General features: G+C 36.4%; 3 protein-coding genes across 3 annotated transcripts; all 3 read left to right on the top strand.

Annotated features, from left to right (window-relative positions):
- The first annotated feature begins 29,993 nt into the window (after window positions 1-29,993).
- Window positions 29,994-40,156, top strand: LOC129258026 (glutamine--tRNA ligase-like). The gene is made up of 3 exons (XM_054896481.2): window positions 29,994-30,188; window positions 39,351-39,501; window positions 40,020-40,156. Exons 1-3 carry the CDS (start codon window positions 30,075-30,077, stop codon window positions 40,154-40,156), a joined length of 402 nt encoding a protein of 133 aa, XP_054752456.1. The 5' UTR covers window positions 29,994-30,074.
- Window positions 40,157-53,207: 13,051 nt separating this feature from the next.
- On the top strand, window positions 53,208-95,040 carry LOC129256658 (glutamine--tRNA ligase-like). Its single transcript, XM_054894819.2, has 17 exons — window positions 53,208-55,823; window positions 56,063-56,181; window positions 56,719-56,890; window positions 58,976-59,061; window positions 61,656-61,742; window positions 62,615-62,793; window positions 65,209-65,317; window positions 65,855-65,985; window positions 73,262-73,354; window positions 74,114-74,251; window positions 77,126-77,213; window positions 78,251-78,394; window positions 80,419-80,523; window positions 81,958-82,178; window positions 82,856-82,922; window positions 89,002-89,127; window positions 89,632-95,040. Exons 1-17 carry the CDS (start codon window positions 55,715-55,717, stop codon window positions 89,680-89,682), a joined length of 2,025 nt encoding a protein of 674 aa, XP_054750794.2. The 5' UTR covers window positions 53,208-55,714; the 3' UTR covers window positions 89,683-95,040.
- Window positions 95,041-107,400: 12,360 nt separating this feature from the next.
- Window positions 107,401-115,210, top strand: LOC129256660 (dual specificity tyrosine-phosphorylation-regulated kinase 2-like). The gene has a single exon (XM_054894820.2). The coding sequence runs from the start codon at window positions 108,259-108,261 to the stop codon at window positions 109,942-109,944; it is 1,686 nt and encodes a 561-aa protein (XP_054750795.1). The 5' UTR covers window positions 107,401-108,258; the 3' UTR covers window positions 109,945-115,210.
- Window positions 115,211-144,179: the final 28,969 nt, after the last annotated feature.

The raw sequence follows: 144,179 nt of genomic DNA, 5'->3' as shown, positions 1-144,179 counted from the left end.
CTCTGCTATGCAGGCGAGACAAAAATCAGTAACAGGCCAAGCGGAAGGGTACAATTAATTCGGTGATAACGCTCGATTTGTTTTGAATTTTCAACCGCCATCCCCGCACGTGGAGAAAGAGCTTATTTTTTCATTTAAAATTCGCTTGCTTATATTTTTGCTGTGCTGTATGTTTTAACAAGTGGAATGCCTCTGGCCGTCTCACCTGCATCACGCGATTCAATATAGCAGCAGTGCTGATTTTGAAAACTACTATAACTCGCACAAGATGTTCAGTGATACTTGGTTACTCTTATTTCCACGTTTTATGAACTAGACCAATACACTTATAGAGATATGATGGCAATTCAACAAATACCCCCAACGTGGCCAAAGTTCTTTGACCTTACATGACCTTTGACCTTGATCATGTGACCTGAAACTCGCACAGGATGTTCAGTGATACTTGATTACTATTATGTCCAAGTTTTATGAACTAGACCAACACACTTTCAAATTTATGGCTGTAATTCAACAAATACCCCAATTTGGGCAAAGTTCATTGACCCTAAATGACCTTTGACCTTGATCATGTGACCTGAAACTTGCACAGGATGTTCAGTAATACTTGATTACTATTATGTCCAAGTTTCATGAATCAGATCCATAAACTTTCAAAGTTATGATGGTAATTCAACAGATACCCCCAATTCGGCCAAAGTTCATTGACCCTAAATGACCTTTGACCTTGGTCATGTGACGTGAAACTCATGCAGGATGTTCAGTGATACTTGATTAACCTTATGTATAAGTTTCATGAACTAGGTCCATATATTTTCTAAGTTATGATGACATTTCAAAAACTTAACCTTAGGTTAAGATTTTGATGTTGATTCCCCCAACATGGTCTAAGTTCATTGACCCTAAATGACCTTTGACCTTGGTCATGTGACATGAAACTCAGGCAGGATGTTTAGTAATACTTGATTAACCTTATGGCCAAGTTTCATGAACTAGGTCCATATACTTTCTAAGTTATGCTGTCATTTCAAAAACTTAACCTAAGGTTAAGATTTGGTGTTGACGCCGCCGCCGCCGTCGCCGCCGCCGTCGCCGTCGGAAAAGCGGCGCCTATAGTCTCACTCTGCTATGCAGGTGAGACAAAAATGAAATTCCCTACAATTTTCAGGACTTATCCAAAATGATATCATTCTATCCTGAAAAAATTATATCAAACAATTTAATAGTTTTAATTTCTCGCTAACTTTCATTTTCGTCGTCTTCAAAACATGCCCGTGAGCTTTTTTCAGACATATCTCCATCCCGCATTGAATATTCATGAGATTCGCTGTAGGGGAGATCGGGGTTAATTGGAACGCGGGGTAAGTTGAAACATTTCAATTTTCTTTAACGCCTGTAAAATAAATTTATGCAATACTGCCCTCAATTTATTGCTATTAATAATACAACAGTTAATAGCAATAAATTGAGGGCAGTATTGCATAAATTTATTTTACAGGCGTTAAAGAAAATTACAATGTTTCAACTTACCCCGCGTTCCAACTAACCCCGATCTCCCCTATATATTCATAAGATATACACAGATTTGCATGCCAAGTTTTCACTGTGCCGAAGACTTATTTTTGGAGAAATCACTATATGAAAATGGGGTTCTGACACAAAATAACAAGGAGTTATGATACCAGCGAACCCTATTCCCGTGCGCACCATGAGGCGGGCCCTAAACAAATGGCGTTAAAATTGATTGTATCGCTAATCATACACAATAACCAGTGCAATTAGCTAGGGGACTCGGCCCCGCAACCAATCACTAGCCTTTCTGTTACGGTACGTCCGGTCCAAGTCCAAGTCCATGATACGGCATTGACTACTGCACTGTCCAACAAACAAAAAAGTGAGTAAACGGGACTGAAGTTGAGTGATGATGTCATCGTTTTCAGTGGGCTGACTTGGCGTGAAAATAAATTCATCGGGTTGAAAATTGCAAGGAGTTGGATTATTTCCAGACATATCCGTATCCCGTATGTACAAGAACTGATTTTTCACCGAAGTTACCTTAATAGTTACTTTCTGACATAGCTCAGTCTCATTCATGCCGAAGACCTAAAAACATGAAATTTAAGCAATTTTTTCGACTACTTATTTTAATTTTTTCATGGAGATTTTTTTTTTATACATATTTTTCACATTTTTACACCACAAACGACAAAACTAACTTAATAAACAATCAAAGTAATCAAATATAAACATCACCCAGATTCATGGTCATTTACAATAAGTTATAGCAGTTTTGCTGTGACACTTTCTCAGCGGTTTCAGGAAACCCTCTTGTTAACTTCAAGTGTTTTCGAGGTTAACTCAAAACAAAATCAGCCGATAATTGCACCTCTCCACTACACCTGTAGGCCTATTGCCAGGATTTTCATACTGAGAGAAAAATTCAACTTATTTAGAGTTTACTTTGTTTATCATTATTAAAATCATTCCATAGCTTGATTCCTCTACAATGTAGAGAATTTTAGGTAATTTTGGTAAGTTTCATGAACTAGATCCATATACCCAAAGTTATGATGACATTTCAAAAACTTAACTTTGGTTAAGATTTCGATGTTGATTTCACCAACATGGTCTAAGTTCATTGACCCCAAATGACCTTTGACCTTGGTCGTGTGACCTGAAACTCAGGCAGGATGATCAGTGATACTAGATTACCTTTATACCCCCATTTAGATCTACCAAAAATCTCCGGAGGCTACCGCAGTTCGTTCTAGACGAGTCGTTAGATCTAAACGGCGTGGGAAAATATACTCTAGACAGTATAGCACAATCGCGAGATTACACGGCATGATCCACTGAACTTGGACTGTAGATCTAAACAGTCACAGCGTTAATGCGGCATAGAAAACGGAAGTCCTTTATCTAAGCACATGGTCTCGATCGTTGTGCAGCGCGCGCTTTCTCCCTTGACTGGCACTGATCAAAGGAAAAAAACAAACAAAGAAGAGAAGAAAAATTAAAGATAAATCAAGATGTAATTATAAACAAAGAAATACATAAGCAAATTTATTAAGAAGATGAAAGAAGAAATGAAATAAAGAAATACATGTAGGCCTACATGAAAAATTATAGAAAAGAAAACGGAGGAAGGAGAAAATAAAGTAATACATAAGATTTTGTAGAAAAAAGAAAGAGAAGAAAAAAATGAAAGATGAATCAAGATGTAATTATAAACAAGAAAACACATAAAGAAATTTGATTAAAAAGATGAAAGAACAAATGAAACAACGAAATACATGGTAAATTTAAAAAAAAGATAACAGAAGGAGAAAGCAAAGATATACAGAAAATTTCAAAGTTCTAAAAAAAAAAAAGAATTAAACAGAATACAAAATAATTGATAGAACAAAGAAAGAAGAAAGATCAGAACGAAGAAATAAATAAGAATTGATAAAACCAAAGATAAAAGAAGAGTTTAAAATAAACAGAACCAACTGAAGAAAAAACAAAAAACAAAAAAACATAAGATTTGAAAGAAAAGAGAATGAAAGAAGAATCAAAACACATAAAAATACATAAGAAATTGAAAAGAAAATGGAAGGTGAGAACAAAATATGATACATGTACATGAGAATTGATAGATGAAAGAATAAAAACAAGAAAATACATAAGAAATTATAGATGAAAATATGATGAAAGAAAAATAAAGAAATACATAAGAATCAATAGAAGAAAAGATGAAAGACAAATTAAAACAAAGAAATACAAAAGAATTGATGGAAGGAAATGTGATAGAAAGCTCAAAACAGTGATACATAATTGATTGAAGAAAAGAGAATAGAAGAGGAATAGATAAACATAATATTTGATAGAAAAGAGAGTGAAAGAAGTGAAAGATCTGTGCCCCATGAGCGACTGATGAACAAACTCAGATCCTATGGTATAACAGGTAATCTGGGGAAAAGGCTTTACAGTTTCTTGACCCACCAGAGGCAGAGAGTCGTCATGAATGGAAAAAACTTCACAGTGGTCACCTGTTAGAAGTGGAGTGCCTCGAGGTAGTGTCCTCGGAGCGACAGTGTTTGTTGTATTTATCAACGATCTGCCTGAGGTAGCAAGCAGTATAGTAAAGATATACGCTGATGACACCAAACTTTTCAGAGAGCTCAGAATGGAGGATGACTGCGACAGGCTACAAGCTGACTTAGACAACTTAACTGAGTGGTCCAAGAAGTGGCAGCTCCAGTTCAATACAACAAAGTGTAGATACCTCCATATAGGTCATCAGAATACCCATCATCAGTATCATCTAGATGGAGATGTGCTGGAAGAAGTGTCGGAGGAAAGGGACTCAAAGGGAGTCATCATGGACTCTCAACTGAAATTCCACTCCCAAGTAGCCAGCGCAGTCTTGAAAGCAAACCGTGTGCTTGCCACGATTCGACGAACCTTTGTGCATAGAGAAAAAGACAACATCAAGAGGTTGAACAAGTCACTTGTGAGACCAATTCTGGAATATGCGAATGGTATCCAAGATATGCTTCTGACCTGAAGGCTATTGAGAAAGTCCAGCGGCGAGCAACCAAGCTTGTACTTGAAATGGACTATGGCAGAAGGCTGTGTGCAATGAAATTACCTTCTATCAAGTACAGACTATGAAGAGGTGACATGATACAAGTCTACAAGATAATCCATGGCATTGGTGATGTGAATAGGGACTTGTTCTTCACATCAGCTTCCACTCAAGCAACTCGTGGCCATCCTTACAAGCTTTTTCTGAAAAGGAGTACCGGTAGACTGAGTGTGAGGCAAAACACCTTCAGTGTTAGAGTGGTCAGCGACTGGAATTCTTTGCCTACTGAAGTAGTCACAGCATCAACAGAAAATCACTTCAAAACAAAACTAGACAAGTTTTGGTCTGTGTGGCATTATGTTCACGCATGGGAATAGTGATTTATTCACTGCATTGGCACAGCAAAGCACAAATAGCACAGATGCAGTACTGGTATAGCAATTTATCCCAGCTGGGAAGACAATGTACAGTACACGATAGACCTGGAAAATTGACTGCAGACACAACTGTATCTTTCCAGTAGATGTGGTATAAAGGTATAAAACATATTATAGAAATACGTAAGAAATCATAAAGAAGAAATCAGAAGGAGAGAACAAAATATACATGAGAATTTAATAATAAAAGATGAAAATACCAAAACAAGGAGATATATAAAAAAAATTATAGAAAAAAAAGATAAAAATAAAACCAGAAAAATACATACGAGTTGTTGTAAAAGATTAAACAAGTGGAATGCCTCTGGCCGTCTCACCTGCATCACGCGATTCAATATAGCAGCAGTGCTGATTTTGAAAACTACTATAACTCGCACAAGATGTTCAGTGATACTTGGTTACTCTTATTTCCACGTTTTATGAACTAGACCAATACACTTATAGAGATATGATGGCAATTCAACAAATACCCCCAACGTGGCCAAAGTTCTTTGACCTTACATGACTTTTGACCTTGATCATGTGACCTGAAACTTGCACAGGATGTTCAGTAATACTTGATTACTATTATGTCCAAGTTTCATGAATCAGATCCATAAACTTTCAAAGTTATGATGGTAATTCAACAGATACCCCCAATTCGGCCAAAGTTCATTGACCCTAAATGACCTTTGACCTTGGTCATGTGATGTGAAACTCATGCAGGATGTTCAGTGATACTTGATTAACCTTATGTATAAGTTTCATGAACTAGGTCCATATATTTTCTAAGTTATGATGACATTTCAAAAACTTAACCTTAGGTTAAGATTTTGATGTTGATTCCCCCAACATGGTCTAAGTTCATTGACCCTAAATGACCTTTGACCTTGGTCATGTGACATGAAACTCAGGCAGGATGTTCAGTAATACTTGATTAACCTTATGGCCAAGTTTCATGAACTAGGTCCATATACTTTCTAAGTTATGCTGTCATTTCAAAAACTTAACCTCAGGTTAAGATTTGGTGTTGACGCCGCCGTCGCCGCCGTCGGAAAAGCGGCGCCTATAGTCTCACTCTGCTATGCAGGTGAGACAAAAATTGAAATGTTTCAGAATTGGTTGAGCATGCGTTTTACCCTCACTGGAATAGGTACGATCTAAACAGCCCTCGCATGCCGTGTTCGTTCCAGACGAATGTCTAGTATGACACTAGAGAGATCGGAGTATGAGATCCATGTTTCATGAACTATATCGGCATATCCATATAAATATACTTACAATGTTATGGCATTTCGAAAGCTTGAACTTGGTTTAGATTGTGATGTTGATTCCACTACATGGTATAGTACATTGACCCACCCTAAATGACCTTTGACCTTGATCAAACTCAGGCAGGATATTCAATGATATTTGATTACTTGTAGGTCATAGTTTCATGAACTAGATCAATATACTTTCAAAGTTATGATGACATTTCAAAAACTTAAAACCTTGGTTAAGATTTCAATATTGATTCCCCCACCATGATATAAGTCCATTGACCCTATTAAACTTTGACCTTGGTCTTGTGACTTAACCCTATCTAGGCCGGGGGGGGGGGGCCTCCGAGGCCCCCCCTCAACAATTCGCGCAATATTTTCGCTGCGCAAATTTTTTTGACCACGCCGCTCATTGACTTTTTACTTTCAAGTCTTGCGCAACTTTTGAGACCAATTTTGAGTCACCCGGGTACTCGGTTCCGAAATTACGCAAAATTATGTAAGTGCATGTCGGACCAAAAATTGCTAAAAAACGTGATTTTGTGTACAAAGTCAATGCAAATTGTGTTTCCAACCAAAAATCATAAATGTATGATTATTTTTAGTTTTGCTGGTCTAAATGTATTTATTTCATGCTTTTTATGATCTCAGAAGAGTCCCTAACAAATTTCATTGAAAAAACAATCAAAAACAAAAGGTCAAAAAACAAAGAAATACATAAGAAATTGCAAAAAAACAATATAATACATAAGAAAATGATTTGATATCGCAATTTTGTTCATGTACTCTTGCTAAGAACACCACAAAGAGTTTCTATACCAAAAATTAGAACATTTGGAGCTTTATTTAGGGAGTTAGAGGAAAAAAAGTATGATTTCGCATACTAATTACGCATAAATTAGCCTAATCACTTAATAGCAATCCGCATGAAATAAATTACTATACAATTTTGTAGATTATGTCCCAGACAACCCGCGTGCCAATTTTCGGCGCGATCGCGCGGTTGATGGCCGAGATCTCAAGGGGGGGGGGCCTGGGAGGCCCCCCCTCCCCCCCCGGCCATATGAACTCCCAAAATACCCCGGCCTAGATAGAGTTAAAACTCAGGAAGGATTTTCAGGAACTAGAATAGATCCATATACTTTCAAAGTTACAATGCCATTTCAAAAACTTATAATCTCGTTCTGCTATGCAGGCGAGACAGAAAACTGTAATGTGAACCTAAAATGTAGGCTAGTATCATTTTATGTAATACTGTATACATGTATGACAAGATTGATCCTACCTAACTTTATACAAAGAGAATACATTCATGTATGCAAACTCTTTTTATTGCAGACATCATTATATCTTGCATATTAAGGATATTATAGACTATAGAGGAACGCTGAGTTGCATTCATACCATGCATGTATTCATTTTTTTTTTATTGTAGGAAATTATTAAGTTGGCTCTCAGGAGGAAATTCTACCAAGCCAATGAGAGAGAGAGAGAGAGATTATATCAGTTTCAGTTCAGTATCATTTATTTCACATACCAGTAGATCTCTTATACACAAAAATACAAAAATACAAATAAAATGCTTACAACAGAACAGATTACAGGAAATGACAAATACAGAAGACAGAAAGTCTTTGGCCTATTGAGGTCTATCCCTCCCAATTACTGTACCACATGAAAAGATGAAGTTACAAACAAAAACAAACACAAAGCAAAAAAAAAACTTGTTTGCTCTGTTTTTATAGTTTTTCCTATCATAAAAGCCAAAATTTGAAAACAGAAGTTGGAATTATTATTAAAAATAATCCATACAATTACAAAAAAATACATTTATTATGGACATGCAAAAACCAGAAGAGGAGGAAATAATCATAATTCAACTTACCAAAGCACTCTTGCCCACACCTCCAGAGCCTAAAACCACAAGCTTGTATTCCCTCATTGTGCGAATATTAGATTATATAGAGAAATCTACTCCCTTAATGTATACCTGAAAAGACAATCCACAAAATGATTACTTTCATTATTATAGGGTAGCAGGTATTAAGCCTGAGTCGAATTGATTTTAAAATCGGTGTTCGATCGATGTCATCGAGCGCCGGTGCAGATTTTGCAAAATCGGTGCATCGAAAAAAAAAAAAAAATTTCGTTTGGTTCACACAATCAATCATCAAAATAAACAGAAATGTCCAACTTGACTACAAGTACTACTTACTTGATTTGTATTCCCCCCAAAATGAAACCGATTGTGTAATTATGATGCCTATTCACCATTAATTTGAAGTTTATTTTGATCATAGTTCGAGTCTTACTTGTCTGCTCGTGCCGAGATAATTTATGCACGATCATGAATGGAAATCATCGATCGTGCAGCGCATGCGCTGTACTGTGCTTTAATCAAAACAGAAAATGGCCGGAAAATTGACGCAATCAACGTAAAATAAACCTTGCTATCATGAACAATATTAATATCATGACCATAGAACATTATTTAATCGTAATATTTGACAATAATTTGCATATGATAATCATTAATATGAATTTAGAGCTTGATGTGAAACGTTTGTATTTCGTTTCAATTTTCAATGACGGACATCACATGACGATCGACTTGAGCGAGTGCACTTGTCTAAAAAAAAAATTATCACGTCAGGATTGATTCTCGAACATTGTCAACATGCAGAAACTTTTTCAAGATCGTAATATCTCCATATAATAACATTTTACATGACAAAACAGAGTAAATTGCGTGATATTTTTTCCATCAATTTGAAGCTAATTTGTGCCCAACTTTGGGCTCTGATTTTCATGAATGGAAAATATGTCTACATCAACGAACGCGCATGCGCATTTTGCTTCTTTTTCTCGGAGCTAGCTAGCTCCGGAGACGTCCAGGCCAGAGATGGAATACAAATAAAAAATAATGCCAGTATACTACTATAAATACTTCCATATGAGCATGACATGCTTTGCTGACATTGTCAATATCTTTAATATGGCCATAAAATCTTATTAAATCGTAATGATTTAACATCCAATAATTTATATGAATTAAGTGCTCGATCCGCGACATATTTATTTCGATCGCATGCTCTTGTCTTGTGTCTAAAATTTAAAAAATATGGATTATCATATCAGGATTAATTCTCGAACATCGTCATTACTCATATTCCACAATCTTTCCTCACAATCGTTATATCAGCATTGAATACCAATTCAAATGACCATCCAGAGAAAATTACGTATTTATTCCCGTCAATTTGGAGCTCATTTTGGATCTAACTACACAATCTCAGGCAAGTTACAGTGCTCCCGCTGGTTGCCCTTTTTTGCTGGCGCTAGCCGGGGCTGCGGGCGGGGCTGGTGTGTGCGAGTCTGGACCGCGAATGCTAGTTGACCGAAAATCGCTCGGATCGACTCTGCGTGATTCATGTCTTTGATATTGTTTCATTTTAAACTTATATATTGTCATCTGCAAATATCATTGTTGATGATATTTTGGGAAGAATTCTGCACTGGTCCCCGGCTTTTTTGTGTTTTGTGATCATGGGAAATACAAACGAACTTTGCTCTGTCATCTGCTTGTGCAACGCTCACCCAGCCAGCACATACCGTCAGTGCATCCAATGCGTGCATAGCACATCGACGCGACAGCCGGAGCAAAAAAATATTGACTCGATTTTCCCCGCCGCGCCTTCAAAATTCGATTCATCGATGTTCGATCGAATTAAAGCTGTCGAACACCGGTTTTCAAAATAATCGATATGACTCAGACTTAGCAGGTATGTATGTGAAAATACTGTTAGCATAATAGTATTATCAAATACCGTAAGTAACAGACTATAAACCGCACCCGTGGATTAACCGCACCTCCAACTTTGGACTAAAAAAAATAAAATAGAATGAAAAATCCTCACATTTACATGCATATTTGAGGTACGAAGAAACAAAAACTCAGTTAAAGATTTCAAGGTATCCAAAGAGATTACCGGTATGCGGAAATCTGCTGTTCTTGATCAATTCATCTAAATGTTAGCAAGAAAGAAAAGTCCCGACAATATTGGCCACTTACACACTCACTCACCTCACAGTCACAGTGTACACACACACAGCACTGCCGTTCTTACATTGCAAACTACGATACGGTACCAGCAGTACATCTTATCAAATTATGATGTGTCTTTCCCGGCGTAGGAGGAAGAAACATTCACATTTCTTGCATCACAACCTCACAATCACTTTCAGAATTTGTCTAGCATTCGATGTCTTAGCATGAATTTTGGATACGGGATACAGGAAGGTTAAAAAAAAAAAGATATTGGCATTTTTTCCAATTGTTTTTACGGCTTCGTGCCGTCTCTCTCGCGAGTGGTGTACATGGTATCTTATGAAAAGCAAACGAGAAAGAAAAAATAAGCTGGCGCGAAACGGGACTTTCGCGGCCGGGGAGGGGTTAAAATGAAAAGCGCCAGCTTGAGTCGCACTATATAACCACAATACAACGCAAGCTAGCTCTCAGCTAACTCAACTCTCGCTCAGCTGTGACAAAATATTACCAAGTATGCTTGGTTTCTCTTTGAACTTAGGCAGGGTACTTCGCTGCTTTGAATCGAGAATAAAGTCGAAATTAGTGTCATGAAGGTGCGTTTGTTATGGACAACATTTGATTAAGATCGTACTAATCGCTTCCCATTACCCGCGGCTCATACCCCTCTAAACGACATTGCCCTGGGCGGCTACGCCCGGCCACTCGATGTGTTGTGAACTGGCAGACGTCTTACATGTTCGGGAGGGGTTACGGCAGGCTGGCTCAGACCCGTCACCGTGGACAAACCACACCCCTGACTTTTGCTTCTATCCCGCCGAGAAAAAGGTGCGGTTAATAGACCGTTACTTACGGTACAACTTGTGTATTGCTTATAATCTTATGTCTAATCATATCTAGAGCTACATGTAGGGATATCATTCTGTGAGTGTGATCCAGTTAGTACAGGGACTAAAACCCGGGTCCTGCCCGGAAGCCTCGGGTACCCGGGTAGAAAAATCAATACCAGATACCCGAAAATTGCTTACCAGTATAACGCATGTATATGATTTGTATTGCGCAGTGTAAGACATGATTGTAACTAATCACAAAAGTACACAAGTCTCATTTTGAATCTCACCAATTACCCTCGAAATATCCATAAATATTAAGTTAATAAATATACAAGTTTTTCAAGTGATGAAGTGATGACAATTGCAGCTTGAGCATACGAAGCGCCAGCCAATCACGTTCATGTTACCATTTTCAGTTCATCATACACCAAAAATGGTAGCACGATCGTGATTGGCTGGCACATTTGACGCTCCGAAACCCGGAAATCAATTGACTTTGTGTACGTAGTGATAGATTCTACAAACTCACGAACACGATGTGATATCGACGCTACTTCGTAAGATTTTGACGGAAAAGCAGGAAGTAATCAAATTTTGCTTACCTGTGTGGCAAGCCTTGAAATAAGCGGGCGCTGAGCGCAAATTCGCGCTCATAAAGCCATCAATTGCGCCCATAAAGCCCGAAAATCATCAAAATTTTTACGACCGGGCGCAAATATTTTCCAGGTAATTGCGCCCGCCGCGAGTGAGCAGTGAAGCCATATCATACATGTAATTTAAATATCTGTAAAGCCAAAATCAAGTAACTTTCAATTTACGATAAACACAGTTTAAAATTGCCAAGTGCATCTTTTTTTCTGTACCATAAAAAGTGAGCTACGTCCGTCTTTTTTTTTTCTGTAATACATGTGCGCGCGTGCTTCCGGTAGCGGTTTTTCCATACTTCACCATGTGCAATTTCTAATGCACACATTTCCAGTTGGGATATCACAATTCTGCGATATAGTAATTCGAATTGCACAGGAGATAAATCCCTGTTCACAGCACATACGATGTGCGAGTCTTTTATCCTCACAGTCGCCGACTTTGCTTGTCAAAACGGAGCCTTAATAATCCAAAATCACTTAGCTTATAGTTGTGAATTGTAGCTTTTTAATTTCTTTCCTGGAGAGGGGTAAATATCAGACAATAAATCATCAAACAAGGCTCCATCTAAAAAAAAAAATAGGAGGACGCCGTGCACTTGAGTGTGGTGTTAGCTAGCCAGTTTGAGCTCATGTTCTCTGCCAGAGCTCTGGGTGAGAATTCTATCAGTAATGGCCTAAGTGATGGTGATTTTCCGTTTCAGATAGAGTTTAGATTTCATGTTAATTTTTGAAAACTGTAAAAAAAAATTATGATTTCTTCATTGTGATGAATATTTAAGTTATTAATGAATACATTTTCACAGAATTTAGACTCTCCCAGAATGAAAGGCATTTTCTGTGGAGATCTGCATTTTCAAATAACTTGTGAAAAACTTAATATGGTACGTTAACCTACAATACATGTACATAGCCTGTGGCTGTGTAATGGAATTTGAATAGACTGAGTTATTTATTGATTTCATTTCTTCATTTCTTTAACATAATTTATATGCAATCCAAATGCACCTCACAGTCACAATCACCCACAAACACTCACCCACACCCGTGATTCTAACCATGAAAAAAAACCTTACAAATTATTTTTTTTTTTCTAAATTTATCATTATTTGATCTGAATTCTCTCTTTCTCCATCTCTCTCTCTTTTGTTTAATTTTAATTTTATTCATTTATTTAGATTTTTTTTTTTTTTGGGGGGGGTTCATTGATCGTGGTTCATTAAAGATGAAAAATAAATAAGCCCATGTGTGTGTGGTTGTAAAGGGAATGTGGAGTGAGGGTGTCAAAACACACTAAAACATTTAAATCTGATTTCTTAAATGTTTGAATAAGCCTAATACTTATAGCATATGCTATTCATGTACTAATTAAGAAATTTCAGGAGCTGCGCTTACTATAAACAAATTTGCGGTGTGGTTCACCATTATATATATATTTTTTTAATTGCCCCCGGTTCCAGAAAATTGCCCCCAGTTCCTGAAAAAGCCTGTGAGCCGGGGGCAATTAAAAAAAAAAATTGCCCCCGGCTCACAGGTGCTTATTTCAAGGCTTGCTGTGTGGTATTGTTGAGAAAACAGATCCTCCAAGAATACATACAAATTATTTCAGAAATCACAATTTGAATCAACGTTCTCGCCAGGTTTACTCTGACGCTTGGCGGCGCGAAGTGACGCAAGCTGCGCAGCGGCCTCGGTGCGTGCGAAGCACGCACGGGGGGAGGGTTCGGGAGGGGGGTGTCCCCCCTCCCGCGCAAAGCGCGGTAGCTATCGAAATTATCAATATCGACGAGCTTAGATTGCTGCTAAATGCACCACATTTTATGTCTATTTAATGCTTCTCCGGCCACACAGCCGTAACGCTTGCGCGAATTGCAATTGAAGCAGAAAGGCAATTACTGATAACTTAAAAATTGAAGTTAATCTCATTTTATACTTACAGTTATAGATTATTTACATCGATAAATTAACTCCATACTTTCCAATGTTCAGATCGATATCGCTACATCCTTAGAAAGTGCGATTAATTTTGTAAATGCGTGTTGTTTCTTATGACAATGCCCGACTTCATCTACGGACCGCATGCGTAGCCCTTGAGCTTGCGGTGCGTCACGCCCTTACTAAATCCAAAGATTGTTCCGACTTTATGCCTCGGTCACATGTCTACGGCGGCCGTACGGCGAGTCGAAAACAGCCGTTTTAACATTTTTTGTACCAGCTGAATATAGGTGGTTTGAATAAAACTTAATAAAACGGCTGTTTTCGACTCGCTGTAGAGCAAATGTGACCGAGGTATTTTTTGGAAGCCTCGGAAGTTTTCTTCCGAGGCTTCCAAACAATGGGCATCGGTATTCATGAGACGGGGTCCCCAACTTATATAATTTGGATGGTTTTTTGTTTGGTTTATTCGAAACTCACTGAAACTATAACTCTCATAAGACTTCTGTTGATGATGTTTATACTAATAATTTCCAATCGAGATTCTTTTATCACTGTCAATTATTGCTGTGTTCATTTGTATTGTTCGTTACTCACCTATAAAATAATGAATGTGCTGTGCTTCATCACGAGCGTGAGAAATATTTTTAGTCATTCATAATACTCTAATGTTACAAATTTGTTGTTCTTAACTGCGATTTAAAATGTTTTGAAAGTATAGGTTAATTGACAGGAAATAAGATTTCTATTTTTACATAATACATTATATGTAGGCCTACAAATACAGCGTGTGTGAAGGAGAGGAAGAGGGGTGGGGTTGTAGGATGGTCGAAGGGAGACAGCGATAGGGGAGGGGTGGTGGCGTGGACAATGACAAGGGGATGTTGAGATCGTGTGTGTGGGATTGGTGAAGAAGTCAATATTCGAAGCGAATACATTTTTATAGACGTGTCTATACTTCTACCGATGATGACGGCCGAATAATCTTTCTTTACATGTAAACTATCCTTTGGTGAATTAAAAAAATATTTTCTTCCACCATGAGTGGGATGATCAAGGTACGTGATTCAATAAATTGCATCACAATATCACTATAGGTGTAGTTTGAAAATCACGAACAGTTTATTAAAAATGAATAAAAGAGAAAGATCTTCTTAATTTTATGGCCCCCATCCAGCGTAAACACCATGAAGAGTTTTTGAGGTCACGAAATCAGCACTCAAACAACAGGTTAACAGGTCACACATGTGGGACACATTCCAAGGGCGGGAATTCGGGGAAACCCGTTTTCAAGCACAATGATTGGCTCAACCCAGAAAGTGAATACTAATTAGATCACGTGCCATCGGCTTTGGGGCGTCTCGTTCACATTCCAACTCATTTCATAAATATCATCCACTCGCAGTATAATTAGGCTAACGACGTTGTCAAGATATAACTCATATATTAAAAGCACAATTCCGATATAAAACATAAAGACATAAGTGAACTTGAAAAATTCATCCAACGATATTCAAATTATACTAGCAACTCATTGTGGGCGTGAAAAAACGATATACATATCCGATATCCTCTAAAACGTTCACACATATCAACTTCAATAATTCGTACTTGAAACGAATATCTGTGAATGAATTGCCAATTCCACTTTGTTGAATGTGTACTTCTATCGAAATCTATTGAATCACGTACCACTCCCGACCCAAGGTGGATTTTCCAATCGCCATAAAGATTATGAAGCCACAATCACAGTAGACACATCCATAAATGAATATCAATTTCATTCGCTACGAACAATCCCTCCCCACAAAGTCACAAACATCCCATCATTTTCATCTACATTGCCCACGGCCACCCCCCATTATTCTCTATTTTTCCTTTACACAAATTAATTTCAAATGATATTTTATTTTAGATCGTAGTTAAGCAATTGTACAACAAATTCATAAAGCATTCACTGTGATGACTAAAAACATTTCTCAGGCCCGTGACAGGTGCGCTCATTATTTAATTGGCAGGCAAAGAGTAATAAAGAACAATACAAATGAAAATACACTGTACGTATAACTCACATTCAAAAATGAGTCGTAATGATAAAAAATGTGAATAATATTAATAAATATTATTAATTATGAAAATTATAACAGATTGAATGAATATATGAAAAAAATCAAATTAAATTAGTTTTGGATCCCATCTAATTTTGGAAGACTATCGGATCCCCGGATCAAGGATTTTGATGCCATGTGCGATTTGTATTATGAATTTGACCGTTGCGAGCGCAAATGCAGTGGCACAGAACTTGGTAGACACGCCGTCGCGAAATTAATCAACAGTTTCAAAAGATCGATGTAGAGATCAAGACTTTGGAAATAACGGCATAAAATCGGAATTTAAATGTGAATAAATCATGTTGATGTAAGTAAATGAGTGGGACATTATATCAATCCATTCCATTGGCTTTGTCATTTTTAATGTGATCTTTGAATAGTTTTCTCAATTCGCTCTACGGCAGTGTCATCAAAAATGCATTCAATGAATTAATGTAGATGTAGCTATAAAGGCAGGGGCCTGGGACGAGATAAAACTATATTTCGATCGAATTTTGATAGTAATTTTGACACACTTTCTTTTTGACATAATAAGTAACAATATCAACTGAAATTCGTAATAATCTAAATTACATTGCCCAAGCCAGTAACCCACGATACCCCTCTCTCCTCACTTGTTTTTGAGTGTATTTACTACCATTTTAAAGACGTAAATAATGTGAGCAATGCGATACGCAAATGCGAAGTAAACATCTACGCGCTTCCCACAAAAGAGATTGGGCCTCGAGTCGAGGTCGTATCGTATTTAGCGCACTAGTAGTAGTGAGTGAGTCAAAGAAATCCCGGGAAGAAATCGTGGACGAAATAATCGACAAGTTTATTTTAGGATCTGAAAAGCAGATTATTTTTAAAATATATTATTCAGTTTTTGTGTACATCTAGGCCTGCTTTACAGTTGTCGGCCACGGTTGTCGGGGAAGTTCACGGTTGGCGGATTTGCCCTGAAAATTTTCAGGGTTGGCGGCGCCCGCCAACCGTGACACATGGTAGCGAGAACGTTGATTTGAATATTCCATGACCTCTGATAACAAGAGCAGAATATTTTGGGGGATTGACACACTTTAAAATGATATTAGGAGAGAATGTAGTGAAGTTGTTTGAAAATAATGGCATACATGTAGTTGCTGTAGAGGCTTATGAAGATTTAAAATAATGTTATTTGAAGTTTTTCTTTAAACAAGTGGAATGCCTCTGGCCGTCTCACCTGCATCACGCGATTCAATATAGCAGCAGTGCTGATTTTGAAAACTACTATAACTCGCACAAGATGTTCAGTGATACTTGGTTACTCTTATTTCCACGTTTTATGAACTAGACCAATACACTTATAGAGATATGATGGCAATTCAACAAATACCCCCAACGTGGCCAAAGTTCTTTGACCTTACATGACCTTTGACCTTGATCATGTGACCTGAAACTCGCACAGGATGTTCAGTGATACTTGATTACTATTATGTCCAAGTTTTATGAACTAGACCAACACACTTTCAAATTTATGGCTGTAATTCAACAAATACCCCAATTTGGCCAAAGTTCATTGACCCTAAATGACCTTTGACCTTGATCATGTGACCTGAAACTTGCACAGGATGTTCAGTAATACTTGATTACTATTATGTCCAAGTTTCATGAATCAGATCCATAAACTTTCAAAGTTATGATGGTAATTCAACAGATACCCCCAATTCGGCCAAAGTTCATTGACCCTAAATGACCTTTGACCTTGGTCATGTGATGTGAAACTCATGCAGGATGTTCAGTGATACTTGATTAACCTTATGTATAAGTTTCATGAACTAGGTCCATATATTTTCTAAGTTATGATGACATTTCAAAAACTTAACCTTAGGTTAAGATTTTGATGTTGATTCCCCCAACATGGTCTAAGTTCATTGACCCTAAATGACCTTTGACCTTGGTCATGTGACATGAAACTCAGGCAGGATGTTCAGTAATACTTGATTAACCTTATGGCTGAGTTTCATGAACTAGGTCCATATACTTTCTAAGTTATGCTGTCATTTCAAAAACTTAACCTCAGGTTAAGATTTGGTGTTGACGCCGCCGCCGCCGCCGCCGTCGCCGCCGCCGTCGCCGCCGCCGCCGCCGTCGCCGTCGGAAAAGCGGCGCCTATAGTCTCACTCTGCTATGCAGGTGAGACAAAAAACCTATGGAAAATTGAAAATGGCATAATTTACACAAGTTTTACAGAATTAGTACACAAGCCTATGGACAATCAATTGAATGTAAATCGAGTGCAAATTTTGCGTGTCCTCCAAAATCTTACATTATAAGTTATGTTCGATTTGCAATCAATTGCAAAGCTTGCGCTTCAGACCTTCATGTTTGAGGAGCGCGATGGCGCATGAGCTCCTAAAAAAAAAGGAGAACAAAAAATCGCACTCCTAAAAAAAAAGCCTTCTCAAAAAGTTGCTGAAATTTCACATTTTACATCTTCATATTCACGAAATAGGCATCTGTTTTCCATAATTCCTTGAAATTATTTTGATTTAGTTGGAAACTACCGAAAAAATGAAGAATATTCACCTCTTTCCCCGACTCTGATTTGATTTTAAACTCTGTAAATATTGTAGTCCCATACATGTATGTAGATTTTCATGGCAACACCATGGAAGTCTACATGTGGGAAAAAGTGTGGAAAAAAGATCCTCCGAGAATACCTTTCATAATTCATATAAAATATAGGAAAGTGAAATTCTAGGTCGATTTAGGTACGAGGTGATAGAGAATTGCACACTTGTTTTGGTGGAATACTGTGTGGGGCAATGGAAGGCTTGCACTGCACATGCTTACTATATTTTCATTCATAAATTGGCTCTCGGCAGTGGCTGGATGACGTCATGTAATAAGCAAAATATACACGCCCGCTAGCGTTGAACGCATCGCTATCCATTCTACACAATATGCCACTGTGCAAATGCAACTTGTTCTTGCAACAGGATTGAACGTAACTTGCCTTTAATTAGGGAGTTCGCTGAAATGCCACTTTCTGAATTTGTATCTGTCTGAGCACCCATGTAAAACATGAAGCAATTAAAGGAGGAGGAAAAACCCTATAGAAAGCTATACCATGAGAAACTTTGAAATTTATGGATAGAATGATGTATAATTCAAGGGCATGCCTTGCCACGCAGAGCAGCGATTTGCACTTTAAAAAAAAATTATTACACAGTCCCATTCGTTGCATTTTATGTAAGTTATGAAAATCTACTTTTGCTGTAAAAAAATCTGCTCATTCTCCTCTTTAAACAGAAATATCTCTGTCAATATTTGACATCATGAGTTGATTTATGCACCATTCTTTTTCTTATTTCACAAGCTTTCCAATGGTACCAAATTTGTTGGGATTCCTTCAAGATTTCAAAAAACCAGTCTCTCCCACTCAAACAAGCCTTTAATGTTTTTTTTTTGGACAGAACAAAATCTGCATATTTTCCCCTGTAAATTGGAATATCTCCGTCAATATATCAGACAATGAGTTGATTGAAGCACCATTATTTTCTTATTTCACAAGCTTTCCAATCATATCAAATTTGTTGGGATTCCTTTAAGATTTCAAAAAGTCACAGAACTCTATTTCAATTGCAGATTGCGTTTAATCGGAGGACTTACACTCAATTTTGGGAGTTGCGTTCGATTTGCGTTCAATCGCAAGTTTCTTTCAATAAGCCTGTTCATCGATCAAAGTAGAATATTAAATTACTTGTTACAAATTTAGTTATGAACAGAATAGGACTAGTACCGGTACTTTCATTTACTGCAATAATTTTTTTTATTTTTTACCAAAATTGACTGACATAGTGATATGGCGGTTCGGACCCGCGGGAGGGGGGCACTCGACCAAAAAAGTAGTGGGTATGTGCCGCGGGCGAGACAAAAAACGGGGGCCTTGGAGTGGGCTTATTGTAAAAAGGAGGGTCATCGGAACGGGCTTCGGAACTACAAATGTTTGTGAAAACGGGGGTCCTTAGAACGGGTCGACTGTGTGTGAGTGCGTATCCATCCCTATGCGGCACTCTTTCAATGAACAAGGTTATGATATAACCTTGTTCTCAGTTATATCTCCATGTGTGGCAAAATAAGGATGGCAATGTTTGGCTTATTTTCTCTTTTTCTTTGGGACAAATGCTTGATTTTTTTACACTGACAGTTTCCATTACACCTATTCGTCATATAACTTGGCCCTTAAGTAAATTTGATTCTCTAAATTATTTTTTTCTTAATTAAAAATAGAGATAAAAAAATGAAAATTTTCTTGCCTCATTATTTTCCACCAATAGAGGGCGTACAAAAAATATGCCCAAAATTCAAGTTTTTGAGCGCTCTAGTGAATACAAGAATTATTCCCAAGTTACTAATGAAAAATAAATTGCAACTGTACGGAAATTAGTAATTTTGGTCACAAAAGTGATATTTTAACCATTTGTTTAAGTGTGTGCTCTGTACAGCATTGGCATGCCATAGTCCAACCTGTACTGTAGTGTAGTGTAGATTCCCCACAGGCAGGGTGGTTGCACCTATGGGTACATTACCGCCGCCGTGCACAGGATAACCGCTGGCACGGCACTTGCAATAAGTTTTTTATTCTTATGTAAAAATTTGAAATTTATCTACATTTTACATGAAGTAAGCTTTGGATATGAAACTTACCAAACGATATGAAGCCAATTTCAATTCCTCTCTGTCTTTCTGGTACTTTATATCGATGATTTTACTTGATGTCGAAGCAGGCATGCGGCCAATTCGCTGGTTTTCTCTATACGCACAGAGAGGGCGCGCGATATTATTTAATAAACTTGCTTGTTTACGTCGTTTACGTCAGATCAGCTGTACTGCTGGTTGCGTTCTAGGCGCTCCGCATTTTTTTCGCTGTTCAGCGTTATTTTATGATGTAGCGCCATCAGCGATTATACGTGAGATGCCTGTTGATTTTTTTGGTACAATTTCCTATTATGCGCCGGCGACTTGAATCTAGACTGTTCGATAAGAAAAATTCGCATTTCGATTGTTGTTTGCGTAATTTCCACCGCAGTATTAAGGATCGGACGGAGTATCTTGGCTGAGATTTGAAGGTAAGCATTTAAAATCCCTTTTTATGAATATTTTGGAGCATAGTTTGAAAATTAATTCAATGAACAGATTTAGATGAATAAATTTAGTATATTGTGAAGAATTTGGCGTGTGTCATTCTCTCACATTCGTGTGATAAATGAAAATGTCAAAATTCATTATGAAATGACATGCGTTGTGAGAGGTTAGTACAACTAACCTCGCATGCTTGTGTGAGTGGGGTGGTTGCAGTGAACAAGTGCTATGCGGCATACGAGCATGCGCATCGATAGAACTTGATGAGCGTCACGATACGAACGCGAGCATATTATTATTGGAAAGTGCCATGGAACATGCAGCTAACGAGACAAAATAAAATAAGTTATCAAACACAAATTTATTACCAACATCTGATCAGATTCGATATAAAAAAGCAGATAATACAGTTAGAATTTACTCATGATATGATATAAGAAGAAAAAAATCACAAAAATTTGTTCTTACAGTTACATCATTATAATCAAGGATATCTTTACCCGTCCGGCGCGCGTCCGGAATCATGATATAATTTGTTGCGCACGAAAATAATTGTTTTTCGTGGAGGGGTATGCGGCAAGTGCGATGCAAAGAAAATGGTTGGTAAATGGTAAATATAATTAAAATAATTTTATCATATTCATAATTTTCATAATATTTGGAATAGCAAGTGTGAATTTTTCTTGATTGTATTTCCTCTAGTTGTCATTTTTAAAGCACTGAAATAACGGTGTCCGGCAATAGGATACACTGCCATACCCACTATGCATTATATACTGAGTGCCCCCCCCCCCCCCCCCCCCCCGGGGGGTTCGGATGAACTCCGACGATATGCCTACCCGAGTACCGGCATGCGGAAGCGGCGAGACGCGAGACCCCGTACTGACTACTGCACTGCACCGTAGGCCGTAACTGTCGCTAGAGCTTCGGCCAAAATGTGTCGCGTACCGGTACGGTACTACCGTACCCGGTACTGCTGGACTTGGGAGAGCACTTCGTTGCAGCGCATTTAACGTTAGCAAGACAAAACTTGTGTCGATAAAAAAACAATTATTCATGCGATGAAAACGTATTCTATAAATATTATGTGAAGAATCTATTCAAAATATGACACTATACGTAAGTACTCACAACTATTTGAATTAAACAGGCAAGATCTGTGAAGAATCGTGTGTTTTTCAACAGTCCCTTCGACAGCACAGACCGGTTTTGGTAGGGCGAGGTCGCAATTATCGATCGAGATGACGTCACGTTATGACCGTAAATATTTTTAAGGCGCTCGTGCAAAAAGACCACCCCCAATATTGGCCGGGGTTCCTTCCACATTTTTCTTGCACCATGCAGATCACATCAGTCCCTACCTCAAGGCAAGGAGCTTCCTCTTGCTCAAGGGCAGTCGACAGACTTGTGACTTAACTATTCTGGCAGTCGCCCCCCCCCCCCTCCACACACACAGCGGCGGGTCCAGAATCGAGAGGGAAAAGTATAGCCAAAATAGGGGAAGGGGTCCACTTGTTCTTCCAACATTTAAATCGAAAATATATTTTTTTAAATCTACCAAGCAAGAAAAAAAAAAGCTTTTGAACAAACATGCGAAAACCCCGGGGGGGGGGGGAGGGGCAGTCAAATATATTGCTGTACACACGCGTGACCAAAGAATTTCCAAATAGGGCGATTCCACACTATAGAACTTCAAAAATATCATAAATTTCAACATGCTTTCAATAAGTCATAAGTAGTGTAACATTTTACTATGATACCTAGATTTTATGAAAATTATGAGTTTTAACCAAAAGTGAAGTCAGATATATGTATTTTTTCGGGGGGCCGGGACAATGGAATTTTTAATTTTCAATAATTTTGCTGATTAAGTAGTCAAGTACAAACACTGCCTAAAACCATTATTGGCAAAGCACGAGAATATTGAAAATATTGCAGGTCAATGGAATAATGTATCATTGATGGTTCCAAATAATAGGCCTATCTACAACATTTCTCATGATCCATAATAGGGGCAGCCCTGATTTTTCCGAACCTATTTTTGGCAATGTCCCGTACGACACATGAAAATGCAAAAGTTTTTTTTACAATTTTTATGATGCAATCTCACAATATCAGTTTCTCTGCATGTCTTTGACCCATGGTTGATCGATTTATCATATAAGCATCTAATTACTGCCCTTCATTTTCCAACAATAATTGTCCTATTAAAAGTTATCCCGTACGACACACAATACATATTGCATTTCATTGCAGGATTTGGATTCAGAAACTATAAACAGTAGGGCGATTTTAATTTTAGTAATTGATTTAACATTTAGAGAACTGAATAGGTACTTTTTTTATCCACATGGAACATGAAATAGGTTATTCTAACCATTTTAATTGGCTTCATGTAGGCGTTGTGAATCCCTTCAGCTAAACTGGTGATTTTCACTGGTCAGAGCTGGTTAATTTATTTGTCATTAAGCATGAAAAGAAAACATTTATAATTGATTCACCCTAGCATGGAAGATGACTTTCTCTTGCATGCTATTGTGAAATTATTGTAAAAAAAAATTATTACATATCAATCATCTACTCGGAATTCCCTTGATGATCACTAATTTTTTATACAGTAGTGAAACTCCTTACTTTTTTCGAGTTGTAAAAAAAAAATCTGGAAAATAAAACAAACCATGATGTTAAAAAAGAAAAAAATCTGGAAAATAAGACAAATTATAAACCTCTCTTTAAGAATGTCGAATAATCCGTTCCTCTGATTGGTCAAAACTGAGGTCATGTAAACGACCATGCCTTCAAAACAACAAACTAAGGTGGTAACCAAGGGCAACGGGCATAGTTAACAAGATTTCTGCCCGTTGCCCCCTGATCCGCCCCTTAACGACGGGCATAGCAAAATTTGGCTGAAATCCCCATTTGATTGCATGCAAAATGTTGCTTTCTGCGGTGATTACGGATACCATAAATATCCGCGCGATTTGATCGAAAGTTTTAAACAATTCGCGCATTTACGCGCTTATTGCGCAAGTGCGCGCAACGGATATGACATATCGATGGAACGATGCCGATCTTTGACTTTTGCTTGTTAATTCCTGTTAAAATATATGGCATTTATTGAAAATAAAACTAGCTTATTAAGGACATAACGGATGTATATCAATCATCAAGTCTTGGGGAAGTTCGCTCAAATGCATGCTCGCAAAAGGTGAGTCAGGTGAAAAGATTAGACGGTCACTGCACTTTCTAACAATAAACGTTTAACTCGTTCATGTCGTTACTTAACCTTAGCCTGGGACAGTTAGGTATTGACAAACGACAACGTTAGGACAGGTAGATCTAATGTTAATTGTCGTTAGCTTAGAAGTTAAGAGTAGACTCTAGATCTAACGTTAGGACGTAGGTTTAGTCGACTAGATCTAACGTTAGATTATACTCTAGTCTAAATTTTAAGACTGAACTTTAGATCTAGCTACACTGTAGGCCCTAGACCCTATTCAGAATCAGACCCTAATTTGGTTCCTAAAAATATCTAGCCTAGGCCTAGTAGGGCCTATCGGTATGAACTGCTCGGGAACTGCTTTGATATTCGATTTGAGACCTAACTTCAGGGCAGGGCTAAGTAAGGGCCTAGACCTTACGTTAGCTTTGGGCCTAGGCCAGGGGCAGGCTTTTTTGTTTTAGTTTTACTTGATCTAAACCTAGACCAAGCCCTAACGTTTATGTTTAATAATTCGGTTCATAAAATATATATGGACTGCTTTTATATTCGAGACATGGTTGTTTCAATTCGGCTCGCGGGTACCGCATCGGCCAGACCATGCCCTCGGGCAAAGCCCTCGGGCATAGTCGCGTTGCGGTCCCCTTGAGCCTCTAGAAACAACCATGCCTCTCAAAGCAGTCCATATATCTATACCATATGGTTTCATGAAATGCAGGAAAGTTTGAACAAGTAGATTCGCATTTCTTAAAAAAAATATTTTGTGGAATTACAAGTGACAGTTGTGACACTTATCATGTATATATACATTTTATATGAAAAATCATGACATTTTCGTCCCATAATTCACACAAACACAGTTTCATTCATTCAATCTCCATAGCTAATTTCCACTTCGAGGCCGATCGAGGACAGGGGTCAATATCATTAGCCCGAGCCCCCCAAAAAAATCAAAACAGGGGGACACACGATAAGGACATTTCATTGGCGGCGGAAGCATAACAATTTAGGGGGGCAGAAAATATATTTTCACCCGAATTTTCCGGGTCGGCTGCTAAAAGCTGTTGTTTGTATTTTGTGTTTACGTGGTAGTCTACACTAAAGTAAAGTCTGTAGTTTTAAGTACCGGTACATCTTAATTTTCTTACAAACATGAGATAACATGGCAGCTAGGCGCATTTACAGGAATTTTGCACCCCGTGGGCCCTACCTGATATTCGTGCCACTACTTTTCAAAATGGTGCCCCCATGAACAAAAATGATGAACAGGATATAGTATCTAAATAGAGCTTTCATGCGAGCGCGAAGCGCGAGCTGAAAATTTCTTTATAACCTGACCTAAAATTTTGACATTCTAAGCACTGTGGGTTGTCAAGCAGGATGGGTATCTATCTAAACGATTCATTGATGTGAACATTTTTGATAAATTTAGACATTCTAAGCACTTTTGATAATCATGAACAGAAACACTAATCTAAACTAAACATTTCATGCGAGTTGAAATTTTTTGATATACCGGGTAATATATTATAGATCCGGCCATAAATTCGATATTCTATAGCACTTTTTGTTACCATGACCGGGATAGTTATTTATCTAAACAATTAACATGATTGCATGATGCAAGCGCGAAGCCCGAGCCAAAAAAAAAATTAGTTTTCTGACCTAAAATTTTGACATTTACTTATGGTCATCATGAGTTGGACTGGAATCTAACTAAACAATTTATGCTAGCGCGTAGCGCGAGCTCAAAATTTTTGTTATTCCGACCCAAAACTGGACATGATTCTAAGCACTTTTGTGACCATGAACGGGATGGGCGTCTATATCTCAACAATTTATTGATGAGAGCGCGAAAATGACCATAAAAATGACCATATATGAATGTGATTTTTTGCATGGCCAGCCCCCCGGGGCGGGCGGGGCCCGTGCACCCCACTTTGAAAACCGTTCCGCTTCTACTATCATCTTTAATTTATTTCCCTGTCTTACTAATCATGCTAACGAATTAGTATAAGGGGAATAATTGTTCTTTCTCACAACGTTTTTTTCCCTTCCTGTCTCCCGCGTTTTCCTTTCCTTTCCCCCTTTCCTTTCCTTCTTTCTTTCTTTCTCTCTGTTAGCGCCCGGTTGCTGGCCTGCCTGCGCTGCTATACCACATACATGTATATCTCTAGGTCTATGGCTGGCAGTTGGAGTTAGTAGATCCCATAGAGATGTATAAGAGATGTATACTAATAACGCTAGAGGGCGTACTTCGTCAAATCGCTGTGCTTTACGCGGAGACCGGCCGCCATTACTCAATAGGTCTTCGCAGCCTGCCATGCGCGTACAGTACCTATGGGCCATGTACTGTGATAGCACAGAAACGGAACACAGTGATGACATATGAGCGCGAAAGCAAATGGAAAAGTTAAATAGCATTGAATGTACAGAATTACAGTTTAAATTAACAAAAAATCTAACGAAACTGAGAACAAAAATGCCTATATTATATATATAGGAATATCAATATAGCGCATAATATGCAGGCCAATGATACATCCCCAATTTTTTTTGCTTTGGTCATAACATTTCGATACACTAATATGACTGTTATTTTCTAATGATTTGGAAGGGATGAATATTAAAAATGACATGTAGGCCTGGGCATATTGTTCTAGGGAGTCCTGATTAACAAATTTAACATGTTCAAGTTGACCTCAGAAATTTAGTCAAGAAATTTAACTTGGCCTACAGGCCATATCACAGTGTCTAATGCATATAAGACACTGGCGGATCTAAGGGGGAGGGGGCAGAGCCGGCTTGCGACCCCCCCCCCCCCATTTTGAGAGGCACAGTTAAAATTTGTAATGTTAAATGCCGTTAAAACACAAGTGTACCCCCCTTTGAATTATCCACCCCCGGCTCCCCCTTTTGGAAAATCCTGGATCCGCGCCTGATCTGAGATCAATGTATTGATAAAAAACACAATTGCATTTTTTCAAGTAGTTTCATAATAACCATGATGCTGATAATTTATTTCTTAATTTTTTTAGAATAATTGTTATAATTTATTTTCCATATATACATGTATAGATCTACACATAGAAATCATATGGGCATTATGGGCATAACTCCTTTTCCCCATGGATTTAAATGTCGATGTAACCGTCATCACAATAACTCGTGAGTCATAAAATGACTTTTTATTGATAATATTTGAAAATGATTTACACATTAGTCCAGTAGTTTGTTGACAGCAAAATTTGCATATCGAATGCGCGCATGCAGTCGTACAATTTTGCAATGTATACAGGAGGCCTAATATTGAGGGAAATTGTGTTTACAGTATTGCCTTGTAAACATGATAAACAAATTACGATGCGTGTTTAACGCAACATAAAAGATTTTCACTTTGATTTTCTGGAAAATCTAGACTTGATTCACCCCGGCTGAAATACCATGCTGATCGGCAAACCGGCTCAGATATTGTGTTTGTGATCCTATGATTGAACCAATATTATGTGAACAATCAAGGATCGAATAATAAGAAGAGGAAGGAGAAGGAGAGGAGAATAGACAGAGCGGGAGGGGGATGTAATAATTTTTTTAATTATACTACGAAGTACATTATTACTGCAACTGAGTGCATAAAACCAATTGATAACAATATCCTGAAAGAGATACATGCACACTTAAACTTATCATAAAAACTTTTGTAAAATTGTGAGTACGAAAATCAAACATATTAAACAATAATTATAGGCCTATTGTAAAACTGACAAATCCTTGGAATAAGATATTACAAATTGTCGGCTGTTGAGTGATCATCCTAATTTAACCTCAAATATAATACCTGTCTTGAAATTGTGTTAATCAAATGTGGCTGTGTTGCTTGAATACTAACTTAATTATGTTATTGACAAAGATTTCCTAACACTGGCACCGGCCTCTCGGCTCTGTGTATAAACAGATATAAACATGCGTTTTGCAGATTCTTTTTTTCCCTTTTTTGGGTCATTTTAAAAGTATATACTGAATTTGATTTTCTCATTTTTTTTAATGATACGATTTCCATGGATGAACAAAATTATATTATGTCAGTTTATTACGGGGCCGCGGAATGATTTTGAAAGTGGTGGTCGGGGGGATGCATAAAATCACAATCAAATTTTATTATGTACTCTTCATTTTCACTTCAGGGAGGGGTCCGGTCGCGCCCCCTGTACTTGAATACTTTTATTTTTATTGTAAATTTGCTTGGATGCGTATGTCACTTCACCCCACCCCCTAAAAAGTGAATAAAATAAACCGATTCTAACTCAAAGAGAAGGGTATTAAAAGCAAAAAAATTGGAACAATGAAAAGTCATTCTAGATATTTTTTAAATCAATATCTCATTTTCGGTGCCGTATAGGCCTGCAGATTTTTATCATATTCCTATGAGAAAAAAATTAACAAAACCACTGAAGACCACTAGCGTACCTACGGGGGGGGGGGCAGACTGCCCCCCTGACGAGTCACAACCCATGCCAGGGACATATCCCTGCCCCCCTGACTAGTCTTGAAGACCTTTTTTTTTTTTGCTTGTCAAATTTTTTTCTGGTACGAAATCCTTTATTTGTGGTTGAAGACCTTTTTTTTTTTGGGGGGGGGGGGGGGGCTTGTCAAATTTTTTTGGCGGACGAATTTGCCCCCCCTGTGGAAAATCCTAGGTACGCCACTGCTGAAGACCCAATATAGTTTTACCATTGATGTAACGGGAGGCTCACCATATTGCAAGAAGAATTAATGAGATGCCCTGAAATGCTACTTGCTAATAAAATTGAAATAGCTCATAATTATAGTTAGTACTAAGATAAAAACACTAACTTATACAAATTATTGTACATTAAAAAAATATTACTAGTATATATTCATACAAATTAAGGCAAGTTACATACTAGTAGGCCATGTATGCTTAATTTTATAGCGCCTACTGTTTTCTTTTTTTACGAGATAAGAATGTTCATCACTTCATCTGTAAAATTGTATAGGCCTATCCGAATTATATAACTTTGTATTATGTTTGAATGGAAATGAAATTTTTAAAAATGAATTGAAGTGAAGTGAAATGAATTGAAATTACAAAATTATATCCGACATTATTTGGTCGATGACAACATGGAATCATGTGGATGAAGGAATTGCCAAAGGACGATGACAGTTAAAGCCAAGAAGGTAGGGAAATCCATAGAAGATGGGCTGATTAACTGTCTTTTGAATTAAATGTTAAAATTTACCATTAATGTTTAATTTAATGTATTTATCTATTTATTTATGTGTTATCAATATGTTGTCTATTATCATAATAGGCCTATAAACGGACAGGTAATCGTAAATGCAAATTATTTGAGAATTTGATCATCCCGAGAATTCAGGTAAAAAGACAAATCAATAGCTGATCCCCATGTAATCACACTAATAGTTTATTGAGATGCAATTTGTCATTCATATTTTCAATTGTATATGAGGTTAGATTCTTTTCTTCAAGATAAAAGCCGGAGACAGCACCCTTTTTCACAGCGTTACACGTACGAGCTATGTGTACATCCGGGTACTTTTGCAAATCTAGACCTATCGAGCAATGGCCGACCACGCTCCGCGCAATCACAGACGTTAAGTACGCGCGCCTATGGCGACTCCGCACTCTAGCGTAATTAGTATACATCTCTATGGTAGATCCGCATAGCTAGCGCATGTCGAGTACAAAATGAGTGATGATGCAATCAGTAGGTGAGGACCAACGAACGTAGAGGGCAGCAACACACAAGCTTCAAGGCCCTATAGGCCTTGACAAGCTTGTGTGTTGCTGCCCTCTACGTTCGTTGGTGAGGACGGAACGAGGCCCTACCACAGTTAACAATTCGTTGGGCCCTACTCTACTTTTTTTGTCCCCGCATTCAGGATGGCTGATGCGTTGATAAATCTTTTCGTTGCTGCTGGCTTAAGTGCTCAAAAGGCAAAGGAAACAGCTAAAAATGAAATTTTGTCAAAAGAGTTCAAGAACAACATTGAAAAGGTAAGATCTGCAGCAGGCGAAAAAAAACCCGACTCTGACTTGAAAAATAGATTTAGACTAGGCCTAAACCGCATTCGAATGAGAGTGGCATATAACTTAAAATGTGCACGAATTTAATTTGGTCTGTGCACAGCACTCATCCAATGATGGGGGACCCAGTGTCAGACTCTGTTCAGACTGCACAGTGCACTGTTCAACAATACATCTAACGTGTATTATAGGGTTCCATGACAATTGCTCCGCCGACATCTGCTCCGCCGACAATTGCTACACAAAATACGACAACTGCTCCGCCGACAATTGCTCCGGACAGTTGCTCCGCTGACAGTTGCTCGATCCGTCGACACTTGCTCCGCCGATATTTGCTCCGTCGACACTTGCTCCGCCGATATTTGCTCCGTCGACATCTGCTCCGCCGATATTTGCTCCGCCAACAATTGCTCCGCCGATAATTGCTCCGCCGACATTAGACAGCTGGCAGCCGTCTGTTTCCGAGGAGTTTTTTAACTTTTTTTTTTTTTAAATTTCTCCTCGTACACAGACGGCTCGCTAGCGTGCAGCCACCATTAGGAGACTTGCAATGCAAAATCCCCCCGTCGGGGCTCTTCAATTTTTGTCTTTAATGAATAAAAATTTTGAAAATTAAAGCGACCAAAATGCAAATTGATATTCCCTCTTGTCATTAATTGCCAAAAAACTGAGAAAAATCAAGTTAAAAGGAACAAAAACAGTGACTTACCTTGGCTGTCGCGCAAATTCACTTCCCCGTTTTATCCGATCTTAAGTACATAAACATATTGCCATTGAGTCCCCTGTACAGATCGCGCTAGAACTTTGGTCTCTGTATTTGGTGAGTGAAGCCAACGGAGTTCAGCTGAACAACCAACATAACAGAGACCGAAGCTTTTGGTCTACGCCGACATCTGCTCCGATTATACGACAATTGCTCCGCATATATATATATATATATATATAGGCCTATATATATTTTCTCCGCCAAAATCTGCTCCGCCGATAATTGCTCCGCCGAAAATTGCTCCGCCGTCATGTGCTCCGATAATACAATTGTATGAACATCTTATACAATTTTTTTTTTTTTTTTAATTATTATTTGTTAATGTTTTATTTATTTATTTCTTTTCCCCTATCATCACAGCTTTCTGCTAAAAAAAAAATGTTCTCCCTGCCGCCGCCACTTGGCAAATTGTAACGCAGAAGGGGAATGACACCCTCCCCATTGAAATTGTGAATCTGGATTTTTGTTCATATATTATTATCATTGGTTTCAATCCGGACTTGAGCGGGGAGAGAATGGGGGGGGGGGGGGTGCTGGATACAATATCTCTTCCATAGGCGGATCCAGGGGAGGGGCCGAGGGGCCCGCCCCCCCCCCCAAACTATTGGCGGAGCAAAAAAAAAAGATGGAAAAGAGAAGAGTAAAAAGAAGAGGAGGAAGACGAGTAAATAAAATAAGATGAGGGAAAGACTTGGAAAATAAAAAGAATCTTTCATGTCACTGTATAAAATTGCCTGTTAGGGGATTTTCATATCTTGTTCAATAATTATGGAGTTCAAATATCAAGTTAGGAAGTCAATATACAAAACCTATTTCACCTCGGGAATCGAACTTTCATTATTTTGTGTGATTTACAAAGTGATTTTTAAAAAGTGCTCTGTAAAAATGTCAGTTTTATGGTCTGATTTTTAATATTTTCTGCTCGCGCTGCGCACTCGCAAATTTTGATTTATCAGGTACCTATTATTTTCGTGTATTCTGTAAAGTTTTCAAAATATCCCTTTTCAGGTCTGATTGTCAAAACGTATCAGCTAGCGCTGCAATCGCATTTGAATGGAGAGTTATGTATGTCTCATTATTGAATATACAAATAAACTACTTAAAATCCCCATTTAATGACAGTTTATCAAAAAATTTGGCTCGCGATTTGTGCTTGCATTAATGGTTAAAAATATATTAACTGATGCATCCTATTCATGACTACAAAAGTGCTTGAAATGTCCAGTTTTCAGACCATAATATCATCAGATTTCGTGCCGTCATTAGGTATTAATGAGTAAGATATTAATTTAGAAATTAAATTGTCCCTTTTGTTTTGTCTCGCGCTTAGCAAGAGAAATAGGAAAATAGTCATCATTTTCATATGATGGCATGTCCTAAGGATGTCCCGGTCCTATATGTCAAAACTCAAAGTAATAATAGAACATATCAGCTCTTTATTGAATGCAATCCATATCCACCTCACAATTTCCCTACAAAGTGCTTGAAATTGACTTTGTTTTTTAGTCGGAATATCAAAAAGTTTAATCTATTTAAATCATTATCCAGTTTCAGATCACAATATCAAAAATTTTCTGCTCGCGCTTTGTGCTCGCATTATCAAGTTAGGAAGATCCCATATTACTTATTCTTTTCATGATTTACAAAACATGAATAGAGTGTCCCGCTTTAGGTCTAAATCTCGATTTTTCCGCTCGCGCTTTGCGCTCGTATAAATTGGTTAGTTATATAGCCATCCTGTTCTTGAGCCGGACTTGAGCGGGGAGAGAATGGGGGGGGGGGGTGCTGGATACAATATCTCTTCCATAGGCGGATCCAGGGGAGGGGCCGAGGGGCCCGCCCCCCCCCCAAACTATTGGCGGAGCAAAAAAAAAAGATGGAAAAGAGAAGAGTAAAAAGAGTAAAATTGCCTGTTAGGGGATTTTCATATCTTGTTCAATAATTATGGAGTTCAAATATCAAGTTAGGAAGTCAATATACAAAACCTATTTCACCTCGGGAATCGAACTTTCATTATTTTGTGTGATTTACAAATTGATTTTTAAAAAGTGCTCTGTAAAAATGTCAGTTTTATGGTCTGATTTTTAATATTTTCTGCTCGCGCTGCGCACTCGCAAATTTTGATTTATCAGGTACCTATTATTTTCGTGTATTCTGTAAAGTTTTCAAAATATCCCTTTTCAGGTCTGATTGTCAAAACGTATCAGCTAGCGCTGCAATCGCATTTGAATGGAGAGTTATGTATGTCTCAATATTGAATATACAAATAAACTACTTAAAATCCCCATTTAATGACAGTTTATCAAAAAATTTGGCTCGCGATTTGTGCTTGCATTAATGGTTAAAAATATATTAACTGATGCATCCTATTCATGACTACAAAAGTGCTTGAAATGTCCAGTTTTCAGACCATAATATCATCAGATTTCGTGCCGTCATTAGGTATTAATGAGTAAGATATTAATTTAGAAATTAAATTGTCCCTTTTGTTTTGTCTCGCGCTTAGCAAGAGAAATAGGAAAATAGTCATCATTTTCATATGATGGCATGTCCTAAGGATGTCCCGGTCCTATATGTCAAAACTCAAAGTAATAATAGAACATATCAGCTCTTTATTGAATGCAATCCATATCCACCTCACAATTTCCCTACAAAGTGCTTGAAATTGACTTTGTTTTTTAGTCGGAATATCAAAAAGTTTAATCTATTTAAATCATTATCCAGTTTCAGATCACAATATCAAAAATTTTCTGCTCGCGCTTTGTGCTCGCATTATCAAGTTAGGAAGATCCCATATTACTTATTCTTTTCATGATTTACAAAACATGAATAGAGTGTCCCGCTTTAGGTCTAAATCTCGATTTTTCCGCTCGCGCTTTGCGCTCGTATAAATTGGTTAGTTATATAGCCATCCTGTTCACGATTACAAAAATTAATTGAAATTTTCCATTCTTTATGTAGAAATTTTAAAATGTTTCAGCTCGCGCTTCGCGCTCGCTTTATTTGATTGTTGAAATATGTAGCGTATTCATGGCTAAGAGCAAGCAGTCCTTAACAGGTACCTTTTCGATCACATTAAAATGTATACATATAAAAATTTTCTGCTTGCGCTTTGGGCTCGCATTATTAATGTAAGGAAGATCCCCAATTACTCATCCTTTTCATGATTTACAAAACAAAGAGTGTCTCGTTCAGTAGGTCTAAATCTCGCGCTCGCATTATTTGATTTTTAAAGTATTTAACGTCTTCATGGCTAACTGCAAGCAATATTTAACAGGTACCTTTTCCATCAGTTCATTTCTGCTCGCGCTTCGCGTTCGTAGTAATTATTTAGTTGCATACACATCTTTTTCAGGATAACAAACATTGACCAGAATGTTCAAATTTTAGGAAAAATACATAAAATTTCCTTAAAAATTTAGCTCGCGCTTTGCGCTCGCATTATATGAATAAGGATTATGATATATATATTTATGTTTATTTATAATAAAGCTAAGAAATGATTATTAGGACAACCCCTTCAAAGAGACCAAAATCATCATCGAGCGGCAGATCGGGGAAAATATGGTTTAAAAAACCCCGCCCCCCCCCCTATTGGCGAAGGCTGGATCCGCCCCTGCTCTTCTGCTTTCCAGCAACTTCTACACCATACATTCGCGCGTGCCCCTCTCTCTCTCTCTCTCTCCCTCTTTCTCGTTTTGTTCTTTCACATTATTTATTTTCATTGGTTACCGCTTGTTTTATTTTACATTTATAATTATTAATATTTTTATCAATATTTTTTTATACGTCTTGGGCTTTATCTCCCCTTGCACCTTTTTTCATTCAAACGAAAGCATGATCATCACTAGCGTACAGATAGGGGAGGGGCGTGCTAGGGGTCACGGATCCCCCCCCCATTCTCCCTACCAATAAAAAAAAAGAATAAAGGAAAGGAAACTAAATGTCTGTCATCCTTGTCTGGCCCCCTCCATTTTTTTTTGGGCTCATTACGCTACTGGTGAGAATTACTATAAGACGAGACTTCGGTTGTATTTTATTCTATTCTGTGCAATAGCAACAATATAAATATATTTCAATAAATGAATATATGCATGTATATTTCTCATAACGTATAAACAAATAATGTTGTTTTTAAAAGAAATAATATATATACATACCAGTAATAATATAGTTACATATTTATGAAACCCAATAACGCATCGCACTGAATTCATAATAACGAGCACGATGCGCGAGCTGTTATCAACCTGGTAATGGGACATTTATACGCATTTTTTTTTAAATTGTAAACATGAAGCATACCTATTGAATTTCACCTGAAGCAAATATCTCCACTTCGGAGCATATTTCGCCAGAGCGATTTTGACGCTAAGAAGTTTTCTTTGTACTGTCATAATAATTACATGAACACGCGTAATTTTTTCATTTTAATCACCAGGCACGTAATAAAACTTAGGAATAAGAAATTAGGAATATCTATGCCTCCTTTGTGCTTATCCATTTTTTCTACTTCTTTCTATGTTATGCATCAGGGGCCGGGAGCTGGGGGGCTTCAGCCTCAATTTTTTTTCCAAAACCGTGTACAAAAACGTAAAAATTACCATATGATTTTGATTTTTAGCATGGTCAGCCCCCACTTTGAAAACCGTTCCGCGCCCCCTGTGTATGTCATGTAATATATCATGCAAGCATAGTTTAAGTTTACTTTGCATTGACGTCTTCATCCTGTGCTACAATTGTTACGCGCATGAAAGTACGAATAGATGAATAAATAAATGTCGCATTATCGGAGCAATTTACGGCGGAGCAGAAGTCGGCGGAGCAAATATTGACGGAGCAGATTTTGGCGGAGCAAATATCGGCGGAGCAATTGTTGGCGGAGCAAATATCGGCGGAGCAGATGTCGACGGAGCAAATATCGGCGGAGCAAGTGTCGATGGAGCAAATATCGGCGGAGCAAGTGTCGACGGAGCAACTGTCGGCGGAGCAACTGTCCGGAGCAATTGTCGGCGGAGCAGTTGTCGTATTTTGCGTAGCAATTGTCGGCGGAGCAGATGTCGGCGGAGCAATTGTCGGGTCACAGTATTATAGACCTAGCCCTAGGCCCTACATGTTAAAGTTAAATATCTGTGAATTTCTCATAGGGTCTAGATTCCCCACTCATTCAATGAACAAGGTTATGATGAGATTCCCCTCCCTCAGGCTCAGCGACAGGCAGGAATACTATTAATGAACCAGGGTGACCAAATTTATGAAATTACCGGTTCAGGACAATCGACAAAGCACGCTGCACGAGTGGATTGACCGAGCCAGGTCATAATAATGATTTAAAAAAATAGTAATCAACAAATGTTGACCGATTATGATTTTATTTCTTCCATCTGGTAGAGCTTCATGAGGTTCACCAAACTTCTACACAGAATTTCAAAATTTTGACTAGAACAATTTTTATGCTAATTTATGCGAAATTAATTGATTCATATTTTTAAAAATTCACATAAAATGCTTTTTCTTTAATTGTTGTCCGATTTTGATTTTTTTTTCTTCCATCTGGTAGAACTTCATGAGGTTCACCATACTTCTACACAGAATTTTGGAATTTTCAGTAGAAAATTAATTATGCTAATTTATGCGAAATTTATTCAGAAATCACAGAAAATGCCTCTTCTTTATTTGTTGACGGATTTTGATTTTTTTTCTTCCATCTGGTAGAACTTCATGAGGTTTACCAAACTTCTACACCGAATTTTGAAATTTTCAGTAGAAAATTATTTATGCTAATTTATAATTTATGCGAAATTTATTCATAAATCATAGAAAATGCCTCTTTATTTGTTGACAGATTTTGATTTCTTGCTTCCATCTGGTAGAGCTGCATGAGGTTCACCAAACTTGTACACAAAATTCTGAAATTTTGTCTGGAAAGTTATTTATGCTAATTTATGCAAAATTTATAAATCACAAAAAATGTTTTTTCTTCATATTTGTTGATCAATTTCAATTTATTTGCTTTATATGATAGCTCGAGGTGGTGATACAAAATTTCAACACAGAATTTTGAAATTCATTAAATATGCTAATTTATTCATATATTTTCAAAACTCACAAAAATTACTTATTTATTTGTTGATTGATTTTGATTATTTTTGTTCCATCTGAAAGCTACATGAGGTTCACCAAGGTTCTACACAGAGTTTAAAAATTTTGACTTTAAAAGTTATTTATGCTTAATTTATATGAAATTTATTCATAGATCACAAAAAATGCTTCTATGTCATTTCTTCATCAATTTCAATTCTATATCCTCAATTTATGTCACCAATATAATTCACTACAGTGTCAACTGGGCTGAAATTAAAATTGTGTTAAATTTTGTTGCGAGATGCCGGATGAGCTCCACATCATTGATGTGCTAGTTAAATATATTTAAAAAAAATAAAAAAATGAAATGTTTTAGAAATGAATAAAATTCAAAATAAAACATTGTCAAACTTGACAGCATCACACACAGGCGTCTCTCATCCCATTACAAGTTCCCACCTATCACAACAAGACTCAAAACGATTGATGTGATTATTTTGGTGGAAAAACTGTTAATCATGTGAGATTTTTTGCACCATTGAGAATCTGCTCCGATCCAACATGCCGAGCTGTAGTAGCCTGCCACACACAGGCAGGAGACAAGTTTGTTTGCAATTTATTTGGTAGCAAGAAAATCACCGTAGAACTTACAAAAATTAACAGTTATCAATTTTATTGTTATCTCTGCTTCGTCATCTGTTGGTTATTTGATGAATATTCTTCACTTTTCTATGTATTAATTATACTTTGTTCAATATTCTGAAATTCCGGGACAAATAGGCATCCGGGGAAGGGTTTGTCGGGACGCCGGGACAGAGGAGGAAAATACGGGACGATCCCGGGAAATATGGGACGTCTGGTCACCCTGTAATGAACCCTTGAGTGGGTAGGACTATATGCCTGGTATGCCAATGCTTTACACAGCACACAATTAAAAAAATTATTAAAATATCACTTTTGTGACCAAAAATATTAATTTCCATACAGTTGTAATTTATTTTTCATTAGTAACTTGGGAGTATTTTTTGTATTCACCAGAACGCTCGAAAACTTGAATTCTGGGCATATTTTTGTGTACACCCTCTATTGGTGGAAAGCAATGGCAAGTCAATTGTCATTTTTCAGTCTCTATTTTTAATTAAGAAAATATAATTTAAAGAATCAAATTTACTTAAAAGCCAAGTTATATGATGAATAGCTGTAATGGAAACTGACAGTGACAAAAAATCAAGCATATGTCCCAAAGAAAAAGAGAAAATAAGCCAAATATTGCCAACCTTATTTCACCACATAGGGACAGAGAACAAGGTTTTATCATAACCTCGTTCATAGAATGAGTGCACTTACCTGAACATCAAGGTCCAAAACTCGCTCTGATACTCCGAAAGGCAAAGGTGGGAAAAAATGCATATTTATTGTAAAGATCCTACACCGAAACTAGCATTAAAAGAATAAGAAGCTTAATTTCCTACTTTTTATCCTAATTTCACTCCATATTCATCCTCCAGTTAGCCTAAAAATTTGTGATTTAATAGAGCCAACATCGAGTTCCTCACACGTATACCTCGCGCATGCGCATGCGATGTTTTGAAATCAGCAGCGAATTATTTATACGTGTGAGGTAGCCTTGAGGTCTTTGTGATGATATTTTTTAATATTTTGACATAATACTTATTCATCACGAAGCCTTGAAACCCTTGCCATAGGCATATAAGTGAGACTTGTCAACAAAGATGGATTTCCATAGGAAATCCATCTTTGAAGATAGAAATCACGTTAATTTGTTTGATTTTATTTATTGATCCTTCGATCCATTCCATAAACAACCCACATACAATAGGCTTGACCCTTGAACTGCTTCATTATGACGTAGCTTTGATAAGCAATGTTGCAAAATGCCGATTTGAAGAACAATTTATAGATAAAATTATTATTTAACAAATAATGAAATTTAAATCTTGATTATGAATAATTACTATTGTAATAATAATTATTTATAATATTTATATTCAAGTTTCCAATTTTATTATTTTGTTAAATGATAATTTTTATCTATAAATTGTTCTTCAAAACGGCATTTTGTAACATTGCCTATCGAAGCTACGTCATAACGAAGCGGTTCAAGGGTCAAGCCTATTGTATGTGCGGTGTTTAAGGAATGGATCAAGGGATCTACACGAGATCGGTCTGGTAAGAAACCTCTCATTTTTCACATTTTACTATTTTTTTGCACCTTCATAGAAAAGTTAATAATGTTTTCATATTTTTCTCGTTATTCTCAGGCAAAGCAAGCCAATGGTGAAGGAGAGATCGACAAGTCTGTTGGTAATCTGCTTTACCATGTCAGCACCAGACTAAAGGATAAGAAGAGGACAGATTTCATGATCCGCTACATCGCAGCTAAGAAGATAAACTCTGAAGTACAGCTGACTGGTTAGTTTAAAAGGAATATTCATTACTTTGAAATGACGTTTTTACTTGCAGTCTTCATGTAGGGATATTTCTCTACAGGCAGTAGGTCTGCTTCTTAGATTATCTTTTGTGAAAAGTAGTTCGTTGTTTGAAAGCAAATGGGAGGCTGAACACATACTTTTTTTGTATTGTACATATTCCATCCAAAATGTACCTTTGCATGTGATGTCACAATAAGATTCAAATAATTCTACCAGCGAAAGGTTTAGGGATAGAAGCAATAAATCATTTACATTTCTAATTTTGTAAATAAACTATTTAATCTCATTATTTTAGTTCTTATTTATTTCAAATCAAAGATTTTATTCACATTTTGTCAATGAGCAATCATGAAAAAAAGACACAATCGTCAAGGTAATATAACATGCCCAAGCATACATGTCTAAGCAGTCATTTCTAACACTGCTCTTTATCTGTGATCATAATGTAGATGCTTCACCTCTGTACATATTTTATAATGTTGTTTCCTTTCAATACAGCTGCTCTGGAATATCTGAAATGTAATCCTGTGGATCCTATCAATATAGGAGACTTTGAGAAAGCTTGTGGAGTAGGAGTAGTCGTTGAACCTGAGGATATTGAGGATGAGGTGAATAGTTCAGTTGTACTTGTATAATGTCTTTTATGTCTCATGTATTCTTGTCATCTGTGTGTTCATTCCTTTCTCATTCTCGCTAAAACACAGTGGATCAACTTAAAAACTTGGTCTTATGGGGCGTTGCAAGAAAGTTACGTTGCAATTGATTGCAGATCGACTGCAACTTTGCAGCCGATTCCGATCGACTGCAACTAGCAATCAATCGCCAATTTGCGTTGCAAGAAAAAGGCTTGCGATTGAAGGCAAGTTGCAGCTGATTTGCAGACGATTTGCAGCTGTAAACAGGGTCTGCAGCACAAGACTAGCCGACAAAGCAAAATAATGGCTTGCGACAATCCTGACTCAGGAAGAGAGTAAGTAGAAAATATTCATTTTTCACACAATTCTTTCTCCATTATGTATGTTTTCAGAGAATTAATATATTTTAGACCTATGTCAGGGAAAAAATTGAAAATGTATCTTTATCGCCGGTCGCAAATTTCCCCTTTAACAAATTTTCTACCGCACAATTTTAATCCCAGTCCCACGCTTGACTTTTTGTGTCGGTAATGCACGGTTGTATCAACAACACGGCAGGTCATTGCCGGTGCAGTGCTGTTAAAAATCACCCTGAAGCAAGTAAATGTGTAAGCTCTAATTATGTATGAAACATCGAAAATGACCTTTAAAGATTATTTTTGTTCCTATTTGGAATGATTTTTTAAGTTATATCCGTTTCAACGGCGAATAGCCAAATAGAAATTAAAGACTTCCATTACTACCTTTTTTTTTTTCCACAAGAAAAAAATCCTCTCCATTTGTCTCTCTTTTTTAAGAGTCTGTCTTACGTTAACCTCCCTTTTTATGACTTTCCTTGGCCTGGCCTGGGATAAAGTGAAAATTTTGCTGTTTCGACTTTTGTCTTTGGAGGATTTAATTTTTTTTTATTATTTAATTTTTTTATTTATTTATTTATATATATATATTTTTTTGGGGGGGTTCTCCAGACTCCACATCTCGCCAGACAAGAAAAAAAAAAAGTTATAGGGGGTCTACATGTATTGGGCTACTTTTCAGAATCTATTGGCCACATCTGCCACATTCTTGGGGAAGTTTTAACATTGAATAGGGAGTTGCCCGCCCAGGGCTCTTTTAAAATTTCTTACGGGCAGATTGCACAAGAGGTTCTTTACAAGGACTGTCTATTTGTGTCGTTGATTTGTAATGATGTGCCGTATAAGTCACATTTTTAATATCCATCACATATAAATATAAAAAGATTTACATACATGTAAATACATTTATTTTTTAGATTCAATATGTAGATCTACTATGGCAGGAGGGGGGAGGTACTTAGAATTGGTTTGGACAAAGGTGTGCGGCCGAAAGCAAAAAAAAAAAGAAAAAGGTTATTGCCCAAAATATAAGGTCATTTCGTATTTGCACTTAAGTCATTGGAGTAGAATATGGACCCATATTTAAGGCCAGTATCTAAAAATTGGGCCATGTTTAGGGATTTTCTAGCATAAAACCATACCCCACGTTTAGGGATTTCTTCCAAAATGGCGACCCATTCCAGCGGCACATCCCCATATGCCTTATTTCGTGAGTACCCCCTCCCCCCCGGGCTACTATGTAGCTGACTCTTAACTTGATTTATATGCAAGCACATGAGCTATATAGATGACAGATTTTTTTTTTCACTTTAAATTGTTTAATGGATGATTACAATGCTTTTCCAGGTGCTTTCAGTAAAAGGGTGCCTCATATGGTGCATCATTAATAATATTGAATGCATAAATCATTATTTTTTTTACATCCATTTACATTAAGCACAATACTCGGGGGGGGGGGGGCATATGGTCCCCCTTGACATTTTTCAGAATAAATCTGCCACTCAAAATTTTAGTACCGCACCGCTGACTGACGTTTTACTTTCAAGTCTCACGCAACTTTTGAGACCAAATTTGCAATTCCCAGGTACAGGGTCAGGAAATTTTGCAACATTGTGTTTGTTTAAGTACATGTCAGACAAAAACATGATTACATGTACATGTAAAAAGTCAATATTCATAATTGGGTAATTTTTTTTTATTGACAATAGTAATTTAATGTCACTGATGAACTTTGTCTTGAAAATAACAATAAAAAAATACATTTAAGAAGTTAAGAAAAAAAAAAAAAACATGAAAGGAATTTATTTTGATACCAGATTTTTTAAAGTAAAGTTGTTAGGAATGCTCTAGAAAGGAATATGTACACCAAGTTTAGCATTCTATTACAAGCTTTTTTTAGTAAATTAAAGCAAAAGGTATGATTTCATAATTTTTTTAATTGCGCCGCCCATGGCTGAGGAACCATGGTGCCCCTCCCAAGGCCAGAAGTGACTTAATCAAAACACCCTGGGACTACTATAATGATTAACACACTGGCAACTGAGCTTAACTTGTATATCAATTTCATGAACATGTTTTATCTCTTTGCTTTTTGCTTTTAATTGCTTACTACACTTATGATGACAAAGAAGTCTGGAATAAACAAGAAACCTCAGAACCACCATAACTGTGTCTGCTACAATGTGTGTTCTTGCAACCAGCTGATTGATTCATTTTATCAACTCTTAAATGGTAGGTTACATGTAAACTCTATTTTATTATTAATAATTCACCATGATCGTAATGCAGGGGGTTAAATCTGTACACATTGACCCAAGGATAATGCAAAATGAAAAAGGCAAACACAAATCTCTATCTTGACTGGACTTCTCAGCAATGAAGACACCCCTTTGATTGGTGGGAGGGGTGGTTATTGTGCTTATCCAATGTGTACTGTATGAAAGTGTATTTTGCTTTCATTGATTTAATTTATTGCATATTTTAATTTCCATGATTCATTTATTTGGGGAAAAACAATCAGTGAACACTTTTTTTTAGATTACATCATGGCAAATTGCCAATTACTATGGTCTCAGGAGTAAGCCACTATCCCTCTATCATATCATCTTGTCGGTGCAAACAATGCCCGCACCGATGGGGTGCACAAAAATGTTTTGCTAAGGGCGTTCTTGCACTGAAAGGACAAAATTTGAACTAACCCAAGCTATGTATGATTATGGGCTTGCATTATTTCCTTATTATTATTTGTTTTATGAACAGGTTGATTATCAGAACTTAATTTAGAGCTGCTCCTGTCTGTAGTAACATCATTATTGGAAGAGCAGATTTCAGAATGAGGGCGTTGCTGCTTTAAAAACTTTACTCCATGGAGCTCTCCAAATTCATCTCAAATTAGACTGCTTCAGGAAACCAGATTTGTTCCTTCAAGCAGAGATGCTTGTGGCTTTCCTGACTGGACTTCTATGGATTCTTCATGCCAACCTTAAGGACTGTGGTCTTCTGCATGAGACACATTCAGTGGTGAAACAATTGATGAAGATGATATGAAATTTTATTTGATATAACTGAATCTTAGAAGTCATTCCTCGGGAGCAAGAAACAACGAAAAATAAAAATAAAAGGTCCATCAATAATGAATGTCTTGAGCAGTGTTCTTTTTTTGTGCACAGATCAATGGATCTTTTCAGTTCCAAGCAGGGATGTAGTCAATGCTGACCTCGAGGCAACATTTTACTGGCCTTGGTCCGAGTCACTGTACAGAATCTATGAGAAGTTCCCTCAAGCTGCCTCATGACTCGGAAGAATCAGCCTCGACCTCATCCCTTTATGCAAGTGTGATATATATCTACGATGCAATCTCATGATTAAAGAGGAGAAACAAGAAAGCTTCAGATTTTGAAGTGTAGCAATCTCCTGAAATTTATATTTTATTTGAAAATTAAAATGAAATAACTTAATTGGGCATGTTATTCATTATGATATGTATTCTGAATGAAAGCATTGAAGCAATTTGGTGCTCTTGCAAAACAAATTCTGAGTTGTATTTACTGCAAACCCTCATAAATATTGATAAGCATTTGCCAGTGCATGAAGTGTTTCATTAAAGAGTCGCTTTTGTGCCTATGGAGAGTTATTATTTCTTCAGTATTTCTTCGTACAAATTATTTCAGAAATCACAATATGAATATTTCATGACCTCTGATAATGAGAGCAGAATATTTTTGGTGATTGACACACTTTAATAAAATTATATTAGGAGAGAATATAGTGAAGTTTTGTGAAAATAATGGCATAATTGCTGTCGAGGCCTATGAAGGTTGAAAATAACATTATTTTAAGATTTTCTTGAAAAAATTAAGGGAAATTGAAACAAAATGGTAATTTTGCCTCCGACGAAGATTCTGCTAGGATCGAAAGCTAAGGCCCCTTTTTGACTTTCGAAATTGAAACTAGTATAATTTACACAAGTTTTCAACAACAAAAAATTTTGCGCGTCCTCCAAAATCTCACATAAGTTACGTTCGATTTGCAATAAATTGCAAAGCTTGCGCTTGATCTACGTTTAATTGATCAAATGCAACTTTTTCTTGCAACAGGATTGAACGTAACTAGCGTTCAATTGCAGATTTGCGTTTAATCGGAGGACTTACGCTCAATTTTGGGAGTTGTGTTCGATTTGCGTTCAATCGCAAGTTTCTTGCAACACCCCATAAGTATGTATGAGTAACAATGAATGATCTGAATAGTTTTTTGTCTCACCTGCATAGCAGAGACTATAGGCGCCGCTTTTCCGACGGCGGCGTCAATATCAAATCTTAACCGAAGGTTAAGTTTTTGAAATGACAGCATAACTTAGAAAGTATACGGACCTAGTTCATGAAACTTGGACATAAGGTCAATCAACTATTACTGAACACCCTGTCAGAGTTTCAGGTCACATGACCAAGGTCAAAGGTCATTTAATGTCAATGAACTTAGACCATGTTGGGGGAATCAACATCAAAATCTTAACCTAAGGTTAAGTTTTTGAAATTTCGTCATAACTTTGAAAGTATATGGACCTAGTTTTTGAAACTTGGCCATAAGGGTAATCAAGTCTTACTGAACATCCTGCCTGAGTTTCAAGTCACACGACCAAGGTCAAAGGTCATTTAGGGTCCATGAGCTTTGACCAAGTTGGGGTTATTTTTTTAATTACCATCATAACTTTGAAAGTTTATGGATCTGATTCATAAAACTTGGGACATCAGAGTAATCAAGTATCACTGTACATTCTGTGCGAGTTTCAGGTCACATTACCATAGTCAAAGGTCATTTAAGGTCAATGAACTTTGGCAATATTGGGTGTATTTGTTGAATTACCATCATAACTCCGAAAGTGTTCGGATCTAGTTCATAAAACTTGAACATAAAGAGTAATCAAGTATCACTGAACATCTCATGCGAGTTTCAGGTCACATGACCAAAGTCATAGGTCATTTAAGATCAATGAACTTTGGAAATTTTGGAGGTAATTATTAGATTGCTGTCATAACTTCCAAAGTTTATAGATACAGTTTATAAAATGTGGATATAAGGGTAATCAAGTATCACTGACAAGTCTTAGGTCACATGATCAAGGTCAACTGTCATTGTCATTGAACATAGTATTGTATCATTATATGAATTATGTTTTTGTGAATAATTATGTTATAGTAGTTTTCAAATTCAGCACTGCTGCTATATTGAATCGCGTGATGCAGGTGAGACTGCCAGAGGCGCTCCACTTGTTTTTAAATACTTTCAAGAACAAAGGTCACAAACATCTTATCATATCTGAAAGCATTGTCATTCCTTTGATAACTGACGAACCGTGTAAGGGGTCAAGTTCCATCTTGTCTTCTGCGTCCTTACTGGGTCGACGATGATCTGGTTAGATATATATCAGGGATGCTACTTTTCCGTTTTTGAAAATTTTATACGGAATTCCGGATTTCCCCCGTCATCTATCTTATTTCTGGTTTTTTAAAGAGGGTGGATAGTTTTGGTAAATTCCTCGAAATCGGCCTGTCACCATTCTAATTAATTTGTATATAATATGAATGTGTATGCCCTAAAACAGTCATGATGTAAATGATATGAAATGAAATGGTGTTTTTCATGATAAATTATGCTCTTTTATGTGTGAATTAATTCGACCGGGATACCCGAGATTTGAAATGCACAGTCACCACAGTGCGCATCACCGCTGCTGCCGTGCGTGTGCTACGCGAGAACGATAATGTAGTCCGCTGCACAATTGAGTTTTCAGTCAGTTTTACAAGGCTCGTTGATACATTGCGTTTACCTGATGTTCTTGCATCACATTACAATGAACGGCAGAGCAGAATTTAGATCTAAAAAGCCTCGATCGCATATCGATATTACTATTAGGATCAGTATACGTTCCGCACATTCACAACATGCAACACCACTGTTTTCCTACCTTCCTTGCAGCTTGCTTTTGCCTTGGCTGGGACTTCGATAAACAAACCCGATCGTCCCCATTTAAAAAAAAAATATAAAAAATAAAAATATGTGGAACCACGATGTGATACGCTGTTGCACATAAATATGCTCTCTAACTGCCGATATAACACGGGAACAATTTATAAAACTCAATTCAGAATGAATACAACTAGCACAGAATTGGAAAAAAAAAAAAAAAAAAAAAAACAACATCTTTTGGGTTCTTCTCTGACTTCCCGCGTTTTAGTCTCGGCTCATAATTGTTTCAGATCGAATGATGAAAAAGTTTTTTGTTCTATGATACTGATGAATCAAGAGAAAAAAGGGAAATAAAACCAACATAAAGAAACCTTTACAAAGGAAATTCCAAGATTATGCATCCTGTTTATGTTTTGGAAATGTATTGATTTCTCACTAAAATGATATATAAACCATCTTTGCGTAAACTGTGTCTGAATTTATAGACTAGTACAGTATGCGCCTTGGCTATGTGTGTTTGCAGTATAGTACACAGTAGGCCTGGATACGTGTGTGTGTGTGTGTGTGCGAGGCAGGGATTTGTGTTGAAGAATCACTGCAGGTTACGTAAGGCTAAGGAGGTCAAAAACACATTTGCCCTGCACCATGCGCATATGCATGGCCCATGGAAACAGTAGTAAAAGGTTCAGTCCACTGGTTTGTACTTGTGTTGTTCCATGAAGCTATTACGATTCTCGTTATAGCTTCATGGTTGTTCCATGCATGTGCTCTTTTCTCGTGTTCTGTCAGGGCATGGACCTATGGACATGAACTCATCTCCTGCCCAAAGATAATCGAGCTCTAACTAAAACTCAGCATGTCAGTGTCAAATTTTGGAAAACTGGCGATCCTATGGAAATAGTAATGAACTTGTAATTAATTATTGGATAAAGTTCTGTAAATAATGACATTCAGTTTGAAAGTAGGATGGGGGTCGGGTGTCCGGACACTTTATATTTTTGAAGCCTTCTTTTTTGTCTTTGGATTACACAAAAAATATAAATTCAATATTTGTAATCATTTTCTTGTTTGTTCTTTATAATATTTCCTAACATTTTGTACTAAAAATTGATGAAACTTCGCTTGTAAATTTTTCCAAATGACTTTCTAAAATTGATCGTCCGGACACACAACCTGTCCGGACACACAACAACTGGGTATATAGCCTATAGTAGGGAGACCTAGGATTTTCCACAGGGGGGGGGGGGGGAACCGTCCGCCAAAAAAATTGACAAGCAAAAAAAAAGGTCTTCAATCACAAAAAATTATTTCGAACTAGAAAAAAATTGACAAGCAAATAAAGGATTTCGTACCAGAAAAAAATTGACAAGCAAACAAAAAAGGGCTTCAAGCTCGTCAGGGGGGGGGGGGCAATAAAGGTCTTCAAGCTCGTCAGTGTCAGGGGGGGGCAAAAAAGGTCTTTCAAGCTCGTCAGGGGGGGGGGCAGGGATACGTCCTTTTTATGGGTTGTAGGTCGTCAGGGGGGGGGGACAGACTGTCCCCCGTAGGTACGCTATAGTGCATCTTAATTATACTTGAGAGTTGAGACTCGAATGAATATATGATTTTTATAACGTGTTTTGGGGGGTTGGGGTCATATTCATGTGTAAAAATATGGCAAACGGTCACTTGATCTGCTACTAAGCGTACGTCCAATATGTTTCGTATCCACATGAAGGAAGCACAGCGATCGATTGAACGAACTTGAAGTCCAATGGAGTCGGTGGAGTCCATTCCAAGGTTTATTTGAATCAAAAGAAGAATCCAAGCACTGAACATTTCATTAAAATCGGATGTAAATTTGTATGTGATCATGATTTTATGATCATAATAATCGGATGTAAGATTTTTTTATGATCATAATTTCACAGAACAGTAATTTATATGCACATCCTGTTCTGTATGACTGATGACGGCATACACCTCTTTTTGTATATGAAATATGACTATCTAATTTCCTCATTGAAATGTGACAAAAAGTGTTACTTTCTCCTGAATATGTGGAATAACCGTTGTGGATTACATTTTAATGGTTGCAGTCAAGTTGGTCCTTATTTTCAAATCTCTAAGATTGTATAATTCAAACAATTTCATTGCATTCATTTCACATCCGGTTTTGGTGAAATTTTCAAAATCATGCTTGTTAGATTTTTTTTCTATTAATTGATTCAAATCAACACTTTCTGGGGTGGACGGGACCTTTAAACATTGAACCATGTGCGCGGTGCAAAAATTGCAGGGACAATGATTTAATTATAAGCACTGATTTTCAAGTCATTTATAAGCAAGAACAAACTGAGAACGAGAAGAAAAATGCAAGAGAGAAATTAGTAGATAAAGAAAGAAAGAACTGAAGAAGGGGGGGGGGGGGGGAGCTAGATCGCGTCGTTGGGAATTTGTTCTGACAAAGATGGAGCCTTCAAAACTTTATTGCAAATTTTCGTTTCTAACTTGACAAACAAGTCATGCACATATACGTACGTCCCTCATTATAAAATGGATAAATATCCGGATATTGTAAATCGGACTGTATTTATGAGAGAAAAGCTGTAAAAAAATATGTTGCGTTATCGGCCTAAATTATTGAAACATAATTCATATAGTGCATTGAAATAATCATGGACCTGGCCACGGAGGATGATCTATATTGTTACTGGAGGTGCTGTGACAATGCTCAATGTTCATTTTACCCGTTCCAATAAATTATACTTGACATCTAACACGAAACGAGTGACCATTTTCAAACTTTCTTCACAACGTAAAATTTTATAAGAACTTTTTTTTTTACTATTGTTGGCGAGCTTGCCTGACACATTCTTTCCAATTTGATATTGACTGGAAATTACATCAACTATACTCATAAATCGATTGCTAAGAAACAAAAGTTGTTCATGCACCTATACCCTGGCCAAATGGCAATGGGTTCATGCTCAGTTTCAAGTTTCCAATTTGCACCTTTCTAACGAGTCTGAGCAGAAATACAATTTAGTAAAGAACTCCATAGCTCCTTTGTAGAGGCATCTTTACAAATAATATATCGGATACAGACACGGATCCAGCCTTCGCTGATCGGGGGCGGATCATATATGTTTCTGCCATATTTTCCCCGATCGGCAGCTCGAAGTTGATTTGTGTATGTTTATTTGAAGGGGTATAGTCCTAACAGTGCACCTCTCTACCTTTATTCTTGAAAATCAGCATGAATATATAATAATCTCATACCTTATCTGAATAGTTCGAGCGCGAAGCGCGAACTAATTTTGTTTTTGAAATTGTATGTGCTTTGTCCTAAAATTTGATAATTCTAGGCAATTTTTGTGGTCCTGAACAAATTGTGTATGCAAATAATTACTGCGAAGAGTGAGAAGATTTTTTTTTGTCAAGGACTTCTTGCAGTTAGCAATGAATGCGTTACATGTTTCAACAATAAAATAGTGCGAGCGCAATGTTTTTTACCTAAAGAAGGGAAATTCTAAGCTTTTTTTGTAAACGTGAACAGGATAGGTATATCACTGAACAATGATGCGAGAGCGAGGCGCGAGCGTATATAGGTAGACCTAGAAAATAATATAGGTATAAAGGCCTACCTATAAACCAATCAATTTTTACACAGCGCGAGTAGAAGATACTAATATTCAGACCATAAAAGTGACATTTTTACAGAACACTTGCTAAAAATCAATTTGTAACTTTTGAAATGAAAGTTTGATTACTGAGCTGAAGTATGTTCTGTATATTGACTTTAAAATGTGATACTTCAAAGTCCATATTGTGCATGATATGTAAATCACCTACCAGGCTATGCGAGCACGAACAGTGAGCGAAAATTTTATAAAGTGACATGAAAGATTTGTTTTATTTTCCAAGTCTTCCCCTCATCTTATTTTATTCATTCGTTTTCCTCCTCATATTTCACTTATTTCTTTTCCCTCATCTTTTCCGTTTTTGTTTCTTTCCCCCTTTTTTCTTTTTGTTTTTGCTACACCAAAAAGGGGGACGGTCCCTCGCCCCTAGATCCGCCTTTCTGGAAATTTAAAGTGAAAATATTCTGTAATGAAGACAGGATCATTATGTATATAGGCAAGGCTTTCAAATCCATGGGGGCGAAGCGGCCACTTAGGCCCCCCCCCCTCTATTGGCGGCGAAAAGGGAAGCTCAGTAAAGAAAAAGAAGAGGGAGGGAATGAAAAGATGAGTTAGGGAAGAAAATTATAAAAGAAGGAAGAAAGTATAATAAACCTGGGGAAGGGATAGATAATAAAAAAGAAATAGTTAATAATATAAACAAAAAATTTGCTCACGCTTCGCACTCGCATTGACTTGAGCGACATAACAATCTGTTCAACATGTTCAAGAGGATATCAACTGCCCTAAAATATTCATTTTTCAAGTCTAGTCAATAAGTACAAATTATTCTGGTAAAAAAAAAATGCTCGCTCGCAGCTTTTCTAGTAATGATTTTATCCTTTTGTGCAATTCTGTCCCCCATACAAATTTAAGACTGGTTATGGAACTGACCACCCCCCCCCCCCTCAAAAAAAAATAATCATAATGATATTGATAAATAATATGCCTAAATGTAAAAAAAATAAATACTCCCATCAGGGACCAAACTTAACTGTGTCAGTTATCCAACCCCGTGAAGACCGACACTGGACACCCATACATATACGGCGGTGAAAGCGAAAATGGGGGGGGGGGTATGCCCCCAAATTCTTTGGCTAGGATTTAACATTAACTAGGATATAATGCTGGGGTGGTACCCCCGAAACCTCGCCGAAATTCAGCAATAAAAAATTAGCAAGCTCTTCCAGACTTCATGGCACATACGTCATCACATTTTTTTCCTCCCGTTCTTTTTTTTTATAATCCTCGATCGTCAATCCGGATGTGTTTTTATGGGCCAAATTCCACCTTTCCTTAATCCCTTCTCTTCATTTTTCAATTCAGTTTCATCGCATAGGCCGATCCGGGGGCGAAGTACCCGGGTCCCCCTATAGTGGCGGAAAAAACGAAAAAAATAAAATGAAGAAAACGAAAAAAAAAAAAAAAAAAAAAAAAGGAAAAGGGAAAAGAGAAGAGAGAAAAAGAATGGGGGATAGAGGAGAAAGTCAAGTAAATAAAATAAGGTGAGGGGAAGGCTTGGAAAAAAAGAATCTTTCATATCATTATTTAAGTTTTTCGCTCGCGCTCGCATGTTTGATGTCGAGATACAAATCTTCCTCAATAGACCGATATGGTGTATATATATATATATATATATATATATATGTATATATATTTATGTGTGTGTGTGATATACAAAACCTATTTCAGCTCGGACATCGAGCTGTTATTATTTTGTTCGATTTACATTTTTTTTTAATGTGCAGCCGTAATCCGTTTTATGTCTCATTATCAATGCAGCTCACACCACGCGCTAGCTAGCAGCATTATTTGTCAACTACCCATTCTCTAGTTCTCATATATTCCATAAATTCTCAAAATATTCCTTTTCAGGTCATTGTCAAAACCTATCAGCTAGCGATGCGCGCTCGCATTTTGATTGGTGAGAAATGTAACTCTATAACAAACTATTCAAAATCCCTTTTCATGACAATTTATCGGTTCGTGGTTGTGCTTGCACTAATTGTTAAAGATGTATCAACCAATGTCTTCTATTCATTAATACAAAAATGCTAAGAATATCCAGTTTTCCGAACTTGCTCTCGCTCTCATCGGGCTTATCAGAGTAGTAAATAAGATAACAATTTCATGAATTCCCAACAATTATATTGTCTTATTTTCAGAATGTCGACAAGTTTCATCTCGTGATTAGGGAGACTAATAGGAAGATAATTACCATTTTCATATGATGACAAAATGTCCTTAGAATATCAGCTCGCGCTTCGCGCTCGAATCTTAAGTGCGATCCAACTCCAATTTACAATTTTCATTTTCATTGTTTGAAACTAGTGCTTATATTGACGTTTTCAGATCAAAATATCAAAAATTTTCTACTCGCACTTCGCGCTCGCAATATAGATGTAGGAAGATACCTAATTATACCCATCTTCACGAATTACAAGATACGAATACTAGTCATGCTATAGTATAGTGCCCCGTTTTTAGCTCTAAATCTCACATTTTTTCCCATCGCGCTTAGCGCTCGTATTGTTTAGTTATATACATATCCCGGATACCTATCCAGTTCAGGATTACAAAAAATGCTTAGAATGTCAATTTTCTTGGTTTGAATGTAAAAAATGATCGACTCGCACTCCGCACTCACATTATTCGATTTTAGTGAAATAGGCCTACGTATCGTCATGGCTATACTGCAATTAGAACAGGTCCCTTTCTATCAGGCTCGCACTTCACATTCATGTTCGCAGTAGTTATTAGTTAGATATACGAATCTTGCTCAGGATCAAAAACATTACTCAGAACGTTTTTTTTTTTTCAGGAAAAATATGGCATTTCCAAAAAATTTCAGCTCTCAGCTGACTGTTACAGGGGGCCGCGGAACGGTTTTCAAAGTCGGGGGGGGGGGGGGGGGCTGACCACGCAAAAAATCACAATCCTATGGTAATTTTTACGTTTTTGTACACGGTTTTGGAAAAAAAAAGTGCCCAGCCCCCCCCCCCCCCCGCTTATAGCGGTCGATCGTGGAAAATATGGATGAAAAATCCCCCCCCCCCCCAATATTGGCGAAAGCTGGATCCGCCCCTGCTATCATATTAACTTGTTCCATTCTAATTTCCTGTTTCCTTATGCCTCATTTCCTTCCCATTCCCGAGATAAATACCTGTTCTATTTTCCAATCTCTTATATATATATATATTTTTTAAATCCCCATCATTTATTAGTATTTCGCGATTGTTCTTTCTCACTGTAGTATATAGGCCGACATCAGTCGCTTCCTTTTCCTCTTTCATTCCCTTTCTTCTTTCCATGTTCTTTCTTTTCCTTTTCTTGTCCATTTTCTTGTTTTCTTGTTTTCTTCTTCCTTTTGTTTACTTTTCCCTTTCTTTCTTTTCTCCATTTTTCTTCCAATTTCCCTTCCCCAATGCATGCGTTGAAATATGACGTGAAAAACATGAACACAATCATCGTACACCATAAAGATAATGTCGTACCCGCAAAAATATGTACGTGAATGTTTTGCTCAGCTAGCGAGCGTGGCCAATGGCGGTCGCAGTATAGTGCAATGTATCCCGTGGTTCAACCAATCTTGCATCTTGTCGCACGAGGAAATTTGTAGCCAAAATTTTCACAGAAACATCTCCAATACGTTTTCATGAATATACGTTTACATGAACCTCAAAACAAACTTAAGTAACATGTGAACTACAGGTTGGAGGGACAGCATAAGGGTAAGTAAGTCCACATATTTTTGTTTACAATGTTACCGTTGCCTGTACTGTGCTCCTCGCCGAACTCGCTGGGGGAGAAACTCGACGGATACCATGCTATAACAACGACTGGCGAGCGTACACACGGAGTTAGCAGACTACGCTCGCAGGGATATTTCGGGTTGGTAAAAGTGGAATGGCCAGCGATCGACGAACAGGGGGGAAAATCAGTCGTGGACAATAGTGGGCGCTATGTGAGTGCTCGTAAATTCAGCAAAATGCTGTTTAAATTCAGCGAGGAAAATGATTTCATTTCTCAGTGTTTATTTAAAATTTTAATATTTCCAAGAAGAAATTCTGTCAATTTCTCATTGAACTATTATCAGCGATTGTTATTCAATGGAAAAGATCCATTCAAGTGGAATTTTTGTATCCTTTACCAACACTATCCACGAGCTTTAATGTATCAGAAAAAAGTTGGAATATACCGCCTTTCTCCTCCCCTCTCTTTCTCATTTTCATGTCCAATCACAGAGCTAGAGAGATACTAGTACCGGTACACTATTTTGGGCTCATTGCACTTTTTTGACCGGGGGAACCATCTATAGTAAAATAACTACGACTAGATTATGTGTTAAAGGTGCACTTCATTCACTCGCTTAAGTACTAGGATGAGCACCCAACAACCGTCGTGTGGTGAAATTTGTATGACAACATTTCAGCAATAGGTTTCTTAGCGGATTCTCCAGCGCTGTGACTGCCTGAAGCTCTGGGGAGAAGTTTGGCAGTGAAGGCCCCATTATTGCAAATTTACATGTTCTCATTTATCATAATTTTTTCAAAAACTCTTGATATTTGATAATTACCTCCTTATTTCATATATTTGAATAGATGACCGACACATTCCTACCAAATTTAGACTCATCGAACTGGAAGTTTTTGAGGGGGAAGGGGTTACTTTGGAGATTAACTCAGTAAACATGTGATTGTAGAAATAAGAGTTAAAAAATATTCTTTTTTTAATTACTTCTTGGGTTTCAGTGAAAAGTGGCAAGTCTTAATTTATGAAGTGTAATTGCTTTCATGAATATATGTTGCTGGAAAAGGGACCAAGGTTTAAAAAATATTATGAAATGGTCCAAAATAGGGCAAAGATTTATTAGATACTTTCCAGGGCCCTTAAACAGGCCCAAAGGCCTAACCCCTGCTGCAGGGACTTCTTGCTTCACGCTCGTATTGTGTGCTTTCTGCACATATTTTACCCTTCGTGATAGGTTTCAGTTTTTTTTTAGGTGATCGAGTGGCATCCCTCATATATACACAAAGACATCTTTTTCTTGCACTAACCATATAATCTTTTAATGGATCATTTTCATACTTGGCTAATGTAGGATTGACAATGATTTCATGGGATTTTGAGTGTACAAGGTCATAGGTCTTTACATACATTAAAATATCTTGTTCTTATGAAAACCAATTATCCACCTGACGGACCAACTTCAAATCTTAACTCATGTATGTGATGATCTGAGATTTTGGTCACAAGGACAAAGTTCAAAGGTTACTCATGCCATCATAAAAACAAAAAGTTAGGTACATATTTCTGATCTGGCAATGGCAGAGGTACAAATTTCAGTCAAGAATCCATTTAATTTTGTAATTATTTTTTTTCATAGAAAAACTTTATGGTAGATAATTTTTTTTTTGTAACATATGCTATCTTGATGAAAAATAAAATGAGATATTGATATTTTAGAAGATGACCTTTCAATTATGTTTTTAGGTATGAATTATAAGATTGATGTACCATATTCCTTCTAAAGCAAAAAAAAATATTGATTTTATTTATGTATTTTAGTCCCTATGACACTCTGTTCTGTTTTGTTTCTAATACAGGTGGAAAAGGCCATAAGCAAGCACAAAGAAGGGCTTGTTGAGAAGAGATATCATTACAATATGGGCCTGATCATTAGTAAGTCACAATTCCATCCTTATTGTTGTTTCTCCCTATAGTGTTATACATATGCCATTATGTGTCACCTTTCATGAGAAATGAAGTTAAATGACATAAGCCTAGCACTTAGATATCTGCACTTTTGTAATTTTGTAATATAAGAATGGAAGTACAAAATATTATTCACATTATGAAACTATTTCCAAAGCTGATTTTTAAATATTTGTTTCATAATTAGTCATGTTTGTTTTTATCAGGTGAAGTTCGTCAGAAACTAAAGTGGGCAGATGGTAAGGCTATCAAGACAGAAGTTGATATGCAAGTGACCATTCTTCTTGGTCCTAAAACAGAGGCAGACATGGTGAAACCAAGCAAGGTAATTACATCATCATCACTTATTTCAATTCAATTCATTTGATTCAAGTCAATTCATTCATTTGTTAAACCATCAAAGGGATAAACAAAACATAATAAGTGATTAACAAGGTAACAAAAACAGAAAATATATAGATGGCTCGGAGACCCTGGGAAACAATGCTTATAAAGCGGGGTCACCACAATCCATTGATACATTACTAATAAATTCAAACATAATAGAAAGAAAAACTAATTACAATATTAAAGATGAGAGATTATAACAAAATTAATCTAAAATCTAAAATTCCTGCAATAAAAAAAAAAAGAGGTGGGAGGCAGGGATAAGGGGGTATAAGACATGTTAAATTAAAAGAGGAGGGTAATACGTCAAAAATCCATTTAACATATTCACCAACGAATTTCATAGAAAATATATGATGTTCAGTTATTTTTAATGTAACAACCCTCTCCTAATTTCTTTAGACCCATTACATGGGTAGTGATATGTAGTGAGATTTATTTGCAATGATGTAAATCTATTTTCCTCCTTTGGAAGGATGGAAAGAAAGAGAAATCTAGCAGTGATAGCAAAGGCAAATCAGTCAAGAAATCAAAAGAAGAAGAGAAGAAGTCTGAACCTGAGAAAGAATTAGAATCTCCTGCTGAACAAAAATCATTCTCATCTGTCAATCAACTAATGGGTGAAGCTGTCAAATTTCACAAACCAGGTGAGATTATATTTCATCATAACATCTTTATGTCTACTTTCTGATTAAACTTTGTAGCAACCATGATAATTAGTGCATTGAGCACTCAGTAGGGTTTATACAAATGTATAGTAAAATGCATAACTGTTCTGTACCAATGTTCAAGTGTGTTGAGATTTGTTTGTCTAGTAAAAAGATATGCATTACCCATTTGAGAACAAATGTGTAACTGATATTGAATTTGCCCTTTCCTGTTTTAAAACAAAAATTTGGTTGAATGTTGATCCTGTATTCCTTGGTTTAACCAGGGAAGTGTTATAGAAGGAAATGAAACTCGAAAAGTAAGATTTTATTGCCCCCTTTAGGCAAATCCGAAGTGAAATTGAGAGGGGACACCCTGCTGATAACTGCTGATAAGTCTCTCACCAGCCCCCAAAATACCCCTGCAGGCCGCAATGATTACGCAACCAAGGCTTACTTTTATCGCTTTCCCTGCCTCGCTCCTAATCTCCGCTCTCCTAGCCAAACGACTTCGTCTTTTGATCTCACTACCTCGGAGCCGATAACATGACGTCATTTACATGATTTCTCAATAGCTGAGTTCAGAGTGAAAAGTTATATGTACACGTTTTGGCTGCGCACCACTCTGTTGATTGCTGGAGACATGCGTAGTTATCACATTCGCACCCAGTGTATTCTAACGATTCAGCCGATATCTCATTCATCAAATTCACTTTTCGTAAACCGGAGTAACAAGGTTTGTTATCTATTTGTTTACATTTTTGTATATGATATGATATGTAGATTTCATTGTATGACCCGCTAATCTTGGCTATTCTTCTGTTATATGTAAGTGAAGAGGAATAAAATATCTTTATGATGGTAGTTGTCTCATTGGCGTGTTCTCGCGTGCCTAAAAGTTATGGTACTTCAAAGTTGGTTGATTTTCACCGAAATCTCCAGTTTGGCCGTTGATCGACTCGATTCGAGCGCCACGCGTGCATGGAAAGCGACTTTCGTGCAGCTGAATAATGGTATAAGATTGCATGGAAATGACCATGATTTATTTATTTCAGTTTATGTTCCATTATTAAATCATTAAATGCTGTGTTTGGTGGGCTTTGGGAAGTTTCATTTTAAGTTCAGTTTCGATGGGAACGATTTTGCGTGCGGCTCAGGCTGCACATCTACCGGGATAGCGTAGGCCCGGAGCGCAGGCTTACGAGGTGTATACAGTCCCCGAAGACGAAGTCTCGTTGCAATGACAATGCAGGAGACTAACTTGTTAAGTTTTAAAGATATTTGAATTCAATTATTTATCTTGAAACCAAGAATTGTGTTTCGAAGAATATCGTCAATGTCACTGTGTTTACAATCGGCGTCCATCTTCGCAGATAAGCGTATCCCATATTGCACTGCGCGAGTCCTGTACTTCCGCACTGTCGCGACCGTGAGCGGACTTTACGACCGACCGCAGGGGATTAAGCCAATTATGGAGAATAACAACGGCTCCGCGCATGCTACAAAGGGAACTTTTCGAGTTTCATTTCCTTCTATAACACTTCCCTGGTTTAACCATCCATCTTCCCCTCAGGAAGATAAGAGTGACTTTAATTTTGGAAACTACTTTCATACAGGTCTATGAAGTGGTGCAATTGTTTGCAACAGGTGTATAAGTGGGTTCCACCAATGATTTCTTCATTGTAAGGTTAAGATAGTTTGGCATCAGTTGCCATAGCATGTTCATTGATTTAAAGGTGCTTCAATCAAAAAGTTTGGACTCAAGTTTTATGACCAATAGAAGTTGTGTATATTTTTCTTGCCTCACCTGGAAAGTCATTATGATACAATTTGTGAAGACAGAATAATTAGCAGAACCCACACACATGTATACTGATGTGTTACCAGAATTTTCATTTCTTTCCTAGAGTCTGGTGTCATCAAATTGTAATCTATTTCCAAATGAAAGATCAAGACCACTTACTTTAATCCTAAGACTATATTTGTAAAGACCCTTTGAACATTCGGTATTAACAAAAGATTATCTTGCTGAATAAAGTGCATATTTTTCATCCTAACTTATGCACTTGTTATATTACTTACCAGGTGAAAATTATAAGACTGATGGATATGTGATTACACCCAGGACGATGGAACTACTTCAAGAGCACTTGAAAATCACAGGAGGACAGGTACATATTAAATTTGATTTACATGATTTTTCAAGAGTTGTGTTATAAGCTACTGAAATACTTGTATCTGACTGGCTCAGAGCTAATTTGTCATTGAAAGTTGCAGACTACTTGTTTCGTGAAACACTCTCCTGATTCAAGTTGATATTAATATATGGAGTGCACTTGTACCTACATGTATCTAAATAATAGACAACAATGACTCAACCTCTTTTAGCAGGCATGGAAATATGTAAAGCTGCCCCAACACATGCTAAGCTTCCTTTTGTGTTAAACATCGACAAATCACACACACACACACACAAAAAAAAGAATACATTTACCAAATTCTGACCACATAGTGTGAGGTTAATAACATCCAAGGCATAGTCTTAACTCAGAGATGCTACAAGAACAGCCCTTACATTTTTCCCCACAATGAGGTCATATTGGATGTTTTTTGTCTCACCTGAGAAGCAGAGTGAGACTATAGGCGCCGCTTTTCCGGCGACGGCGGCGTCAACACCAAATCTTAACCGAAGGTCAAGTTTTTTAAATGACAGCATAACCTAGAAAGAATATGGACCTAGTTCATGAAACTTGGCCATAAGGTTAATCAAGTATTACTGAACATCCTGCCTTAGTTTCAGGTCACATGACCAAGGTCAAAGGTCATTTAGGGTCAATGAGCTTAGACCATGTTGGGTGAATCAACATCAAAATCTTAACCTAAGGTTAAGTTTTTGAAATGTCATCATAACTTAGAAAATATATGGACCTAGTTCATGAAACTTGGACATAAAGTTAATCAAGTATTACTGAACGTCCTGCCTGAGTTTCAAGTCACATGACCAAGGTCAAAGGTAATTTAGGGTCAATGAACTTTGGCCAAGTTGGGGGTATCGGTTGAATTACCATCATAACTTTGAAAGAATAATCAAGTATCACTGAACATCCTGTGCGAATTTCAGGTCACATGACCAAGGTCAAAGGTCAATGAGCTTTGGCCATGTTGGTGGTTACTGTTGAATTACCATCATAACTTTAAAAGATTATTGATCTGATTCATGAAACTTGGACATAAGTGTAATCAAGAATCACTGAACATCTCTCATTCGAGTTTCAGGTGACATGACCAAAGTCAAAGGTCGTTTAAGGTAATTGAATTTGGCCATTTTGGAGGTAATTATTAGATTGCTGTCATAACTTTCAAAGTTTATAGATATAGTTTATATAATGTGGATATAGGGGTAATCGAGTATCACTGACAAGTCTTAGGTCGCATGATCAAGGTCAAATGTCAATTATTGTCAATGAACGTAGTATTGTATCATTATATGAATGGTGTTTTTGTGAATAATTATTTTATAGAAGTTTTCAAAGTCAGCACTGCTGCTATATTGAATCGCGCGATGCAGGTGAGACTGCCAGAGGTGCTCCACTTATTTTTTTTTATTTGGAAATATTTGAATTTGTTGTAGAAAATAATGATGAGTTAGAGCAAGTACTGGTATTTACTTGCAATGGTTAATCTGCAAGTTAGTGTAAAGTGATATTTTCTGACAATATTTTAGAAATATCAAGCATCAAATTTTGATAGAGGAGACTAATTGGAATGATACCAAAAGTAATTGTGTATGTATATTAAGAACCCACTGTGTATAAGAGGAGAGAAAAATGTTTAAATAAAAATTTACTTGTAAACACAACCCATTTTGATAAGTCACATAATAACAAGAAATTAGTTTATTACTCTTACTGATGATGATAAAATGTTTTGAAGTTCACATTTAATATTTTTACAAGGGCCAAGTCAAACTGACTGGTCCACTGTTGAAATAAAGATAATTACATCAGAAATTCATAGAGTTAAAGACATTCAATTAACCAAGTAAATTACTAAAATTTCTTAGAGTTTCAAATTATATTATAAGTGGGACCATAGAAATAAAATTACCATACAGGACATCTCAATTTTTGTGCTTGAATTTATCAGCCCATAGCATGATATCGAATTATGTATGGGTACGTCCATTTTTTCTGCTTGTTTGGGACTCTTACTGTGCTGCATTTCAGTTGTACTCTGCAGTGGAGTTTTAAAAATGGTAAACAAGCAGAACAATATGGTCACACCCATATAACAGTATGATGTTATGTTCTGAACTTCTGATGAATTCAAAATTGAGAAGTCTTGCATGGTAATCTTTTTTTTTATTACTGGGGGGTGTTTCACAAAGATTTAAGTATGACTGAGAGTCGCACTTAATGCAGACGCGTACTCGATATGAAACGCGCAATCTTATCGATTAATACGCAGTTGTGCATGTCCTCTTGGCATGATCTGACCAATGAGGCCATGTCTTTTATAACAAATGCAACTAGGCATTTAAGTGCGACTCAAAGTCATATTTAAATCTTTGTGAAACACCCCCTTGGTATGATATTGGCCTTAAAAAGGTTTCACGATCTTTGGTGACACTGAAAATGCATTTCTGTATTTCAACGGTCCATAGGTCTTAGCCGAAAAAAACATAACTGGTAGGAATTGGCAAAAAAACCCTTTTATGACATAGCCTAATATTAATTATAATATTAATAATGATTGTATTCTCTAGGTTCGCACTCGCTTTCCACCTGAACCTAATGGCATTCTTCACATTGGACATGCAAAGGCGATCAACTTTAACTTTGGTTATGCAAGGGTAAGAATAATAAGTATCCTGTAATTTCCAAGATTCTATCAAAGATAAAAACACATAGCAGTGGTCTGTTGTTAAAGAGTTGAATTTGAATACAATTTATAAAAATCATATGCATGCCCTAAATGCAAGCTTCTAATTTTTTGTTGCATATTTTTTCTGTATCCAGTCCCTAGAGCCGATGTACAGTGTATCTCTTCTAAATGTTCATGTCATTTTAAAATGTGCTCTGGATAACCGATCCTCGATAACAAAACAGCTTTGCCATTGAGGATGTTTGATACAGTCCTCATGAATAACCTCCCCAACTTCTAAAAAGTACTATTTTAAAAATGAAACAAGTATTATATTAATTAACTGGTCCACTGTCTGTTGGTGTATTATGCTTAGGTCACACGGCCCCTTACGTAGCTGCGGTAATACCTAGTTTTTACTGTCACGATTTACGCCATGATTTGCCTTTCGTAACTGACTGCAAATTTTTTTAACCATTCAAAATTTGAATACGATTGCCACGACTGATCTGATCACTATGATTACTTCACGATCAAGACCGCCGGTTTAATTGTGGCGTGAATCATGGCAGTGGGAACTAAGTATACCGTAAGTGGCCGTGTGGCCTAAGCATCTCTGCACAAAGCTGTGCAATCAATTGAAGGGCACAGTTTTCATTGACCACAATGCATAATCAATCATGAAAATCAATTTTAGGGTTTATTGCTAAAGGTTTTTTTTCAGGTTCCAGTTCTGTCAAATCATATTATATGATTTGTATTACTTGTCTTATTGTTAAAAAAATGAAATAATTAATGAAATGAAAACGAATAATTTTCTCGTTTTGATTTGGAAACCTCAAATTATGTTTATTGTTGAAGGCCAATGGAGGCATTACATTCCTGCGTTATGATGACACCAACCCTGAGAAGGAAGAAGAGAAGTTCTTTACCGCAATCTATAATATGGTGACTTGGCTTGGTTATCAACCCTACAAGGTCACTCATGCATCAGATTACTTTCAGAATCTATATGATCTAGCTGTGGAACTCATCAAAAGGTAAGAGTTTTTCCCTTCTGGTTTGGATTGGTTGGATGCCCCATAGATCAAGCATAGACCTATAGACTTATAATGAAATGAATGATGTATGGTTTGACATACCAGTAGTATGCTCACTTGTATGACCACTGATATTCCTACTGCAAGTACCGTAAGTAACGGACTATAAACCGCACCCCCAACTTTGGACTAAAAAAAAAAAAAAAAAAAAAAAAAAAAAATCCTTCTAACATTTACATACATATTTGATGTACGAAGAAACAAAAACTCAGTTAAAGATTTCAAGGTATCCAAAGAGATTACCGGTATGCGGAAATCTGCTGTTCTTGATCAATTTATCTAAATGTTAGCAAGAAAGAAAAGTCCCGACAATATTGGCCACTTACACACTCACTCACCTCACAGTCACAGTGTACACACACACAGCACTGCCGTTCTTACATTGCAAACTACGATACGGTACCAGCAGTACATCTTATCAAATTATGATTTGTCTTTCCCGGCGTAGGAGGAAGAAACATTCACATTTCTTGCATCACAACCTCACAATCACTTTCAGAATTTGTCTAGCATTCGATGTCTTAATTTTGCATGAATTTTGGATACGGGATTACAGGAAGGTTCAAGAAACAAAGAAATTTGCATTTTTTCCAATTGTTTTTACGGCTTCGTGCCGTCTCTCTCGTACGTGGTGTACATGGTATCTTATGAAAAGCAAACAAGAAAGAAAAAATAAGCTGGCACGAAACGGGACTTTCGCGGCCGGCCGGCGAGGGTTAAAATGAATAGCGCCAGCTTAAGTCGCACTATATAACCACAATACAACGCAAGCTAGCTCTCAGCTCGCTCAACTCTCGCTCAGCTGTGACAAAATATTACCGAGTATGCTTGGTTTCTCTTTGAACTTAGCCAGGGTACTTTGCTGCTTTGAATCGAGAATAAAGTCGAAATTAGTGTCATGAAGGTGGGTGCGTTTGTTATGGACAATATTTGATTAAGATCGTAATAATCGCTTCCCATTACCCGCGGCTCATACCCCTCTAAACGACATTGCCCTGGGCGGCTACGCCCGGCCACTCGATGTGTTGTGAACTGGCAGACGTCTTACATGTTCGGGAGGGGTTACGGCGGGCTGGCTCAGACCCGTCAGTGGATAAACCGCACCCCCGACTTTTGCTTCTATCCCGCCGAGAAAAAGGTGCGGTTAATAGACCGTTACTTACGGTATGCAAGTAAGAGCCTATTCCAGTGACACTGTTCAACTCTGTATGAGACAGTGCTCTAAATAAAAGACTCCTTCTAACATTGTGTAGACCAAACCTGAACCTATTTCAGGAATAAAGTCTTTTTGTCAAATACCAATCCATACATCCTTTAGGACAACCTAGATATTGGAATTAAAACCCTCAGAATAAGTAAAGAAGATTAAATATTGGACAAAAGAAAGCATTGCTTGACCGTTTACACATCCTGTACGACACATCCTGTCTCTCATTTAAGATATATGCTGGTCATTGTCTCTATAAACCACACCTATGGACACCAATGGACACCAATGTCTTTGTATGGTATTTATACCTCTAGAGATGTGATCCCAAACAGGATCTGGTCAAAACGTCGTTAAATGTTCTTTTCAGAGCTAACATACAATCAAGAAAGAATTAACAAACGGTCCCTTTTAGGACTACATACATAATCTTTACCCTAAAAAGGTTCCATTAAACAGGATCTTGTTTTCTTTTCTTATTAGGATGACTCATAACAGGCAAAAAAGAACCTTGTTCATGTTTTTATACCTGGATTACTTGATTTTTCAATAGAACTCAAGTTATCAAGTTGATCAGGTCTATGTTAATTGCCAAAAAACTTGTCCTTTTTAACAATATTTACAGTTGACTGGAAGTAAAATGTTGATTTATAAATTTGAAATTGTATTGGACACTTTTAATTCACCTTGATGTAAGAGTTTTTTTCGACAAAGAAAGTGATATATATATGGTTGAGAAAGTTGAAATATGACTTTAAATGAAACAGTAATAATTTGACAGATATGTGTGAAATGTAATATAATAATTTGAATGGTTTAGAGACTAAAATGAACGAAGTCAATAAAAAGTATCCATAAGGGCAGTAACTCCAAATATACAAACATCTGACCTCATATATGTGGGACATTGCTGAAATTATTTGTCTCTGTTTTCTAGTTTGTATGAAATTTGTCATGCTATCAAATGATAACGACTTGCGAAATTCATTAAGTGATTTAGGAGTGGGTTGAATATGCATGAAAGTATTTTAGAATTGCCCATAAGAAGATTAATTCTGCTCATTTGGTGTCTGCATTGCATAATTTTAATTCACATTCATGATTTAAATATGATATTGCAATATCATATCTTTACATTTCTTTGGTAGAAATCTTGCCTATGCATGTCATATGAAATCAGAAGACCTGAAAGGATTCAATGTACAAGATTCACCATGGAGAGATAGGCCTGTAGAAGAAAGTCTGAGACTTTTTGAGGTAAATAAAATGGGTCAGTCAGTCATCCAGCTTTTAAATCTGATTTAGTCCCTAACTACAGGGATTTACACCACACATCATTCTCACCGTTGCTGTCAGTCCTCTAATCCAAATCATGTTTTCACTCAAACACCATGTATGACTCCCATACAACATCACTGATCTCACACAACTCATATAAACTAATCCTTTTATCTTCTGAGGAAACCTATTTCCACCTAACAATTCTCCACATTCCCTAAACTACCCATCCAAATCTTGTCCTTGATCTCTTATTTCTACTGTTTAAAAATTTTGGTCTGTCTGTTTTAGATGAGAGTAACAAAATCAACTTTGTTCCTGATATGTGCAATATGTAACATTGATACCAAAGCGTAAAAGCAGCAAAATAAAATGATGTATCTCTGACATGTATGTATGTAACATTGTTATCAGAGTGAAGAAATCTGTCATTGATGGGAACAATAATGAAGAGAAAACATGGATGAAACTTGTTTGAGAAAATTATATTAAGCTTTGATATGTTGATTTTAACAGGATATGAAGAAAGGCAAGTTTGAAGAAGGTGAAGTGACACTACGTATGAAGACCACGCTCGAAGAGGGCAAGAAGGATCCAGTAGCTTACCGTATCAAATACACTCCTCATCATAGAACTAAAGATCAATGGTTAGTACTTTCATTTATTAACATAGTTACTACTCAAGAGCAAGGGTCCAGTATATTACCATATCAAATACACTCATCATCATAGAACTAAAGATCAATGGTTAGTACTTTCATTTAATAACATAGTTACTACTCAAGAGCTAGGATCCAGTATATTACCATATCAAATACACTCTTCATCATAGAACTAAAGATCAATGGTTAGTACTTTCATTTATTAACATAGTTACTACTCAAGAGCTAGGATCCAGTATATTATCATATCAAATACACTCCTCATCATAGAACTAAAGATCAATGGTTAGTACTTTCATTTATTAACATAGTTACTACTCAAGAGCAAGGATCCAGTTTATTATCATATCAAATACACTCCTCATCATAGAACTAAAGATCAATAGTAAGTACTTTCATTTATTAACATAGTTACTACTCAAGAGCAAGGATCCAGTTTATTATCATATCAAATACACTCCTCATCATAGAACTAAAGATCAATGGTTAGTACTTTCATTTATTAACATAGTTACTACTCAAGAGCAAGGATCCAGTTTATTATCATATCAAATACACTCCTCATCATAGAACTAAAGATCAATGGTTAGTACTTTCATTTAATAACATAGTTACTACTCAAGAGCTAGGATCCAGTATATTATCATATCAAATACACTCTTCATCATAGAACTAAAGATCAATGGTTAGTACTTTCATTTAATAACATAGTTACTACTCAAGAGCTAGGATCCAGTATATTATCATATCAAATACACTCCTCATAGAACTAAAGATCAATGGTTAGTACTTTCATTTATTAACATAGTTACTACTCAAGAGCAAGGATCCAGTTTATTATCATATCAAATACACTCCTCATAGAACTAAAGATCAATGGTTAGTACTTTCATTTAATAACATAGTTACTACTCAAGAGCAAGGATCCAGTTTATTATCATATCAAATACACTCCTCATCATAGAACTAAAGATCAATGGTTGGTACTTTCATTTATTAACATAGTTACTACTCAAGAGCAAGGATCCAGTATATTATCATATCAAATACACTCTTCATCATAGAACTAAAGATCAATGGTTAGTACTTTCATTTAATAACATAGTTACTACTCAAGAGCAAGGATCCAGTATATTATCATATCAAATACACTCCTCATCATAGAACTAAAGATCAATGGTTAGTACTTTCATTTATTAACATAGTGACTACTCAAGAGCAAGGATCCAGTATATTATCATATCAAATACACTCTTCATCATAGAACTAAAGATCAATGGTTAGTACTTTCATTTATTAACATAGTTACTACTCAAGAGCAAGGATCCAGTTTATTATCATATCAAATACACTCCTCATAGAACTAAAGATCAATGGTTAGTACTTTCATTTAATAACATAGTTACTACTCAAGAGCAAGGATCCAGTTTATTATCATATCAAATACACTCCTCATCATAGAACTAAAGATCAATGGTTAGTACCTTCATTTATTAACATAGTTACTACTCAAGAGCAAGGGTCCAGTATATTACCGTATCAAATACACTCTTCATCATAGAACTAAAGATCAATGGTTAGTACTTTCATTTATTAACATAGTTACTACTCAAGAGCAAGGGTCCAGTATATTACCATATCAAATACACTCATCATCATAGAACTAAAGATCAATGGTTAGTACTTTCATTTAATAACATAGTTACTACTCAAGAGCAAGGATCCAGTATATTACCATATCAAATACACTCCTCATCATAGAACTAAAGATCAATGGTTAGTACTTTCATTTATTAACATAGTTACTACTCAACAGCAAGGATCCAGTATATTATCATATCAAATACACTCCTCATCATAGAACTAAAGATCAATGGTTAGTACCTTCATTTATTAACATAGTTACTACTCAAGAGCAAGGGTCCAGTATATTACCATATCAAATACACTCTTCATCATAGAACTAAAGATCAATGGTTAGTACTTTCATTTATTAACATAGTTACTACTCAAGAGCAAGGATCCAGTATATTACCATATCAAATACACTCCTCATCATAGAACTAAAGATCAATGATTAGTACTTTCATTTAATAACATAGTTACTACTCAAGAGCAAGGATCCAGTATATTACCATATCAAATACACTCCTCATCATATAACTAAAGATCAATAGTAAGTACTTTCATTTATTAACATAGTTACTACTCAAGAGCAAGGGTCCAGTATATTACCATATCAAATACACTCCTCATAGAACTAAAGATCAATGGTTAGTACTTTCATTTATTAACATAGTTACTACTCAAGAGCAAGGATCCAGTATATTATCATATCAAATACACTCCTCATAGAACTAAAGATCAATGGTTAGTACTTTCATTTATTAACATAGTTACTACTCAAGAGCAAGGATCCAGTATATTACCATATCAAATACACTCTTCATCATAGAACTAAAGATCAATGGTTAGTACTTTCATTTATTAACATAGTTACTACTCAAGACCAAGGGTCCAGTATATTACCATATCAAATACACTCATCATCATAGAACTAAAGATCAATGGTTAGTACCTTCATTTATTAACATAGTTACTACTCAAGAGCAAGGATCCAGTATATTACCATATCAAATACACTCCTCATCATAGAACTAAAGATCAATAGTTAGTACTTTCATTTATTAACATAGTTATTACTCAAGAGCAAGGATCCAGTATATTATCATATCAAATACACTCCACATCATAGAACTAAAGATCAATGGTTAGTACTTTCATTTAATAACATAGTGACTACTCAAGAGCAAGGATCCAGTATATTATCATATCAAATACACTCTTCATCATAGAACTAAAGATCAATGGTTAGTACTTTCATTTATTAACATAGTTACTACTCAAGAGCAAGGATCCAGTTTATTATCATATCAAATACACTCCTCATAGAACTAAAGATCAATGGTTAGTACTTTCATTTAATAACATAGTTACTACTCAAGAGCAAGGATCCAGTTTATTATCATATCAAATACACTCCTCATCATAGAACTAAAGATCAATGGTTAGTACCTTCATTTATTAACATAGTTACTACTCAAGAGCAAGGGTCCAGTATATTACCGTATCAAATACACTCTTCATCATAGAACTAAAGATCAATGGTTAGTACTTTCATTTATTAACATAGTTACTACTCAAGAGCAAGGATCCAGTATATTACCATATCAAATACACTCCTCATCATAGAACTAAAGATCAATGATTAGTACTTTCATTTAATAACATAGTTACTACTCAAGAGCAAGGATCCAGTATATTACCATATCAAATACACTCCTCATCATAAAACTAAAGATCAATAGTTAGTACTTTCATTTATTAACATAGTTACTACTCAAGAGCAAGGGTCCAGTATATTACCATATCAAATACACTCCTCATAGAACTAAAGATCAATGGTTAGTACTTTCATTTATTAACATAGTTACTACTCAAGAGCAAGGATCCAGTATATTATCATATCAAATACACTCCTCATACAACTAAAGATCAATGGTTAGTACTTTCATTTATTAACATAGTTACTACTCAAGAGCAAGGATCCAGTATATTACCATATCAAATACACTCTTCATCATAGAACTAAAGATCAATGGTTAGTACTTTCATTTATTAACATAGTTACAACTCAAGAGCAAGGATCCAGTATATTATCATATCAAATACACTCCTCATCATAGAACTAAAGATCAATGGTTAGTACCTTCATTTATTAACATAGTTACTACTCAAGAGCAAGGATCCAGTATATTACCATATCAAATACACTCCTCATCATAGAACTAAAGATCAATAGTTAGTACTTTCATTTATTAACATAGTTATTACTCAAGAGCAAGGATCCCGTATATTATCATATCAAATACACTCCACATCATAGAACTAAAGATCAATGGTTAGTACTTTCATTTAATAACATAGTGACTACTCAAGAGCAAGGATCCAGTATATTACCATATCAAATACACTCCTCATCATAGAACTAAAGATCAATAGTTAGTACTTTCATTTATTAACATAGTTACTACTCAAGAGCAAGGATCCAGTATATTATCATATCAAATACACTCCACATCATAGAACTAAAGATCAATGGTTAGTACTTTCATTTAATAACATAGTTACTACTCAAGAGCAAGGATCCAGTATATTACCATATCAAATACACTCCTCATCATAGAACTAAAGATCAATGGTTCATATACTGAAAACCTGATAATAATGGTAATGATTTAAATAACTTAGTTCTTGAATAACCATGGTTTGTAACTGTATAATAACAATATATTGTAGAATGCAATAATTTGTTGTTGAATTTGATATTTTTATGCCTCCGTCCACTGGGTGATTCAAGTTCGGTGTTCAGTGTTGGTGTTGAGAGTTTGAAAAGGCTGCTGAACCAAGCTCCAACACTGAGCTTGATTCAGAGGAACGATACCGTTTGCGATATTGATAGCCAATTACGTCATGCCTCTGCGCTGCGCTGCTAGATCATCTCAACTTTATGCGAGAACTTCACGAAAGTGAAATTGGGGAGAAATTAGAGAAAAATCTCATCGTACAGAATGCCAAGGCCAAAATCAATTCAAGAATCTGAAAGAACAAAAATTATTGTCCATTGAAATATTTAAGGCTCTACTGATTTGTACTCATGTTAACTGTAAAAAGCTAATTTTACGGGCTTCAAATCACCAATACCGAACTTGAAATCACGATTTTCCCAATCCCTGGGGGTTGGTGTTGGTGAATGGGGAAATTACACATAGATCGTCAACACCAGCTGTGAAGCTTGGTACAGCAGACGACATTCAACACCAGTGCCAATACGAACTGCCGGAAATATGTCATATTTTCCGAGTTCAATCCAAACACCAGCATCATTTTAAGTACGATGTTGTGACTGGTGTTAGTGTTGTCACAACACCAGATTTCAACACCGTCCTTGAAATCACCCTATGTAGGTGGTGCCAGAGGCATTGTGTTTTCAAGAAGTGTTTGATGGATTGAATTCTTATTTGGATCATGTATGCATATGGAGTGACAATCACAGATGTCAAAGGTTCATTGTCACAGAGGTCATATACCTTAAAACTTGCTGTTTTTGCGAGTACCCTTTGACAGATCAAATTCTTATGTAGATCATTTATGCGTTATGAGAATATGCGGAAAATAGAAATTCTTTTCTTTAATGACACTGAGATTAATAATGTGAATAGTCTTATATTAATTTGATGGTTTTTACATGATCAGAATATACTTGCAGTATGCAATATAATTCATATTTGGCAATGGCGGAGGCATAAATTTCAACTGTGTGCAATTGAGAATCCATCTAGACTTAATTTGATTCATCCTTCTTTTCTTCATACATCCTCTTTACCTCTCCCCCCTCTCTCTCTCTCTCCTTTCCTCTTTCTCTCTGCTTATTTGTATAGCTTTGGTAAGATTTTGTTTACAAGGATTATTCAGTTACAATAGATTGTTACATGTTTTCATTTCATTAAATCTTTGTTGGATATTTTAATTACTAGTAGTACAGTAATTTATTTTGAGACAAATAAAGTCAATAATAATAATACTAATAATAGTAAATTTTTATATAGCGCTTTTCCCAGAACGGCTCAAAGCGCCTTACAGCATATTATAGTTGCAGGAACAGTTATCGCATATACTTTTGTTTTCGCGGGGATTTTATTTTCGCGAATTGCCGATCGGCTGCTAATTTAACAACACACGAAAATATTGACACATTTAATAGTCAGTGCCAATTTTCCAAACAGCAAGGCTTTGCTGTTGAAAACATCCTGTGTAGTGAAAAAAAGTGAGATATTAGCGCGTTTTCGCCCAGCGTCGTACGACGCTATCTACGACGTAGAACGATCTCTTGGTTCGTGCGTCCGTCGCGCTCAACTCTCGCTTGTAAGCAGTTTCGCAAATCGCTGAACGCGGCCGGATCGATGTTACAGGCAATGCATGGCTGGCATGTAATGTTGACACGCCAACATATGCATTGTATATGTTCCTACTATGTGCACACAACTGGCAGTGCCATGTGTCTTGCAGTCGCGTCGTCGACCGAGCCATGCAACGGCTTTTCAATCATATTTCAATAATCATACTCGTTTAAACTTCTACTGTAACATTTTGAAATTATACTTAGCTTGATTTTAGTATAATTGAAATGGTACTCACCGAAAAACTCGCATTCGAGTCCATGTTTTGAAGCTTTCAGCTATCAGTGTAGTCAGAGTAGAGTACAACATGTGCATGCACGCGATGGGCGAATGTGTTTACATCGGCTCAGCTTGCTCGCTCTACAAGCGATCTGATTGGCTGTTGACGGCTGTTGACAAATCCTACGTTCTAATGCGGACGCCCGCTAATTTGCGGAAGAACCGTCCGTGATTTGAGCTCAAGAACGCTCGGGCCCCTGTTTCCATGGAAGTTGGCGATTTTTGCACACGACCCTTACGTTCTACGTCGTACGACGCTGGGCGAAAACGCGCTATTCACCTCTACATGTACAAAAAATAAGGTTTACATAGTACAGTTAGTGATTCAAAAAGTTAGCTAGAATTTCACTTTTTTTAAATTCTCAAACAAAATCAGCTCCTAAGCTATTTTCTAACATAATTCTATCAATATTTATTCACTCACTGTAATATTACAATGTATTTTCCATGAAATAATTTGATTTTATTGTCATCTGATTGACTTTATACACATGTATTGGCAGCTATTTGCATACTCATTAATATTCATAAGTCAAATGACCAGAACTTTTAGAGGTGTAAGATTCTGCTCACAAAATTAAAATTTTTTGCACTGAAACCAACATTTTAAAAAGTGAATCTAACAAAACACAACTTCAAAAGATTACTCTTACAGACCAAACTGTGACATGGTGAAATTTCATATCTTAAGGTACAAAAAGTGAAATTTAAGCCACTTTTTTCCACACTTTGTAACTGTTGTTACCGTGACAAATTTAGGTACAAAACACACATCAGCATAAAGACTTTAAGGAGCATATTTTTGCACAAGATTTGCACTAGTTTTGCTTCTTTGAAATGCTGCTGAATTCAACAACACGCGAAAATGTCAGGACCCCTGCGATTTGCGAAAAATTCTGTATGCGAAAATAACAGCTTGTACAGTACTTGTATGTCATAATAATTTTTTTCTCATGTGACAGGTGTATATATCCAACCTATGACTACACTCATTGTCTATGTGATTCCATTGAACACATCACTCATTCACTATGCACAAAGGAGTTCCAGTCAAGGTAATATTTGCTTAACAGAAATTTTTAGCCACTTCCCTTTGAAAAGCTAAAAAATGAAAGAATCATGAATATATTGTATTATATGTAGTTTCCATGTTGATATTGCCAGTGAAGGTTATTACCTCTGAGGATTTGCATGTTTCATTTAGTGCATCCCACAAGAAAGGAAACTGGGATTCCAGTTATTTTTTCAACATATCCAATTGCAAATGATTTATGGTCTGTAATTTACATCATCATAAACTTCAACTATTTTTCTTCATTTTGATACCCAATATGAAATGAATACTTTATGCATAGATGAGCAAGAAGAGTTGAAAATTTAATGTCAAAACCAAGTTGTGCAGAAGATTAATATTAATTTCATGATTGAAACATATTCAGTCATTGAGATATCTTACTCTAAAGACATGTTTTTCTTTTTTGTGGGACGCAGTGTATATCCTTGAGCTTACGAAGGTGCATGCCATTTTAGATTTTTTTAAATGAGCATTGCATCATTGAGTTCATTTTCTGTGTAGTGACATGCTAAAATAAAATTTGACAAATTGGATCATGTTAGTCCTGGGGCCCGTTGCAGAAAGAGTTGCGTTTAAACGCAAGTAAAAAAATCAATCGCAAGTCCAAAATGCGCACTGTTGATTGGTTGAAAATGAAGTTGCGCATGATTTTTGGAGATGCATTTGATTGCAACTCTTTCTGCAACGGGCCCCTGTACTTGTTAATATCAAATTTATTTGTGTTTGTTTTTTCTTACAGACGTTCTTCCTACTACTGGTTATGCAATGCTGTTGATGCCTACTGTCCAGTGCAGTGGGAGTATGGTCGTCTTAACATGCACTATACTGTGGTCTCTAAGAGAAAGATAGGCAAACTTATTTCAGCTGGTATCGTCAGGTTAGTGTCGTATCTATTGCAGATGTTTCGTTTAAGATGTCAGAATGCCGAGAGCAGAAAAATTTCACCAGTAATCATTTTGCCAAATTTTTCTATCAGGTTTTGTAGATTTTAAAACAACACATTACATTCACTTTTGATCATTTGAAGGTTCGGTACAAAGAAAATGTAATCTGCAATTTCTTCATCTGTTCTCATGTCTACTCTTCATGAATTTTGGTACGTTAAAAGGATTAAGATTTAGCTGCTAATTCAATTATCACTGAAGTCCAATAGGTCAAGACTGGAATGGCCAGAGCTTTATAATGCCGTGTTTATGCTTCCACTTTTCAGGCCAGAATCAGCGTTTTCATACGTGATTAGTCCAAAACACGGTTGCGGCCATGCTTACTTCATTTAAACGACGTTTCAGAACGCCGATTACAAAAAGGTGCGTTTCTAAACGTCGTTTGACCAGAATCAGGCTTTCTGGGGAAGTATAAACAGGGCCGCAATTGTAAATGTGTTTAAATGACGTCATTTGGTACATGCTTCCGATGAGATGAAAATCCGCGGGCAAATACAGTCGCATTGCTCCATGGTCGCATGTTACCTCCACGGAATTACCTCTCATCTCTCTCTGATTCTATTAATGATCAATGTATGTACATTGCATGTATGATTATTAAGTTAAGTACTTTCACTATTACTATTCCTCTAATTTAGATTTAAAAAAAAGAAACACGAGTTATGATGAGGAGAAATCACTGAGCCAAAAGCCCCAGTAGCATAAACAAATAGATGTCTTGTTATTTTCTTATGTATACTTTATTTTATCTTACTATTATCCTCACCATGGTGAAAATTCTATAGTTATGTCATGTAGCTCCATGCAATTACTTAGAGATCGAAAATTGTTCGAAGTTAAAATAATAGTCGACCATAACAACACTCAGATAAAACCTTTCGAAAAAGGGCGCGACCAATTTGACCTCGCTTTCCTGCTTAATGAAAGTTACGATGCAAAGCCAGCTGCAGATCGCGATTTTGCCTCTGAAAAATTAAGCGTAAACAGCACCTCCAGAACCACGCTTGCGATCGATGTTTTTAAATGACGTTTGAAAACGCTGATTCTGTCTACGCAGTGGAAGCATAAACACACCCAAAGACATGTAGTCAGTTATTCATTAAGATACCTATGATAAGATTCCTCCAAACCATTGTAAAGAATTTCCTGTAGTCGTTGGCTCTGTGTGTTGGAAGCCACTGCCTATGGCCTCCTGCTCTGGCTGCCTTGTATTGCCTTGACTTTTTAGATAGTTCAATCACCATTCATCTTCATGAGAAGCATATTTCCTACCCGCAACAAAGTTGATTCATTCCTTTTAAATAGACAGTATTGTTACCTGGGATGTGAGGTAAATAACAGGTTAAATGAATGTGATATATAGTGGGTGATTGCAAGGTCAGTGTCAGTGTTTGTATTGGTGTTTGAAACATAATTTAAATTACTTTCTCTAGCGCTAAAACCTAATCGGAGTTTATTAAAAATGATCCTAATCACAAACTCAACACATAAAGAGAATGATTTCTGGTAGGTGTTTTATAAAGCTAATCACAAATTACAAGTGACTTTACAAAGGACTGGTGATCCTTCCTTTGGATTTTGTGCACATAATTACAAGATGGGATACCAGTCGTTCGTAACGTCTATTTTAACACAGCTTCATAAACAGTCAGTCGGCAAGCCCTCAAAAAGTAGCTTCTTATATGCAAGTGATATTCATGACTAGAGGGTTTTTGCATAGTTAATGAGCTTGGTGCGGACGAAAACACCTCTTTTTATTCGGCCATTGCTGCTCTAAATATTGACAAAATTTCATGTTTTGTTATCTTTATAAAGAAGAAATATCATTCTTTCAGGTCATGTGTCTGGATTTTTAAAAAGATTTTGTAACATAGGTGAAACTTTTGATCTAAAACATGAAACAAAATAATTATTTTCATGCAACAAAACTTGTTGTTTTTACACTTAATTTCTGGTTGGGCCCAAATAATATTTAGATTATGATAAAGCTGAAAATCTAAGCTTTAATATGATATAATTTTTATATTAAGAAGAGGTATCTTAGATGGGTCAGCAGCCAGCTTTTTATAGGCCAAGTACATTTAGCAGTTTAAAAACAAGTATACTGCGCTCTGATTGGTCATAGAGACCACACACCCAAGCAAATTCCAATGTCCCCACACTGGGCCTCTGCAAGGTCACACTCACCATGTGGTAATCTCTTCAAATTACCCGCGCTGTTGTTTTGAAAACACTATTCAACCAATCAGAACTCTGGATTTTATGCTACTCAGAAATTTCAGAAATCTTGTCTTGCATTTTGGTGGAAAAGGCTGGCTGCTGACCCATCTTAAAGGTACCACATATCAAGAGTTACATTGTAAGAAAGTATAGTTTTTGTGCTTTCTGATGACATAAATGTTTGTGCCTAAAACACAAAATGTTGCACAATTTGCAAGAGAAAAAAGAGGAAGAAAATTATGTTTGAGGCATCTTTTCATGCCTAAAATTCACTTATTTATCAAAATATTTTATTCAAAAGAAATAATCAGTATAAAAGAGTAACGTTTACTCTTTCATATGGTACATGAATAATAAATTTTCCTCAAGTAGAAAGTGGTTAAATTCTTTGAGAAACAAAGTCTCACAATTCATGAGATTTGCAGGGACATGAATTTAGCCACGAGAGGACTTGGATAAATCTTGCTCATTTGCTCATTAACACAGGGGCTTGCAGACTGACTGTAAATCATCACCCGGACCAGAAAGGGCAACACCTAACTTGAAATCACTCAGTGTATTCTAATTGATGTTATTGTTTTTTTCAGAGACTGGGACGATCCTAGGTTATTTACTCTTACCGCTCTGAAACGAAGAGGCTTTCCACCTGAAGCTATTAATATGTTCTGTGCAAGGGTATGTATGTAATCAGACACATTTTGTGTTGTGGGACTTAGGAGTAAGGCAACACAATCTTGAGCTTAGGCATTGATCTTAAAAGGACAAGTCCACCCAAATAACAAGTTGATTTGAATATAAAGAGAAAAATCCAACAAGCATAACACTAAAATTTCATCAAAATCGGATGTAAAGTAAGAAAGTTATGACATTTTAAAGTTTTGCTTAATTTCACAAAACAGTTTATGCACATCCTGGTTGGTTTGCAAATGAGGGGACTGATGACATCACTCACTCACTTCTCTTTTGTATTTCATTATATGAAATATTCCAATTTTCTCCTCATTGTCATGTGAAACAAAGTTTTATTCCTCCCTGAACATGTGACATTACTATTGTTATAACATTTTATGGTTCAGCTAAGTTGGTCCGTGATGTCATATTGGTAGACTTTCTTATTTTACATCCGATTTTGATCAAATTTTCAGTATTATGCTTGTATGATTGTTCTCTAATTATTCAAATCAACATTTTTCTGGGGTGGACTTGACCTTTAAGTATGCTTAATTGAATTTGTTTGAGGTATTATATATGTTGAAGGATTATCTGCCATTTATTGTTTATGTACATGTATTGCCATGAAATAAAACAGATATTTGTTGTGACAGTCTAGTGTATTGCCAAGTACTCCCTAGTCAATGTTGTGTCTTTGATAACACAAGTTTTACTTGACAAATGCAGTGTAAGCTATTTAGATCAATGACATCCATTTGTAAATGATGATAAAAGATTTGATTCATAGTGTGCCCAATACATTCTACAGAGTGCTGAAGGTGCCCCCCAAAAAAAAACAAAAAGGAAAGAGAAAAGAAAAACGTATATAACTTGAAAATATAAGAGTCAAGAACAATCAAGAATTTGAAACATTGAATAGGTGCTTCAGATGCACTCATTATCATATTTGGATATTCATCATCATATTAAAACATAACTGTAAGTCAGAATACCAAAGAACCACAATTTTGCTTAATTGCTTTCATGTAATTTTTGTTTAGATTGGAGTGACCATGTCTAAGGTAGCATTTGATCTATCTATGCTGGAGGCCTGTGTGAGAGAGGTTCTCAATAATACTGCAAAGAGAGTTATGGCTGTTCTTGATCCTATCAAAGTCACCATATCAAACTTCCCTGATGCAAAGGTATGGACACAAATATATTGTAATTGTTCAAATCTACAAATTGGATTAACAGTTATTGAAACCATGCTTCAAATTTACTTCTGGTTTTAAGCTTCTATACTCGGTCTTTTACATTGTCAGTTAATCTTATTTTATGTAAGGATATTGCTGTCTGATTAGACTTAAGCATGTGAAATAGTTGTGTAGCAGTGTTAATTGTTGATTTAAGATATAAAGTTGTTAAAGGAGAATGAAACCCAAAATTGAATACCACATAATATCATTGATAAGTACATGACAATCAAAATGAATCCACTTATACCCAAATCCGATTTCCCAGTATCAAGTACCACCTCTTCAAAGTTGGGCTTCTTCAGGTTCGAAGTCTCTGAATGGAGATCGCCATTGTTGTGGGGTTCGTTCAAAATTGTGACGTCAGTGACGTACAACTGCTCTCGGTAGTATCGGTACTTCCATGTGCACAACGCATAGCTAGCTATACGGGCTGAAACTGCCCCCAAGTGTGCATAATATAGATACTTTTTTTTACCAGGAATAAATAAAATATACACATAAAACACTTTAAAATAATATTAAAAAAGCTATTTAAATTATTTTATGGATTAAAAACACAAATTGATGAGTTTTTATGAAAATTTTTACAAATTTATTCACGATATCCAAATTGGCAAATTTGACAAAGCTAAATTTGTACGTACTGTACGGACGGTCATTTACCCTGAACCGAGTGATCGTGCTATGTTGGAAGTTTGGTTATTTATCCCGTTTGAATATCGGGAAATTGTTGATTGTGCTATATTTCTATATATCTAACGTTGTTTATTATTTGTTACCGTCGATTTTAAATAAAACAAAACATATCGCGGACGTTTGTATTGAAATGGAAGGCCTCGAGCCACAAATAGATCTACTCGGCCGAAGAAATCGCTCAACGAGCAGAGCTAACTTAGAGGTAGTAGAGTAGAGGCACGTCGGCGCACGGTCAGCAGCAGCCACCCAATTTTTTTTTAGAGAGATTTCTGGCCTCAGCTTCTGCGGATCGTGAATTAGGTAAAAGCTAGCTGCATTTTGTCCCCTTTTCTGACCGATTTCGGCAGCCATACGCTTGGCAGTATACCATCCTGATCAGCAATGTTTTACGCTAGCAATCACAGGCGCTCGCCGGGGTCGGACACTGAGTTGTACGTCGCTGACGTCACAACCCCCCACGGAGATATGGGGAGTATGAGCAAAATGGCGACCTCCACGGGTCTTTCCAATATCAAAATATTGATAACTTTGACTTGGCATATCATGGGAAATAGGAAACCGTTCTGCCTCATGTTAATTTTATTTTAATTAGTGAAGTGTAATTGGCTTATGACCAGATAATAAATCTATCCTTTCATTTTCCTTTAACTAGACTTACCATTTTAGTTTCTCAAATGAAATTAGTTTATTAGTATTACTGACAACACATAAGCAGACTGCCCTTTCGGGTTAAGCTTTCCTTCAATTGTCTTTTCACAGAGAACTTGAATGAGAATAAATGCAAATTTAAGTATTGTCACTCTATTTGCACAAGAAAACAAGTGGCAGCAGTAAAAATTGACTGTCATTTGTGAAAATTATATGCAGCATGAAATTCCAGGGTCAGCATGGTTAGTGCAATTACAATGCAATATGACTATGTGTGCCTAATGCAAGCTCATACAGCCCATACAAAGGAAATGTTGTGATCAAAATTTTACATTTGACACATAGCATTTGGTGATAATAGCAGTATTGCTTGTTTCTTTTAGTGTTTCACTTAATGTTCAAACCCTTTTTGAATTTGAGTGCAATATTCTAGGTTTGCATATTCAACTATGTTAAACAGAATATATGCAAACCTGGAATATGGGGAATTATTATTTTAGGCTAATATATATATATATATATATATAGTATGCAAAAGGATGGCAAATCTTGTATGGATGCATGTAAATGTACTCGTTATTGGGAAGGATAGTAATTCACATCATCTTTTCTTTGTTTATTTCAAGGCTCGATTGCTGGATGTACCAAACATCCCACATGATCAATCTCAAGGAACTCATTCAATCCCATTCTCATCTGTGATCTACATAGAAAGATCAGACTTTCAACAGGTAAGAATCTCTAGGAATTCATTCAAACCTATTCTTATCTTTGATCTATATAGAAAGATCAGACTTTCAACAGGTAAGAATCTCTAGGAATTCATTCAAACCTATTCTTATCTGTGATCTACATCGAAAGATCATACTTTCAACAGGTAAGAATCTCTAGGAATTCATTCAAACCTATTCTTATCTGTGATCTATATCGAAAGATCAGACTTTCAACAGGTAAGAATCTCTAGGAATTCATTCAAACCTATTCTTATCTGTGATCTATATCGAAAGATCAGACTTTCAACAGGTAAGAATCTCTAGGAATTCATTCAAACCTATTCTTATCTGTGATCTATATAGAAAGATCAGACTTTCAACAGGTAAGAATCTCTAGAAATTCATTCAAACCTATTCTTATATGTGATCTACATCGAAAGATCAGACTTTCAACAGGTAAGAATCTCTAGAAATTCATTCAAACCTATTCTTATATGTGATCTACATCGAAAGATCAGACTTTCAACAGGTAAGAATCTCTAGAAATTCATTCAAACCTATTCTTATCTGTGATCTATATAGAAAGATCAGACTTTCAACAGGTAAGAATCTCTAGGAATTCATTCAAACCTATTCTTATCTGAGATCTACATCGAAAGATCAGACTTTCAACAGGTAAGAATCTCTAGGAATTCATTCAAACCTATTCTTATATGTGATCTACATCGAAAGATCAGACTTTCAACAGGTAAGAATCTCTAGGAATTCATTCAAACCTATTCTTATCTGTGATCTATATAGAAAGATCAGACTTTCAACAGGTAAGAATCTCTAGGAATTCATTTAAACCTATTCTTATCTGTGATCTACATCGAAAGATCAGACTTTCAACAGGTAAGAATCTCTAGGAATTCATTCAAACCTATTTTTATCTGTGATCTATATAGAAAGATCAGACTTTCAACAGGTAAGAATCTCTAGGAATTCATTAAAACCTATTCTTATATGTGATCTATATAGAAAGAACAGACTTTCAACAGGTAAGAATCTCTAGGAATTCATCAAACCTATTATCTGTGATCTACATAGAAAGATCGACTTTCAACAGGTAAGAATCTCTCTTTGAACTCATTCAATCCCATTCTCATATGTGATCTATATAGAAAGATCTGACATCTAAAGGGTAAGAATTTCTCTAAGAATTCATTCAATTCCATTCTTATGCGATCTTTATAGAAAGATTAGACTTCCAACAAGTAAGAATCTGTAATCTCACACATTTGTGACAGTCTAAGCAGTTATATATGGTATTCTTCTTCGTGAAGAAAAATGGTAAATTGGTAACTTTGCTTTTATGGTTATCTTGAATTTGATTAGCTTTTGAGGGGAAAGTACTCCTCTCTTGCCATTATATGGATGAAGTAATATTTTATATATTCCCCCTATGACCAGAAAGCAGAGAAGGGTTACAGACGTTTGACTCCTGCACAGCCTGTTGGTCTGAAATACACTGGGAATGTACTCAATGTAGAATCGGTGGTTTGTGATAACAGCGGAAAGGTGACTGAGCTCAAAGCTAGGATTACACCCCTTGAAGAAACCGTTAAACCCAAGGCATTCATACATTGGGTCTCAAATCCCATCTCATGTGAAGTCAGAATCTATGAAAGACTGTAAGTAGTTTGTAGAGTGGTAATATAAACATTTCTTTTGACTATCATTTATAATGTTCGATAAATATTTTTTTATTATATCCTTCGGATAAAAAGAGAGATGTTTGGTTGTACATAATTTGAAAATATCGCAGGAAACATAAAACACTGGTGCTCAAAAATTAGTGAACCCCACCAGATTATGAAAATATTGAAATTGTTCAAGTTCTGCCTTTTAAAAAATATTAAGTTGTGAAGTCAGGTGACAAAATATTACATTCACTAAAGTTAGTTTCTTTGGACTTGCTGAACATTGCAGTGCTGTTGTCTACATCCAATACTCAGCATGAAAGAGTGTACAACTGTACATATGATTTGATGTACACTCATTTGTTTGTCTTACACCGATGAGTGTACAATTCAAAGCTTTAGTAAGTCTGCTTTCCTGGCTCTGATATTCTAATGGCATGTTTACTGTGAAGTATGTGAGTTGGATAATAGTTTCGACTTCTATATCTCTGTATTTTTATGATGTCATGATATTGATTAGTACTATTGCAAATGATTTTTGTTCACTAAATCTCAGACTCTTTCAAAGTTCTATATCCCAATGTATGATTTTAATAAATCATCTTATTTGATTACCTATTTGAAATGACTTCGTATTTTTCCTGTTTTCATATATTATCATTGTCTAGTTTCAAGCATAAGAACCCTGAAGACCCTGAAGAGGTACCAGGAGGTTTCATCACAGATTGCAATAAGGTAAACTAGTTTTAGTAGAGGTTTCATCACAGATTGCAATAAGGTAAACTAGTTTTAGTAGAGGTTTCATTACAGATTGCAATAAGGTAAACTAGTTTTAGTAGAGGTTTCATCACAGATTGCAATAAGGTAAACTAGTTTTAGTAGAGGTTTCATCACAGATTGCAATAAGGTAAACTAGTTTTAGTAGAGGTTTCATTACAGATTGCAATAAGGTAAACTAGTTTTAGTAGAGGTTTCATCACAGATTGCAATAAGGTAAACTAGTTTTAGTAGAGGTTTCATCACAGATTGCAATAAGGTAAATAGTATCCCGTTATTAGTAACCAACTGGAATAAAATTATTGGAAATGGTTTTTTGACTGATTTGAGTAGGTATGGGTGTCAACATTTACCAAAAAAAAGTTAGGAGGAATACGGGTTGGGGAAAGTGTTTTTTTTTAAGGTCAAAGGTCAATGACCTTTTTAAATATACTGTATCATGGTATCTCCCAGATAAAATATTACAGGTTGGTGATCATGGTGTCAAAATGCACAGATTCTTACAAGAGGATCAAATAAAATAAAATCAAGTACCTACAATGCTCATTCACCCATGAAATTCAAGGTCAAAGCCTTTCAAAGTTCAATGACCTTTTTTACATTATATACCATATACGGTATAATGGTATCTCTGAGATGAAAAGGTGCAGGTTGGTGATCTTGGTGTCAAAATGCAGAGGTTCTTACAGAAAGATCAAATATAATCAAATCAAGTACCTACAATGCTCATTCACCAATGAAATTCAAGGTCAAAGCCTTTCAAAGCTCAATGACCTTTTTTTTTACATTGTATACCATATACGGTATAATGGTATCTCTGAGATGAAAAGGTGCAGGTTGGTGATCTTGGTGTCAAAATGCAGAGGTTCTTACAGGAAGATCAAATAAAATAGAATTAAGTACCCAGAATGCACATTAAACAATAAAATTCAAGGTCAAAGCCTTTCAAAGGTCAATGACCTTTTTTTACATTATGTATCGTACTGTATACTAGTATCTCTGAGATGAAACGGCACAGGTTGGTGATCGTTGTATCAAAATGCCCAGATTCTTACAGGAAGGTCAAATAAGATAAAGTTAATCACCTAGAATGCATATTAATCCATAAAGTACAAGGTCAAAGGTCAATAACCTTTTTACATAGGCTATATATCATATAAAAGGTATCTCTGAGATAAAACGCTGCATGTTGGTGATTTTGATGTCAAAAAGCAATTTTTGCAAGAAGATAAAAAAGACTCAAAATAATCATACAGAATAATCCAATATCCAAAGTCAAAGGTCAAAAGTTGATAGATATTTATATGTCCATGCATGATTCCCCCCCAAAAAAGAAATTAATCCATTATATTCACATTTTATTTGTAAATAATAGAAAGAAAGATAACTATTTGTAATGAAAACATGGAAGTCTATTAAATAATTTCATTCTGAAATAAGGATAAAAAATGGCCATGGAAAATATATTTAGGAGTTAAAGGTCAATCAACTATGTCAATAACGTCAGGGAAGTTAAGTAAATAGGTCGATATAACGTGATTGTGGCATGTAGGTATAGTGATTCTGATGGAAAAAAGACTGACCCGCGTGGAAAAAGAACACAAATTTAATAGTTGAATCCTTGACCAATTATGATGTCAAAATACAAGTCCGAGGTAAAATTGGATCAAATAGCACTTTTTCTTATAATATACTGTAATGGATTGACAAAAGTGTAAAAAAATCATGTGTGATATAATTTGAAATGGTGACAATGGTGAAGTTACCTAAAGTAGTAGCATTTAGATATGCATTTTATAAATCTAAATCAAGGTACTAATTTCTCTGTAGCAATAGGTCACTAACCTCAAATGCTACAATCAATACTATAAAACTATAACTTAATCTGTAAATGGAAAGGATAGGCCTAACTCTTAGGGCAAGCATCATCCGATAACATTTTCATATAGCCAGGGACAATGACGAAGAATTAAAATAAGGCAATCATTAGAGCTGCAGCTAATTTGTCATAGATGAAGTTAAGTGTCTCAACTTCAGCAAAGAGTAATTGAACTCTTGAAAACCTTCTGACATTTTCAAGACTTTTATCTGGCCCATTCAATGAAAGCCTTACGTTCTGTCAAGGGATATCAGACCAGGATCTATATTATGACTGATATGTTGCACAGCTTGATTCTCAAGAACTGGAAGTGGTGCTGTAGGACTTTTGTTAGGTCGATGGATGTGTACTTGTAAGCTATTATCTCCTTTTGAATTTCATTGTTATATGCCTAATTTGTGCATGATAGCAATCAGTTGTTCTGGACCAAAAACATGATCCTTGTACAAACTGATACCTAGTAGAAATAGCATCATGGGTGACGTACGGCAGAGAGCAGATATGAAGTTTTCTCCTGCAACATTAGCATCACAAGAGATTCTGGCAGTTCGCAATGAACTGATGAAAGGTAATGAATAATAATACGGGAATTCACCTTTGTTGAAGTTGATATATATGTAATTTACTACATGTATGACAGAAGCTGCAGCTCTAATGATGGCCTTCATTTCATCATCATCATCATCCCTCTGCTGTTTGGAAATGCTCTCAGATGATGCTAGCTGTGACATGAGAGTTAGACCTATCCTATCCATTTTCAAAAGATTAAGCTAATATTTTATAGTATTTATTATAGCATTGAGGTGAGTGGCCTATCGCTGGAGAGAAAAGACATGACAACCTTGATTTAGATATAATGATGCATTAAATGCTGCTACTTAAAATAAAAATCATTTCAAATTATATACTTGATTTTATTTATTTTTTCAGTGCTTTTGGCAATGCATCGCAGTATATGAAAAAGTGTTATTTGGTTATCAACATTTTTTTACTTAATTTCCACTGATATTTTGGAAAGGGCTCATTGACATCTGACCCCTAAATACATTCTCCATGGCCTTCATTATTTCAGACCGAAATTATGAAACCTCCATGTTTTCATTACAAATTAGCCATGGTTATTTACGTTATTCAGAAATAAAATATGAACACAAAAATTTGTTTTTTTGTTATTTTTATGTCATATAGATTATATATTTCCTCTGATGTAGGATTTCAAGGGTGAAAGTTTATTCTTTATACTTATTTTAGTGTTGTTTAATTGTCTTGTACAAGTCTTTGCATTTTGGCACAAAGATCACCAACCTGCGGTGTTTTATCTCAGAGATACCATTATTATTATCTAATGTTAAAAAGAACATTGACCTTTGTCCTTGAATTTTATGGGTGAATGTGCATTCTCGATGCTTAATTTTATTTTATCTTCCTGTAAGAATATGCGTGTTTTGACACCAAGAACACCAACCTGCGCCGTTTTATCTTAGAGATACAATTATATAATATGGTATATATACATGTAGTATAAAAGGACATTGACTTTTGGCCTTAGATTTTACGCGTGAATGTGAATTCTAGGTACTTAATTTTATTATATTTGATCTTCTGGTAAGAATCTGTGCATTTTGACACCATGATCACCAACATGTGCTTTTTCAGCTCAGAGATACCATTATACAGTATGGTATATAATGTAAATAGGTCATTGACCTTTGAAAAGCTTTGACCTTGAATTTTATTGGTGAATGTGCATTCTAGGTACTTAAGTTTATTTTATTTGATCTTCTTGTAAGAATCTGTGCATTTTGACACCATGATCACCATCACGTACCTTATCATCTCAGAGATACCATTATACGGTATGGTATATAATGTAAAAAGGTAATTGACCTTTTGAAAGGCTTTGACCTTGAATTTTATAGGTAAATGTGCATTCTAGGTAATTAATTTTATTCTATTTGATATTCTGGTAAGAATTTGTGCATTTTGACACCATTATTACCAACCTGTGCCTTTCCATCTCAGAGATACCATTATACAGTATATACAAAAAGGTCATTGACCTTTGACCTTGAAAAAAAGCACTTTCCCCAACCCGTATTCCTCCTAACTTTTTTTTGGTAAATGTTGACACCCATACCTACTCAAATCAGTCAAAAAACCATTTCCAATAATTTTATTCCAGATTGGCTCTTTTGTGGTCTAATTTAGGGATACTAAAACTAGTTTTAGTAGAGGTTTCATCACAGATTGCAATAAGGTAAACTAGTTTTAGTAGAGGTTTCATTACAGATTGCAATAAGGTAAACTAGTTTTAGTAGAGGTTTCATCACAGATTGCAATAAGGTAAACTAGTTTTAGTAGAGGTTTCATCACATATTGCATTAAGGTAAACTAGTTTTAGTAGAGGTTTCATCACAGATTGCAATAAGGTAAACTAGTTTTAGTAGAGGTTTCATCACAGATTGCAATAAGGTAAACTAGTTTTAGTAGAGGTTTCATCACAGATTGCAATAAGGTAAGCTAGTTTTAGTAGAGGTTTCATTACAGATTGCAATAAGGTAAACTAGTTTCATGTGGAGCATTGTGGCCCAGTGGATTAGTCTCCAGACTTTGAAAGAGAGGGTCGTGGGTTCTAATCCCAGCCATGGCGTAGTTTCCTTCAGCAAGAAATTAATCCACATTGTGCTGCACTCAACCCAGGTGAGGTGAATGGGTACCTGGCAGGAATTTATTCCTTAAAATGCTGAGCGCGTAAAAGCTTCTTGACCTACAGCCAGGGTAATAATATCCAAGTCCTTTGGAAGCGCATAGAGGTGTTATTCATAATGTGTTATGCGCTATACAAGAACTGACTATTATTATTATTATTTTATTAGAGGTTTCATCAAAGATTGCAATAAGGTAAACTAGTTTTAGTAGAGGTTTCATCACAGATTGCATTAAGGTAAATTAGTTTTATTAGAGGTTTAAATGTACATGAAAAGAATGATGGTATCAATTTTTTGTCTCGCCTGCATAGCAGAGCAAGACTATAGGCGCAGCTTTTCCAAAGGCGGCAGCGGCGTCGTCAACATTGAAATCTTAACCAAGATTAAGTTTATTTAAATGACAGCATAACTTAGAAAGTTTATGGACCTAGTTCATGAAACTTGGCCATAAAGTCAATCAAGTATTACTGAACATCCTGCCTGAGTATAAGGTCACATGACCAAGGTCATTAATGTCATTATCTTAAGAATTGTAATTTTTTTAAAAATAACTATTCAATAGTTGTTTTTATACTCCCGTCCTAGACGGGACGTATTATGGCATCATGCTCAGTGTCCGTCCGTCCATCTGTTTGTGTCTGACTGTCCGTCCGTTAACTTTTCCTTGTAAACGCGATAACTTCAGTTTGACTTAACCTAGGCTCATATAATTTGGTATGTATGATACTAGCATAGATCCCAGGAAGCCTATAGATTTTGTGGTCAAAAGGTCAAGGTCACTGTGACATGTTTTCATCCTACCCTTGTGAAGTCCTTAACGTGATAACTTTAGTTGAACTTAACCTAGGCTCATTTTATTTTTTTGTGTATGATGCTAGCATAGATCCCAGCAATTCTATTGATTTTGAGGTCAGAAGGTCAGAGGTGAATTCGCCACCTTCCACTTTTCTTGCTTGACCAATTACTCCATTTTCCGCGTTACAGGCGGGTGTATTATGTGCTCACCTTAGCGACACTTGTTTCAAATGAAATTGTCGGGAGCACTGTTTGATTGATGAAAATGAAAAAAATCAGTTCATTTTAATCAGTAAAAGAAGAAATTTCATTGGATTAGTACATGAAATCACCTTTTGAGCAATTTTAGGTCTGACATGCATTTACAAAATTTTTTGTAATTTCGGAATCGTGTACCCAGGCATCGCAAGTTTGGTCTTAAACAATGAGCAAGACTTGAATGCAAGCTGTCAGTGTGTGGCACCTTACAAAATAATTATTGTGGCTGAATGGTGACTGGTCACAAAAAAATTTCAAGGGGAGTGGGGGCTAGATAAGCTACCCCCTCCTGCCAAATAGGGTTAAGAACTTTATATAATTCATGGTTCTCATGGAGTATTTGTTTGTATAAGTTTTCAGAGTAAGTGAAGTGTTTAAACTAACTTGATTTCTACAGGACTCTTTGACTGTGATGAATGAAACACTAATTGACCAATCAGTGAAAGGTGCAAAGATTTATGATAGATTCCAGTTTGAAAGGATTGGCTTCTTCTCCATTGATACAGATACTACAGATAATAAGGTTGTATCATCTACTTTTATACTGACTTATCTCATCTCATTGTTTATTCAATGTTTATTCAAAGGAATGGAATACAGGTTTTTTTTAATCCACTAATAGAGATATCACTTTATGATGCCAGCTTTCATTTCTTTACAGTAAAATTCCTATTAATTTAATGGTGTATTATTCATTATGACATCCAACATTTCATGCCATATATACGGTTTCCCACAAACAACCATGTTGGATGACAAACAAAACAAATCATGTGAAAATCTTCTATTATATACTGTACACTAAGGTTATTCACAACACTTGGGACAGATTTATAGTTCTTGACTGCTGCATTAGAAAACAGTTAAACTGGCTAATTAGATTCTACTGTAAAGAGATACTGAACATATTGCATCACATGTATGAGTGTATGGATGTGCGTGTATCACTATTACAATATAATTTGATCGTTTTCCTCTCGCTTATGATATATTTAATGATTTTCTACTCTCTCTCTCTCTCTTCCAGCTGGTCTTCAACAAAACAGTAGCCTTGAAAGAGGACTCAGGGAAGAACTGACATTGATTCATTCTCCACTCAAGACTCTTTTTCTCAGATTCTTCATCTTCCTCTATTCAACAACTTCTATAGAGTATTTTTTTTATACGCCCGTCCTAGACGGGACGTATTATGGTATCACACTCGGTGTCCGTCTGTCCATTAACTTTTCCTTGTAAATGCAATAACTACAGTTTGACTTAACCTAGGCTCATATAATATGGTGTGTATGACAATAGCATGGATCCCAGGAGTCTTTTGATTTTGAGGTAAAAAGGTCAAGGTGACAGTGACATGTTTTCATCTTACCGTTCTTAAGTCGTTGCAAATGCAATAACTTAAGTTTAACTTAACCAAGGCTCATATAATTTTGTTTGTATGATACTAGCATGGATCCCAGGAAGGCTAATGATTTTGAGGTCAAAGGTCAAGTCGCCACTTTTCACTTTCTTGCTTGACCAATAACTCCTTTTTTGGTGTTACAGGCAGGCGTATTATGTGCTCGTAGCGACACTCTTGTTTTTTGTCTCACCTGCATAGCAGAGTGAGACTATAGGCGCCGCTTTTCCGACGGCGGCGGCGGCGTCAACACCAAATCTTAACCTGAGGTTAAGTTTTTGAAATGACAGCATAACTTAGAAAGTATATAGACCTAGTTCATGAAACTTGGCCATAAGGTTAATCAAGTATTACTGAACACCCTGCCTGAGTTTCATGTCACATGACCAAGGTCAAAGGTCATTTAGGGTCAATGAACTTAGACCATGTTGGGGGAATCAACATCAAAATCGTAACCTAAGGTTAAGTTTTTGAAATGTCATCATAACTTAGAAAATATATGGACCTAGTTCATGAAACTTATACATAAGGTTAATAAAGTATGACTGAACATCCTGCATGAGTTTCACGTCACATGACCAAGGTCAAAGGTCATTTAGGGTCAATGAACTTTGGCCGAATTGGGGGTATCTGTTGAATTACCATCATAACTTTGAAAGTTTATGGATCTGATTCATGAAACTTTGACATAATATTAATCAAGTATTACTGAACATCCTGTGCAAGTTTCAGGTCACATGATCAAGGTCAAAGGTCATTTAGGGTCAATGAACTTTGGCCAAATTGGGGTATTTGTTGAATTACAGCCATAAATTTGAAAGTGTGTTGGTCTAGTTCATTAAACTTGGACATAAGAGTAATCAAGTATCACTGAACATCATGTGCACATTTTAGGTCACATGACCAAGGTCAAAGGTCAATGAACTTTGGCCATAATGGGGGTATCTGTTGAATTACCATCATAACTTTGAAAGTTGATGGATCTGACTCTTGAAACTTGGACATAAGACTAATCAAGTATCACTGAACATCCTGTGCGAGTTTCAGGTCACATGATCAAGGTCAAAGGTCATGTAATGTCAAAGAACTTTGGCCACGTTGGGGGTATTTGTTGAATTGCCATCATATCTCTATAAGTGTATTGGTCTAGTTCATAACACGTGGAAATAAGAGTAACCAAGTATCACTGAATATCTTGTGCGAGTTATAGTAGTTTTCAAAATCAGCACTGCTGCTATATTGAATCGCGTGATGCAGGTGAGACGGCCAGAGGCATTCCACTTGTCAAATCATTTCATTTATTTATTGATTTTGGGGGGTTAACTAATTTGCTTATCTTTATACTTCATCATCGTAACTTATAGAGTAGATTATGTGTATTCTGTTCTATCTTCCAATTTTGTCATTAATGTAATAATGCAGTTTGTTGTCCAGATGAAGATTAGAAACACTATACAAGTCATAAAACTTTTTATCAATTCAAGTCTAGGGCAATTTTGGTAACATACTTGATGTCTATGAATGATATGAAGAAAAGATCAGAAAATAAAACTAAGTTCTTTTTTAATTGTCTAAGAGAGAAAAAAAGGCCTAGTTGTATTTTTCTGGATGTCATGGATTAATATTTCCATAAATTGTTAACAGTATTGTGAAGCAATTTGGCAAAAGCATTGTTTAAGGTAGGTACAGGTACCTTGTGCAAATTTCCCCTTTAATTCTCATATTGTTTTTCTTCAAATGTTAAAAGTTTTATTTCTTGAGACATATCATTACTGATATAAATCTATGGTATATAGTCATCCCTTGCACCCTTCATATCAGCCTTTAATCTATCTTGGAATGATTCAGAATATATGATAGAAAAAAAATTATGAAGTGAAAAGTGGTATATGGCAGGCTGAATGTTCATCTTTTGTTTTATATGGGGCTTTCCGTACCAGTATATTAATATTCTGAATGAAAATATTGTCATGTTTTTTTTTGGGGGGGGGGGATGGGGAGGCATAGATGAAAGGGATGATAAAGTAAGCTAGTGAACACTGTCTGCAATATATAATTTTGTATAGTTATTCTTATTCATGCACATGGGCAGAGCTGCCAACTATTAGGAAAAAGTCATAATTATTTTTCTTTTCATGTCAAATTATGCCTTTATGCTTTTGACCTTATTTATTACTCTTTTTGAGGGCAAATAAGTATGTTAACATTAAATGTATAGGCCTAGTAATACATTGGACAGTGGTGAACTCATCTGTAGGTTGCCAATGATGCTCGCTATTTGCATGATCCTGTATCTTTGTTTAAATTGCTTTGAATGTTGTCATCACATGCTTAAATACTGACTCGATCTTGCAGTTTTTTGTCTTGCCTGCATAGCAGAGCAAGACTATAGGCGCCGCTTTTCCGACGGCGGCGGCGGCGTCAACATCAAATCTTAACCTAAGGTTAAGTTTTTGAAATGACATCATAACTTAGAAAGTATATGGACCTAGTTCATGAAACTTGGACATAAGGTCAATCAAGTATTACTAAACGTCCTGTGTGAGTTTTAGGTCACATGACCAAGGTCAAAGGTCATTTTGGGTCAATGAACTTAGACCATGTTGGGAGAATTATTTTCAAAATCTTAACCGAAGGTTAAGTTTTTGAAATGACATCATAACCTAGAAAGTATATGGACCTAGTTTATGAAACTTGGGCATAAGGTTAATCAAGTATTAGTGAACATCCTGCTCTAGTTTCAGGTCACGTGACCAAGGTCAAAGGTCATTTAGGGTCAATGAACTTTGGTCAAGTTGGGGGTATTTGTTGAATTACTATCATAACTTTGAAAATTTATGGATCTAGTTCATGAAACTTGGACATAAGGTTAATCAAGTATGAGTGAACATCCTGCCTGAGTTTCAGGTCACATGACCAAGGTCAAAGGTCATTTAGGGTCAATGAACTTTGGCCAAGTTGGGGGTATTTGTTGAATTACCATCATAACTTTAAAAATTTATGGATCTAGTTTATGAAACTTGGACATTAGGTTAATCAAGTACCACTGAATATCCTGTGCGAGTTTCAGGTCACATGACCATGGTCAATGGTCATAAGGTCAATGAACTTTGGCCGTGTTGGGGGTATTTGTTAAATTACATGTACCATCCTAACTCTGAAAGTTTATGGATCTAGTTCATAAAACTTGGACATCAGAGTAATCAAGTATCACTAAACATCCTGTATGAGTTTCAGGTCACATGACCATGGTCAAAGGTCATTAAAGGTCAATGAACTTTGGCCGTGTTGGGGTATTTGTTAAATTACTATCCTAACTCTGAAAGTTTATGGATCTAGTTCATAAAACTTGGGATATAAGACTAATCAAGTATCACTGAACATCCCCTGTGAGTTTCAGGTCACAAAACCAAGGTCAAAGGTCAGTTAAGGTCAATAACAATAAACTTAGGCTATGTTGGGGTAATTGTTGAATTGCTATCATAACTTTGAAAGTTTATGGATAGAGTGAATGAAATGTGGACTTGGGTGTAGTTGACAAGTCTTAAGTCACCGTTCAAATGTCATTTATGGTCAATGAACGTGGTATTATGTCATTATATGAATGGTGTTTTTGTGAATGATTATTTTATAGTAGTTTTCAAAGTTAGCACTGCTGCTATATTAAATCGCGTAATGCAGGCGAGACTGCCAGAGACGTCCCACTTGTTCCTCTTTGATTTGTCATGGATTTACACAAAAGAGAGAATAACAGAGATGATTATGAATCTAAGCCATAAAAGAAAGAGGATTCATTTTTTTAAAGGAATTTTTTCTTCATATTACATGTACCTCTCCAAAGAAATTTATAATACTGCGTGGCACATATTTAATTATTACATTTATGTCAAAATTATGACTTTTGAGTTTCTGGATTACTACTTTTTACTTTAAAAGGTTGGCAGCTGTGCATGGGATGTGGAAACGTTGGAGATGATGATTAATAAACAATATATTTTCAAAAAGGTGGTATATTGGTTTGAAAATGATCAAGGAAAATAATAGCATTGGTGACCTAGCCCCATCTGTCAAGGCTCACTACCAGATCCTCTGCCATGCTTGAAACTTGTATTTCATATCAATCTTGATTTCTAAAGGTTCTGGGTAGTACACTCTGATGTGCCCTGAATGGACAGTTATTGATCCAAAACAACTGAATCAGAAATTAATTAAATCCACCCAACCACTTCATTCAAATACTTTGACAAATGATCAATAGAAAATTTTTATTTTTCTTGTGATGCAATATTATTTATTTATTTTTTTGCACAATGTGTATTTGGTAAAAAGAAATTAACTCGTAAAGACCACATCTTGGTAATGATTTGGGCCTTGAATAGCCTTTTCATTGGTCTTTCCATTAAATTTAAGATCACTTTCAATTTATTCAGGTTTATTTTTTACCCCTTCCAATACAATTAAAGTTTGAAGAGGGTATAGGAATTAGCATACGGTCAGGCGGTCAATCTATTTCAAATGTTGCGGTTTTTAACTAATTCTAATGAAATTTTGCATTGATGTAAAGATGTTCAAGACACATTTTTGGCACATGTTGGAAGTTAGCATGTTATGACTCAAAACTCAAGAAAACTAATTGGACCAGCACTCATGAAATTTGGCACAAGCATTGGTCTCTGGATGAAGTCATGCCAGACCCAATTCTAAATGTGTTTGGAACTGCATTGTCAAGGCAACAGCATGGAACAGGGGTATTATAATTAATCGCCTTCAGTGATATTACTAGTTATTCATGAAACCGATTCCTTTATGTACAAAATGTAACACTGCAGAGCAAAAAAAATTGGTGTCTTTTTCATTTTAAAATTTTAAATGGGCTCTTACAAAGATTTAGTTTCTATTTTTTGTGCCGTATTGAAAGAACTAGATTGAAAAAATGGTATGTTTTGCATCCTTTTCATTATATGTCCTTGTAATATTTGTGCAAGATACATATCACCATTTTTTTTGTTCAAAATTTGCAAAATAAAAGCAAAGATAAGATTTCTTAATGTATGTTCTGTTTACTTTTGGTTGGTAATTGCCCCCAAATGATTCTTTCTTTCCTTTAGTAAAATTTTTCATTTTAAAAAGTTGGCTCATAGAGGGAAGCAAACCCATTTAAAGTCTAACTTGTCATAAATATTGTCATTTTGAGGCTATTTTGGAAGGCTAAAAAGTATGCGATTGAATTCAATTTTGGACAGTAGTACAATATCTAAAGCTCATCGTACCCTTTATGATCCTACTCCAATCTGATTCTTTAGCAAATGAATAGTAATATTATCTTATTTGGAGTTCAGAATAATGTTAGGTAACCAAAATTGCTTCAAATGGCAGCTGATTGCAATATTTCAAGTACGTCTGTACAATTTTGAAACAAACTTAATTAATTTAAACAAGGAGGCTTCAAAATTTCTTTTTTGTATTCATATCATTATTCAGAACTTTGGTCATGAAGATCTATAGGTTAGAATGTTAAGACTCAGTGCTATTACATTTTTTCTGCAAAATAGCAATATTAACAGGTCATGTAGCGTTTGCTGGTCTTAAGCCTCGGTTACTTGGAACCAAATTATCTACGAATCCTGAATACACAGTATTCTGGTGGATTTGGGAGTATTCTGTTCTTCCTCTCAGAATACGAGAAAATTAAGGGAGGATTTTGAAATATTAATGAATGTATTCTGCTTTATTCGAAATGTTAAAAACAAGTGGAATACCCTTAAAAAATACTCCCAAATGTGACTGAGTAATTCTATATGGCCTTTCACTTTGGGGATGTATTCTCAAAAAATTTTGTTGGATTTGGGAGGAATTCTGAGCAATCTGGGCAGATTCAGACTTGTTTGTATCGTTGACACGGCATTTGCACCAGCGACAATTGCGCCAGGCTTTATTTTGTATAGGGTTATGGTTAGGGTTGCAGTGGGGTTTTATGTTCGGTTTCAGGTTAGGATTAGGATAAGATATAGTGTTAAATCAAAGGTTGAAGTTGGTCATTCCATTAAAGAGTGGAATTAGCAGAGGGGCAAGTGTCATGGAACCATTTGTATCATAAGGGGAGTAAAAGCCTGAATCTTCTTACCCAAGAGACGCGACTGCCTCAAATACCTCCCTGAATCCATCATGAGAATACAGAGCAGAATTCAGATGAGTGAGCCGTCCTGGTCATCATTCTGGTTAATTGGGCTGTAATCGTATTCAGGCCATTTTGGACACTATTTGGGTTGGTATTCGGCTTTATTTGGGATGCTAAAAATTGATTTGGGTCAATTGTAAGCGATTCTGATCTGATTTTGGCCCTATTCTGGAAGTTCCCTAAATCAAAGGTGAATAGGTTCCTAATCCATCCATTTCAGGTCATATTCAGGCAGAATCGTTCAAATTTTAATCAGGAGAATTCAACTCAGGTGTAACCCTGACTTTAAAGGGGAATCCAGCCTTGGTCATAAAATGTTGTGTTGGAAAGGAGAAAAATTAGTAAAACAGAAGGTGAAAGATTGAAAGAAATCAGACAAGCAATAATAAGAAAGTTATGGCTGCTTTAAAATTGGGATCCCTAAGACTGTAGATGTCAAATTGGCAACTTTCCCATAGACCATGTACTTTATTAGGATTTGTGGTTTTCACATAAGTACCCATTCCCCTGGGGCAGTAATCTAAATATAACCCAGGTAGTATATTTTTTATGTCCTCATGAAAAAACAATATAAAATGAAGTAAAACTTTTGAAAAAATGACATTTTAGACATTTCATGTATTAGAGTACATGGAAGAGTAGTCCTTGCCTTACATCACTATGACATCACATATGCAGCCAGTTTGAAGTCTCCATAGCCATAGGTATAGTGATAACCAATATTTATAACTTTAAAATTCATAACTTATTGTTTGTCCGATATTGTTCTTACTTTCACCTATCAACTTGTCTGGATTTTTTCCTCTAAAAACAAGTTTTTATTGTCTCACCTGAATAGCAGACTTAGACTATAGGCGCCGTTTTTCCGGCGCCGTTTTTCCGCGGCGGCGTCAACACCAAATCTTAACCGAAGGTTACGTTTTTGAAATAACTTAAAAAGTATATGGACCTAGTTCATGAGACTTGGCCATAAGGGTAATCAAATATTACTGAACATCCTACCCGAGTTTCAAGTCACATGACCAAGGTCAAAGGTCATTTAGGGTCAATGAACTTTGGCCAAGTTGGGGGTATTTGTTGAATTACCATCATAAATTTGAAAGTTTATGGATCTGATTCATAAAACTTGGACATGAGAGTAATCAAGTATCACTGAACATCCGGTGCAAATTTCAGGTCACATGACCAAGGTCACAGGTTAATGAACTTTGGCCATGTTGGGGGTATTTGTTAAATTACCTTTATAAATCTGTTAGTGTATTGGTCTAGTTCATAAAACTTGGACATAAGAGTAATCAAGTATCACTGAACATCCGGTGCGAGTTTCAGGTCAATGAACTTTGGCCATGTTGAGGGGAATCGTTGAATTACCATCATAACTGGGTTGGATTCCCTTTTAAGGAATCGAATGGGACTGTTAAAGGCTGAAATCTTTGTGAGATTAAAGACATATTTTATTGTTCTTGTTTGATTTTGGCATCATTGGAGGGTTTATGAAAATGGTACAAATGTATTCACATTCTTTATTATACCGGTATAGCAAATATCCCTTATATTTATTAAAAAAAAACTTGATTTGAAATGTCAGGATTAAATGAAATTTATTGTAAATGATGTAGATCTACTTTATGTCAAAGATATATGACATAATCTAAAACTTTTTAAAAGAATAAAATTGTTAACATTTGAAAAGTAGCGACATTGAAGAGAAATTTTACCTATGAAAGTGATCCTACTTTATATGATTGAATAAAATTCAAAGTAACGCTATATTTTGTTACCACTTACGTGCACCATTTTGAATTCGAAATCTGAAATATGGAACATGCTTTAAACATCGTCTCGTTGTAGGCCTATATAATTACGAGAGAGATAATTTCTAGTATGGGCGGATGAATTAGGGAGAAAAGAGAGGAGAGATGAAGGGTATAGATATTGAAGAAAAAAGAGAAATAAATAGGGAGAGACGAGAGGAGAGCTAAATGATGACAGTTAAGAAAAATAAAAAGGAATGAGACGAGAGAGAGAGGAGAAGAACAGAAAAGTGAAAGTAAACATAATTACAAGAAAACATTGCGAACTTTACAACTGTTTGTTGCCTGTCGCTCAACTCAAGCTTATTTCTCGAAACCTAAATTCCTAAATTTTCCAAAACTGGCATACTATCATGAAATGAGAGGATACTGATCGACTGATCAAAATCGGATGTAAAATAAGAAAGTTATGACATTTTAAAGTTTTGCATAATTTCACAAAACAGTTATATGCACACCCTGGTAGTTGTACAAATGAGGAGACTGATGACGTCATCCACCACTATTTCTTATGTATTTTAATATCTGAAATATGGATTTTCTAATTTTCTCCTCATTGTAATGTGAAACAATTTATTCCTCTCTAAACATGTTGAATTAGCATTGTTTAAACCTATGTGGTTCAGTCAAGTTCGTCCGGGGGTGACAGTCAATATTGCTGTACACATGCGTGACCCCCCCCCCCCCAAAAAAAAAAAAAAACTTGTTTAAAGCGGTGTTTTTTTTTTCAGTTTTGGACGCGGGGTCAAACGTAACAGTTGAGGGTATGTTTTTTTTTTCGATAGCTTTTTTTTTAAAGACTAACCAAACGTATTGAGGGTGTTTTTTCCCCAAGCTTTTTCTCCGTGGCTTTTCCTTGTTTCTAAAAAAGTGTTCGGGCCTGAGACAAAACTTGTTTAGGGGTCATATTCTGGCGACAACTTGTTTAGGGGCCAATATGTGAAGCCCACAAAAAACTTGTTTTGGGGGTTATTTTTCACACAGAGAAAACTCGTTTAGGGGTTTTTTGGAAATAATTTGGTCACGCATGGGTCACGCATATGTGTACAGCAATACATTGACCCCCCCCCCCCGGAGTTGGTCCTAATTGTCAAATCTGTAAAAAATGAAATATTGTATAATTAAAAAAAAAAGAAGTAATAGTGAGTGATGGACATCATCGACCGTCTAATTTGCATGCTACTGAGATGTGCATATTGTATCACTGTTTTATGAAAATAAGCAAAACTTTAAAATGTCATAACTTTCTTATTTTACAACCGATTTTGATGAAGTTTTGATGAAGATTTTCTCTTTTTATTCAAATCAACTTTTTGTTGGGGGTGGACTTGTCCTTTAAACATTTGACAATAAGGACAAAAAAAATATTCCACATGTTCAGACCGCATACATTCGTAATTCCGAAGGATAGAATATTCCGAAGGTTCGTTAGTCCAAAAACGAAATAAGGTTCGTATTTCCGAAGGTTCGTTAGTCCGAAAACAAAACAGGGTTTGTAATTCCGAAGGTTCATATGTCCGAAAACAAAATAAGGTTTGTATTTCCAAAGGTTCGTTAATCCAAAAACGAAATGAGGTTCGTAATTCCGAAAGTTCGTTAGTCCGAAAACGAAATGAGGTTCGTTAATCCGAAGGCTCGTTAGTCCGAAAACAAAAAGAGGTTCATTTATCCGAAAGTTCGTTAGTCTGAAACGAAGTAAGGTTCGTTAATCCGAAAATAAAATAAGGTTCGTTTGAAGTAATTATTCTATTCATGTATTCCATGAAGTTTTCATAATATTCCTTAATCAGGTCTGATCGTAAAAACTTATCAGCTGGCGCTGCGTGCTTGCATTTTCATTAGTATTTACTTCTATATGAATTCTATAACAATTTACTTAAAATCCCTATGACAGTTTATCCAAAATTTCAGTTCGCACTTCGCACTTGACTAACAAGTCACTGTTTGCTACCCCTTCAAAGAAAAAAAGGTATGAATAGCCGTTTGGTGAAATGTGAATGAAATCCCCCCCCCCCCCTTATTGGCAAAAGCTCGATCCACATCTGTATAATTAAATGTGTATTATATCCATACACATGTAAATTTAATGTGAAATGTGTGCCCCTTCCCCTCATTTCGAAAAGCTGGTTATGATGGCTGCGGATTGCATTTTTGCCCCACCTCAGCCAAAAGGGGGGGGGGGGGTTGAGGTTTTTAATCACCCCTATTCTGGTCCAAACAATCACCCCCCCCCCGCGCAAAGCAATTTTTTTTAAAGGTTTATAAGTGGTAAACATTTAATCAAAAATTTATCTTTTAGTGGACATTTTGAATTTCAAAATGCATCAACACGCCCTAAGCGATATATGATTTGATAACTTTTATGATAATTATTATTTTTTTCCTACTATATAATCTTTTTTTTTCCCGTCACACCTAGCGGATTACAATATCAGTTACACCATATGTGTATTTATATTTTTTCATATACATTTCTTTTTTGGATATATTTATATACATATCACTTATAGATACATATTTACACTTACCTTCTTCTCTTAGTTTGTTTAATGCTTTATCATATATACTTATATGTCTTTTGCACATTATCAGTTGTTCCCCATTCTTTTCTTTTTTTCCCCCACTCTTATGCACCAGTTTATTATGCCTTTCTTTGTAACCTGTTTGACCCACCTCTCACTAATTCTCTTGTTATTCATCCCATTATCACTGTTTTGTTCCAGATCCTGTTTGATGTTGCCTGCCTCATTATCTTAATCCCTCTTGGCTTGAGGTCTTTTACTGGCCTTACTTACACTAACTTCCCTTTGTGTCTGCCTACTCCTTTTCTTTCATCCCCTTCACTAACCTGATTGGTCTTCTCTACTCACTAATGCCCCTTTTGTCTCCTTGTTTCTAGTGTTGCTGTAGCTTGTTTGTGGTCTATATTATGGTTGTTCCACTTTATATGTTTGTCATTTTGCCTCCGACGAAGATTCTGCTAGGATCGAAAGCTTAGGCCCCTTTTTGACTTTCTGATAATAATTATGCTTTAATGTTTTTTTTTAATAGTAGTTTTCTCGTTGAATGCATTTATATTGTATTTGTTTGATGTTCAGTAGTCTTTTTTTGTGTATGTTGTAATTATTATAAACATGTTCAGTTTGGTCCTTGTACCTTTGTATCATGTTACATTTATCTATGTTTAAATGAATGAGGGAAAAATTTGAACTAGCCTCATAAGCCTATAATGATCCCTTTGAGAGAATTCTGCGTACGTAAACGCCCCTGGTAACGACAGATCAGCCCCTTCCCACAGGTGCGGTGAAAGCGCGGGGGGGGGGGGTGGGCAGGTGTCATCACTTGCACCCCCCTAAAAAAAAATCCCTGTAGGAACGAAATACTATTTTTTTCAAAATGGGAATTTCCCTTGTTTTTTTCAAAATGAAATGTGCCGTTTTCGAAATGAAAATAGCCTTTTTAAAGTAACATTTAGATGAGAAAATCCCAATTTTTTTTGTTATTTATTTTTAATAAGGTAAAAGTAAGAAGGCTTCGCTCTACTTTACTCTACTTAAATTGCTCCACCGCCCTTTTGACTCTCCATCCTCATAACAATTGAACAGCAGCGGTGTTTCTCTCCCCCCCCCCCCCCACCTCCTTCCGCCAGGGGCGGATCCAGCTTTCGCCAATAGGGGGGGGGGGGGAATTGTACCCATATTTTGCCCGATCGGCCGCTCAAAGTTGATTTTTATTGAAGGGTTATTCCTATAACAGTCACTTTGGTTTGACTTTAGAAAAATCTGAGCTAGAAGGTCACACTTGTCACCATGTGTCTGTGATATATTACAAAAATGAAGCCCAGAAAAAATTGCGTTCGAAAATAATTATTTAGTGCTTCAAAAATTGAAATATAAAGTGACCGAAAACACCATCTTAATTTCATCCCATACACTAATATGTGTACTATTTAGGCGTCTATAAGACGCCTATTTACTAGGTATCAGGACAACTACCCCCTGGACAATCACCCCCGGACAACTACCCCCCGGACAATTACCCCCCGAGGACAATTACCCCCCGGACAACTACCCCCGGACAACTACCCCCCGGACAACTACCCCTCGGACAATTACCCCCGGACAACTACCCCCCGGACAATTACCCCCCGGACAACTACCCCCGGACAACTACCCCCTGACAATTACCCCCCGGACAACTACCCCCCGGACAACTACCCCCCGGACAATTACTCCCTAGACAAAGGGAGTGCACAGGTCGGCCGTACGTTTGACGTAAGAAGTACTCAAAGGCATTCTCGAGTATCTTGGAATCAAACGTACGCCGTAAGAAAGCTGTAAAATTGAGCTCCATCCAAAGGCGGATCCAGGGGGGGGGCCGAGAGGCCCGGCCCCCCCCCCCCCCCTATCAGCAGAGCAAAAAAATGAAGAAAAAAAAAGGGGGAAAGAAAGAAAAAAAGAAAAAGAAGGGGAAAGAAAGAAAAAAAGAAAAAGAAGGGGAAAGAAAGGAGGAAAAATAGGTAAAATAAGAGGAGGGAGACGAGTGAAAAAAAAAAGGTCAGGGGATGACTTGGAAAATGATTAAAAAATATTCATGTCACTATATTTTTGTCGCTCGCGCTCGCATAGCCTGTTCGATGAGATACACATCTTGCTAAATAGGCTGATATGTAGCTTAAAATGTCAAGTTTTGAAGTCGATATTACAAAGCATATTTCATTATTTTGTTTGATTTACAAACTGATTTTTAAGTGCTCTGTTTAATGTCTGTTTTATGGTGTGAATATAACTTGCAGCTTGCGCTATGCGCTCGCATTATTTGATTTGCCAAATTATATAACAAACAACTTAAAACCCCCCTTTTATGACAGTTTACCAAAAATTTCGTCTCACGATTTGCGCTCGCATTTTAAAAAAAATATATCAACTCACAAATCCTATTCATGATTACAAAAGTGCTTAAAATATCCAGTTTTCAGGCCTCAGTGTCAACACATTTTACTCACTCATTTAGGCTTATTACATTAATAAATATGATAATAAAATTTTCATGAATTCTTAATGACTAAATTATCCCTTTTCAGAAAAGAATATCGACAATATCACAGTTTCATATGTTTCATATCGCGCTCAGGAAGAGGAATAACAAAGTTGTCATCATTTTCATATGATGACAAAATGTCCTTAGACCTAGAATGTCCAGGTCCTAGGTTAAAAAATAATAATGAAGATATCAGCTCGCGCTTCACACTCGCATCATTTATTAAGTGCTTTCCATATCCACTTCACAATTTCCCTACACAATGCTTTAGATAGTGCTCAAATTCACCATTTTCATACCGGAATATCAAGTATTTTCCGCTCGCGCTTTGCGCGCGCAATGCTTTTTCGATGAGATTAATATCTTGCTCAATATAGGCTGATATGGAGCTTAAAATATCAAGTTTCGAAGTCAATATACAAAACATATTTCATCTCGGATATCGAGCTTTCATTATTTTTAAATTTACAAATTGATTTTTCAAGTGCTCTGTAAAATGTCCATTTTATGGTCTAAATATTAATATTTTCAGCTCACGGTGCTCGGTCGCATTACTTGATTTGCATAGGCCTACTTCTTTATAAATTCTTCCAAACTGTCCTTAAAATGCACCTTAAACGAATTGTATACTATCATGATTGCCAATTTGTATAGAAAAAACACTGTAATTGATTATGTCATATTGTTTACAATTTAGTAAATTTGGTACTTAATTTCCTTCTTTAATGTTTAATTGCTTTCACCCAAGAATAAAACACACAAAAACACCTTGTAATTTACAAGGTGTTCTTGTGTGTATTATCTTTGCATAAAGTTTTTTAGCTTACTGTATTAAGTTATAAAGCCACATCTTAATCTGGAATGTGCACCAATTGTTTCATAATTCTTAGCTTCTTGTTAGTTGAACTGTTTTAAAATAACAGATTTATAGGAGTGTTAGTGTTGATAGTTGCGTTAACGACTTTCAATATTTCTACCTATTTCTACCTCTTTTTTACGTTTTATCTATTTGCCTGATTTCTTACCTGAAATCAAACCCAAAATAAATATTTAAAAAAATCAGATCAGTTGGAATCAGAGATATTCAGCATTTGTGATTATTATGACTAATCGTGTTCAATTGTTCTATGAAAACTTAGAATGAGGGCCAGTTTACAAATTTTCTGATGTATATATGCATAGCCAAACGGGAGGTTTCGGGTGCAAGCCCCCCCCCCCCATTTTTCATGATGTAGAAGGCGCCGCTAAACAAAAACAAAAAAGGAAAAAAGTAGAAAGTGAGAGAACAGGAGAAAGAGCAATATAAAAGAGAAAGAAAAAGTTATGAACGTAAGGTAAAGTAGAAAATATTTCGGAAACCTGTGCCACCGACCAAAACTTACAATGGGTCCCGCTTAATTCTAACATTTGATGCTGGAGAGAAGGGGGGATTTTCTGAAGGTAATTGTCCTCGGGGGGGGGGGGGTAGTTGTCCTCGGGGGGTAATTGTCCGGGGGTAATTGTCCTCAGGGTGTAATTGTCCGGGGGTAGTTGTCCGGGGGGTAATTGTCCTCGGGGGGTTATTGTCCGGGGGGTGATTGTCCAGGGGGTAGTTGTCCTAGAACCACAAAATCGGGGTTTGCCTTGTAGTTTTAGCTTTTCATTCTCAATAATGGTTGTTTTCAGGGTTTATTAGTTCTAATACATGCACTTGTAAACACATTTTTCATCTTCGTTTGAGAATTTTTTAAATCGGCTGCTCACAAAGTTAAACAATACCTTTAACCTCACAAAACATAAATAAATATCAATCTCATACTCATATAAGCCCGAATTGAATAGTACGAGCGTGAAGCGCGAGCTAATTTTTAAGAAAATGTTATGTATTTTGTCCTGAAAATTGAACATTCTGAGCAATGATTGCGATCAACAAGATGTTTATGTAAAAATCACTGCGAGCGCGAATCGCAATCAGAAATTCAAAACATACGTTCTGGCCTGATGGGAAAACAGACATTAAGGACTGTTTGCAGTTACCCATGAAAACGATTAAACTTCATCAATCAAATAATGCGAGCGCGAAGCGCGAGCTGAAAATTTTTGACATTTTGACCTAAAAATTTGACATTCTAAGCACTTTTTTGTCATCATAAACAGGATAGATATATAACTATATAACTTCATGCGAGAAAAAGAGATTTGACCTAAAAATGGGACACACTTTTCATGGTTCGTAAATCACGAAAAGGATGACTAAAATTTGGCATCTTCCTATATTAATAATGCGAAGCGCGAGAAGAAAATTTTGACATTCTGATATGAAACTGGATAATTCAAGCACGTTTTGAATTAAGAACAAACTGCGTATCTATTGTGTGAGTCTGTTTTTAAGATTTAGACCCCCAAAAAATAGAATCTGTGAATTCTAAATACATTTACTATGAATTATCAATAGGCCTAATGCGCGAGCGCGATCAGCTGAAATATTCCACTCTGAAAAAGGGACGTACAACTTCATTATTAGGAATTCATGAAACTGTTACCTTATTTATCAATCTGATATTAATGAGAGCTCGAAATCTGTTGATATTAAGGCCTGAAAACCGGACATTTTAAGTATTTTTTTAAATATTGTATTACGGCCTACTTGTGCGCTTATGGTAATCCTCCTATGCAGAGCTATTAAATCGGCCGTTGATGGAGTGCAGGGGAATGTCAGTTGCGGTATAGCGTGGTTTTGCTTACATGACTGTTGAACCATGCAACAGAATGCGGTGCCACTGCGAGTAATGAGTATAGGTCTACGGTGGGGATCGGGCCGGCAGTTACGAGGCCGTAAATTAAACATGTGTATAATACCTCCTTCGTACTTTTCTTTCTGTTTTTCAGCGTTTCTCTCAAGTTAAAAAGGACTTTTTTTTATTGCCAAAAAATAGGGGGTCGGCTAGCGCTCCCCCCCCCCTTGGAACCGCGCCTGGCCACTCTTATCTTCCCGGGTTTCCCGGCTTCGATCGCCACCGATTATTTCCTCTTTCGGATTAACGAACCTTCCTAGGGATACCTGGGGAAGTTTCTGAATGTAGGCATGTTATGCCTCTGTATTCAGTTCTATAGGTTTTTCCTCCTTCGGAATAAAGAACCTTATTTCCTTTTCGGATTAACGTACGAACCTTCGGAACAACGAACCCTTTTTCGTTTTCGGATTAACGAACATCGAGGTATAGGCAATTTACGTGTTTCGGAATTACGAACCTTCGGAATAACGAATCTTCGGAATTACGAAATGTAACTGCATATGTTCTCAGACAGCCTGGAGTATATTGATGCGGGGGGGGGGGGGCGTGGGGCCATATCCCACTCAAGAAGTGTGTGGGTGACGTCATTCGGGACGTCATCATCTCCCTCATGTTTACAGGCCAATTATACGACCAAGATGTGCACTTCACTAGCTCTTATGTTAAAACTTTTAAATGTCACAACTTTCGATTTTGATCAAATCAACTTTATCAAAATCAACTTTTGTTGGGGGGGGGGGGGGGGGCTTGGCCCTTTAAAGCTAGCCGCAATCGTAAAGCCCCCTAAACCACCCTCAACTATACATTTATATCGAGCATTTCTCTGGTTAATAAGTACCTAACTCTACTCCACTTTAATTCATGTTCTTGTCTTCCGGAATTCTTGATGCCTGAAAGGGGCAGGACTCTGGGCTGAAAATAAGTATATCTAAATAACTTATCTAGAGTAAATTAACCGAGAGAAGAAACAAATAACGTGTGTGTTTTCAAGGGAATAAATTCATAGTTACAAGGTAACCATTCGCTTCACCTGGGTTGAGTGCAGCACAATGTGGGTAAATTTCTTGCTGAAGGAAAACACGTACACTTTGGCTTATTATCGAACCCACGTCCCTCAGAAGACAAAAGTCTAAACCACTAGACCACAGAAAATGTTGATTTTTTTATATTAAAATCAGATGTCAAGTATGACAAAGTTATTGAACTTTAAAGATTATAAATATTTTGTGAAAACAGGTACACACGAATACTAGTAGTTATTAGGTGGGCTGATGATTTCATGTCCCCACTTTCCCTTTACATGTTCAAACAATATGATTTTCAGCCTGGAGTAGCCTACTTATTGGTTGACCTACTTTCTTTTGAATTTATTACATCATATGCGATGAAAGAATTAGTCAATCCCGAATATGTAAAATATTAAAGAATCTATATTATATATCTTTAAAAAGATCAATTCAAATAATATTGGCATGAGTGAATGAATGGATTTATTCAAAACCAAACATAAGGGACGCACCATTAAATACCCAGGGGGGGGGGGCTTGAAGTTTGGGTTGATGCAATTTTTCCCCTTTCTTTTTTTCCTTAGTCCATTGAGACAAGTCCCCCCCCCCCCATTCAGATGATTTGTCAGTGAACCAATTTTTTTTTTTTTTTTTTTACTCTGATGGCGAGTCAATTTTTTTGGGAAAAAACTTCCAGCCCCCTGGATATCTAATGGTGCGTCCCTAAGCCTACATCACATAAGTTTAAATGCTGAATAGCAATAATTGCTTTAGGACCAAAAGGGAAACTAGGATTGTAACTTAATTAGAGAGGCCCTATCCAAAATAGGCCTATAGGGCTTGCTCATGTCTCTAAAATGCTGTAAACAAAAATATTGCACAAACTCATGCAGCCAGGCCCAATTAGGCACTACTACTGCGGATATATGAAGCTCCTTGATGAAGCGTAATTTTCCCTGACCCCAACCGTTCTCCCCGAAATCTGACAATATGATTTTGTGTTTTAATTTTTATCAAAATTTTCTATTGAAGTAAACTCGATTTTTTGTTCCAAACCTTGTACAGTCGAGATAGTCTAGAGATATACAAAAGGATTTCATATTGTGGAAGCATCGATTTTGTCTCCATCAACAAAAGAGAAGCAAAAATCTTCTTCACTTTATTATGCAAATAAGCTCGAACAGACTCTTTGATTGGCGCTTTGTGATCATGTGTTCTATAGTTGGCAAGAAACGTCACGCTAATGGTGACGTTGTAAACAAGCTAGCACTCAGTGTATCTCTATAGCAACAAAGGGCACATTCCATGGTGTCGCTTTCCCGGTCATTATGCAGCCATATTGAATACAGCACCGAAGGAAAATTATTGCTCCAGAAAACGTGTTAAAAATGGATTTTAAGCTCGGAATGTAACGCTGACTTCTACTTTCTCTAAAGAGGAACGATATGGTTGACTCGATGGTTGATACAATTTCAAGAAAGTCTAATTTACAGGCGTCGAGGACCCGGTCCTTGACGCAGGGAGACACAGCTACCACGGCTCTCTACCCGCACCACGGACATGGCTCGCACGTCGAGCTCCCCCCGATCAAGAGCCACACACTCGGGGCTGTCAAGAAAACCAACGAAAATGTCCCAGCCGGTTTGCAGGTTACACAGCTCTTTGAAACGGACGATAATCATAACTATAAAAGGCAAGTGCAAAATAAAGTGATAGCGAATGGTCATTTATCACATGATGCAAATGCTCTGCCTGATGTCAAACGTCCTGCAAGCGATGGATCGAAAAATGGATCTGCTAAAGGAAGAGCGCTACCAATGACACCAGAAGAAAGCATGAAATTGTACATGCACAAACTCACTTCATATGAACATCATGAAATATTTAACTACCCACATATTTATTTTGTTGGACCGAATGCAAAGAAACGGCAAGGAGTAATTGGTGGAGCGAACAATTGTGGATATGACGATGATCAAGGTTCATACATCCATGTGCAACATGATCATGTCGCGTATCGTTATGAAGTGTTGAAAATACTTGGAAAAGGTAGCTTTGGACAAGTTGTGAAAGTTTATGATCATAAGACAAATCAGCATGTTGCTGTGAAAATGGTGCGCAATGAAAAACGTTTCCATCGTCAAGCCCAGGAAGAAATTAGAATCTTGGAACACCTACGTAAACAAGACAAAGACAATAATATGAATCTCATTCACATGTTTGAGAGCTTCTCATTCCGTAATCACATATGCATCACATTTGAACTTCTAAGCATGAACTTGTATGAACTCATCAAGAAAAACAAGTTCCAGGGTTTCAGTCTACAACTTGTCCGGAAGTTTGCTCACTCTCTTCTTCAGTGCCTTGAAGGACTTCACCGGAATAAGATTATTCATTGTGATCTTAAGCCAGAGAACATTCTGCTAAAACAACAGGGAAGGAGTGGAATCAAAGTGATTGATTTTGGTTCCAGCTGCTATGAGCATCAACGAATCTACACATACATCCAGAGCCGCTTCTATAGAGCGCCAGAGGTTATCTTAGGAGGGAAATATGGCATGCCCATTGACATGTGGAGCTTAGGCTGCATCTTGGCCGAGCTTCTTACAGGTTACCCGCTGCTACCTGGTGAAGATGAGGGTGATCAGTTGGCCTGCATGATTGAACTCATGGGCATGCCCTCACAGAATCTCATTGACACATCAAAGAGATCCAAGAACTTCATCAACTCCAAAGGTCAGCCACGTTATTGTACTGTTACTACACTTCCTGATGGAACTACAGTGCTTAACGGTGGCCGATCTCGTAGAGGGAAGGTGCGTGGTCCACCAGGGAGCAAGGATCTTGTGAAGGCACTGAAAGGATGTGATGATCCGCTCTTTCTTGATTTCCTGAAACGATGTCTCGAGTGGGATCCATCAAGTCGTATGACTCCAAGTCAAGCCCTCCGTCACTCTTGGCTTCGTCGCCGTCTACCAAAGCCACCTGCAGATAGTCATACAAACACCACCTCGGCCAAAAATAAACGTCATGGCTCTTCTGCAGTGTCTAAGCTTCCTCCCACTGGTGCAGCTGGTAAAGACAGGCAAGATGTATCGCAACGGACTGTTCTACCAAAAATAGTAACATAGTGTCACACATATCCTGCCTGATTTTGAAAAGAGGTTGGATTGGTCCTCTTTCTGAAATGAAGAAATGGGATTCCTTGCTTTGGAAGGATAAAGCAAGTAACAATCTAGCCATAATTTGCTGTGTGTGTCACCTCAGTGCCACAAGTGGTTTACAGTGTCTAGATAAAAGTTATATGCATCTGATCCTTGCAGATATTTTGTTGAATTTGATGCCTTACATGTACATGTATCTCGAGCTTTGGTGACTGCAGGTGCAGCTGAGCAACATTTCCAGCATAGATTACATGTAGGTTCAAATGATTTATTGTTGCTAATTGAATTGGTGCCAAAACCAGTGTATTTGTTTACTTGCTGTTGGTGTGGAGGGTGGAGATATTTAATGAACATTTGACTGACGCATTTAAATCAAACTGTTTTACCTCATACAAAGAGAAATAAAAGAAAAGGAAAAATAAGTTGTTATGCAGGTATAGAACTTTACAATACAGTATGTTTGTATGTTAAAGTGGGTATACACATACATTCCATGTATTCCTTGTTGATTTTGCTTTATGTGCAAAATAAAATAAACATGAAGCTGCATAGCTGCAGAAACTTCACAATAGATTTAAGCATTCAAAGAGTATCCGTCCATGTTGTTAGTTGAACTGTATTAAGATGTTGCACATGTAAGTCACTGACAAAGCAGTGATATACATTTTAATTTACCGGTAATTGAACATATCTTGAATGTGCTCTTCTGTATTGGGTCTCTTGGGTGCTTTGCAGTGGAAATTTGGAAAAGCTTTGCCCTAGAAATTTAATTCCATTTTCAACATGCGCTTTCCTACATTTTTGTGAATGTTTATATGCATTGAAAAAAAAAACAATGCATGGTTTGCTCTATTTTTCTTTGATTGATCAGTTTTGATGGATGTGTCAAATGTTGATCATAGTTTTATAGAAGTGATCTGCTTATTTCTGATGCTAGTAAAGATGTTAAAAAAAAGACATGTAATCAACAGTGCTTGTTGCCAAGATTTGTCAGTATCAAGTTCATCATTGCATTGAATATCTGGGGCCATGTTGCACATATGATAAAGTTGCCATCCTTTGGTAATTTCCCAGAATCCTTTACTCTTGATTGGTTGCTTAGCATTGGAACCATGATAGTTACTATTTGATGGCAAACTACAGGTTCCAGGCTCAGCAAATATCTACATGTATCTATGTATAAATTTAGTTTCTTTTATTCATCATTACCCGTGAGTGGACAAAAGGAATGTTTGGAGATTATCCATTTATAGTAATGTATTTGTTTCCCTTTTATATAGAGTTGCTGACTTGCTGGTTCATTGTTATTTTCTTCATTTGTTATCTGATTCACCTTACCAATTGATTCAAATGACTATTGAAGCTTTGGCACATTTTGTTTGATGATGGATTGTGATGTATGACAAGCATGTTCTGTAGTCATTGATTTGAAAAAATTTGCACTTCCTCAAATTTGCTGTATTACACTACAGACTACAAACACTTGTGAGTGTGCCCCATACCTCTAGAACAACGTGTTTTCTCATCTGCCAAGAAGAGAAACAGTGCACTGTTAATGAATGCCTGTATGCAGTGCCAGGTATTAATTATGAAGGAAATAGCATGTGCTCTGTGTGGTGTACAGGCAAGTATAGTTTGTGAGGCTTAGTTAGAAGGTGTTTTGAGAGTGTGCCAAACTACATCTGATCTTGGCTTTCTTTCATATTGCAAGCCAGAAGACCGAGCACATTGTAATGCATGTACAAGTACATGTATAAGTACATGTACTTGTATGATAGCATTACATGTACATTAGGTAGTGAGCCATTCTTTTAAGAATAAAGAGACAATTTGTTTTGATATGTCATTCACAAATTCTTCTTTTATTACGCATTCATTTACTCATATTCATATCAAAGGTTCAACTTTTCCAAGTAAAATCATTTCAGACCGAATTGAACGTTTCAATATAAGAAGTTAAATTATTATTAAACATTGAAAACCACAATCCACATGCATTTAGTGATTGTCCTTTTGTATAAAGTTGACTTGTATCTGAATGTTAATTGTTTACTTCTTATTCAGTCCAATGTGGTTTGTTTTGAGTGAATTAGTTGTTCACCTTCTTGAGAAATTGCTACCTTTTATGTGTTCAAAATGTTAATTGGTGTATAATTAATGAGTCCCAATTTCAGACTTTTACTCGCATTAGTACTAAAGTACATGTGCATGTATATATACATATTGTACCCTCATTGAAATTAAGCTTTCATAGTACTGTGAGTAAACTGGCAAACATGCAGCCCTTTGTATAACCATAGAGCTATACTATGACTGTAGATTACATCATCCACTGTAGCCCTACTTGGGATTTCATTTTCCATTTCCTATGATTGTGTGTAGTCCATTGTAAAGCTGCTCAGTAGCATGTCACTGTGAGCCATATGAAGCCTACATGGTTGGTCCTTGTACACACAGAGTTATGAGTAATCAACATTGATCAGGTTGATATGTAGAGTAGGTGATAGTGATACTGATGACAGTGCCAGACAGGAATGCATTGACCTTTGGGATATTCTACACTATCCACCTGTCTTATTCTAGATCTTTAGGATAAGCTCTGAACACCAACTGATGGTTAACTTTCTATTCAACCAGGTGTTGCATCCTAATTAGCATCATCTGTTATTGATCTCTGTACAAGAAAACACACAGGTGTAGTTCACACAGTCATATACATAGGGATAGGAACAGAGTTCAGAAGCATGTTGTGTATCTATTTAATTTTTGCACTTCATCATGGGTGTGATATGAATTATATTGACATCTGGTTGCTGCAATTGATTTATTTGATATTAATTTGTTCAGGTTCTAATGTTAATGTGTGAATCTGTTATGAATGTTGTCACCTTGATGTACCGTACTCATTTTGGAATACTTACATATTTAAAAACTTGAACACTGCTTCTTTTTAGCTTTGCAAACTTTAGGAAAAGGTATATCAATAAATGTTTTGCCAAAAAAGGGTGAAAAAATATCAGTTGTTTTATGTCAAGTTGTAGGTGTTGAATTATCATTCAACACTTATCATAATGTTGAAAACTGTACCCTTATTGTGCAAGTCTTGTAAGGGTTTGTAAATTTCAAGTAAGAGACGGTTGCTTTTATTTAAAAAGTGATCTTTTCCTGTACATTGTCCTTTTCATGTACATGTTACCCCCCCCCCCCCCTTTTTTTGTGGTAGAATGAATTTCCTAATCTTGTTGGCCTTTGTTATTTTATCAAACATCACTTGACTGGGTTGGTTTTCTTATTACATTACCTGCAATGGTATTTGTATTTTATTGAAACCCAGATATCTATGAACAATTCTTATATTTATGACAACACATACAAAGCTGCAGGACAGCTTTTATTCACCCGCTTTTAAAAAACCCTTTGAATTGTGGTAATTTTTTAAAATGTATATAGACATTTACAATTTTAGCAGTTTTCATGCCATCATTTTTATTTTTCTCCAAAAAGAGTTGAAAATATAGAATAAGCCGTTACTGTCAGATTTTTGCATATTTCAGGTCGATTAAAAAAAAATTGCTGTATTCAGGAAACAAGTTAGATGTGATTATGATACAAGTACATAAAAGAGGTGTGCATGTATAGATATGTACACTGTAAGTTTTGAATTTGAATACTGTCTTCATGGTGATGCGGGATTCAGACCTCTCATCTGTGCTCTAATACCAATGGTGTCACATCTGAGCACTGTGATTGTACCAGTTCAAGCTCAAAATCTGACAAAGAATTTTTGAGAAATGGTATACTAGTATATTCTTCATAAAGGATATAGAGAACTTTTGAAAGTCAAAATTATTAGAGAAAATTGTATTCTATGAAATAATTCTGTGCAGTTGCCGTCATTTTGATTTTAAATGAAATTAGTTTCATGGTCTTGAGACTCAAGAACTAACACTGATATTGGACTTGATTCTGAAATAATGAATTTTCCCTGTTCCATTGGGCTGGTGTAATCGAATGATGTTTGATGGGTAAATTACATACATTTAAAGTTTGGTGTTGAGGCTTGTGTCGGTGTTACCCCTCTACTAAAACCAACTTTAAAAACTTCTCTAAATCATTTGAATTTACTGACCTGTACTTCATTGCATATGTGTGTAGTTAGTGTCAATGGTGTGTAATTATCTGAAGGCTGAATTAGTAACTTTGATTTAACTTGTTAACTTGGAAAGCTGAAATGTAGGTGGTTTGATGTAACTAATTTTCCCAACCTATGTATTAACTGTCTTTTCATATTGTGTAGAATTATACATGGTGTATTTTGTCTTTGCATATGTCATATGAATGTATTCTACAACTCTGCCCCAGTATTTTTAGATTTTTCTCAAAAGTCCTTGTGCGTGTTGCAAGAAGAAAAAAATGACAAATGGAAGTGCATGTCCTCCAATTTTAGGAGAATTCTTCAGAATGTAACTTTTATTACCAATGAATCAACTTCATTTGATTACCGTAAAATCAGGTTGCGATGAAGTGTTTAGCTGTGCAATGCAATGAAGATGGAGCCATGAAGTATAAAAGTAGTATTATAGCCTGTAACCCTATACTACATGTATCTCTATAAACTGTATGCTATTATAGTAGTAACCAACCCATTAAATGCTAGTACATTTTCTTGTTGCTTAGAATTATATGCGCTGCCTTCATGAATTATGTACCAAAGCACATTTTGTACTAATTTGAAAACAGTTGCCAATGAAATGAATGAAAAGGGAAATCTGATGTTCACTGTTCAATAAGAATCTTGATTGGACTGGTTTTACATGTACAGTGTAACTTAGAGCTTGTACTAAACTTAATAGTCCAGTCTCTTTATTAGTATATTTTAAGTCGGATTTATTACCATATGGCCCATATAATTATATATATAAATTGTACAGAACATTATTGCATATTATGTGGCCTTTGTACAGTACAAGAATTTTACATGTATGTATAAAGATAGATATCAAGATTGTTATTTAAATATTGTGTATTCATGCAAATGCCACAATTTTCAGTGAATTTCATATTTTACTCACTACTTTGTAAGATGCATTGATGTGATTACTATAATATTTTTTCTTTTGTACTTGTGTAGAAAGAATGTGGGAAATCCATTGATAAATGCGTATCCTACAATGTTTTCTGACTCAAGCTCTTCTGAAGAACTTGGAATTAAAGAAAAAAAAAAGAAAGAAAATCCTTTTTGATGTCATATTTTCTTTGTTCTGTATATCCTATATAAAGCGGAGACATTTAGCTGTTACCTTATGTGCTGGACTTGGAAATTTGGATGACCGAAAAAAGGGCTGCTTTCGGATTGGAAAAACTGATCACATATTTACATACAACATCTGTAATACAACGGTGAAAATCTAATGTATAAACCATACATGGTTTCTTTTGAATGTCGGCAGTTAATTCTTTTCTTAACATTCAATAGCTTTGTGTGGAAGTCGAGAAATGATGCTAAATTATTTTCAAGAACCAGTTATGTATTGATTTTTTTTTACTTGTATGATGGATTTAAGCCTATGGCAACTACATGTAGGTAAGATCTTTGCAGGTGTTTCACAGGACACTAGCTTGTCAAGCATCATTTATACCTTGGTCACATTTGTTCTACGGCGGCCGTACGGCGAGTCGAAAACAGCCGTTTTAACATTTGTTTGTACCAGCTACATAATAGGTGGTATTAGTAAAAATTGATAAAACGGCTGTTTTCGACTCGCCGTAGAGCAAATGTGACCGTGGTATTAACAATCACGAGCTGAAAGTTTGCTATTGATAATGCTGCTATATCACAATTGACGTGTGGACAAGACAAATAGTAAAGTGGGATTCGCAGAGAGAGAGAGACAGACATACGTGTAGGTGGAGAGAGAGAGAGAGAATGTTGTGTTAATTCATGCACAAAAATGAGGAGGTTGGTACATTGTATTTTATCATCCTGGGGTTTCCTCCCACTTGCTTACTGTCTTTTCTCATGAAAGGACTCCGAGTCTAAATCATAGCCGCAATCTCTCTTTTCTATTTTCAGATTCATTATCAGAGTTGCTATAGTAACTTTCCTTTATCCGGCAAGTCGTTTAGGAGATCCTACATTTTCTCTTTAACAGGGAATATAATGCTCTCAAATGTTTCTGAGAGTTCGTTTGTTCGATTCTGTAGAGGGATAATCACCATGGTCATTAGTAAATAATTGAAGGAGAAAAAAAAAATCAGCAATTAGTATAAAGTGTAGATCTGAGCGGTGCCATGGCGTTATGAATGAAAAGGGGATGGGGTTGGAAGACAAAGATTTTAATAATGAGCAAAATCATTCACGTCAGCAAGCGAATTGTGGATATTTCGGAAATTAAAATCCAGTTTTGAGTTATGAGCAATTATGACTTGGACAAAGAAGATACTTGTTTGTTAATGGGGGGGGGGGGGGGGGGGGGGTCTTCGTTCTATTCCAATTCCTGTAAAGGGAAATCGGGGAATTTTTTTCGCCTAACCATCCCTGGAAAGAACAGTGTCCCACAATGTGTTCACAGTGTGGAACACAATGTGAAATCACATTCACACTGTTCATTTTGAGCATTTCATTTCAACAGTGTGAATCATATATTTACATATTCGACCATAAAAATGAAGACGCTGTGAACAGTCATACTGTCGAGTTGTCCACTGTGAAAAAAAATCTTCACACTGTTGAATTCGAGCGTTTTAACAATGTGGATAATATTTTCACATGGTCCACTATGTGAACACTCTGTGATCACACTGTGGCACTGTTCTTTCCAGCAGTGGTACACTATAATATGCCTATAATTATAATTCACTATCATATGATTTAAGTACGGTTGATTCGATTTTTTATTACCTGTGTAGATTTTTATTTCACCTGAGTCCCCATCTTTGTAATCTATTAGACGACGACTCCTCCCCTCTCCCTTTAAATTGATTGATTGATTGGGGGTTGCACCAGGTTACCGTTAAGGGTCAATAAATCCTTTATTTGGAGCTAAGTAACAAATGAAATGGAGTTATGGGTATGACAAAGGGGATACTCCGTGGTGGTCTGTATTTGCCCAAAGTATCAACACACAAATTTCAATGCATGTGAGGATTTTCAATTATTGAACAATGCACTCAACAAGCTAGTCGCATCACTCTGCTCTCCGCTCAGAGGTGAGAGGAAATCTTCTAAAGATATTTCAGAAATCATTTTGAAGACACCCCAACCCCTTTGAATTTTAGTTTCTTAAATAATTTGTTCGGGATACATGTATGGTGCATGGGGCAAATAATTGCACATTTACTTGACCCAACCCCGTCAAATAAAACATGACGATAATCCAGATGGAATCCAAAAAAGTGTTCTTTGAAACATGAACAACGGCATCCCCTTTTGACCCCACTACGGGTTGCTAGGTGCCGTATAAACAATCTCGGCCTCTACCCGTCCGACGGTTTGCGTCGATGGGTTTTATAGTGCATGGGTGTATGAAGGGCGTATGAGCTGTACTTTTGGGCGACACAGTTCTTTTTTAACTCCTGTTGTGAGACTTAATTGCTCATAGTTTAATGAGTTTTATATTTTTCTGGACCTAGCCGTCATTACTCATCAACTATGTCTGGAATTCATAAAAGTAGGCCTTGGGTTTGGAAATCTGAGTTTGGCCATTAATTTCTCCCAACTCCCAATTTTACACAATATCATTCAAAAGATCATTTAATTATCTTTAAAATGATACCATGCTTGTTATGATCATGCCATAACGAATAGAGCAGGATTCAAAAGTGCTGGATGAGGTCTGAATTGAAAAGCTGCAAAACGAGCAGAAATAATCATGAAGGGTCAATAAAGAACGTGATTCTTTTGTGTCAATAGAGATGAAAATCCATTCAGATAAAGTCCTAGCTTCTTCAATTTTGATGTTTCGTTGTGATTTATGTAGTGAAGTATCTGTGAGATAACATGGTTTGAAGTACCCATGCATATTTGATTGTTATGTGTTTGCTTGTGCAGAAGTGTGTTTGATTTCATGTTGATGTTAAGGTGCATGGAAACAAAAGAAAACCGCTAGTCATGATCCCATGTTTTTTCATTCTCATCTCACCTTTAACCAGTGAGAAAATTAGTTTTCATTAAACAAGTTTCAACTATCTAATCCCTATTTGCTCTTTTTACTTACATGTATTTCTTTTTCCCTTTCTTCTTGAGTTTATTCATTGATGACAGAGGCGTCGATCCGGGGGGGGGGGGGGGGAGGAAAGGGGAGTGATCGCCCCACCAATGAAAATATTAGGGTGGCAAACATATCGTTTTACCCCTTCCGTACGTGCAAAAATAAAACTGTAATGTTACACAGAAATTAGCAAATTAACCAAACACAATATAAAATTTAGTTTTTACATTTCCCCGCGCGCTCCGTGTGGGAAGTGATTCTATCTATCATAGCAACTTTTGTTAAGGTAAGCCCTACAGTTACGCAGGAATCATATAGGCATAGAATTATTTTCTGCCAATGAATAAACAAGAAAATGGCAAATCCCTTTTTCCATAGGCGGATCCAGGTGAGTTACATATATCTCTAAATTAATTCTAACTCATTTCCATGACAGATTATCAAAAATTTCGGCTCGAGAGTTTGCACTCTGGAGCATCAATTGTAAAAATATATTAACCCATAGTTATAAAAGTGCTTAAAATGTCCAGTTTTCAACAAATTTTGCGCTCTCATGAGGCTTATCAGGTTAATAAATAAGTTAATATATCCACGAATTAATTCCTAATAACAAAATTTTCCTCTTTTTAAGATTGGTATATCGACAAGTTTTATCTCGAGCTTAGGAAGAGGAATAGGAAGATAGCCATCATTTTCATACATGATGACATTATGACTTTAAAATATTCCGGTCCTAGATCAAAATTACACTAATAATAATTATATCAGCTCGCGCTCGCACCATTTATTCATTGCGATCCACATCCACTTCACAAATTTCCCTATACAGTGCTTGAAATAGTGCATAAATTGATCCTTCTTCAGATCGGAATATCATTTTTTTTCTTTTTATGATTTCTAAAACATTAAGAGAGTGTCCAATTTTTAGGTCTAACTGTTAAATTTTTCCCGCACGCGCTTTGTACTCGCATCAATTTTAGTCATAATACCTATCTTGTTCATGATTACAAAAAGTGCCTAGAATTTCCAGTTTTTAGGTCAGATTGACAAAAAATTTCAGCTCGCGCTTCGCGCTCGCATTATTTGATTGTTGAATTATATTTTGTCTTCAAGGGTAACTGCTAACAGTCCTTAACATGTCCCTTTTCAGGCCTAGAACGTATATTAAAAAAATCATATACATACACACACACACACACACACACATATATATACATCATCACACTATATATATATATATATATATATATATATATATATATACATAGGCGTAAAATAATCCAGGCATTGACGCTATATAGACGTAGCTTTCAAGGTATCTCATTTAATGCTAGCTTTCGGCCAGTAGGGCCTTCATCAGGCCGGCAAAGGAGATGAACTTGGGTTTCTGGGCATCTAGTCTAGTGTAGTATGTAATAATATTCCAGTGCCGGAGAGAGTGTGTCGAAAGTGTGAATGTATGAGGTCAAGTGAAGTGAAAGATATAATACATATAGGCGGATCCAGGGGGGGGGGCCCGAGGGGCCCGGCCCCCCCCCCCCTATTGGCGGAGCAAAAAAAGAGAAAAAAGGGGGAAAGAAAGAGAAGGGAAAAGAGAGGAGAAAAACAAGAAGGGAAAACATATGAGGAGGAAGGCGAGTGAAAAAAATAAGATGAGGAAAAGACTTGGAAAATAATTGTTAAAATCTTTCATGCAACTGTACAGTACAAAATTTTCGCTCGCGCTTCGCGCTCGCATCGCGTTATAGGTGATTTATATATCTTGCTCAATATGGAGCTTAAATATCAAAATTTTAAAGTCAATATACGAAACATATTTCAGCTCGGATATTCGAACTTTCATTATTTTGTGTCATTTACAGATTGATTTTTAAAAAGTGCTCTGTAAGAATTTATGTTTTATCTTCTGAATATTAACATTTCTGCTCGCGCTGCGCGTTCGCAAAATTTGATTTGTCAGGTACCTATTATTTTCCTGTATTCCATAAAGTTTTCAAATAGCCCTATTCAGGTCAAATTGTCAAAACGTAATAGCTAGCGCTGCACGCTCGCATTTTGATCGGTGATTTGATATGTATATCTCAATATTAATAATATTCTATAACAAACTACAAAAAATCCCCATTTCATGACAGATTATCAAAAATTTTGGCCTGCGATTTGCGCTCGCATATTGTTGAAAATATATTAACTCACGCATCTTATTTTATAATTACAAAAGTGCTTGAAATGTCCAGTTTTCTGGCCATAATAAATTAGCAGATTTCGCACTCATTAGGCGTATTAAATTAATAAATAATATATTAATTTAATAAAGAAAATTGCTCCTTTTTTCAGAATGGAAGATCGACAAGTTTCATCTCCCGCTTAGGAAGAGAAATAGGAAGATCACCATTTTCATGATGACATAATGTTCTTAGAATGTCCCTGTCCTATGTCAAAACTCAGAGTAATAATATTGAAACATATCAGATCTTTTTATAACTTTGATTCATATCCACCTCGTAATTTTCCTACAAAGTGCTTGAAATACAGAGCCTAAATTGACCCTTTTTTTCAGATTGAAATATCAAATATTTTAAGCTCGAGCTTCTCGCTTGGTTTATTGCTTTTTATGATGAAAAAAAGGTATTTTGAATGCCCAGATTCTAGGTCAAAATTAGCCTCTTGTCGAGGCCCTGTCGGCTGCTTTCCGAGCGAACATGGCGAAGCAAGGGAGAGAGCGAAGCAGAGCGCCGCGAGACAGGCCTTCGCGAATTAGGAAATACCTCGCTTCGCTCGGGAAGCAGCCGCCAGGGCCTCGACAAGAGGCTAGGTCGAAATCTGAAACACGCGCACGCATGTTTATTCAGATACGCAGCTTGTTCTCTATTTCAATCATTTTGAGCCGATTAAGTGTAAACACGGTAATATATTCAGTTTCAGATCAGAATGTCAAAAATTTTCTGCTCACCATTTGCGCTCGCATTATTTTATAGGAAGATACCAAGTTATACCCATTTTTTTTATGATTTACAAAACATGAAGAGAGTGTCCCGTTTTTAGGTTTGAAATCTTATTTTTTCCGCTCGAGCTTCGCGCTTGCATCAATATTGTTTGGTTATATACTTATACCGTTCATGATTACAAAAAGTGCATAGTACGTTAAATTTTTAGGCCGGAACGTCAAAAAATTTTCAGCTCGCGCTTCGCGCTCGCATTATTATTTAATCATTGAAATATGTATCGTCTTAATGGCTAACTGCAAATCGTCCTTAACTAGGGCCCGTTTCATAAAGCTGTTCGTAAGTTAAGAGCGACTTTAAGAACGACTGGTGATCCTTTCTTACGCGCTAAATCATCGCCAATGAACATACCATTTACCACAAGAAAGGATCACCAGTCGTTCTTAAAGTCGCTCTTAACTTACGAACAACTTTATGAAACACCTACCAGGTCCCTTTTCGACAAAGCCAGAACGCATTATAAAAATTTCTGCTCGCGCTCCGCGCTCGCAGTAATTATCTAGTTACATACGCATCTTCTTCAGGCTTACAAACATTGCCAAAAATGTTCAACTGAATTTTTGGGACAAAATACATGAAATTTCTAAATTGTTTAGCTCGCACTTCGCGCTCACACTATTTTAATAGGGCTTATGAAATTATTACACATTAATGTTGTTATAAGAATAAAGCTAAGAAATTACTATTAGGACATGAGCGTTTTGCCCCCCCCCCAAAAAAAAAAAGAAGAAAGAAAAAAAATCACGATCACAAAAAAAGAGAAAAAGGGAAAAGGGTGAAATATTACTTTTCCAAATATTATGTTAAAATCTATCACGAACTTGGATTTTTTTAATAAAAATGTCAAATTTTTTGCTCGCTCGTAACTTCTTATAAATTTTACGCGATACATCATTTCGAGCCCCCTCAAAATTTTTGGTTCATTACGCCACTGGGACAACCCCTTCAAAGAATCAAACAAAAATCAACTTTGAGCGGCCGATCGGGGAAAATATGGGTGAAAAAAAAATTCGGCCCCCCCCCTATTGGCGGAGGCTGGATCCACCCCTGTAATATGTGAGTGTGTGTGTGAGAGGGTGAGTGTCTGCGCGAGTTTGTTTTGTGAGATCGAGCACCTTTGTAATGTTGATCCTATGACTCATGATTTTGGCCCCCTATCTGAAAAAAAGGATTGACGCCCCAATTGATGATTTACCCTTATCATATTCTGTAAAATATCTTACACATATTATTTGAACGACTGAAGTAACTTTTTTCATGGCTCGCTCACTACGCTCACTCACCGGTCACTCACCGCAATTCATCATTCTGTCTTCCAATTATTAAACAATTGCTCGCCCTCGTATTTGGATGTTAACTGCAATTCAGTAGTTTGCGTCACAACAAATTCATTGATATAGTCATAACCCGGCCCCCCCCCCCTCCTAAAACATCGTGATAGTCCGTCAAGTGTAAGACGGTATGATAATACTACGCAGTTACTCCTATACTTATAGCCCGTGGTGTGATTACACTACTTGAAAGAGTTTATTGGACACCATTCTTTATTCCACCTATTGAAAATTTGCTCGCTCGCTTTCTCACTCGCTGCATTTATCAAATAATTGGGACCTTTCGCAAACCTCACGGACGCTAATATTAGGGTCCCCTATATAACACAAAAGTTAACGCTTAATCATACACTTGATTTTTAAGATTGATTGTACATTATAGTCAATCGAATCAAACGTAGAAAACTGCTCTACAATCAATGCTAAGCTTTGTGTTACAGGGGGTTACAGGCCCTACAGATCTGCTTTTCGTGTGCAAAATTCTTTCCCGCGACACCCGCACCATACATGCATGTACATTACGACTGATGGCTGGAGATATTCGAAATGCAGGACCTACAATAGATTATGACATGGATAAGAAAGTGGTTTTTCAAACAAATCGAGTACATATTGAGTGAGGAAAAAGGTACTGAATTAAGGCTTAGATATAGATCATTACAGTCCATCGAATCGATATTGCATTTAAAAAGAAAAAAAATCTCGTGTCACAAGTAGTTATGGGTTAGACCTCATACCAATTTTGGTGACCTTTGACCCATGACCTTTGACCGCATGACCTTTGACCCCAACTTCCGGTCACTGTTGACCCCGTGACCCCACCTTCCGGTCAATCATGACCTTTGACCTTTGGGTACGCGGTAAACAGGAAATTGGATAATGGAGCGCGGGAAGCGATTTTAATTGGATAATGGAGCGCGGGATGCGATTTTAATTGGATAATGGAGCGCGGGACGCGATTTTAATTGGATAATGGAGCGCGGGAAGCGATTTTAATTGGATAATGGAGCGCGGGATGCGATTTTAATTGGATAATGGAGCGCGGGACGCGATTTTAATTGGATAATGGAGCGCGGGACGCGATTTTAATTGGATAATGGAGCGCGGGAAGCGATTTTAATTGGATAATGGAGCGCGGGATGCGATTTTAATTGGATAATGGAGCGCGGGACGCGATTTTAATTGGATAGTGAAGCGCGGGACGCGATTTTAATTGGATAATGACTCCGCGTGGGGACGCCATCTTAATTGGATAATGAAGCGCGGGGACACGATTTTAATTGGATAATGACTCCGCGTGGGGACGCCATCTTAATTGGATAATGAAACGCGGGACGCGATTTTAATTGGATAATGAGGGTCGGCGTGGGGACGCCACGCTTCAACCCGGAAATGATGGGGGTGAATCTTAAAGAAAGAGTAAAAAGCAGCGCGTGCTATAAAACCCGCCAACTTGGACACCCGGCGCATTCTGGACCTCGGACTAACCAGAACAGCCCTGCCGCAGGAACACCAATTTATCTACATGCCATGTTGATAACCGTGTGGATGTTGTTTGCGCTTTGGAGAGAGCCGTACATAGGTTTTGAATTTTGGAGGAACTGGGAGAAAGTGTGGGAAGCGTATGAAGAGGAAAGGAAGAAAGGTATTTGCCGGTCCAAAGGTGAATCATGAGTCAAACGCAGTGGAGCACCGAGGACGAAGCCATGCTTCGTCTCCTTCTGGAGCGAAGGAGGAGAGCAACGGAGCGGCAAAGGCAGGCCAGAGCATGGAAAGCTAGGTGAAAACCGACTCTCTCTCTGCCTCTTATTACAACAATTATTGGTAATCCAACATGTGATTATAATCATGATAATAGTGACATCTCAGGCTCTACTCATTCCAGACTTTTCCCCATCAAAACTCTCTGACTTTTTCATACTGTTTTGTTCATATTTCCATACTTTTCATATTAACTGCCCGGCTCTCTGACTTGCAAAAAGTATACTATATTGAAACCAGTAGATGACTCCTTTAAATCAACTTCATTCATCCGCAGTACAGATGGTGATAACATGAAACACTATACAGTCAAGGATGATTCTTTATTCTTATCATTTATTCTATTCCATTTCAATGTAGATAGGTTCAGATACTGTATAAACAGCAGATTTTGATACAAAGGTAAAATAATGTAAGTTATGTTCTCAAATTATGTTGTAATAACAAACTAATTGTTAACTGTTCATTGTTAATATTAAAGTGAAGTTCTCGTTTTTCTATTTCTTCGCTTAACTTAATGGATTGTAACACATGTCTATGGATGGCATTCAAAAAATATGAACACAATGAAGTTCAAACTGTCATTTATGTTGACGGCGTTTTCTTGGATTATTATTATTTGACAAGCTGATGTCTGTGCCTTTAGTTGTAGACTCCATCTTCACCCTCCGTTTCTTCTCCACCATCATCATCGTCATCGTCACCTTGATACTGGAATAAACCATCGAATTGTGAACCATGCCTGGCTAACACTCTCTGTACGGCTTTCCGGAATTCCATGCCATTCTCTAATCTTTCCGTGAGATCGGACACGATTTTACGATTGATGTCAGCGTCTTCGAGGTACACGTTCTGCTGCAAGAACTGAGAGTAAAGATCGAAAAAGATGCGTTTGACTGCCCAGAGTAGTTTCACGTGAGCCTTTGCTTTAGCGTCTTCTTCTTCCATTCCTTCTGAGATGTATTTCTGATATTTTTCGTCTCTCAAGTCCTCGGTGGTTGTCATGGCTTGCTCTAACCATCCTCGATAAGCGAGGTTGTCTTCAGTTTCTTCCATGTTTGCTGTCATTGACGATTCGTGTCCATCGCTTTCTGATACGCTCGTTTCGGAATCATCGTTGGATTCTTCAACTCTTTGCATTTGAGAGGATGGGTCGGAGTCTTCATCTTCACTCGTTTCTTGTCCAGTATCATGCTCGTTTTGTTCATGCCTCTGCATATCGTACCTCCTACTAAAGGTTTTATCGCATCGTGAACAAGCATAACGGTTGGACATATCCAACGTATTCACGTTGACTCGATGATTATTTGTTGGGAAATGAAGAAAATTAACGTTCAACCTTGTAATAATACGTAATCATGAAACGCGCGCGAAAGGACTTCGATTACTCACATAATTTTACGGATTTTTACGGATTTTTACGGATTCTTACGGATGCTGCATGGGTCATTCCAACGTGGATGAACATACATGTACTTTCCTTGAGAATATATGAAAGATTATATGAAAGCATCAATTAATCCGTAAAAATCCGTAAAGATCCGTAAGAATCCGTAAAAATCCGTAAAGATCCGTAAAAATCCGTAAAAATCCGTAAGGATCCGTAAGAATCCGTAAGAATCCGTAAGAATCCGTAAGGATCCGTAAGGATCCGTAAGAATCCGTAAGAATCCGTAAGAATCCGTAAGGATCCGTAAGGATCCGTAAGAATCCGTAAAAATCCGTAAAGATCCGTAAAAATCCGTAAAAATCCGTAAGAATCCGTAAGAATCCGTAAGAATCCGTAAGGATCCGTAAGGATCCGTAAGAATCCGTAAAAATCCGTAAAGATCCGTAAGAATCCGTAAAAATCCGTAAGAATCCGTAAAATTATGTGAGTAATCGAAGTCCTTTCGCGCGCGTTTCATGATTACGTATTATTACAAGGTTGAACGTTAATTTTCTTCATTTCCCAACAAATAATCATCGAGTCAACGTGAATACGTTGGATATGTCCAACCGTTATGCTTGTTCACGATGCGATAAAACCTTTAGTAGGAGGTACGATATGCAGAGGCATGAACAAAACGAGCATGATACTGGACAAGAAACGAGTGAAGATGAAGACTCCGACCCATCCTCTCAAATGCAAAGAGTTGAAGAATCCAACGATGATTCCGAAACGAGCGTATCAGAAAGCGATGGACACGAATCGTCAATGACAGCAAACATGGAAGAAACTGAAGACAACCTCGCTTATCGAGGATGGTTAGAGCAAGCCATGACAACCACCGAGGACTTGAGAGACGAAAAATATCAGAAATACATCTCAGAAGGAATGGAAGAAGAAGACGCTAAAGCAAAGGCTCACGTGAAACTACTCTGGGCAGTCAAACGCATCTTTTTCGATCTTTACTCTCAGTTCTTGCAGCAGAACGTGTACCTCGAAGACGCTGACATCAATCGTAAAATCGTGTCCGATCTCACGGAAAGATTAGAGAATGGCATGGAATTCCGGAAAGCCGTACAGAGAGTGTTAGCCAGGCATGGTTCACAATTCGATGGTTTATTCCAGTATCAAGGTGACGATGACGATGATGATGGTGGAGAAGAAACGGAGGGTGAAGATGGAGTCTACAACTAAAGGCACAGACATCAGCTTGTCAAATAATAATAATCCAAGAAAACGCCGTCAACATAAATGACAGTTTGAACTTCATTGTGTTCATATTTTTTGAATGCCATCCATAGACATGTGTTACAATCCATTAAGTTAAGCGAAGAAATAGAAAAACGAGAACTTCACTTTAATATTAACAATGAACAGTTAACAATTAGTTTGTTATTACAACATAATTTGAGAACATAACTTACATTATTTTACCTTTGTATCAAAATCTGCTGTTTATACAGTATCTGAACCTATCTACATTGAAATGGAATAGAATAAATGATAAGAATAAAGAATCATCCTTGACTGTATAGTGTTTCATGTTATCACCATCTGTACTGCGGATGAATGAAGTTGATTTAAAGGAGTCATCTACTGGTTTCAATATAGTATACTTTTTGCAAGTCAGAGAGCCGGGCAGTTAATATGAAAAGTATGGAAATATGAACAAAACAGTATGAAAAAGTCAGAGAGTTTTGATGGGGAAAAGTCTGGAATGAGTAGAGCCTGAGATGTCACTATTATCATGATTATAATCACATGTTGGATTACCAATAATTGTTGTAATAAGAGGCAGAGAGAGAGTCGGTTTTCACCTAGCTTTCCATGCTCTGGCCTGCCTTTGCCGCTCCGTTGCTCTCCTCCTTCGCTCCAGAAGGAGACGAAGCATGGCTTCGTCCTCGGTGCTCCACTGCGTTTGACTCATGATTCACCTTTGGACCGGCAAATACCTTTCTTCCTTTCCTCTTCATACGCTTCCCACACTTTCTCCCAGTTCCTCCAAAATTCAAAACCTATGTACGGCTCTCTCCAAAGCGCAAACAACATCCACACGGTTATCAACATGGCATGTAGATAAATTGGTGTTCCTGCGGCAGGGCTGTTCTGGTTAGTCCGAGGTCCAGAATGCGCCGGGTGTCCAAGTTGGCGGGTTTTATAGCACGCGCTGCTTTTTACTCTTTCTTTAAGATTCACCCCCATCATTTCCGGGTTGAAGCGTGGCGTCCCCACGCCGACCCTCATTATCCAATTAAAATCGCGTCCCGCGTTTCATTATCCAATTAAGATGGCGTCCCCACGCGGAGTCATTATCCAATTAAAATCGTGTCCCCGCGCTTCATTATCCAATTAAGATGGCGTCCCCACGCGGAGTCATTATCCAATTAAAATCGCGTCCCGCGCTTCACTATCCAATTAAAATCGCGTCCCGCGCTCCATTATCCAATTAAAATCGCATCCCGCGCTCCATTATCCAATTAAAATCGCTTCCCGCGCTCCATTATCCAATTAAAATCGCGTCCCGCGCTCCATTATCCAATTAAAATCGCGTCCCGCGCTCCATTATCCAATTAAAATCGCATCCCGCGCTCCATTATCCAATTAAAATCGCTTCCCGCGCTCCATTATCCAATTAAAATCGCGTCCCGCGCTCCATTATCCAATTAAAATCGCATCCCGCGCTCCATTATCCAATTAAAATCGCTTCCCGCGCTCCATTATCCAATTTCCTGTTTACCGCGTACCCAAAGGTCAAAGGTCATGATTGACCGGAAGGTGGGGTCACGGGGTCAACAGTGACCGGAAGTTGGGGTCAAAGGTCATGCGGTCAAAGGTCATGGGTCAAAGGTCACCAAAATTGGTATGAGGTCTAACCCATAACTACTGTCACACAATTTGCATCGCAGGACAGAGTTTTACGACCATGACGACGGGCCCAAAAGTCTCTTCCAAAATCAACTACCGTCGCAAATTAGCGTTCGCGTTCTCCATCGAAAGGTCGAGAATTAAACCTCATGAAAGGCGACGTTGGTCATCATGTCTTCCAACTACTGAAAATTTGCTCGCTCCCTCGCATTTGGATATTAACTGTAGCTCAATAGTTTGTCCCCAAAATTTTTAATTTTATGTCAACATATTGCTATCACCCATAGGCGGATCCAGGGGGGCCGAGGGGCCCGGGCCCCCTATTGGCGGAGCAAAAAAAGGAAAAAGAAAAAAGGGAAAAGAGAGGAGAAAAAAGAAGAGGAGGAAGACGAGTGCATAAAATAAGATGAGGGGGAGACTTGAAAAATCAAACAAATCTTTCATGCATCATATAAATAAGGATTATGATATTATATATTTATGTTGATTTATAAGAATAAAGCTAAGAAGTGACTATTAGGACTACCCCATCAAAGAAACAAACAAACATCCTCTTCGAGCGGCCGATCGGGGAAAATATGGCTTAAACAAAATTCCGCCCCCCTATTGGCGAAGGCTGAATCCGCCCATGTCACCCCCCCCCTCACTGCTCGGACCGGATTTACTCAGGTGGACAGGGCCTACATATTTCAACAAGGAAATATTTCAAATTCAAATTCACTTTATTCACATCCATTAAAAAGATACAACACATACAATAATTGCATATAAAATCAATCAATACATTAAATATCAATATAATGACAAAAGAAAAAGGTAAAACCAAAATGCAGTGGATGTAGGGGATTGGCAAAGGCCAAAGACCCATCGAGGCCAATCCCCCTTAGTTCTGCGCAATGGTTAAAAACAAAATTATACAAAATAACAGTAATTGAACAGTCACATATACAGCAAAAAACATTAACACAAACAAACACAAGAAAAACATTTAAAAAAATAAACAAAGCAAAAAATAAAACTCAGAGAAAAAACAAAACTAAAAAAAAAAACAAAAAAAAACATAGGCTTCTTAATAAAGAAGTTGATGGAAAATTGGCAAGATATGATTTATATTTATGTTTAAAAGTCAATAGTGAGGGGCAAGTTTTAAATATCTGATGGCAAACCATTCCAGATAACAGGGCCTTCATATCTAATAACAGTTCTAGAAAAATTATATATATATTTTGGGAGATAAAAATCATTAATATTTCTTGTTGAATACGTATTCACATTACTATTAAGAGTAAAAAAAAATCGTTAAAAATATCTGGTAAAGTCCCTTTGGAATAAGAAAACATAAAACAAGCAACAAAATAGCAATGTAAATCATGTACATGTATATTTAAAATTGTTATCTATAATGCGAGCGCAAACTGAAAATTTTCAATTTTCCGTCCCCAAAACGGGGCACTGCACTTTTTTCAGTAAAGAACAAAATAGAGCCGATGTATCTTGATAAGAAATATAATGCGAAGCGCTAGCTACATTTTTTCAATTGAGTGAGTGAGAGAGAGAAAGAGAAGGGGGGGGGGAGCTACGTCAATCTGGCGCTGCACAGTGGCTGCCGGGCCCACGATCAATTGGATCAAAATAATTTTCAGAGTATTTCTATTTCAGATATCATTTCGAACAATAAAATATGAATTTTCCTTTTTCTTTTTCCACTTTATCATGTAGTGAAATATTTATGTAGTGAAAAAAGCAAAAGGAGAGGAAAAGGGAGATAGAAAAGGAAGAAAGAAGGAAAAACATAAACGGACCAGATTTGGAGCAGATTTACTCAAAAAGCGATGCGATTATTTCCCTAATTTCATTCACCTTCTCTTTCCTCTTCCATCTTCCTTATTAATTTTTTCCTTCTCATTCCATTTTCTTTTTAAGTCGATCTTCTCTTTTATGAGGTCAATGAGGGGAGGGGGTGGGGTGTAAGGCCGAGGATTAAAATGTTTATTTTCCATCATAGCTGTTGCATTTCAACACGAAGTATCCTTTTGTTATCATCCTCGCCAAAGAAAATTATATAAATGTCCATCGGAAACAAAAAAACAAAAAAAGGAAGAAAACATATAAATCTGACTTTGGAGCGATTTGGACCAACTCGAGAAAAAAAGCTTAATATTAGATTACTTGAAGACAATATAATAAATAATGTATTGTGGACAGTTGCATGGTCACAGACCTATAGAAAAATATCGATTGAAATACGTTTTGATTGGACCTGGACATGGCTTTTTGCCAAGTCGTGTTGTCAAGAAACAAAGCAAAAATCAATTGTTCTTGGTTCTTGCTCTTCACACTAATACAAAAAGATGTTCATCAATTAATACTACAAAAGATGTTCATCCTTGGGTGTTATTAAATAAAAAATAATAGACCTATACCTCCGTTCCCTCACGAAATAAAGTTATGAAATTACAAAATAAAACTCTCAGGATTACTTGTAGGCCTATATTTTCAGTCTGTTTTTACGGGTAGAGTCGTGGTTTAAAAATTTCATTTCATAAGTCTGCATAGACGTATATACGCAGGATAGGGGGACAGGGTTAGTTGCCCCCCAGGAAATTACAAAAGTAAGGGGCTAAGAAAACGATTGGAAAATTTAAACAATACATATACGAGGGTATCAAACATTCATTGGCTATAACAATTTAACATAGTTACTTCATTAGAAATATTTTGAAGTGTCTTACACTCTTAAAATGTTGGGCAACATACGGTCCACACAACAATTGGTCGAAAATTTTATCCAACTCTGGGTAGTTTTCAACAAATACTGTGTCGTTTTCGTCCAAAGCACACATTATTAGTTTAAAACTACCCAGATTTTGATAAAGTTTTAACCAATTGTTGTGTGGACCGTATGTTGCCCAACATTTTTAAGAGTGTAGGGAACAGGGAAGGAGACTTGCATGAACGAACAAATTTAGTTATAGAAACTTAGACTAGTCCTATAGAGATCTTTCAATGGTCTTTCAGAGATCTTTTATGCAACAAGTGATCTTTCAGAATTCTTTCCATGGACTTTGCCTGGTCTTTCAATGGTCTTTCAATGATCTTTCAATGATCTCTCATGAGTCTTACAGTGATCTCCGCAAAAATCTTGAGAGACTGCCGAAAGATCATTGAAAGACTATGAAGACCTTTGAAAGTTCATCGAAAGACTGCTGAAAGACCGCTGAAAGACCACTGAAAGACCATTTTCTTGTAAGACCGTTGTAAGACTGTTTTGAACCATTTCAAAAAGTTTTGGAGCCCATGGAGACCACGGAGACCGTTGAAAGATTGGTCAGGACTTGTGTAAGACCTCAAAGACCATTGTAGGTTCATTGAGAGACCTCTGTAAGATCGACCAAAATTCATGGTCTTTGAAAGGTCTTTCAGCGGTCTTGCTCTCTGTGGAATTTTTTGTACAAAGGCTTTTCCTACTTTACATAAATGAAATAAACTACCCATACGTGAATTGTGACAATATGTAGTATTTTTTATATATATATATAAAACCATCGTGCTCATCTTATTTGGTATTTTTTAAAGCAGAAAAACCCTAATATAACAACTTGATATTGATGAATATGGAAAATATCCAAAGTATTCAGTTTAGGAAATAAAGGAATTGAGGGTAAAAGATGACTGCTGGTGCATATACGAATTACTCTCTAATGTAATTTAAATTTTTATCTAATTTGGTCTTACTATACAGTTACCCCAAACATCAATACAATAAAGAATATGTAATAATAAAGAATTATAGAGTAAGGCAGATTCAGGAAGGCAACTTTTAAACTTATACAAGTCATTTCGACACTTTCATGTTTATATATTGAACTCTTGAATCCTAATTCAAATTTTCATCGACGTCATAGGCGGATCCAGGGGTCTGGAGGGGCTGCGGTTCCCCTATTAGCGGCGTAAAAAAAGAGAAGGGGGGGGGGAGAAAAAGAAGGGAACGGAGAGGAAAAAAGAAGAGGAAGACGAGTGGAAAAATACTTTTATTTCACTGTATACTTTTTTTGTTCACGCTTCGCGCTTGCATTGCCTGTTTAATGAGATACATTATGCTCAAAAAGGCTAAAATGGAGATTAAAATATCAAGTTTTTAAGTAAATATACAAAACATATTTCAGCTCGTACATCGAACATTCATTATTTTGTTTGATTTACAAATTGATTAAAAAAAAGTGCTCTGTAAACTGTCTTGTTTTATGTTTAGTGAATATCGTTTTTTTTCAACTCGCGCTGGGCACTCGCATTATTTGATTTGTGAAGTACTTGTTCGCTTCGTGTATTCCATAACGTTCTCAAAATATACCCTTATTGGGTCTGATTGTCAAAATCAGAGCTCGCATTTTGATGGGTGAGATAATATATTTACTTAGTGAATTCTAACAAACTACTTAAAATCCCCGTTCCCATGTTTTCATGACAATTTATAGAAAAAAAATCGGCTCGCTCTTTGCTATCGCATCAATTGTTAAAATATATTAGCCCATGCTTCTTATTTGAAATGGCAAAAATGCTTAAAATGTCATGTTTTCATGTCTTGATATAAACAAAACTAATGGTTTCAATATGCAAATTAGATTATTAATTGGGATAATATCCTTTCATGAATTCCTAATCATTTAATTGTCCCTTTTCAGATCGGAATATCAACAGTTTTCAGTTCGCGTTTAGGAAGAAAAATAAGAAGATAGTTATTCTTTTTATATGATGACAAAATGTGCTTAGTAGGTCCTGTTCCCAGGTCAAAATGAATAAATAAATAAAAAATCATTTATTTCGCGCATCGCGCTCGCATCTTTTATTAAGTGCTTTCAATATTCTCTTTACAATTTTTCCAACACAGTACTTGGACTGACCCTTTATTTTAGATCGGATTATAAAAATAACTTCATTTGATAAAAAAAAAGAGATTAGAATGCCCAGATTCTACGTCTATCTAGTATCTAAACAAAATAAAAAGAAAGAAAATAGCTCGCGCTTCAGGCACGCACTGATGTTTATTGAGAAACGCAGTTTGTTCTTCATCTAAAACGTGCTTAAATTATTGAACAGTTTCAGATCAGAATATTAAAAAAAATGTCTGCTAATGCTTCGACCACATCATTCATGTAGGAAGATACCCATCCATTTTATGAGTACAAAATATAAATAGAGCGTCCCGTTTTTAGGTCTAAATATCTTTTTTTTTCTGCTTGATGCGAGCGCGAAACATATCCTGTTCAGTGCTTAGAATGTCCAGTTTTGGGGTCGGAATATCAAAAATTTTCAACTCGCGCTTTGCGCTTGCATTATTTGATTGTTAAAATATGCATCGTCTTTATGGGTAACTGCAAACAGTCCTGAACAAGTCCCTCTTCGATCAGGTCAATATAATTAAAAAATTCATCTCGCGCTTCGCGCTCGCAGTCATTATTTAGTTATATTATATACGCATCTTGTTCACGATCAAAAACACTGCACAGAATGTTCAATTTTCAGGACAAAATACAGAATACATGAAATTTCCAAATATTTTAGTTCGTGCTCGCATTATCTAATTTAGGGCTTATGAGATATGATTATCTTGTTTATAAGAATAGTGCTTAATAGTAACTGTTAGGACTACTCTTCAAAGAAACCAACAAAAATCAGCTTTGGGCAGCTTATCGGGGAAAATGTGGATGAGAATTATGTTTTATCGTCGTCCCCCCCCCCCTATTGGCGAAAGCTGGATCCGCCCTTTGACCTGAACCCCTATAAAAAAAACCTATGATCAATACTTTGAGTTAGACCATTACATATATTGCTAGCATTATTATTTATGAAAGCATATCAATGAGGATTTATTTATATTCATCACCAATTTGTTAGCTTTCACTGCTTTAATCATTACGATACATGTAGTTATTAGTATTCGAAGTTAATGTTTTCATTTATATATATTTTTTAAATCTACTTGAGTGTAAAAAAGGTGTAGTTCCGTCTGCATACAAATTTATGAGATGACATTACAATATCGTTAGCATATATAGGAAAATAAGGGACCTAATATCGAACATCGAATGCATAGATCTAACAAATAGAGGGGGGGGGGGGGAGAGAGAGAGAGAGAGAGAGGGGGGGGGGGACATATCCACCGAGAAGAAAAAAAAATGAAAAGAGGTTGCATGAGCCTAATTACAACAGGAAGGCACAATATATTCATTCGACCCAACCCATTCAATTTTTTTTAAATTTGACATAGCTGATTGACAAAAGAGCATGATTATGATTGAAAATCTAACACTGATTCTTGGGATGGTAACTACTGAACTTCCTTCGCCCAAATTGGGAAGATATATATACGTGACTTGGAACTATCTTTTGACTGGCGGAAGAATTAGGGCTATTTTACTGTTTCAGTTGATGACTTTGATCCATTCATAGTTATCTTCATAAATGGCGATTTATTTTTAAAATGAGCTGGCTACGGTACCCTTTCCTGGTCAGACATGGAATGTAAGATTTATATCCTATCCAATGGTAGTAAGCATTCCACCCTCTAATTTCACATTTATTTTTTATGAGGTTTTCAAAAGTGCCATGTTAACACACAAGTCTATGGGGAATGTTTTACGCGCGTGACACCAAGAGAATATAACAGCAAAGAATATAAATCAAATAGGCCCAAGAACAGAAGCATACTGTTCGAAGTACAGCTTTTTTCAAAATTCATCTTCAAACGCATAGTGGTTCGAAGCCTGGAATGATATAGCAACCATTTCTTACAGAGAAAAGCTTTTCTTAAGCTTTTTAGTTTTCATATTTCACTGCTTACAAATAAGATATTCCCATGACAACAGTGGCGTTTGTTGCCGATCTAAATTTACTGTGGACTGCAGTGAATTCAAGCGTGCATTGCTAGTGGTATACGTGAAGGCATGAGACAACAGGATAATGAGTCAGTAAGAGGATCAGGATTAATTTATAAAGAGGAAGATGAAGAAGAAGAAGAAGAAGAAGAAGAAGAAGGAGGAGGAGGAGGGGGATGAGGAAGAGGAGAAGGAAGAGGTAGGAAGAAGAGAAAAAAGAGTAGGAAGAAGAGAAAAAAGAGAAAAAAGAGTAAGAGGAGGGGAAACAAGGAGAAGAAGAACTGTTGGTAATCGATAATTTTCATCGATATCCCTCTTCATTGAGTTTGATTGGTGATCAGTCTGTAACAAAATATCATATTGATCAGTTGGGCCCTCTTGAAAACTTGGAAAAAGCAAAGCAAATAGAAAGCAATGCATGTTGGGCCTTGAGATGACAGGGCCGAGTCGCAAACAGGAATAAAGAACTCCACGATTGTTTATATTTCTACATTCCTCTGGTCATACATTATTGTATTCAACTCAAAACAAGGATACATTTTTATTCAAAAGTCATATTGATTATTTCGAAAGACTATGAATGATAAGGATTATGACTCCTACACCATGTATATGTAACCCATAACCTAACATTCTGTGGGTGTCTTTGATTAACAATATGACTAGTAATAAACTGTAAGAAAGTCTGTCCAATCTATCTTATTATCATCCCTTGTATATACCTCTTCTTTGATGATGGATAGTATCCCGTCGCAGCCTTTATTATTCCATTTTGAACCTCAATGATCAACCATTTAATCTATAATATAACAAAGTTCTGACAGAGAGCCCCTCTTCCAAAAGAAGCGAAGAAACCTTGTATAATAGAGCTAGTGGAAATCTGAAGTGGAAGCATTGCGAATAAAACACATACTTTTCGGATAAAACATTCGACTATAGTCCTTTCATGAAACGCTGCCGGGGTTTCCATTTGCTCAAACACCCTGTACGTTGGATCGAGTTTTCCTGAGGATCAACCGATGACAGACGGAAGCGATATACGCTCAAAAGAACAATGTGTGTCATAAAGTATACAGGAAGAAGATACAGCTGATAACCAAGATGCCATCTTTATCATCAACAGTTTGAGGGGCATGAACATTCATCACAGAATAAAGAATGGAATAATAATAAAAACATAAATGTGAAATGATGTAGGAGAAAACAGTACACAAAACTAAGTCAGTATGTGGTCTTTTGTGGTCTTTTCTATTCTGCAGTGTTAGCTATAATATTTGATTTGTAATGTTTAAATACCCAAATGGAAAGAAATGTTTACGACTTCGAAAATAAAAATATTTTAATTTCCTTTTTACATCATCAAAACTGCGTTTGGTGATACCTGCATGGTACTTAAGGGCAAGTCCATCCCATCAAAATATTAATTTGAATACACACAAAAAAATCTAACAATCATAACGCTGACAATTTCATGGAACTCGAATGTAAAATGAGAAAATCATTTCTTTTTTTAAAGTCTAGCATGAACATTATGTTTGTCCGTAAATTATTGGGGGATGATAATACATTTCCCACTGAAATATTGGGAATGAACCCCAACCCCCAAGGGATCGACACATACGAGTCTATCAGCCAATGAGATTGAAGGATTTCAGTAATTTTAACTATTATTGCAAATTTGTATTTACAATAAGTTTTATGAAACTATTTTGTGAATCAAGTAAAACTTCACAATGTTTCTATTTTTTGTAATTCACTTAACCCTAAAAGGACTGGGCTATTTGAGATGTATTGAGGACTGGGGGAGGGGGGTGGGGAACGCACATTCTTTACCACATAAACTAGAAGCCAGTGTAAAAAAATCAAACTAATTATTTTTTGTTTATTTATTATGAATAAAATATGCAAATTTATTCGTGAAAAACATTATTTGCAAATTTAACACCCAATTTCACTTCAATTTTTCTTTTCTTTAGCAGATGTCATCTTTGTAATCTAATTTAAAGGTTTCCACAAAGAAAAATTGCGAAAGTCAATTTTTCCTCATGTATTTCCTTGTTTTTAGAATTTCTTATGTATTTCTTTGTTTTTTATCTCTTGTGTTTTATTGTTTTTTATGGAAATTATTACAGACCATTTAACAACTAAATTAACCCATAAATTAATTAAGCAGACCAATTACAACGAAAAATAATCACCCTTTTATGAATTTCATCTCCCTTAGACTTTGTACACAAATTATAAAAATTAGTCATTTTCGGCATGACATTGTCTCGTAAAAAAATCACGAACCCGTATGTCAGGAATTTGGTCTCAAAAGTTGCGTGAGACTTCAAAGAAAAAGTCATAATGTTGCGGCGCTATCTTTTAGCGTTTTGGAAATATCGCGCGAAACGTCGAGGGGGGGGGGCATGATGGCCCCCAGTCCTTTTAGGGTTAATATTTTGATGAAATTTTCAGTTTTATACTTGTGTGATTTTTCTCTATTCATCCAAATAATTTCTTTAATGGGGTGGACTTGTCCTAAAACAGCACCCCATCCTCTATAAAGCACTCTGTATATCACGGGCGGATCCAGCTCCCGCCAATAGGGGGGGGGGGGGGCGAAATTTTGTTTCACCCATATTTTCCCCGATCGGCCGCTCAAAGTTGATTTTTGTTCGTTTCTTTAAAGGGGTTGTCTCAGTGGCGTAATGAGCCACAAATTTTGAGGGGGCTCGGTCCGGCACATCGCAAAAAATTAATAAGATGTGAGCGAGCGAGAAAAAACTTTGACATTTTATTTACAAACATCAAAGTATGTGATAGATTTTGACATAACATTTGAAAAATTATGGGGGGGGGCAAAACGCCGATGTCCTAACAGTCATTTCTTAGCTTTATTCTTATAAAACAACATAAAAAATTGTAATAATCTCATAAGCCCTATTTGAATAGTGCGAGCGCGAAGCGCGAGCTGAAAATTTTTGGAATTTCATGTATTTTTTCCTGAAAATTGAATATTCTGGGCAATTTTTGTGAACCTGAACAAGATGTAACTAGATAATTACTGCGAGTACGAAGCGCGAGCAGAAATTTTTAATATGGGTTCTGGCTTGATCGAAAAGGGACCTGTTAAAGACGATTTGCAGTTAGCCGTAAAACGATACATATTTCAACTTTGAGATAAAATTTTTTGACATTCCGGCCTAAAAAATTGACATTCTAAGCACTTTTTTGAATAAACGGTATATTAGGTATAAAACTAAACAAATGATGTGGCGCGAAGCGCGAGCGGAAAAAGATTGAGATTTCAGACCTAAAAATGGGACACTCTGTTCATGTTTTGTAAATCATGAAAAAGGATGGGTAATTTGGTATCTTCCTACATTAATAATGCGAGCGTAACTGGATAATTTTAGCACGTTTTGAATAAAGATCAAACTGCGTATCTCAATAAGCATGTGTGCGCGTGTTTTAGACCGAATCTGGGCATTCTGAATACATTCTATTTTTATCATGAAAATCAATAATGCGAGCACGAAGCGCGAGCGGAAAAAATTTGATATTCCGGTATGAAAAGGGTGAATTTAAGCACTATCTAAAGCGCTGTGTAGGGAAATTGTGAAGTGTATGTGGATAGCACTTAATAAATGATGCGAGTGCGAAGCGCGAGCTGATATTTATATTATTATTTTGACCTAGGATCTGGACATTCTAGGCCTAAGGACATTTTGTCATCATATGAAAATGATGACTATCTTCCTATTACTCTTCCTATAAGCGCGATTTGAAACTTGTCGATATTCCTTTCTGAAAAAGGGACATTTTAGTTATTAGGAATTCATAAAATTTTTATTATCATATCTATTAATCTAATAGGCCTAATGACTAAGTGAAATTTGTTGACATTTGAGGCCTGAAAACCTACTTTGCAAATCAAATAATGCGAGCGCACAGCGCAAAAAGCTGCAAATGATATTCACACCATGATAAAACGGACATTTTACAGAGCACTTGAAAAAAAAAATTGTAAATCAAACAAAATAATAAAAGCTCGATGTCTGTGCTGAAATATGTTTTGTATATTGACTTCAAAACTTGATATGTATCTCATCGAACAGGCTATGCGAGCGCGAAGCACGAGCGAAAATTCAATAAAGTGACATGAAATCAGGGTTGTAATAAAAAACGTTTTTTATTAAAAAAACGAAAAAAAAGTTTTTTATTGTTTTAAAACGTTTTAAATCGTTTTAAAACGTTTTTTTTCCAACGAACGATGAAATTTTCTGTAAATCAATTAAACTATACACCTAATACAGTACAGTTTAAGCTCTTGATGTTTTAAATACATTTTTGGAGTAAGTAAGATATAACTACAATTTTTGTTACTGAATTTCCAATAGAAAAGTTCATATTTTCCCCCAAATTACTCTAAATCATTGAAATTGAATGCAAAAAAGTAAGTTGACATTTTATAAGTTCATTCCTCATACATATACATACATACTTTTGAGTTTTGTCAATCTATATAGGGGTGAGAAGAATTTGCACAATGTATTAATGAAATAATCTATAGACTATGGGCTTTCAAAGCTTAATTTCATTTAATCAATATGCTTCATCATTTATGGGCTATTCCACGGTTACTCACGTTACATTTGGAGACACCTTGACTCATACTTGGAGCTGTAACTCCATTATTATTGATATGAACTAAACATCTCTTTATCACAACATAGTACGCAGTCTGACTATCCTTTGTATAAAAACAAAACTTAGGAAATGTCATTATGCTCCTGGCAAATCTTTGAAATGTGTCGGTTACTCATGTTACATGATTTGGACATGCATAAAATAAAAAGTGGACATAAGTGAAAAGTGTCCTCATGCAAGGCTTTTATGAAAGTTGATTATATCCATTTCAAAGAAGTATATTAGGGAGACAAATTTGTATATAATTCAAAAAATAAAGAACACATGGTTTTTACTAGGGGTGCAGATAAAGTGGTTACTCACGTTACGGTTCAGATGGGCTATATGTACAAAGACACTTTGAGCTCATGTCCACCAACTTATGGAATTGCCCTTATACAGATTTTAGTGCACGAAATACAAGTTTGCGTTTAAATCTATAAATAAAGCCCTTGAACTGCTTATTTCTGATACGAATAAAAAGAAAAATCCAACAAGCATAACACTGAAAATTTCATCAAAATCGGATGTAAAATAAGAAAGTTATGACATTTTAAACTTTTGCTTAATTTCACAAAACAGTTATATACACATCCTGGCTTGAATGCAAATGAGGAGACTTTGGCGTCATCCACTAACTATTTCTTTTGTATATTATTATATGAAATGTGAAATATTCTTATTTTCTCCTCATTGTCAAGTGATAGAATGATTAATTTCTCCCTGAACATGTGGAATTAGCATTGTTTCATACTATGTGGTTCAGTCAAGTTGGTCCTTATTGTCAAATCTATAAAAAATGAAATATTGTATAATTCAAATAATAAAAAACAAGAAATAGTGAGGGATGGACATCATCGACTGGCTCACCTAGTTGTGCATATCACTGTTTTGTGAGAAATAAGCGAAACTTTAAAATGTCATAACTTTCTTATTTTACATCCGATTTTGATGAAATTTTCAGCACTATGCTAGTTTGATTTTCTCAATTCAAGTCAGCATTTTCCTGGGGTGGACTTAACCTTTGATTGAGGAATTCTGATCAAAATGTTTTTTTTAATTTAATGTTTGTTTTAACTTTTTCTTTAAATATTTCTTATGTGCAGTTTTTTTTTGGTTAGTTTTAGTTTTTTTCTATCGTTTTTAATGGAAATTATTGGCAATAATTTTCCAATCATGTAAAAATTTGCATTGGCTTTTAACATGAAATCACGTTATTGAGCAATTTGGGGTCTGATATGCACTTGTGTAATATCATAATCGCATACCCATGCATGCATCCCAAAAATAGTCTTGAACAATATGGCGTGGCACTGTCGTGCTTATGGATTAATCATAGACATTTTTTTAGGAGGCCATTACAGTCCCCTGGGATTGTTAGGGTTAAAGGTCAAGTCCACCCCAGAAAAATGTTGATTTCAATCAGTTGAGAAAAGTCAAACAAGTATAATGCTGAAAATTTCATCGACATTAGATTTAAAATAAGTTACGGTACATGTATGACATTTAAAGTTTGGCTTATTTTTCACAAAACAGTAATAATATCTCAGTGATATGCAAATGAGAGAGTTGTGTGATGTCCCTCACTCACTATTTCTTTGTTTTTTTATTGTTTGAACAATACAATTTCAGATTCAGATTTGATAATAATGACCTACTTGACTGAATCAAAAAATAAAAACAATGGTAGTTCCACATGTTCAGGGAGGAATAAAATTTTATTTCACATGGCAATGAGAAAATAACGAAATACAAAATAAATAGTGAGTGATGTCATCAGTCCCCTCATTTGCATACCAACCAAAATGGGCATACTGTTTTGCAAAATTAAGCAAAACTTTAAAATGTCATAACTTCATTATTTTACATCCGATTTTGACGAAATTTTCAGCATATATTTTTCTTGGGGTGGACTTTTCCTTTAAGGTTTGCTAGCTAACTATCTTATACTGAATCAAAGTACTTTCCTTCACCTTTACGAAGCGCAGTTTCACCTGCTTTTGTGTGTACTTCAAGAATACAATGTCAGTTTTACAGTCTAATTGTAAAATGTTATTATGCTTGTGCAACACTTCCATTTTATTCAAGTACTACATATTTGAGCTTATTAAAAAAAATTGTAGTGTTTCTTTTTCTGTCTAAAAAGTGAGCACAACACGCAGATGTTTGTTATGAGAATATTCTTAAAATGAAAGGGGTAATAGATTGATGTGCACAATGGAACAAGAGGATTTCAAGGAACCTGGCAAAGGTGGAGAAAGGGGGAATAAGGGGGAAAGAGAGGAGAAAAGAGTGGTGTTGAGAAAGAGATTTAGTTAGAAGAAAATAATATACCTCTTAAGAAATAAGAGTATAACAAAATATTCATCTAAAATCACATCCATGACCATGCATATTTATTACACACAAGTCTATGAGGTGTTTTAACCCTATCTAGGCCGGGGTATTTTGGGAGTTCATATGGCCGGGGGGGGGGGGGGGCCTCCCAGGCCCCCCTTGAGATCTCGGCCGTCGACCGCGCGATCGCGCCGAAAATTGGCACGCAGGTTGTCTGGGATATAATCTACAAAATTGTATAGTAATTTATTTCATGCGAATTCTCATTAAGTAATTATGCTAATTTATGCGTAATTAGAATGCAAAATCATACTTTTTCCTCTAACTCCATAAATAAAGCTCCAAATGTTCTAGTTTTTGGCATAGAAACTCTTTGTGGTGTTCTTAGCAAGTTTACATGAAAGAAATTGTGATATCAGATCAATTTCTTATGTATTATATTGTTTTTTGCAATTTCTTATGTATTTCGTTGTTTTTTTGGACCCTTTGTTTTTCATTGTTTTTTCAATGAAATTCGTTGGGGACTCTTCTAAGATCATAAACAGCATAAAATACATACATTTAGACCAGCAAAACTAAAAATAATCATACATTTATGATTTTTGGTTGAAAACACAATTTACATTGACTTTGTACACGAAATCACGTTTTTGAGCAATTTTTGGTCTGTTATGCACTTACATAACGTTGCGTAATTTCGGAACCGCGTACCCGGGTGACACAAAATTGGTCTCAAAAGTTGCGCAAGACTTGAAAGTAAAGTCAGCGAGCATCGCAGTCAAAAAAATTTGCGCGGCGAAAATATTGCGCGACTCATTGAGGGGGGGGGGGGGGGGGGGCCTCGGAGGCCCCCCCGGCCTAGATAGGGTTAAAACATGTTTTTTTGAAAAAAAAACCGGGTGTTTTAAAACGCGTTTTAAAACATGTTTTAAAACACACCGTTTAAAACGTGCCAACCCTGCATGAAATATATATTTTTAAATCATTTTCCAAGTCTTCCCCTGACCTTATTTTATTCACTCGTCTCCCTCCTCTTTCTTTTTCCTTCTTTCTTCCCCCCTTTTTTTGCTCCGTTAATAGGGGGGGGGGGGGGGGCGGGGCCCTCGGCCCCCGTGGATCCGCCTATGTATATACTTGTATATCTAGAAGTATTAAATCTATCACAAAAAACTAGACCAATTTTTTTCCCATCGCTTGCATGAATTTGAATTATTTAGTATGTTTAGAAGGTTTATTTAGATAAATATATATGTCAATATGAATTTATACATCGCTATTATGCGAAATAACACGAATGTCAGATTTTCGTCTGGTTGTTTGCCCGTGTCAGTGCACATTATCTTGGCCTATGCGCACATATCCACTCCAACATAATGGAGAGTAAACTAGAAAAAAAAATCATACATGAATAAAAATCACACTGCAATTCACAAGGAGAGGGGCATTTAGTCCTACTAGGTATAAGAGACATCATGAGACATAAGATGCGTTTTCAAGTTTCTTCGGAATGACTGAAGAGGGGACGAGATTTGAACTGTGACAAGTGCAACAGAAAATTATGCTATGTCACCCCATGTCCTTTTTGTTCTGGATTCTTTTAGTTTGATTGAACTAGATGAGTGAAGACCGATACGAGCATGACGAGTAGAAGAATATAAAATAATCTTCTCTTATAATCTACAAAACAAACTATCCAGGAGCGATCAAGACATTTG

This window comes from Lytechinus pictus, chromosome 3 (assembly GCF_037042905.1).
Source record: "Lytechinus pictus isolate F3 Inbred chromosome 3, Lp3.0, whole genome shotgun sequence".
Lineage (NCBI taxonomy): Eukaryota > Metazoa > Echinodermata > Echinoidea > Temnopleuroida > Toxopneustidae > Lytechinus > Lytechinus pictus.
The sequence above is the reverse complement of the archived record's forward strand: the minus strand, read 5'-3'. Positions and strand labels throughout refer to the sequence as shown.

Bases quoted from the DNA above. Each gene is read 5' to 3' on its own strand.
- LOC129258026 (XM_054896481.2), top strand. From the start codon at position 30,075: ATGGCTGATGCGTTGATAAATCTTTTCGTTGCTGCTGGCTTAAGTGCT. The intron at 30,189-39,350 runs GTAAGATCTGCA...CGTTATTCTCAG, and splicing joins TCAAGAACAACATTGAAAAG to GCAAAGCAAGCCAATGGTGA. The intron at 39,502-40,019 runs GTTAGTTTAAAA...CTTTCAATACAG, and splicing joins CTCTGAAGTACAGCTGACTG to CTGCTCTGGAATATCTGAAA.
- LOC129256658 (XM_054894819.2), top strand. From the start codon at position 55,715: ATGACACTCTGTTCTGTTTTGTTTCTAATACAGGTGGAAAAGGCCATA. The intron at 65,986-73,261 runs GTTAGTACTTTC...CTCATGTGACAG, and splicing joins CATAGAACTAAAGATCAATG to GTGTATATATCCAACCTATG. The intron at 89,128-89,631 runs GTTGTATCATCT...TCTCTCTTCCAG, and splicing joins CAGATACTACAGATAATAAG to CTGGTCTTCAACAAAACAGT.
- LOC129256660 (XM_054894820.2), top strand. From the start codon at position 108,259: ATGGTTGACTCGATGGTTGATACAATTTCAAGAAAGTCTAATTTACAG.